The sequence below is a fragment of the Dermacentor silvarum genome, chromosome 1 (assembly GCF_013339745.2).
Source record: "Dermacentor silvarum isolate Dsil-2018 chromosome 1, BIME_Dsil_1.4, whole genome shotgun sequence".
Lineage (NCBI taxonomy): Eukaryota > Metazoa > Arthropoda > Arachnida > Ixodida > Ixodidae > Dermacentor > Dermacentor silvarum.
This window is the reverse complement of record NC_051154.1, coordinates 260,591,453-260,735,631: the sequence shown is the minus strand read 5'-3', so window position 1 is coordinate 260,735,631 and position 144,179 is coordinate 260,591,453. Positions and strand designations below refer to the sequence as shown.

Below are 144,179 nucleotides of genomic sequence, written 5' to 3'. Positions count from 1 at the left end.
CCTGCACCGCCTGTGGCCCGCGCTGCACCCGTCACCCGGCTGCCCGTGGTGCGAGCACGAACGGGCTGATATGGCCCATATACTTTGGGAATGTCAACGCCCTGAAAAAGAAGGACCAAGAGGGAGGGGGAAGATAACAGCAGGACCTTCTGTAGTGGGGCGCCTGGCTGAGAGATGGCAAGCCGCCCTCCTCAGCGAGGCACCCGAGGACCAGGAGTGGGCCGTCCAGCGGGCCAGGGCCATTGCCGAGGATCTCGAAAGATTTTTCTCCGGCGATGGACCCCTGGCAGCCTAGCCCCGGGCACCAACAGCCTTAACCGCTGGACAAATAAAGTTTATTCCTATCCTATCCTTTTGTATATGAAAGCGGGGTGACGTGACTAAGTATAGCCGTTTGCCTTCCATTGTTAACCTGGAGTTGTGTTTACGCCACGCAATGTTCCGACCAACGAGAGTTATACAGCTGGGCTGTAAATGGATGGATGGATGTAGAACTTTAATGAACGTCCTGAGGTACGCGACTCAGCGCGCAGCGGGCCCCTCCCACGTTGGGACAGTCAGGCCATGCCCGACCGCCGCATCGTGGGCCCTCTGGACAGCCCATAGTTGCGCCCCGGTCTCGGGGCTCTTGATAGCGGAGAGCCACTTGTCCTCATTTATTTCTTCCATGCCTCGTAATGAGGGGCAACGCCAGATCATATGGTCTAAGCTAGCGAAGTCATTGCAGTGCCTGCAAGAACTATTGGCATAAGTGTCGAGATAAAGCTTGTGTAATAAAGCCGGGCTGGGATACGAGCCTGTTTGCTATAATCTGAGGGTCAATGCCTGCGCTCTATTTAACTTCTTGTGAGGAAGGGAAAGTCTCTCCTGCCGAGATAAAAGTACTGCGTAATTTCATTGTATGTTGTCGGTTGATCTCTGTTCTCCACCACTCCTGGCTGGCCGGGGAGTTCCTCCATGGTCGCGGAAAGCGAGACCTCGCGCCTTGGAGTGGGCCAGCTCGTTGAGGTTTGTGGGGCCTCCCATGATGGATCCCATGTGAGCGGGGAACCACGTGAGAGTGTGGGTAGCAATGCTTTTGCCGTCGAGGATGCGACAGGCTTCTTTACACACGGCGCCAACGCTGAAGGCGCGGATGGCTGCCCTGGAGTCGCTGAAGATGTTGGCATGTTTCTCGTCCAGGAGGGCCAAGGCAATGGCCACTTGCTCGGCCGCACATGACGACGTGGTTCGTACCGAAGCTGCGTTAACGGTCGAACCCTTGTGGTTGATGGACACTACTGCGAAATTTTTGCTGTTGCCATATTGGGCCGCGTCAACGAAGCAGCTGCCGCCAGGGAGTTCTGTCGCCCGGCGTAGGAGCGCCACGGCTCTGGCCTTCCTCCTTTCCACGTTGCGCTGGGGATGCATATTGCGTGGGGCGGGGGATATGATGATGTGGTCTTTCTGCTCTTTCGGAAGGCCCTGGTAGGAGTCTTTGACTTTAGCTGGGGGACGCCCATCTCTGTTAGGAGTCGTCTGCCCGCCGTGGTGCCGGAGAGTCTGAGAATCTGTGCCCTTTCTTGTGCTTCTGCAATTTCTTCCAGTGTATTATGAATGCCCAACTGCAGAAGTCGGTCGGTGCGTGTGTACTTTGGTAGTCCTAGCGCGCTCTTGATCCCCCTCCTTATCATGGCATTTAGTTTGTCTCGCTCGGCCCTCTTCCAGACGTGCATGGCCGCTAGGTACGTGAAATGGCATAACAAGAAAGCGTGGACTAGCCTTATCAGATTCTCTTCACTCAGGCCTCTCCTTCTGTTAGCTACCCGCTTGATTAGACCGATGACGCTATCCGTCTCCTTTGCTAGTTTGTAAATGGTGATGCTATTTGTGCCCGCCCCTTCGAGGTGTGTCGTCCGCGTAGATCGTGTGACCGATGCCCTGGATCTTGCCTAGGTATCTCGAGAGGTCGACCATTGCGATGTTGAAGAGGAGCGGTGAAATGACTGACCCCTGGGGGGTGCCTCTTCCACTCAGCTCCATTTTCTCTGATTCCAAATCTCCAGCATTGAGGATGGCGCAACGTTTGCTCAAGAAAGACTTGACGAAGGCATGGAAGGACGAGCCCAGGTCGAGTTTGGAGATGGCGTCGAGAACGAACTCGTGACGGATGTTATCAAAGGCCTTCTCCAGGTCCAAACCACGGATGGCTCTCGTGTCCAGAGTGCAGCGTTCCAGGATTTGGATCTTGATAAGCTTCATGGCGTCCTGGGTGGAGAGGCCTGGGTGGTGGTTGGGCTGTAAAGAAAAAAATAATAAATAACCACTTACCTTCCCTGTGTGTAGATCAGCAGTTCCATCTTAGGCAGCAGGAACTCGTGCTTGTTGACGAGCTCGACGTGGGGAGCCATGGCCAGCAGACTCGGCACGATTGCGCGCTTCTGATCCGCGTTGTTCTTGGGTGGGAACCGCCGCTCCAGTCGTGAACTTCGGCCAGCCAGCCGCTCCAATCGTGAACTTCGTCCGGGTGTTTACTGGGAAGGTCCACCGGGCGCACGACGTTGGGCGGAATCCATAGGCCCATCTGTGGCTCTCTCCCAACGGCGCTGGCTGCGATGTTGGAATCCAGGAGCTTTGCGCTGGGGGCGGTCGGCACGTCTTCGATGTTGATATCCTCCGACTGGGACGCTGCGGCCAGAGCGACGTCGCTGCTTCCGCTGTCACTGCTAGAACCGCTGCTGCTGCTGCTGCTGCTGCTGCTGCTGCTGCTGCTGCTGCTGCTGCTCGCCGAAAGCTTGCAATCGCCCCCCAGCAGCATGGCGTAGCCGGTGTAAGCGCTAACCTAGCAGTCGTCATCCCTGCAGAGACCAGCGGCAGCAGCACGGCCCGACGACGCCATCCCCGACGCACAAGCAGCGAAGCGCGTTGCTTGTTTTGTCCCGATATTCTGGATGAACACGCTCCCCCTACTATCAAATCAGAGAGAATGACCAGCGCGAAACCACGCTGCAAAAGCATTGGGCTTGGTCATTTTTTTTAATTTTTTTGTGGCAACTGATAATGCACCAGAGGGAATAATGCAAGGTTTTCGTCGCCGGTTTTCTGGCTTTGTCTTCATCCTCGTTCTCGAACTGGCTCTTTTGAGAAGGCGCGTGACCTCGCGCTTCTCATTTCGCAGGACACACGCGGACACAAATGCACGTGATGCGTCGAGCCACGAGTTCACGGGGGCTCGACATGCAAAGATGGCGGCTCGTGGCGTCTGTTTTACGTTTCTTGTTCCCTCGTGTTCCCCCCCTTAGCACGCTGTTAAAGAGGCATCGAAAAAAACGTGCAAAAAAATAGAGCAGCCCAGGCGAACTGGTGTTTTGTCGCCCTGTTATGGTGGTTAGCCCTGTGACGCAGCCAGATCAGTCAAGTTTCGCGCGCAAGACCACTGCATTTTCCTTGCTGATATGACGATCGGATCGCTTCGCGGCATGCGCAGACGCTGCTACGATTGCAACATTTGCGCTGGCTCCTGGAAAGTTCCTGCAGCATGACGTCGCCAATAGCATAGCAAAGTGTGTGCGAGAGGAGAGCAACAAGTCTTTCATCATGCAGCCTGTGGGTTAGCCAGAAATATGTTTCGGAGGGGGCAATGCATTGAGGGACCGTGGACAGGAATTTCAGGGGAAGGGGGGAGGGGGTGCACGTGCCTGGTGTGCCACCTCCTGGCTATACGCCACTGTATACAGCAAACCGCATTATATGAAAGGTATTGCGTGAACTGCAATGAAATTTCGTGTGCCACACGAATGATTATACACACCAACTGACATGGATTTTCACATGATTTACCTCGCTGTGCTTCATTTTATGGGGTGAATATATGACGACAATTTCTATCTTTTTTTAATTACTTTATATTTATTTGGTTTTTAAGATCCAAGGAAAACACGAAATAACTTTGGTTCTCGCCAAAATTCCTCCTATTTTTTTTCTTTAACAATCCCTCGCATGTGTATACTTGTATGCCACACCCCCACTCCGATATGTATAAGCTTGCGGTAACCTTCCTTTCAATGATCCGTAAACCTAACTCACATACCATTTTCTCCGTTTTATTCATCGGGAAATGTAAAGTGCCGTCCAGATTACACCATCCCAGAAAAGGCCCAAGTGCCAGCCCTCTTAATATATACAGTGTATAAATTCATTCATTTCTTGCCATCTGCAGTTTTGAATGTCACCAGGAAAGTTCGGGATAGCTCGAGGCCACGGCTTTTTCTCTTTCCAATCGTGCCCTTTTGTTCTGTCTGCGGGTGTGCGAAACTAGCCTGCCTGTTAGGGGGAACATTTTCTTATTTTGGCGTTATTTCTCACTACCCACTTGCTCGCCCTCTAAAGTGGTTTCACTGGACGCACGGAACGGCCGACTCATTCCGTTGTCGAGCATGCCGAGATTCGCCACGTCATCGGAGGCCTTTAGTCGCGTTCGTTCACTCTCTGAATCGGGCATTTTTTTATATATCACGCGAATGAGCCAAACTGCTTGTTTGCCTTGTCAATAATGGTTTCGGATCGTTGCGCTTTTTTTGTCTTTACTGTTGTACCGATAGCGTGCCAGCGGCTTCAAAGTCGAAGATATATATGCAGCAGATTTGCCACTGGTGCCCAATATGAGCGATATCAGTATGATGCACTCTTCGTTACTGGACGCATATCTTTTCGCACACGTCGGGACGGAGGTGCTCGCCTGTGAGGAGCGGCGAGGGCCGGCTGCTGGCCGAAACGTAATTAAGGCTCGAGAACCATTAATAACTAGCTTTATTAAAGGCATAGCGTCTCCAAAAACGCGACGAAAGCCAACGCGCGCACCGCACTCTCGCGCACACTTCTCACGCCTGGGCTTGGCTTCGGGGCTGGCTGTGTTCTGAGGCTGGTAGGTGGCGCTTCTAGCCAGACTACTTACATCCGGCCGCTCTTTGTTTGACCAAGTCCCTTTGGTCTAGGAAAAGGCACTGCTTGATGTCTTCACAGTGAGAATAGTCCAAGCGCTCGGGTGGACGTCCTGGGAGTGGCGATTGCTAGTTGTAGGTCTGCTGAGCTGTGGTGGGTGCTGAAAGCAGTTTTAGCTTAGTCTTCTTCACGCACACGAACCTCACAGTAAGCAAACTGTAGGTCGAGGCAGGCAAAGTACCGTGAACCAGCAATATCATCCATGATGTCATCTGCATGTGGAAGTGGCTGCACAACACTCACAGTCATCTTATTTAGGGGCACGTAGTTGACAAAAAGGCGCTTCTTACTGCCTCTGCTAATAACTACTGCGGGGAATGCCCAAGGTCCTAAGGCTGGAAGAATGATGCCTTGGCGAAGGAGTGTGCTTGTCTCGGCCTCAAGAAAACGACGGTATGCAGCCGAGTACCGGTAGGGAGATACTTCAGCGTGTTTTGACAAAATGCTCGTAAGTTCCTGTTGTAGAGGCACTGGCAAGTGGCTACCGAGCGGCGCAGCAGGCAGGGATGGGTCAATGCGAACCTCAATTGTCGAGGAAGCAGCTCGGTTGGACGCATAAGACAGGCTGTAGGTGTTTGAAACATCATTGTGGCAAGATAGTGCCAATCACAGGGGCTCGTCTGGTCCTGGCAGTGGCGACCGCTGTAGGTCTGCTGAGCTGTGGGGTCCAGGCACACAGTGACTTAAAGATGACCCTTGGATCATAACAGCATTCGATATCCGTGACAGCAGTCGTTCATGGCATGGTACACTTGTGGCTGTTGGAGAATGGCGGATTTCAGTTGGCAGGGACGGCTGAAACACCAACTGTGCTTGGCTTGAGAAAAACCAGTCTTCACTCAATATAAGTGGCACAGAATTAATATCGAGGGCGGCTGCTTCGACCAAACCGGTGATAGGTCCAACAGAAATCTTCAAACAGATGGCACCAGCTGGGGTTACTGATGTTCCTCCAACGACGACTAGAGGAGGTCTAGTCCAGGGCAGGAGGGGCAAAGTGCTGACGAGGCAACGTGAAACGAGAGTCACATTAGATCCACTGTCTGGAAATGCATCCACTTGGCCAATCCCAGCAATTGTGGCGTCCACAAGAGCACACTGAACCACTGATCCATCAAGGGTTTCGGAGGGCTGCTGTGTAGATCTGGCGAAAGATGTGTTGTAGACGCTGGAGCAGTAGATATAGACGGGCACTTGGATGGGAGATGTCCCTTTTGACGGCACTGAAAATACACAGCTTCGGCCAAGTTCTGGCCAGAACGGTAGGCAGGGGCACTATGCTTAGCCGAGATAGTGAGGTATCAAGCCTCTCGTTGGTCTGGTGGAAGGGCTGAGATGCGCTGTGGCCGGTTGGTTTTGTCTGACACAGCCAGGGGGTTCGTGTACTCTGTGCTACGTGGGGGTACATGTGGGCTTGGAGTTGTTAATTTACTGCTTGGATACCCTGTGCGTGGGGCTGGAAGGAACGAATGGCTTAACGTTTGATCAAGCTGAGTTACTATGTCCATATACGCTGCGACTGTCTCTGGGCGCTGCGCTGCAATAGTAGTGGCCAGGTTCGCGGCGCCGATGCCCGGAAGGGCGTACTCTATGCGCTGGTGATCAGTGAGGGTAACTGGGCATCCAGAGATTAGCTTAAACTTCGCCAGAGAGTAGCTGACAAGGTTTTCTCCGTGCGCCTGCACGCGACATGTGACTGCTTGTTGCCACTGTAGCAAGGTTTGCTTGGCACTGAATTTATCTAGGAACGCTTGTCTGAAGGTTTCCCACGTTGGGCATTGACGGCCGACGACGGCTTTCCAATCAGCGGCTGCTCCACGAAGTTTTTCCAGGGCGACGGCGAGTAGGGTTGAAGGTTCCCAAGAAGCCAAGTTTCGAGTTCGTTCCAACTCTTCAACCCAGTGGGACGCTGAAATGCTGCCGTCTCCACTGTATGTAGGGAGCGATGCGGAGAGGTTGGGAAGAGTAGTGACTTGAACTGTGGCTGCAGCGCGTTGCGACACGTGAAGGAGCTGCTGAAGTAATTAAACCCGTCAGCAACTCGGTAGTTTGGGCTGCATCGAGGCTTGGCGGGAGCGGCGTAACGTTACAACGCTAGGTGGACGCGGCGGAGTCTGAGGAAGGCAAAGGAGGCGTCGTTGGGCGGTTTTGGGCGATGTCGGCGATAAGGCGCTTTATTAGTTCTTCCTTCGACCCGGTAGCGTCGAGGTTTCGGCGAGCCAACTCTTCACGGAGGTAATCCGCTGTAAAGCCTGCGAGATCCACCGGCGTCGCCTCACTCCAATTCACGAGCGGCATGGCGGTTGGAGCTTTTTAGGTGCGAAGCACCTTATGTGCTCGGGCTGTCGGCGTCTTCTGTTTCCTGTCGTATAGTCACGGCAAGCAAGCGGCACGCGTTCCCTCCTCCTAGGTAAGCAAGCGACACGCGCTCGTGCCGAGCGCTCCCGCGCTCGTAGTCCACAGCTGTCTGCGTTGCCGCTCATCATTCCAGCGTAGAATGTCACTTCTCTTCTGTCGTCGTAATTGGGAGGCCGCATTACGGTGTTATGAGCGATTGCTTAAGGCAGTATGGGCCCATTGGCAGTGCATCACTGCATGCTTCGCACCTCCCCAGGTTTCACGTTTGTATAGCTGCATTTCGCTCAATGGGTCATTTGAAACTTACGCATAAAAAGGTCTTGTTTCTCCTTTCTGGGATTTTACGTGTCCAAACCAGTTCTTATTATGAGGCACGCCGTAGTAGAGGACTCTGGATTAATTTTGATCACCTGGGGTTCTTTAACGTGCACTACAACGCAAGCACACGGCCGTTTTTGCATTTCGCCTCCATCGAAATGCGGCCGCCGTGGCCGGGATTCGATCCCGCTACCACGTGCTCAGCAGCGCAACGCCTTAGCTGACTGAGCCACCCCGGTGGGTATGCATAAAATGTAATTCACCGCTCAAACCAAGCCTACGACTTTTAACAGCGAAGCTGTTTGAGCCAGCCGTAATTTGTGGTGCGTATCAAGAAACTACAAGGAAATAAAACAAAATAACCTTTCTTGATGAGGCGGGATTCAAACCCGCGCGTACTCCCGGTCCCAAAGCGAGCGACGTAACCACTAAGCTACACAGCCACGCATGCCCAGCATGCATTTATGCGAACCATATGATTGCGTTCGAGCGTCGTCGTCTTCATCCACAGCTGGCGCGTTCGTACGCTCGTGCTCTGCGAGGTGAAGTTTTGCTTGCTATGAGAGCGAGTGAAAGACGCATTCATGGAGCGGGTCTCCTGGAACGCGGTATCGGCATTGGAACGCTGAGTCGGTGTTGCAAGCTGCGCTATGCAACGCGCAGTGACGGCCGTAAGTCCGAGACACGCGAAAACAAATTATCATCATCATGAGTAATCAGATGAAAAGTTCGCGCACACATCCGGAAAATTCTGGGCTAGGATCGCCCAGCTTCGCTGTTTCAAGCATTCCGCGGCCGAGTGCAAGGTTAAGGCCAACCTCCATGCAGCGAACTTTCCCGACGAATTTCACGTGACGAAAAATCCAGCGCGAAGCGCCGTCGCGAATTCGTCACACCACACTCCATGCAACGAAGAACCGGCGAACGCCGCCAACCATGCGGTCGACGCAGCCCGCGAGGAATCATTGCGGCCAAACGAGATAGGCTACGAAAGCGACGTTGGCGAATAAAAGCAGAAGGCAAAACAGCGCCTAAATCAATGTTTTTACACGTAAAATAAGGCACCTGACCTGAACAAGTGCGTACAGTAAGTGTTCGCTGTTAGCCGGAATCTATTTAAACTAACGTTTTGTGTGTGTGTGTGTGTGTGTGTGTGTGTGTGTGTGTGTGTGTGTGTGTGTGTGTGTGTGTGTGTGTGTGTGTGTGTGTGTGTGTGTGTGTGTGTGTGTGTGTGTGTGTGTGTGTGTGTGTGTGTGTGTGTGTGTGTGTGTGTGAATACGCGGCACGTCGGTATTTCGCCAATACTTATCCCTCGTCTGTCACCCTGCGTTTGTTTACAGCTATCTCCGCTCGCGCGCAGCTGAGTTTTTCTCCCGCCAGCTTCCACCTTCGAGCCTGCCCTGCTGTCGAGGAAACACGGAAAGTTATTAGACAGTTTTAGTATAGCGTACGCGAACTAATAGCGTACGCTATACGCTGTAGTACAGCATACGCTAAGCAGCGCATGTTTATAAGTTTTAGTTGGCCTGCGAGATCTCCCGATCTCATAGGCCATATGCCATCGTCACGCGTATCTCTCGATTTCACCGATGTGACGCTGACATATCGAAGGTTTCCCTCGTTAGGCTTCGTTTCGTGTGAAACGAGAAGCGATCTCAAAAACTCCACAATCCGTAATATACTGTCGTCGAAGCGGCCTGAGACTAAGCGAAAGCCGTGTACGTAGTCATTTGCTACGGACGAGGCGAATTCTACAAAAGCCACGCCAAATTCAATTCGAAGCGGGCAGTGGGGCCGGCCGCCTTGTTACAGTAGCCATGTTTTACGTACGTGGCTTGCGAGAAGGCTCTTTTGTCGCTTAAAGTAGTGAGCCGCCCGTATGCCGCACCTCAGTGGCGCACCGACGCAGGGGGGGGGGGGGGGATCCGGGGGTTGTAACCCCCCCCCCCTGAGGCCGACTTAACCCCCCCTTTTGTTGAACTCCTTTTCTTTCCTTACGCATTTGAGTACTGCAACTAAGATGTAAGACGCGCAATCGTCTGCACACTCGCAAAAAGCGCATTTTTTTGACAATTTCCCGTGAAGAAATCGAAATTAGTGCTGTTTAGATGGTATTGGCAAACTGTCAACCCCCCCCTGGCAGAGATTCTCGGTGCGCTACTGCCGCACCTACGCGATGCTGAAGCTCGCGTTTTTCTCGGATGTGCCAGTGAACTGCACCCTGCCAACTTCAATCAAACGTCTTTCCAAAACACGGCGGTACGCAAAGCAACATGTTGCGGGTATGCACGGGCGAAACGTCATCGGGAAGCGAAGAACTACATAGAGTACACAAAATAAGCAGTGACCACATATTATTCACTAGAACATTGAGGCAGAACTACCAACAAGGAGGTGAAACAGCGCTGGAAAACGAGCGTTTGTAACAAAGATAGCAAATAGCCGAACAGTAGCCAAGCGCCAACAACCAAAACTCCCGTCAACGGGCGACCGACGGAAGTCAACCTCTGCGCTGTGGTCCGATTGGTCCACGCTCTCCGCCGCGCGCGACGACTTCCGGCGGCGGCGGTTCGCTGGGCGGCGAATATCTGGAGAGAGTGGATCGGCGGCGAACAGTCATTTTAGGGGCGAAGCTCCTTATAGCGGCACCCGTTCGTCCCCGTCGTCGTCGTCGTAGTGGTAGTGTGTAACCAGTCTGAGAAAAATTAGAAAAAAAAATTCCGGAGTTGTGTCCGTAGCGCGGAATCGAACCAGGGACCCCTCGCTTCCGAGCGCGCGGCGTTAGCCCACTACGCCACGAAGCGGACATGGGCACACGCACCACGATGGCAATAAATACCCAACATTAACGAAAGGCCGCGTTTCTAGCGCGTTTCTAACGCGTTTGTGCTAGCGCGTTACGGCCCGTGTACGAAGCTGGTGTAAGACGCTGTGGCCTCTCCGCCTTACCTTCAACGCGTTTCGAACGCGCTGCCCAAAGCGGTGGCAAGTCAAGTTCAAGTCGAGGAGCGTTTATGAATACGGGGGGTATACTCTCTCAGCAGTCATGTGATGGCGTCGGCAAACGCGGTGCACGTTCCGGCATGTGTAAATGGCTGCGTAAGACGCTGTGGCCGCTCCCCCTTACTAGAGAGTACTGCACGTTTCTAACGCGTTTGTGCTAGCGTCCCCTTAAGCGGGACATCCGATGATTCCCTCCGGAGCTTCGCCCACTCATCATCATTCACCCCGTGGATATGCTGTGATTTTTTTTTCTGACGTCGGGCGGCGGGCGGCCGTCGCCCAGCGGCCGCCGCCGAAATTTCGTCGCCTTCTCGCTCCATGGAGGTTGGAATTTCAGGCCGGAGTACCTGGAGCGAATAAACGGCGTCCGAGCAACGAACTTCGTCGGGCGGCGAACGTCAGAATGCCGGCGTCAAGAAATTTGCCGTCCGCAGCCGATCTGCCTGCCCAGACATTTTCGTCGGGCGAACGCCGCCGCCGGAAGCGTCTAGCGCGCAGCGGTGGACGACAGCGAATCAGGAGGCACTAGTTCCGGTCGCAATGCATGCTGGTGTTTCGCGTGCGCGTGCCTTTTCCTGTCGTCTGCAATCGCGTTGGTGTTGCCGTGTCTGCATGTCTCTGCACTGATTGAGTACTTCCCAATATGATCTCTCAGGAATCGCGTTGTATTTGTACATCCCATATCCGCTGATCTGCGGGGAAACGGACAAGCAGTGCAAACTCTCTACAATAACCCTCAACAGAAATCTTCTGGTCTCAGAGGCGGCATGCTGTCGTCATGCCTATCTCCAGACTTCCCCGATAGATGGCGCTGGCATCGTATATCTCTTTCGTTAGGCTTAGACGCGTTCGAAACGAGAAGCGATCTCGAAAACTACTCAAGGTTATCCATAATACTCTGTCGTCGAAGCGGACTGAGACTAAGCGAAAGCCGTTTACGCCGTCATTTGCTACCAACGAAGTGAATTCTACAAGGACAACGCCAAATTCAGTTCGAAACGGACGGCTGGGACCGCCGCCAACACGGCGGCCAACGCGCGGCGGCGTTCGCCGCATGTATCGCGACACAGCGAACATCCTGCGTCGTGTCGCCGCGTCGTTACTTGACGCGTGAAGTTCGTCGAGAAAGTTCGCTCCATGTATTCCGGGCAAGCGATTTCTTTTTTCTGCGGAGACGCTGCCTTATCGTCCGTGCTGTCTTTGCTGCGATAAGGGAATCTTGCAATAGCTCTGAATGGAGCTGCACTGTTTCAAATAAATAAAAAGAACGCGAGGCCTAACCTACCGATTCCCTAGTGTATACCTTGCCTTCATTATTTTTTTTTTCAAAATAAACTCACAATAGAGAGTGAGTGAAAACTTTACTGAAGATGTGCGGTAATTTAGGCGGGGTGGAGCCACAAGCCCACTGGCCTAGGTGACAGCCTTGAGTCCTCGGACTCGGACGGCCCACGGTTGATCGGCGAGGTCGTGGCTAAGCAGGGCCGCCAACCATCGCGCCCTGCGGTTCGAGACGGCCATGTCTACCCAGTGTTGTACACGTTCCTCTAAAACAGGAACGAAAGCTCGTTCCTCGTTCCTTCGCAATCTTGAAACAATTTCCAGTTTCAAGTTCCTTTAAAGGTGCCCTGAACCACCCCTCGGGCTTGGTGAAATAATAGTCCGCGGGTAGCATACGCTGCTGTGAATATCTCAGCCAAGTTTTGCGGTCGTACGCGGTGTGTGAAGTTCGCAAGCGGAGCGCGAAGTCACCTTTCACTCAAACGCACTCGTTTTAACAGAAGCGATGATCGTCACTCTCCTCTGTGTGCTTTATTACGTAATAAAGCACATTCCAATACGCGGCTGCTATTGGTCGCTGCGGTCGGCTAAACCACGCCCGCCGCGGGGTGCCGCCACGAGTCCACTAGCTGCTCACTGTCGACAACCACGTTTGGCTTACGTTTAGCGCGCCGTAGGCACCAAAATCGCAAGTTGTGGCGTCTACATTAACATCCAAAATGAAATTTGAACTGCGCGCTACGGTGAAATTCCGAAGGCGGAGCGTTGTGGCGCGGGCTGCCATGTCATTCGTCGGCGTGGTCACCGGTCATCCGACTCATGACATCAGTCTAGAGTACGCGCCTATTTATGGATGCTTGTGTGCAGCCGCCTCTGAGGGGCAAATGCCGCTGCGTTCTCAACTTGTACACGACTATAAATGGCGAGAGGAGGCGATCGCGGAGGTTTACGGCGGATTTCATACTCGTAGTTGGAAAAATTAGATAAAATGGCCCGGTCTCATGTAACGCTCGTCAAAACTGCGGCAAAAAAGTGCGGCCCTCACACGAGTCTGTGCATTGGTTATACCGCCTATATGAATTGTAGTAACATTTACTTACTAATTAAAATAACAAAGATCGTGCAATGCACGGACCATGTAAACCTGTAAATATCTCGCTGGATGACCACGAGCAGTCGCTATGACAACGCTGGCATGATGAAAAACGCCAGCAGCGGGGACAAACGGTTCGCACAGCCATGCGATTCACCGCGACTCCGAAAATTAGATTCATCATCATCATCTGCATATTTTTATGCCCACTACAGGATGACCTATGTCAGCGATCTCCAATTGCCCCTGTCTTTTTACTTAGGCTATGCGATATACAACAGTTGGGGCGCAGAAAAACAGCCTAAGAAGGAAGACAGCGCGCATGAAGTTTGCAGCCATCCCTGCTCGCCCTTGATCATTGCATCCCCCAATGATTACCAACAATTGGATACAGCACGCGGGCCACGTAAGCGTCAACCACGCACAGTCATTCGCAGCTGCGGCAGGGCTAGATGAGAAGACGCGCGCTACCCGCCCCATGGGCGCATTTGATCACGTGACGTCCAACTAACCCGAATATTTAGCGCGTGGGAAGATAATGTCCATCAAGTCGCCATCCTTTGCGGCTCAGTGTTATGGGCTTTTTCTCGCACCCATAGTGTATGGGTCACTCACTCATATGATTTTGGACTTTATACAGAATTTCACGGCGATGACGACAGCGAAGACTTGCCTGGAGTGTCGATACAACGGCTGTCGCAATAAAAGGAGAAGTAGAAAACACGCGTCAAGCTCGCTTCTACCACGGCTGCGGACGTTGCAATGTGCACCGGGTACAAACACAGCTTGAGCACCAACGATAAAGCCAACAGTGGGCACCTCGCTTATCGGTACTTCGCCAGAACCCGTCTGACGCTGAAAAGGAAGCCTATTTTCCACCGTATAAGCACCAGCGGAAACATAACACTAGGCGCGCAGGGAGATACCGCACGCGAAGGGACCAGCCATCTCGGATGGCCCAAGCTTGATCAAACTCGGTGCAGTAGAACTCCAAAATAAAGCGCGTGTATGGCAGAGGCAGGAAAAGTAGGAGTTGAGGACCGGCATGTTCTAGCTTCTAGGCGAAAGAAGACTCCACGCCGCTATCAAGAAGGTTTCTCAGCTCCCGTGTTTCCATCAGCGAGTGACATGTACCATGACATGTAGGTTCTATGAAATACTTGACACGGTGCTGTCTTCGTTAAACATGAGGTATACACCTGATACGTGGCAGCATAAGTCCCAGATTGAGCAGCTTGCCATGGGGAAGGAAGACGAAGCATATATAGCATAGCTCTCCGGTGACGACCTTGAACCAGGACGCCTGATTTTGCACAAAGATATGCTCATTCATATTTTAAGCCAGAAAAGGTTAGCATCACTGCGCACATTCGAGGACATCGAGCACATGCTTACGGGGGGCAAGGACGAACACCTGCGAAAGCTTTTGCCGGAAATGGCCCAGCTAAAAAAATTGCGTTGGCCATACCGGTCTCGTCGACCACATCCGAGAGGTCCTTTCCTTGCCTTCGGCGACTGAAAATGTACTTGCGGTCGACGACTGGACAAGCCCGTTTGAACCATCCGGCAATTTTGCACGCCCACAAAGAACTCTCCCGCAAAACCAATTTGAATAAGATTGCCGACGACTTCATTTCCTGATCAAGTGCCCGAACAAACACTTTTTCAATGATGGTGGAATCATCGCATCGGACAACGAACTGATGTCTTTAATAGGAGAGAGAAAGGCATCAACTTACAAGTCAAAGCAAACCATCTGGCTTAGAAATCAACGCAAGAAGTCATACAAAAGAACGAAAATGGGGTACATAACAGCGCAAGCAGAGTGAGGCCATTTGGGTAAGAAAAAAACGCGTGGTTGCGCTATTTGTAAAACTCCCCAGTCTGTGCTGTGCATTTTCCTTATTAATTTTTATTCGTCATATGCTGCATTTGCCGCTCAATAATACAATCCACGATGTTCCTATATTTGCTATCAAGTCCTTTCCCGGTTTTGAGATATTGCTGTCTTAATTATGTATTTGGGCACCTGATAATTTTTACTCTATAATCCTTTATTCTGCCTCCGAAAATATACGAAACCAGTGGCATAAGGAATGCTTTGACAAGTAATGAAACTATTGCGTTATGGAATCATATTATACTTATGCTAATAATTGTAGTCATAAGTTGTGTTAAGAAATTATTACATATCGTTTGATTTTTATATATGTTATGTCTTATCTTCTCAATAACTGACTTTCGTATAGAGAGGATTTCTTCATTGTATCTTTTGTCTTAAAACTTTTACAAGGTGTTATATTGCTTTTTTCATAGATGTGTACTTGTGCGACTTAATACGCTAAATACATATATCTCCCTAACGTGTATAACTGAATCTGCTTGTCGCATGGGGCAACCAAGAGACGCCAGTCTCTTGGCGGTGCGAGGTGACTCAGGCTCTAAACTGAATTGTCTTCTACTCTGATGCTGATTTGCAGGCGCAAATTGTAGCCAGCTATCGCGCAAGACATGGGTAATTGGAGACCGCAGGGAGAGGTCTTGGTCCTGCAGTGGACATAAAGATACGTTGCTGCTGCTGCAGATATATATATATATATATATATATATATATATATATATATATACATACATGGGGGGGGGGGTCGGAAAGCTGATCAGCCCCCCCCCCCCCCCCCGCCCCGGAAAAATGAAAACTTTCCCCCTATGGTGAACGGGGCTCATGTGGGCTGAGTCTCAAGCAGGACTTTTTTCTCTGGTGGTGCAAAGGTTTAAACTCGTTCTAAACGCTTGTTGCTGCCGTTGCCGCTTAGTTTTGTGCATCGATCGGGGAACATTGACCCCCAAGTCTGGCAAAAGACTTCTACCACACCAGTCAGAACTTTGCCCACGGTCGCTCGTTTGACGGCAACTGTCCATTTACGTCTGTGTGCTTCATTGCATGGAAAACGAAACATTTTTTTTTCCTTTCATGGAAGAGTTCGTGCACCCTAATGCCGAGCAGCCAACCATATAATCACGTCGCTGAAGCGTGTTTTCTTCGCGAACAGCGGGAAATCGCTCAGCAGAAATTGCAGACACGGCTGAACGAAGCAACAGAAGTGCTAACCGTCGAACCGGAAGTCGCTAGCTGACGACATCGTCATTTTGCTATCTACCTATTGATGGGCAATGGTTACAGCACACGCGGACGCGCTGTACAAGTGCTTCACTGACGCAACGTGCTCAAATTTATTCATATTTTGATTTATTGTAATGTTTGTGATAGTGAGAATGTTTAACTGCACTTCAGCCAACATTTGAAAGCGGTTATTTACAAAAGAAGCAACTGCACCAAAACTGGTTCTTCAGCAAATAACTGACGTTGCGCACGTTGCTTTCTTTGTTTTGTTGACCGTGCAAGTGATAAATGGGCTTATTTGTCGTGCACAAGCTTAGCGAACCTTATTATGCGCTCTTCAGTAGAGCCCTCCTGTGTAAATACTATTTCCAGCGGTCGCTTGGAGGGCAGTTGAAATGTTTTTTTTTTTCTTTCTTGATAAAGCAAAACAGTTTTCCTCCCCAGTAAAAATAAAGCAGCTAGCTCAAAGCATACGATTATTCCATCCAAATCGTTTCTCGCTTCCGTCGTCTGCATGCGCACAAGCTGTCGTCTGTTTCATTAGCTAGGATGTGTGTCGTCGGGAAACGGAATGAAACATCGTATATTGGCACCCACGCGCTTGCTTTGTACCTTGAGACAACATACGCGATAATGCCTCGCTACAAAATCGCGGCCCAGTGGTGATGAGCCCGCGTTCTAGACCACGTTATCGCTATCTCGTGAAACACAAGTGACTCTGCCCGACTCGTCTGGCTGAGAAGCGGCCGAATTTCATCGATAGCGTTGCGCGCGTATCCGCTTGCGCGACGCAAGCACCGGCGCTGCCATCTCTTGTTCACTTCGCTACTTACTAGCACCATAGAGTAACATACGGATTACTCTATGCTAGCACCGCGAGAGGATAAAGTCCCTATATAAGAAAAGTACCGCAATCCTTTGACAAATGCCGCTTCGCTCTCTCCTGTGTTATACTGTATCTCCGATTGGACGATGATAGCGCACGCTTTTCACTTCTTTATAATTTCTTTTTTTCCGCCTCAGAGCCATGTTGAAAGTCCTCTGCGCAGCCGCAGTCGCCGGCGGCGGCGGCGGCGCGCGCCCGGCCTGAAAGCTTCAACGTGGACTTTCTAGGTGCGCCACCATTTCGCAAGCAAAAAGTAAAGAAAAAGCAAGCGCTTTAGGAGAGGAGGCGGCGGAGGAAAGAGTAGATTGCGGTACTTTTCTTATATAGGGACTTTACGAGAGGAAACTTCAAGGCGCCCTCTTGCGTACATTTTTTTATAAATTAAAAAGTCACCATTGTCATAGCCTTTGATGACGCGAACAGTCATTAATATTGATTACGATACAAACGCAGTAGTGAAAAGTGCAAAAAGTCGCAGACAGTTTGCTACTTTCAACCAATATTATTTCAAATAAACGTGTTTATTGCCCCAAATGACAGGGAAAATGCGGCGATACGCATGCCTCTCAACTGCCATTGCATATGGCCGCTCATTACCATAATTCGCGCTTCTCGTCGCACCACAAATTATGGCGGAAAATCTCTGCAATGGCGGCCCAGCGCAACGTCACGCAACGTCAAATTGACGTTTACGAAACAGCCCCTCCTGTGACGTTCTTCGCGGGATATTCTTTCAGTCAATCAACAACTGACATGCCGGCTATCTTGGAACGCCACCATATATTCGCGAAATTGCAGATGTATTGCACGGGCTTCTGCACGCTACCGTCCACCTTCTTTTTAAAGCACTAAAGTCGCAATATTGTGGGCGTCACGGACCACAAAAAAGTATTAGTCGATAAAATTTGCCGCACCAGGTCACGTTTCGTCATTCTGATGAAAACGAAAAATTGCATTTTGCAAAACTTCCGTTTCCCGGCACAAATTTCAAAACACGTGACCTCTGGACAGCTAATGAGATAGCCAAGATGGCAGATAATGGCGGCCGTGCAGCCGCCATGCGTGTCGAGAATAGAGCAAGGTCGATCCACATAGGTCGCGAAGCTTCGGGCGAAAAGCGGTTCAGAACGAATTGTCACCGACATCAGCAAGGGTGGTTTTCGGAGCAGCGATTGAAGCGCGACTATGTTTGGAGTGAGCAAACATTGGCAAAGAAAAAAGCGTTTTTTTTTTAATTAAAGCGAGACACAGTTAAATTCATTCAGCGATCATAAAATTCCTAATCAATTTTATATACGCATGACGAGAAAAAAACAACTCTATTTTACTTGATCATTATCAATAAATGCCTTTTTTTCGGCGCCCACCGTAAGAGCGCCTACCGATAGCGGCGGGTGTTGACGCCGCGCTATCACTTGCAATGCAATGTAACTCTTGAAGTGGGCAGAAAGGCGAGCTCGTAAAGTTCACTGTTACTACACAATACGCCCCCACAGTCGTGTTGCTTTGATTGTCGACGTTTGTCTGAATTTGGTGACGCGAACAGTTTCATTTTTTCTTAACCTGTTCAGTCAAAAGTAATGAGTTGCGACCGCCAGATAATTGTTTACTTTAGTTGTTTTCGTGGGACAGCGCTGGCCGACGGGCTTGGCGTCCGACGAAAGGACGAGCACTCTACGCTCAAAGCGTTCGTCGGCCTCCAAGGAAAGTATCTTCTGTGCAGCGATGCGATTTCGACAACTGTACGGCTGACCTTTTCCTGCATCGCTTTCCGCGCTGAAATCTCGAAACGCCCATCAAGTCGAATGGCGGGGCATTTGAATATACAGCTACGATAACAGGCCTCCGAAAACAAATTTCGCGCCTTTGAGAACAAAATGACGTCACTTCTGTTTTAACGGATATGACGACAAATTATTTTTGTTCCGCCGAAAGTGTTCCCTCCTCACACAGATGGCGCTAAGCCCCAGGAACCGCTAAAATCCCTATATAAGAAAAGTACCGCCATCTACTCTTTCCTTCGCCGCCTCCTCTCCTAAAGCGCTTGCATTTTTCGTTACTTTTTGCTTGCGAAAGCCAAGTCGACGGTGGCGCACCTAGAAAGTCCGCCGCCGGCAACTGCGGCTGCGCAGAGGACTTTCAACATGGCTCTGAGGCGGAAAAAAAAAGAAAATATAAAGAAGTGAAAAGCGCGCGCTATCATCGTCCAATCGGAGATACAGGAGAGAGAGAAGCGGCGTTTATCAAACGATGGCGGTACTTTTCTTATATAGGGACTTTAGGAACCGCCGATGACCCGTCATGTTTTGAACGTATGGGCTTCTATGGACTAAAAGAGTTGACTGTTGGGCTAGTTGGTGTTTAGACATAGGAACCATTGTTAAAAGCGTAACACCACACAACACAAGATAAGACCATACGAGCACAGGTGCAAACTGACAACTGATTTATTGAAGGCCGATCTCCAGCTATATACACCAACAGGCTGCGCAGGCGCATCGTCACAACAACACCCCGGAAACATCAAACATATCACGAAAGAAAATCAATTTCAGCTTTATACAGCGCAATAGAAGTGTCGCTGACACACTATTCACCTGCCTTTCTGATTAAAAATGCTTCCAACGTTTCACGCGCCGTTTTTTGTCTGCTTCTGCCTACAATTTTTGCACTTCGCAACGTGGTTCACACTTCGGGCAGTTCATGCAGTGGTCGACAAGATGACTTCTCTCCTTGTTAATTAGATTTCTTGCGTGTTCCCTGAGCCGGTCATTGAGGCAGCGCCCCGTCTGGCCGATATATACTTTGCCACAGGTCAGGGGAATCTCGTACACAACGTTGTTGGCACACTGAACGAACCATGAACGACGTTTCGTTCAGTTGTCAGTTTGCACCTGTGCTCGTCTGGTCTTATCTTGTGTTGTGTGGTGTTGCGCTTTTAACAATGGTTCCTATGGCTTCTATGGAAGCTTCGCTACCAGGTATATTTACCTTGAATAGAGCCTCAGGCTTCAAGATTGTCACGTGACGCTCCCTCCTAGTTTTTTTTTTTTTTTTTCCTTCCTCCATGGTGTCGAGAATAGAGCCTCCGTACTTGATTGCCAACTTTTTTTTAAATATTCCTTCGTTCTGTGTCCAGAGCCCTCGGCTAACAGCGCCATGCCGGGGCGGCCGGGCGCGCGCGGCGGATTACGCTTTTTTTTTTTTTTGCAGGGACTGCGCGTGGAATGGAACGGCCGGAGTAAAACCTGTCAGCGCGCACAATCGCGGAGGCCATGGCTACATGAAGAAAGGATGTAGTAGAGATAGGCCGCAAACAGACAAGGCGGTTCAAAGACAGTGGTCCTGAGTTCCACTTTTTTCACAAGCGATAGAGCAAATAGGAGCGATAAATAATGCCTGAGAATTCTTGAAACTCCTGTCAATTGTTTGCTGTTGGCACCAGACAGCGTGGGCGAGGAGCTTGCGGCGGCATATGATGATGCATCCGAGATGGTAGTCGTGGTGACCATAGCTTTCGCTTGCTGCCTGTTGCGTTCATGCATGCTGCGTGCAGCATCGAACATTTATTAGAAGCATGTTCGAGGGCACTAAAATGGCTGCGCGCAAAGGCCAAGTCACATTGTACATTCGCCGATATCGCGCGCTTTTTTTTTCTTTTTTTTTTTTTTTGGAGCCCACGAGAATTAAAACCACGATAGGTATCTTCATGGAAAGAATTCAGCTGTATATTTCGCAATACGCTCTATAAAACTTTACTAATGAAGGTGCTGCGTTTAAATTAATATTTTAAATGTTTGTGAATTATTTTACTCATAATAAAAAGTTGCTGACGATGACAGTCCGCTATAACGGGGTGGTTGTATTCGCGTATAGTGCATTCCTGTTTTTCTGTTTTCAATTTGTTTTCTGAGGCTGGGCACGAGCTATTAATGAAGCAGCCTGTAGATTGGATGGTGTAAATCGTAGGGTAAAGTGGTAGAAACACATAGTGATCCCATATAATGAGGCTTAGCTGACAAAAGATGATGTCCCACAAGAGGTGAGCGAATTTCAGTGTGGGTTAATTTAATTGATTAAAAAAAGAAGTCTATTACGCTTAGTAGTGACTACAAAAACTCTGTTTCTCCCCCATAATCAACGCAAACAGCTACTGAATACATGGCCCGCCGCGTGGCGCTGCTAAGCTCGAGGTCGAGAGTTAGACCCCAGTCGCGGAGGCCCCATTTTGATGGGGCCTCCGCTCAGCAGCCCACCTCGTGCTCAGCAGCCCAACACCACTGAGCAACCACGGCGGATATTTAAAATTTTTAAAACTCCCTAATAAATCCGTGCAGATCAGCGGAAGCTACATGGTTGAGCCTGACAAACAGTTGCTTTCGTATATGCGAATGGATAAACTGTATAGGGGCTTGGCCATTGTGAGCTGTGCTCGCGTCATGCATTTCATCCCGCGTTGCATTCGAGCTTCAGGGGTGTTCAGCAGCGGAGCCGCGCGTGTCGTTCCTGGTTGGGACGCGAGCCGTACACAGGCTTCGCACAACTGCACATGGTTTAGGCTGCGTGCCACATGGGCGGACGTATGTGGGGACTAGGAAATACACGGGGTGATAATTTTTCAAGTTTTATGGAAGTTCTTAATTCATTACATTATGGCATATACGGCAATTTAAGAATTGTAGCCGGTGAGCTTGCTAGGCGTATCCACTTGGAACGAATTTCTGTAATCACACCCGTTTGGAGATGTGCGCCATCGAACTCGCCGTAAAATTGCACTGTTGTTCCACTTAACGTTCTTTTATGCCTTAAAGCACAAAAGTAATTGGAACGCCCGTGTATTTCGTCTCACACTTTGGGAAATAATATCTCGAAACTGGCGTCATCCTGGAAATTCAGTTCAAGTGGACACGTGTTCCAAACTAACCGGCTACAAATCGTAAATTGCAATATGGGCCGTAAAGTAATTAATTAAGAAGTTAATCAGTGCATTTTGTTAATTATCTGAATATGTGTCTCGTTCAAATAATGTCCGCCTCTTCGAATAACCCAGCTCAATTAAGGACAAGAATTAATTTATGCCGTCTGCCACGGGCGATTTCTTAAAATTTCAATTGAGCTTAAAAATGACCACAACGTACATACCTGCCGCGGGATTGAGACTGCGACGCATCTCGTTTCAGCTTTGTGCAGCCAGCAATTGTAGCTGTAAACAGTCTGGGGCAGAGGTGGGCATTTTCCTTTTGTTAAACGTCATCATTTCCTTTTTCCTCTCTTTTTATTATCTTTTTTTAACGTTTCGAACGTTAATGCCGAATAGATGAACACTTTCAGCAAACTTCGTTGCACGGTCGAGGTCACACGAAAACTGCCTGCAGTACGCTTGTCTTGAACGTTTGATTTACTGTGTTTTCTTTGAGCTATATGGTGCAAAAGCTTGTTTCGAATTTGCGAGTCCATAGAAGTTCGCGTTTCGTTCGCTGTGCCATGCCGTTCCTGTTGATAAAGCCGTGCCTATAAATAAATCACGTCGATAAGCAAACCAGCCAGCCCTTGCTCCGAGTGGCTTCAGCTGGCACCGGTCGAGTAGCGGCGCTAGAAGACGAGGGCTCACAAAACTGAGACAGATCGTTCACGGCCGCTTACAAAGCGCCACTGAGCGCGTCGCAATTACGAAACTATACCCGACAAACACAGGTGCACGCGGGGTTTTGCATGCATGGGGTGAAGAGCACATGGATTTGAAAGCGTGCATATATTTGTAACGGAAATTAGCATTAGAAGAATAACGTCAATATCGAGTATACCACATGTCTCTGTGACGAAAAGCTGTCTTTGGTATAATTAGATATAGGTGATCCGAAATAAAAATAATGATTTTTTTATTATTTTTGTTTGAAATTTTTGCTGTCCAAGGTTTATATCAGCGGCAGACATGGGAATTTGCGTGACAATCGACAATGCGATTAACCATGAACAAACTTTAAGTAATGAACTTTTACATTGTATGGCTTTAAGGGACAGGTCGTAATCGTGCATGTTGAAGTCAGCCATGCACTCAAAGCTTAATCTTTTGCTTGAAGCGCGCTGTCTATATAGCATCAGTTTCGAGCAATGCCGACTGAAAATGTGCCCGTGAAATGATATGCTGTCCCAGTTAACATTTTTCCGTACTGCAGTTTTTCACTGCGCGGAAAGTTGAGAAAGTACTGACGCCTCAGTGGAAAGGAAGGGGGAGCTTCGGCCTGCTAGCGCGCACGCGAACAGTAAGCTTTTGCATTAGGCCCTCATCTGAATCCGACCGAGAATCGAACCTCGATTTCGTGCTCGAAGCAGAAAGCTGTAGCCATGAACAGTTGAACTGTACGTATACACCGTTGCGAGCCGGACATATATACCAATCAATAAAAAAAAACACAATAACGTCTCCCGTACAGCAGCTGATATAGTATGTCTAGGCGGCCAATGCCACGCGAAAGCACTCGAAAGGGCACCCATGGGTCAGCTGTCGCACAAAGGAGTAGCGACAGACGCCCGTGCAGTCGATAAGATACAATGTATGATATAACGCATGACAAGCACCAGCCGTAAGTGCACGCTGCTGCCTGTTTGGAAGTACAAGATCAGGTTGGTGACCTATAACGGTAGTAAATTAGATGAACAGTTCATCCGAGCAGGACTGGTCGTGTTTGAGAGACCTCACTATGTCATAGTATAGGTATAATTGATCAAACTCACACTGGTGCTGATCAGGAGTTATAAGGCCTACAAGCGTGCAATTTGTTAAAGAAATGCCATGCTTGCTCCGCTATGGCCCTCTTCCGTTCGGCACATAGGGTCCATCTATAGGAATGACGTGAAGTGACTCGGGCAGCAATTAAGAGAGAGGGATATCCGACCCCTTTGACCTCGGCAGATTGTGTCCACCTCCATATATATATATATATATATATATATATATATATATATATATATATATATATATATAGGGAGCGCGCGGGAGATTGAGATTGAGCCCCAAATATCTACGAGTGCGGCGTGCTAGAGCGGCGCAGCAAGGGCAGTCTCGGGCTTGAAATAAAATGAAATTCGCTTGAATATAATGCTAGCCGCGCATCAGTGACATCATGCAATGTCATAACTAGAGGCCGGATCTTTAGACATTAAAAAAGCGCGTTTTAGGCGCCAAAAATTGGCAAGTAAAACAACGTTTTAGGCCTCCAACGTCGTAAATATAGGCACAATAAACTTTTACATAAATGCAAATAACTTCAAGTGAAGACGTGCGCGACCTGTATCTACAACACGAAAACAAGAAATGTTATTGTTTTGATGGCACAAAGGCGCCAACAGTTGAACATAGCTGAGCAATTGTCCCATAAAACTGCTGAACTAATGACGATCAATTGGCTTAATTCAATAAGCACACTGCTCATATTCATGTTCAATGGCCACTGTACTCGAGCGTCGCGTATAGTGAAACAGGCATGAAAAAGAATACTTCAAAGCTGGGAATACTAATTAAAAAAAGCGGTACTTTATGTCTGCCTGACGCAATTAAATTAAGACAAAACAAAAACAAACAAATAACAAATGTAAGAGAGACTACGATTTATTAAGAAATTAGCATGTTCTTACATGAGGACTGTTAGGTACAACTCCTGGCAATTTTCTCATATACAATGACATTATCCGCATTGTACAAGCAAGACGTTCCAACACTGCCAAATACACTTTCGCCCATTTGAAGTGCAGATGTTTGAATAAGTTAGATGATGAAGGGATGAAGTTAGAAGGGCCTTGAAAGACATGACCAGGGGAAAAGCTGCTGGAGAAGATGGAATAACGGTAGATTTAAATCAAAGATGGAGGAGATATCATGCTTGAAAAGCTTGCGGCCCTTTATACGCAATGCCTCACAACTTCAAGTGTACCAGAGAGCTGGAAGAACGCCAACATTATACTAATCCATAAGAAGGGAGACGTTAAAGAATTGAAGAATTATAGACCCATTAGCTTGCTTTCAGTATTGTATAAAATATTCACCAAGATAATTTCCAATAGAATCAGGGCAACACTTGACTTCAGCCAACCAAGAGAACAGGCTGGCTTCAGGAAGGGATATTCTACGATGGATCATATCCATGTCATCAATCAGGTAATCGAGAAATCTGCGGAGTACAATCAACCTCTGTATATGGCCTTCATAGATTATGAAAAGGCATTTGATTCAGTAGAGATACCAGCAGTCATAGAGACATTGCGTAATCAAGGACTACAGGAGGCATACGTGAATATCTTAGCAAGCATCTACAAGGATTCCACAGCTACCTTGGTTCTCCACAAGAAAAGTAGAAAGTTACCTATCAAGAAAGGGGTCAGGCAAGGAGGCACAATCTTAGACTGGGAAGGCTTAGGAGTGAGGATCAACGACGAATATCTCAGCAACCTTCGGTTTGCAGATGACATTGTCCTATTCAGCAACAATGCAGACGAATTACAGCAAATGATTGAGGACCTTAACCGAGAAAGTGTAAGAATTGGGTTGAAGATGAATATGCAGAAGACAAAGATAATGTTCAATAGCCTGGCAAGGGAACAAGAATTCAGGATCGCCAGTCAGCCTCTAGAGTCTGTAAAGGAGTACGTTTATCTAGGTCACTTACTCACAGGGGACCCTGATCACGAAAAAGAAATTTACAGAAGAATAAAATTGGGTTGTAGTGCATACGGCTGGCATTGCCAAATCCTGACTGAGAGCTTACCACTGTCGTTGAAAAGAAAAGTGTACAATCATTGCACTCTACCGGTGCTAACATATGGGGCAGAAATTTGGAGGTTAACAAAGAAGCTTGAGAACAAGTTAAGGACCGCACAAAGAGCGATGGAACGAAAAATCTTAGGACTAACGTTAAGAGACAGGAAGAGAGCGGTGTGGATCAGAGAACAAACGGGGATAGCCGATATTCTAGTTGACATTAAGCAGAAGAAATGGAGCTGGGCAGGCCATGTAATGCGTAGGATGGATAACCGGTGGACCATTGGGGTTACGGAATGGATACCAAGAGAAAGGAAGCGCAGTCGAGGACGGCAGAAAATCAGGCGGGATGATGAAGTTAGGAAACTCGCAGGTGCAAGTTGGAATATGCTAGCGCAAGACAGGGGTAATTGGAGATCGTAGGGAGAGGCCTTCGTCCTGCAGTGGACATAAAATATAGGCTGATGATGATGATGATGATGATGATGATGATGTTTGAAGAAATCTGTTTGGAGAGCACGCGGAACGTAGTCCAAGAATCACTGTGAAGATTGTGGAAACAATAGCAACTACCATAATCTCCAGATTGTTGGATTCCAAACTGTGCCTCTGTTCACGGGGAATGATCTCATACGCTGAGAAGGAACGCCCGACGGTGGTGAACACCTTAAAAAGTAAATTACAAACAAAATAAAAGCCGTGTGACATCATATTTTTCTTTCCTTTTTTGCTCTTTCCTCTCCTTTTCCCTGACCGCTCTCCGCGGTTTCGCATTCGCCAACCGCTCGCGCAATGTCAGCGCGGCGGCGCATGCTGGCCGGCGCGTCCCATTTCAATGCTGCAAGAAGTTGTTTCCCGGGAGTTGGTTGAACTAAAGGACTAGGTTGAACCCCATAGAGTTCCGAACAGTCAATGTTGCCCGGTAACATGAATAACGGTCTCTAACTGCACTCGAAAGCGAAACTTGAGGCTAAATATAGTGTTGATATAGGCGCCGATATTGAAAATAGGCATTTATAGGCATTTAGGCACAAACGCCAAAATAGGCATTTATAGGCACTATAAAACCACTATAAAAGCCCTTCTTAACCTCTAATTCATGCTCATATATCAAAGTGGGGCGATAGGAGCGCAAAGAACAAAAAGGGCATTTGCCTAAAATCCGGTCTCTAGTCATAACATAGCAAGACACGCAGATTTTGTGCATGTAAGCATCGCTGCATCACTCTTAGTCGCGCTGATATGAGCGACCGCACACCTTCGAAAACAGCGAGCGGGAAACCGTATATAGTACACGGGAACATTAATTGTTATACTGCCTACTTATTATTCTTCGTACTCTCTTCATGCACACAATTAATGTGTTCCGTAAAGTAGATATAGATTAGGACTTTGCGCGTTTGATCATTCATTTGGAGAATGCGTAGTTTTCTCGCGCAAACGCCGATGTCCGCATTGACACCGTCGGCAGCTGAACGAGGCGGTTGTTTACGCGCTGCTGTATCGAAGGGGGCCCATGCCATTTAGGATACGAGGCAAACAGTGCACCTCAGAAGCTAAATAATGAATCAGCATAACAGCACGTAAAAATACGCCCATATACGTAGCCACATTTTATTTAGGAAAGTGCCGGCGAGTACGTGCGACTGACAGCTTTTGAGAACGACAACGTACCGATATTGATAGTGCGTCGTGTCGTCGCTTCTACCGCTTTTTGTGTGCGCGTTGTACGAAATAAAGAATGATTTATTTCAAATGCGCGTGGTCAAAACAGAACTACAGAAGCAGTTTTCTTCATCCTAATGGCTTTATTAGCTTCAGGTCCGCCAGAGTAGACGCGCGATCATCCGCGACTGCGACACACCTAACTTCGGCCTTCGGCTGAACCCGATCGACATCGGCTCAAACTGTGTGTGCGGATGGCGAGGGCTGAAGTTCGGGCAGCCAACAACGCAATACCGCTTGCAACCTATCTCTTGCGCCCGTCAACACAAAACGTAACTTTTCGCGACCGCTAAAAAATCACCGACGGTTACGATAGTCCCTAATGGGAAATTTGAGCGCAGCTCTATACGTGAAAGAAGTATGTGTGTCAATATTTTGTATTATAATTATATAGGTAGTTAGGTACACGGTTTATATTAGCAAGAGAACGTTGTGAGTAGCGTGTCTTCTGCGGCACATTGCAAACGGAGCGAAGTGTGGCGCGACTGCCTCGCTAATCGGGAGATCGCGAGAGGCAGCGCGTGGGTGACGCGAGAGCGCGATTCACAGCAGCCGCTGCAGACAGACCTCCACTCATGCAGCGCTATGTTTCCATATATCGCATCGGTGGACGCGCTCACCGCATGCATTTTCGATGGCGTCATCGGTGAACAGACGACGGCGCGCTACTCTGGCGCCATCTCGTAGCGCTCGTCGTAGCAGAGCCGGTCATGCGCGGCACTACGCTTTTCTGCTCACGTGTTCGCTATACCCTCCTGCTCCGCGTCCGCCTCATGGTTCCGCTGCACCCTCCTTCTCCGCTCTCCTCCTCGCGCTCTCTTCTCTATCGCCGTCTTTCATCCTCCGCTGCGCTCCGCGTTCGCTCTTTCATCCTTCGCTGTGCTCGTACGTTCGGTTACGCCGGGGGACGCTGACGCCGATGCTCAGCGCAGGAACGGGCGCCTAAGAGCTGCGCTCTAACACACTTCTTACGCCAGACACCAACTCACAATCACTAGCTCACTCCTCGTCCCTGTCGTATGCCATTCATTCCCCGCATGCAACGCGCATGCCTCCTTTATGTCATTGCACCATAACACAATGTGGCCAGTAACTGAGGAGTAGGCAAGGCAGGTTGTTATTAACGAAATCCACTTGTAAAAAAAATCTGCGCAAATGTCAAACCTGATGTTTCAAGAAATGACGGAAGTATGCATATAGGAACGCACTCTGCAAATTTCATTGCGATCCGCGCACTCTGCAAATTTCATTGCGATCCGTAGACCTCGAAAAATCGCCGGAGTTTCCCTCTAACTGGAGGACAATGATGAAGTGCGTTGCCGTCAATCGGTGCCTTACTCAGGTATTTGAAGCTTGTCGCAAGTAAAAAGTTGAGAAGCAAAGATGATAGCATGCCTTGCGCCCAGAGCAAGTCCTCATGTTTCTCTAACTTTTACGTGCCAAAACCACGATCTAATTATGAGACACGCCGTAGTGGGGGACTCCGGAAATCTGGACCACTTGGGGTTCTTTAACGTGCACCTAAATCTAAGTACAGGGGTGTTTTCGCATGTCGCCCCCATCAAAATGCTTGCGTTGTAGTGCACGCCAGCATTTCATGCATAGAGTTAATATACTGACTCTAGAGGACAAGCTGCCCATAGGGCCCATGCACTGAAATCGGTCACCGCAAGAGCGCCGCCGTTATGATACGCTGATGTTGCCAGCTCCTGAAACGCTTGCTAGATTTGGCGCTAGTAATCAGTTTTAATCTGGCAACCTATAACTTGTAGTGTGTGTGCAGCCGTGTGCGCGCGCGTGGGTGTGGGAGGTGTTGCCGTGCAGCTGGCATTTACGCAACCCAAGAATGACCCTGTTAAAATTTCCGGGGGTATGTGGTTGTCAACGGTCACGCACTAGCGAAAATACCGTACAGCTGTTAAAGCTTTCCTGTTTGCTGTCGCAAGTGTCACTTGGCGAGCAGTAGGTAAAACAAAATGCTGTACTGTGATGGTTTTCGAACGATTGCGATGAATCACGAAAGCTGTCTACTCGCGTGATGTTCTGAACAAGTCGTTTACTTACGTTTACTTACGTGTGAAGGGAAATGCCACAGCCATTTGGAGCTTTAGTCTCGCACGAAAGGCACGAAGGTGCCATCGCGTCAACCGATGTCGTCGCGCGATCACATGCCAGAGCTAAACTATACCAAACGAAACCACAGAACACCCATAACGAAACTACCACGCATCCGAAAACAGAAATAAAAAATGTCCGAACCCAAAACTCGCGTTATTGAATGAATGAGTACATCGTGAATTGCATAAATTACGTTAGCAAGCGCTTCGTGTAAGCCTAATAGCCACACATCCCCTTCATAAAGCCATCAGGTATTTCTTTTTTTATGACACAACATAAGGCGACCTACAGTTTTCATCTCTAAAAAGTAATTGCTCTGACCACATTGACGTGTTACAAGATGGCGCCGACAAGATGGCGGCGCCTTAGCGGTCCCTTCTTTTTCGGCCCAGCTTTGCCTCTAGAGTCAGTTATATTAACTCTATGATTTCATGCTTGCGGATTCATTCCAGATTCATTCCGGATTAATTTGGACCACCACCCAGGTGGTCAAAATTAATCCGGAGCCCTCCACTAGGGCGTGCCTCATAATCAGAACTGGTTTTGGCACGTAAAACCCCCAAAAGTAGAAGACAGAAAAGTATGAAGTGTTCAGCCATTTCCTCCTTCCTTTCCACACGGCTACGGTGGCTAGATTGGTAGGTGTGCCGACCGGTGTAGTTCACTGCTTCTCCGCATCATGACAGCAGGAGTGGCGCTGCGGTCAGAGGTTTGCCGTGAAGCGCGCGTCGTCTGCTACTAAGAGTGTTGTTATTGTGCGCCTGTTATATTTAAGATAATGGGTTTTTCACAGTGAAACCTGAAAGAAAATGGTTAAATTAGGTTTAGAGAGTGCTTAACAGTGCGATGTTTCTTGTTGCAATGAGTAATTTTCAAAATCGGTCCCTTATATCGTCTGTTAACACGCTCACTTCACGGAGCGCTGCGCGCACAGTCACGATAGTTCTCCGAATTCTTGTAATTTCCTTAGACCTTTAAGGAGCGAAGTGAAGGCTGTGAGTGATATTCGTGAATACCAAGCTCGTGAAACTTCGGGACAGAGTGAAAGTGTTCCTGCACAGAAGAAAACAAGCCGGAAGGGCACCACTTGCATTGCGCCGAATTGTAAGTTCGGCTACAAACATGCAAACCACGCGCTAAAGAATCATTGGTTTCGATGCGCTGAGACCCAGAACTTTCCGAGAGACGTGATTTTGCCCTTCGCCGTGCTGAAAAAATGTTTCAACCGCATTAGTCATGTGCCAGCGCCACTTCAAGGAGCATGTCATCGAGCGTATGACCGGCAGGAAGATTGTGCAGATTCCGATGGCGTACGTATGTTAGAGTGACACTTCCTTCGGTGCTACCCGACGCTGCGCCTTACATATTGAAGAAAATTTCTATAAAAAGAACAAGCGAGGCTCCAACGGCATGTCGGCCGTTGAAATAATCCGGAAGAGACAGCGAACCAAACCAATGCCTCCTCTGGAGACATTGGCCAAACTTACACACGCTCCAAGCAAATAGGATGTCGCGTGTTCTACAGGTGAATAATGAGTATTTGTAGACAAGTGAAGAAATTAACCTGCTCAAAGACGGCCGACGAAATGTTTGTGTGTGCAAAAAATTCAGCTTCAAGTGCAGCGGCCGCGGTTTACAACGCAATGACTGGCAGATATGCCCTGCCGCTTGCATTCTTTTTTTCCTTCCGCCAGCTGAAGCGTTCAGGAGTCATCGGTTGTGAGCAGCATAAAATCGAAATTACGAACAGCATCATCAAGCTAATACATTGCTGGCCTGCACTTCCTTGTTATGACCAAAACTTGGCTTCTGAGCGTACTGCAGAAAAGAAAAAGCACCTTACGCTGCGGCTACGCTACGTGCGTTTTGAGTGCTGTGATGCAGTGCAGTGTTTCATTTAAAGCTATAGTTGCAATAAAAGCTTGGTGTACGTTGCTGCATGGTTTGCGTGTGTGACCAAAGAATTACCTAGATTAATTATTATTGCATTCAAATATACATATTGTTACGCCAACAAAAGGCGTTTATTAATAAGCCAAGTAGAGTGAGTCGCGACGGCCTGGATCAGCTGAGTGTCGATTGAGATTCAGCTAGCTAGCGCACGTCGTCTTCTTTCTTCACCACTCTTGGATGCCGAAAATCCTTTTTAGGTGTAAACCCAGAACGCACGTAAGAGTGTCACATTGCCCTCCGCGCAGACGAAGCCCGCCGGGCAAATCAAACAGGTTAGAGATAAAGGGCTTTAAACGGGCGACATGCGAAAGTTCAGTCTTTGCTGACCCACGGCCATTTGATGTGAGGCGTGCTATGCGGTAGGTCAATTCACTGATACGATCAGTAATAACATAGGGTACATAGTGGGCCAGCAGTTTTTCATATAAACCACGTTTTCTTGTTGGGGTGCGATCTTGTACGCGTTCCAAAATGGAACGGAGGCGGTCCGTTCCATCGAGCCGCACACGATTGGTCAATTTTAACCGTGAGCCGCACACGATTGGTCAATTTGAACCGTGACGATCAAATTTACCAATGATGTGTAGTACCACATCATTGTGTAATTGACCAATCATGTGTAGTACACTATACAGTGTACTACACATGATGTGCAGTACACTGTACTACAGTGTACTGCACATCAAACAAAGCGGTTGCGGCGACGCGGGGACCTCCGTATTCGGTCATTCCAGCGACTATAGGCGGCGCGACGGTAGGTGAAAATGGCTGCCGAGACGGTGATAAGGCAGTCTTGCAAGCGTGTGCATCTCGAGCAGCAAAGCAACGTCAGGCTCTCTAGTTTCGCTGCAGACCATGCTTTATCTCGCTAAAGATACGCAAAGGTGTGTGAATGAAGGCGAAGCTGCTTTCAACGCCGATCACATCATATGCTGCGGCATAAAGTCCCTTACAGACACCGAGGTCAGCGTCAAATCGCTCTGCCTGCAGATGATTGCAATCAAGGGCCCGCTGGCACGGATTGAGAACTGCGGCACGCTGCACCATTGGCTGAAAATGCGATTACTATTCGCTTTTTTCATCTTCGGCACGTCCATGACTACCGCGAGACCGAACCGCCGAACTGAGTCGCAGATTTCTATCACCGGGTGACTGCTTCGGAAGAGGGCCGCGTGGCGCCGCCTGCGTCGCTGGAATGACCGAATAGCTGCCATGTTGCGCAGTGTAGCCAGACGCGGCCAATTTTCGCAGCGCCCCCTGCAGTTCATTTGATTTGCGAATACCGGCGTGTGCCGACTCACTTTCTCGCACCCAGAAACTATTTTCTCGCAAAAGTGCTGCGCAGCATTCCAAATTGCTGTTTCTTACATAATATGAAGCAATCCACGAACATCATGCGCGAAGTGAAGAACACAAAAAGCTCTCTGCGCCGAACGGCACAATGCGACAAATGTTAACTTACGGCTGAAGTGACAAATACATAAGCAATTTGCAAAGTAATGAAGGGAAAAAAGAACGTAATGAAGGTCTTCTTACCAAGCAGCAGCCAAGCAGACAGACACGTTCTGGCAGGCGAACCCAGCAAAGATCACGCAGACGTTATCGCACATCTTTTGTAGCGTCGCCTTGCCTGATCACACCATGGCCGATATTTTGTAGCGATGCGTTATTCTTTATACTAGTCTTATCATCCCCGCTCCCGGCCGGATAATCCCGTTGATAACGTCTACGTCTACAGCCACATAGACAAGTAGACGTATAGTGCACTATAGAAAAGTTACTACAATAGATAAGTAGTGCGCGCGTTCCCTTGGAGACAGGGAGTGTTGTATTGCCCTCTAGCGGGCGGCATGAAGCTGCGTAGCTCGGCCGCTTTTAGGCTCGAGTGGCTACCATAGAGAAAGAAATTCAACAAGAGGGGACACTCGGCAAAAACTGGCAACAGGAAACACGTCACCATACGTCACGCTATACTTTTGACACCGAACGTTAGCTGCCGCGAGCATCGAAAAAAAAGAAAGGGAACTTAAGTTAACAGAGAGAGAGAGAGAAGAACTTTATTTATTTCCGGCAGATTGCTGGGCTGGGTTCCCACCTAGGAGCCAGCGGAGAGACCGTGTCTCCCGGCAGCTTCCTCGGCCTGCTGGATAGCCCACAGTTGCTGGTCCAGGCCTGAACTGAGCAGCGCAGTCCCCCAACGCGCCCGAAGGCCCTCATTGGAGGCCGCGACCCCAGTATTGCTGATTAATGCTGGACATGCCTATAGGATGTGATCTAGTGTGGCTCTGGTGTTACAATACTGGCATAGATTGGTTGTATATAATTCGGGGTATATATGGTTCATGATGACAGGGTTCGTGTATGTTCGTGTTTGTAGCTGCCGCCATTGAACGGACTGGGCTCTATTGAGCTTGGGGTGAGGTGGTGGATACTCAAGCCTTTGCATTCGATAATGTTGAGTAATGTCACAGAATTTAGTGAGCCGATCGTCCCATTCCCACACCACCGCGGAGGTGTCCGTTCGAGTGGCTGCTTCTTCGAACCCGGCTCGGAACGTGAGACCTCGAACCACGTTGTGCGCCACCTCGTTTGGACTGAACTCCGGCTGATCAAGAGGTGTGTGGGCTGGGACCCAGAGAATTTGTACGCATTTGTCTGCCTCATAAGTTTTGCCTGTATTAAGGATCCGCAATGCCTCAGGGGAGATTCTGCCGTTGGCGTAGTTTCGCACGGCCGTTTGAGAGTCGCTGATGATGTACGAGGCATTGGTGTGAGCTATCGCCAGCGCGATAGCCACTTCCTCCGCCGTTTCTACGTGTCTTGTGGCGATTGATGCGCTTGCTTTGCATTGATGTGTGTGGTCTACGACCGCAGCTACGAAGCGGTGACGGTCCCGATAGCGTGCTGCATCGACAAAGACCGCTTCCTCGTTGTGACCAAAAATCTTAGTCATAGCTTTGGCTCTACTGACGCGTCTGCCCTCGTTGTGTTCGGGGTGCATGTTCTTGGGTATCGGTGGAACTGTGAGTTTAGTTCGGATATCGCGTGGTATGTCATGTTTGTCGCCGTGTTGGGTGTGGTAAGAGATGCCGAGATTCTCGAGTATCTGGCGGCCTGACTTAGTCCTGGCCAATCGCTCGTATTGTGATATTTGTTGCGCCTCGATAAGCTCCTCGAGGGTATTGTGTAATCCCAGTTTAAGAAGGAGGTCTGTGCTGGCGTGTTGCGGCAATCCTAGTGCTTGTTTATGTATTCGCCTAATGAGGCTGTTGAGTTTTGCTTTTTCTGCGACGAACCATCGGTGATAGGCTGCCGCACACGTGATCTGGCTGAGTACGAATGATTGGATGAGGCGGAGGATGCTAGACTCTTTCATGCCTTTGTGTTTATTGCTGATGCGTTTAATAAGGCGCATCGTGTTCGATACTTTTGCGTCAATGTTGCGAACTGTCTCGCCGTTTGTGCCCTTACTCTCGATTATCAGTCCTAACACCTTAATTTTATCCACGGTTGGTATGATGTGACCGTCGCTTGTCGTGAGTGTTATATCGGCGTGTGTCTGTGCTTGGTGATGTTTGGGTGGTCGGCCCTTGAGTGTAGGGCGATATAGCAGTAGCTCGGATTTCTCCGCCGAACAGGATAGTCCTGTCCCTTGCAGATACCGTTCTACTGTGTCAATAGCCTCCTGTAATATTTGTTCTATGGATCCATCACTGCCCTCGCATACCCAGAGGGTGATATCGTCGGCATAAAGAGTATGATGGAGTCCGGGGATTGTCTGAAGTTGTGACGGAAGGCCTAGGAGGGCGAGGTTGAACAGCATCGGAGATATCACGGAACCCTGCGGGGTGCCCACGCTTCCCATGGTTATCTCGGACGATGTGAGCGCTCCTACGGTGATGGTGGCTGTTCTGTCCGTTAGAAATGCTCTGATATAATTGTACGTGCGAAGGCCCAAGTTTAGGGTATTGATCTGATTTAGGATGGTGCTGTGTGTGACGTTATCAAAGGCCTTCTTAAGATCTAGGCCGAGAATGGCCTTAGTGGAGTGGCCTGTGCAGTCTATGATGTGGTGTTTCAGCTGCAGCATGGTATCCTGGGTCGAGAGATGCCTACGGAAGCCGATCATGGTGTATGGAAATAGGTCATTGTCCTCTAGGTAATTTGTTAGTCTATCCAGGAACATGTGCTCCATCAATTTGCCCATGCACGACGTTAAGGAGATGGGCCTAAGATTGTTAGTATTTAGTGGTTTGCCCGGTTTAGGAATGAGGATCACCTGGGCCTTTTTCCACTGCGGGGGCAAGCTGCCGGTGGTCCAGCATTGGTTAATGTATTCTGTGAGTTGCGTGATTGACTCGTCGTCAAGATTACGTAGTGTCCTGTAGGTAATGGTGTCGGGACCTGGGGCAGATTTGGAGTTAAGTTTGTGCAGGGCGGCGCGGATATCCGCCTCGGTGAATTCCTCGTCTAGGGTGGTGTTGGACTGGCCTGCGTAGTCTGGGTGCTGCTGAGAAGGAACCTGAGAGATGTATTTGAGCTCTACCTCCCTAAGGAATTCCTCCTCTGTGCCCTTGTACGCGTATATGGCATTCATTTATTTTTTTAATTCTTTGCCGCGAAAACTAAAACGTTTTGCGTATAAATGAACTTAAGCTTTGCGACTTATTTTCCTTGCCTTACCTAGCCACAGGTCAATGACGCGCCAGTTACATGCGTCATCCGCCAGACACTCCCCCGAAGCCAGCGAGGATGGCTGCGCGCGCGTTTGAGCGCTCGCGTGCGGCGACCCGTCTGTCTCCTTTTTTTTTCTTTTTTAAATGTAACCTGGTTTATTGGGCTCTCGGCGTATTCTTGCGTTCCTTCTGCACTGGGACAAGACACCACTGCACTATTGGACTACGGCAAGGTGAGAAATCTTGTTTCACAGTCTAGGACGCAATTAGGCTTACGGCACGGGACCGAGACTTAAGACGCAGTTAGCGAAAAACAGCTCGGCCATCCTGGCGCAGTTAATTTGAGTAAATGAATCGTGCTGAGACATGTTTCCGACGCTTCCTAGGGGACTATTGTAACTTATTTCGGTTTTTGAGCCACACTGGCAGCACAGGGCGCCGTGTCGCAGTTAGCGATAACTCAGCCGTGTAGTCTAGTGCATCTTGCTAGGAGAAGTTTGTGCCGCTTTCTCTGACGCCAGACATTACTGAAAAGTAATTTAGTTACTTTCTCGGGTACCTTTGAGGCACGCTGGCCGCACAGCGCGCTGTGACGCAGTTAGCGATAAGCAACTCGGCCGTGATGATAAAGTTAGTTTGGCGTGTAATGAATCTTAGAGGCACAAGTCTGTGACGTTTTTTGTGGCTCCGCAACAACATATACTTTCTTTCGGTACTCACGCCTGTTATATATATATAGAAACGCGATGGGCGATTGCCAAGAGTGATAACATGGGGTGTGCTGCTGGCGCCGGCAAAACGCGCGAACGACGAACATATCAGAAACTTGTAATTCGAAAATTACTTCTTCTAAAGGACTGAAAAAAGGCATTGCACCCACGCATTTGTCTTGAGTGCCTGTTGCGTCCATCTCTGTGTATGTTGCGTACCGTCGCGTCGCCCGAGGCCAAGTTTTGGAAACGCGAAGTCGCTCGTGTATTTGTGCTACCTAAGTGCAGGAAATAATGCCCGGAAATTGGGGAACGCTTGGAAATCAGATGTTTTCATATATGTTTGGGATGAGTCGGGTATTTTCTACGCCATGTATGTAAAAGCGAATTGCTTTTGTTTGTAATGCCGCCCATTCACCGCTTTCGCACGTTTTCGCACGTTTCGCCTCTACACGCAGTATTCCTATGTCTAAATACCAAAATGACTCATGCTTGTAACATGCTGTTACGTGCTTGCAAATGTAACATGCTTGTAATTTACTTTTTTTTTCAGCTGGTGCCGTCCGGTGGAGCTTCATACAGGAACTACTGCCTTACCTGCTGGTGTCACAACGTTGGATGCTCACAAAAAGCGTGGAACGAGCTTTTATATAGAGCAAAATAAATATTTCCTCATTGCACAAAAGGTCTTGCGTCTACTTTGTGAAATTGCACGTGGCACAGATTCGATGGGACTTTACGAGATCGTTCGCAATCATTTTTACTAAATAATAAACCGATTCTGCACGAAGAGCAAAAAAAAAGGAAAGGAAAGGGGGGGGGGGGGGGCGCAGCCGGCGTGCTAGCTTGCGTTCAAAGTACGCGCGCCCAAAACCGAAACCGGAAGTGATGCAAGTGATCGACACCGACCGCTTGGCACGCTGCAGTCAATTCGGCCGCTGGGCCATATGGGAGTGTCCCCTCTTGTTGAATTCTTTTCGCTATGTGGCTACTCTTGTAATCCGTATGTTACTCCACGGCCGCCTTGATCGACGCGCGCGGCAGGGTTGCTCCGGCTAGAGTGCCTTGATGCCAGGCATGCCAGGCACTCTAGCTCCGGCCGTCCCATTCGGACGGAGAGGGTGTAATTGTGGAAAGGGGCGTGGCCGCTGCTTTCGCCGCACCGCGGCGCGGGCCTCCCACCCCTCAACTCCCTTGCTACGGCAGCGCGCGAGACGATTTGCGCTATAATTCGCGCTATAATAAAAATATCGCTTTATAAGAAACCGCGAGAAGTTGTGCCGAACAAAAAGGCACACAGAAGCACCGATGTCCCTTGACGCTATTTTTTTTTTCTTCTTCTTTGCACTCCAGCCTCTGTCAGGATGATGCTGCACTCGTAAGTCAAAGTTTTGCGGGAAAATGATTTCCGCGAGCTCAAGCGCAGCATGCCAATGGAAAGCCTGCACGCGAGAGAAGGCATTCGAGCTCTGTCTGCTAGAAGGAATGCCAGCTGACTGACGAGGAAACCAATATTTTTTTTTTCGCGAATCCGCAGCCCGCAAACATTTATGACTTGCATTTTCCCCAGCTTGACCAATTGACTGTCAAAATACGCCTTGAAAAGCGAGCGATATGACTCGGTGCTTTTAAATGGAGAGGTGAAGTCACGGCAGTCTTGCATCTGTACATGCGAATGCGCTGTTTATTGTGTTAAATAAGCGAACTCATCGCGCGTCTTCCTGCACGAAGTATCAAGCTGCTTACCTGAGTCGACAGCCACGGACAGGCATTTTTCAGCAACTTTCTGATCCATCAGTAAATAATTGAATGCCATGTTTGTATTTATGGCGAAATTACCAGCATGACACATTCACAATACCTACAATTTATTTACGATAGCAAACACACAGCGCTTGTGCACTCGCAGTATTCCTTCAAACGCGGAGAACTTTTCGGCTCAGTGGCTTACTCATTAGTTTTTTGCGGTAAGCCGTAACGACTGCGCCAATATTTGAGAGTAGGGGCTTTATAAATTTGCTTGCAATTCATGAAGAAATCGCTGATGCATGCTTTTCGTTTGCCTGGCAAGCAAAAAGAGGGCAGCTCTCTAAGTGAGGACAAATTAAAGCTCCAGTGCTCCAGTTTCCTCCACTGGAAATGCGTGAAAACTTAGACCAAGCTTTTTCTTGGTGCTCGACTTGCAGCACCGCACGCAGCCGTACGGCATGTTTTTTTTTTTAAATACAGTAAATTACACGCAGAATTTTAGGCGAGATTATAAAAACAAATCACTTGCCTCAATTCAATGTGGTACAACAATGTGAAATGCATATGAAAGCATATATGCTAGTTACACAGGGCCTTCAGCAGAAACACTTCCAAGTAACATACAGTAGTTCGAGGCTTGAAGGAAAAGCCGCTTCAGCACCACTGATGTATCGTTGGAACTTCACAATGTAAATGCGACGCGCATGCAAGGGCCCCGAATAATTAATTCGGCCGGTACATCAGGCTGGAGAAAATGTACTGCAAAATTATTATTACCACCGCGATTTCTGTATATGAAGACTTCTGTGAACACAGCACTCGACCCGAGAACGTAGCCATACAGTGACCACGATTGATGAAATACGTTTCTTTTTGAAGGGAACAGCGAGCGCAAGAAAAGAATGACGAGCGTGGTCAGGGGAAGCGCTTCGGCACAGCGGCAACTCACTCGCCAGAATACGTCTCAAGGCGCATGCAATGCGCCACACAAAGTCGCGTGAACACCCTGCTTATGCATTAGCTGCATCTCTATCGTATTATATGCTACAAAGAAACACCCTCGCTGTGTAAAGCCGGCTTAAGAATCTATCATCACGTGCCTTGATTCTCGTACAGTTTCTTGCAACTGTTAGTCCACTTTGGGCCAACAATCAACCAGCTTCACCACGTGCACGATGTCAAATGCACATCTCTCCAAGCATCTCCACGGCCGCGACGCCGTCAGCAGATGGATGGATGGATGGATGGATGAGGCTGAACCCTTTAAACCGGGCGGTGGCATACGCCACCTAGCCATGACTATTAACATATTTTGTACTTTGTGGTGGGTGAAATTTCACCCCTGCCTTGATTTTATCCACCAATCAGATAACCTCTGTTTGGTTATTTCTACCCGCTTAAAGTCTATTTTGCCTTCACTGTCCCTAAACCCCAATGCTTTGAAAAAATCAGCCCCGTTGCCTTGCACTGTAGGGTTAAGCCCTTTACAGAAAAGTATGAGGTGTTCAGCCGTCTCCTCTTCTTCTCCACACGCACAGCACAACGTGTCTATACCTTGGTACTTGACTCGGTACATCTTAGTCCGCAATACTCCCGTCCTGGCTTCAAACAACAAAGAGCTTCCCCTAGAATTATCGTAGATATTTTCTTTGGCAATTTCTTGCTTGAAAGTTCGGTATGTTCCCAGTTCTGATTTCGTCTGCATCCCTGTTTTCCACAGGCCCCTCTCTGTTTCCTTAACCTTTTTCTTAACCGCTGTTTCCTGGTTTGCACCCTTACTGCAGTCCAAATATTTGATTGTCCCCCGCAGGGGCGTCTGCGTGAGCAGGCGTTTGGTGTGTTGCGACACCACGGACTCGAGCACATGGGGGTTGGACCCTCCCACGTTTAACCGTGCGTGGCTTAGCCGTGTCCGGGGAAAAGGGGATCCTGGGGGTTGAGCCGAAGCCGGGTGTTTGGACCTTTAAGGCCCCTCGGCGGAGGCAACACACCCCTTTGGCCTCTGCTTCACGTAGACGGCACCCCCGGACTGACCCCGGACTGACCCGCCCGGGGGAAACCGGTAGTCGTCTTTTCCTATCTCTCTCTACCATCATCTTCGTCTTTCCCTTCCACTTTTAATCTGTCCTGTCCTCTCATCTTTTCCATTCACTTCGACTTTTCCTGGCGGCAAGGGTTAACCTGGTGTGGCTGTCCTACCTTGGGTATACCATATTGGGTTATAGCAATGGCATACTGCTGGCGCTGTGCAGACTTGTCTCTATGTTCTGCCACGTCCCCTTGTTGGGCTCCGCGGTGGGTGGCAGACGCTGTTGCCGAACAAGTAGTTTCTTTCCATGGGATCCCCGAACCCTTTCTCAACTGATCGTGCCTCGAAAAGGGTACGCACCGATGCAACATCACTATTCTTGAACAAAAACAACGAACGTTTCCCGAAATTCCACGTCCTCCACTGCGAACAATCATCTACAAAAGCTAGAGCAATTTCCCCATTTCTTGTGGCCAAGTGCCTAAAAGAGACCATTGGAGCTGGGTATAAGGCAACAAAGATGGCAACCGGAGATTTGCTACTCGAACTAAAAGACAAGGAACAATACAACAAACTCGCACATCTCGTAGCCTTTGGTAACATCCCTGTTTCTGTAAGCGCACATCGAACAATGAACACAGTAAAAGGTGTAGTATCAGACGAAGACCTAATGACATTGAATGAAGAAGAACTCCTGGATGGATGGTAATCCATGTGCAGCGCATCAAAATCAGACGGAATGACAACGAAATCCCAACAAAGCATTTAATACTCACTTTCAGTTCAACTACTTTACCCGAGACTCTGGAAACCGGCTACGTAAAACTTCATGTTCGACCATACATTCCGAACCCGCGACGTTGCTTCAAATGTAAAAGATTTGGTCACGCATCCCAGAGCTGCCGAGGGCAGCTTATGTGCGCAAAGTGCGGCACAACTGGTCACTCTTCTGACGATTGCAATAATGACGAGGTACATTGTGCGAACTGCGACGGCAGTCACCCGGCATACTCCAGAGCTTGTCCAGCCTGGAAGAAAGAAAAAGAAATAATTACTGTAAAAGTGAAGGAGAATATCACATTCCGCGAAGCACGTCAACGTATCTCCTCGTTGTTATTGCTTAAAACATCTTTCGCCGAAGTGGTGCAACGGGGGGCGGCACCACAACGGCCTCTGGCGGTAGCCCGGACCACGTCTAGCGTGCCGAGGCTAACGCCACCCGCCCCTAAGGTGGGAGCAGCCAACGCTGCCCTGGCATCTCTCACAGTGTCCACACCAGTGGCCTCTACAAGCTCCGGCAGCAGCCAGGGCACCGCAGAGGCCACAGGGGTCCTGTCGACCTCCAGCCCGGTGGGGGCGAAGGCTTCATCGCTCGAGATGAAGTCTACGCGACGCACACATCGCTCTCTGGAGCGGGTGTCCAGTGCCTCACAAGAGGCTATGGACACTAGTCCAAGCCAAACGGCGCTAGTAGCGTCGAAGGAGCGGCGAGGTTCTCTTGACCGCTCCAAAAAAGACAAAACACCAATTACAGGGCCTAGCAAAGGCTCTGTAAAGTAAGTCACCCTTCTCCCTTTTGAGACACACAGCACCTTTTATTTTCCTCCAACATGAACACAATAATGCAGTGGAATGTTAGGGGACTAATCCACAACCTCGACGACATCCAAGAACTTATCAATAAATTTAATCCAAAGGTGCTGTGTGTTCAAGAAACACACCTAAACTCCAGAAACACCAACTTCCTACGTCAGAATATTATTTTCAGAAGAGACCGCGAGGACTCTGCCGCATCATCTGGTGGTGTGGCCATCATATTCGACAGAAGTGTAGCCTGTCAGCAACTTCTACTCAATACAGCACTTGAGGCGGTAGCCGTTAGTGCTGTACTTCTGGGTAAGCTCATAACCGTTTGCTCGCTCTACATACCCCCACATTATCCTTTACACAAGCATGAATTTCAGTCATTTATAGATGAATTACCAGAACCTTACCTCGTTCTTGGCGATTTCAATGCACACAGCAGCTTGTGGGGCGACACGCGTATCGATGCACGAGGACGCCTAATCGAACAATTTCTTTTCTCCTCTGGTGCGTGTCTCCTGAATAAGAAGGAACCCACCTACTACAATCCCGCAAACAAAACGTTTTCTTCCATTGATCTCAGTGTAGCTTCCCCGTCTATATTTGCTGAGCTTAAATGGGAAGTTATAAAAAATCCTTACGGCAGTGACCACTTCCCGATACTGCTGAGATCACCACTACAAAACGAACCACCACAGGCACCTCGCTGGAAGTTGGATACGGCAGATTGGGAGAAATTCCAAAGTCTTACAAGTAGTATCTCGTGGTCTGACATATCTTCGCTAGGAATTGATGCTGCTGTCGAGTGTCTTACATCTCTTATAATTGATGCCGCCTCTGAATGTATACCTCAAATAAGTGGTGCGACCTGCAAACGCCGTGTCCCATGGTGGAACGACGAATGTCGGAACGCACGTAGGAAACAAAACAAAGCGTGGGGCTTGCTACGGGACTCCCCAACTGCGGAGAATCTTGTCAATTTTAAGAAGATAAAATCGCAGGGCAGAAGAACGCGTCGACAGGCCAGGAGAGAGAGTTGGGAGAAGTTTTTATCAGGCATCAACTCGTATACAGATGAGGGCAGAGTCTGGAAGAAAGTTAATAAGATAAAAGGGCTACAAACTTATTCACTCCCGTTGGTAAACACACAAGGCGACAGTCTGGAAGAACAAGCTAACTGCCTGGGAGCACATTTTGAACATGTGTCCAGCTCATTCCATTATTCGCCAACATTTAAAAGACACAAGGCTACCATAGAAAAACAGAAAATAGAAAGAAAATGCACCGGAGACGAGGCATACAACCGGCCATTTTGCATCGCTGAGCTGTATGCGTCCCTTAGTTGTTGCAACAAGTCTGCCCCAGGCTCTGACCGCATAGTTTATCAAATGCTAAAACACCTTCCCCAAGAAACAAAGAAAACTCTCCTCTGCCTTTACAATGCTATATGGTCCTCCGGCAAGATCCCCTCTGCCTGGAAAGAGGCCATTGTCATTCCTATACTGAACCAGGGCAAGGACCCATCGTCTGCTTCAAGTTACCGGCCTATAGCACTAACAAGCTGTCTCTGCAAACTGTTCGAAAAAATGATAAACCGCAGACTAGTACACTTCCTCGAATCAAACAAATTGCTTGACCCGTACCAATGCGGGTTTCGAGAGGGTCGATCCACCGCCGACCATCTAATACGTATTGAGACGCAAATTCGTGAAGCTTTTGTCCATAAACAGTTCTTTCCGTCTGTATTCCTTGATATGGAAAAAGCCTACGATACCACGTGGCGGTTTGGAATACTTAGAGACCTCTCACACGTTGGTATACGTGGTAACATGTTAAATGTCATAGAAAGTTATTTATCTAATCGCACATTCCGTGTTCGTGTGGGAAATGCTGTATCAAGACCATTTGTGCAGGAAACTGGAGTGCCACAGGGCGGGGTGCTGAGTTGCACTCTCTTCATCGTAAAAATGAGTTCTTTGCGTGTGTACATCCCAAGAAACATGTTTTACTCTGCATACGTCGATGATGTACAGATAGGTTTCGCCTCGTGCAATCTTGCAGTCTGTGAGCGGCAGATTCAGCTTGGTCTGAACAAGGTGTCTAAGTGGGCAGACGAGAATGGATTTAGCCTTAACCCACAAAAGACCACCTGCGTCCTGTTCTCCTGGAAGAGGGGTCTGCACCCCGATCCTGACATTGAGTTGCAGGGACAACGTGTGGCCGTAAAAACCGAACATAAATTTTTAGGTGTTATTCTAGATACGAAGCTTACGTTTGTGGCACACATACAGTATATAAGAAACAAGTGCATGAAAACAATGAATATTCTAAAAGTGTTGTCAGGCACCGTTTGGGGTAGTGACACAAAGTGCCTTTTAAATCTGTATAAGAGCCTCATACGCACACGACTAGATTACGGCGCCATAGTGTACCATTCCGCTACGCCAAGCGCCCTAAGGATGCTGGATCCTGTACACCATCTAGGCATCCGCCTAGCCACTGGTGCCTTCAGGACAAGTCCTGTGTCAAGCTGGTACGTAGAAGCGGACGTGTGGTCGCTTGACATGCAACGTTCATACTTAAGCCTTACCTATTTCCTGAAAGTAAATTCGAACTCGGAACATCCGTCCTTCTCAATCATAAATGATATGACCAGTGCCACACTGTTTAATAACCGGCCGACAGTAAGAGAACCCTTTTCACTACGTATAAGAAAAATTAGTGCAGAAATGGATATCCCACTACTTGAAAATAATTTGATGGCCCCAGCAAATCCAGTGCCACCGTGGCAGTGGCAACTCATAGAGTGTGATACTTCGTTTGTAGAGGTCACAAAAGACGCTCCAGAGGCACATATCCAGATGCATTTTCTAGAAATCCAGTTCAAGTACTCGTCCTGCACTCAGTTTTACACTGACGCTTCCAAGTCACATGCAGGGGTTTCTTATGCAGTAGTCGGCCCATCGTTCTCCGAGTCCGATGTACTGCACCCGGAAACAAGCATTTTTACGGCTGAAGCCTATGCACTTTTATCAGCCGTGAAGAATATAGGCAAGTCAAAACTCAAACGATCAATAATATTTACAGACTCCCTAAGCGTTGTAAAAGCTATCATGACTCTACACAGACACAAAAACCCCGTACTCATTGAACTGTATTCTGCTCTGTGCAAAGCATATATGGCTAACCAGCATATTATTTTGTGCTGGGTGCCTGGCCATAGAGGCATCGAGGGCAATGTTCTGGCTGATCAAATGGCCTCATCAACTACATCGCGAGCCCTTAACCCTACAGCTTCTATCCCTGCCGCAGACCTCAAGCCCTACTTAAGAAATAATCTTCGAAGCCACTGGCAGCGCTTGTGGGATACCGAAACGAACAATAAGCTCCATTTAGTTAAGCCACAGATAGGTCCCTGGCATCCCGTTACGAAAATACGAAGAACTAATGTCCTATTCTCTCGTTTGAGAATAGGACATACATACGGCACCCACAATTTTCTTTTAACTGGAAATGACCCACCAACCTGTGGTAGATGTGGAGAGAGGCTTACTGTGCTCCACGCCCTCGTGGAGTGCAGGGAAGCTGAAACAGAGAGAAAAAGGCACTTTCCTCTAGCGTACTGGTACTGTCTCCCTCTCCATCCCGCTATGTTTCTGGGTGACAAACCCCTCTTTAACACCAAAGCTGTCCTGGGTTTTCTTAGCGATGTTACATTGCATGTTATTTGCCCAATAGTTTCATAGCGCATCCTCTCTCCAGAGGATGCCGCTGCGATCGTAGTTTTGTATAGCACGCGTCTCCAGGCCCTTGCATTTCAAAGGGCCTGTCAAGGCAGTAGTGCTTTTTGAAAGACTCATCAGTGATAAATTCTCATTTATCATCATTATCTTGCAATTTGTTCTTTCGTTTCATAGTGAACCTCATTAGCCATTGCCATAATTTTATTACATATATATTTTACGCATTTTACAGCGATTGTTTTTAGGCCCTTTTACAGCCACGACACATCTACCTTTCGCAATTCATTGCTCCATTGTGAACTTATTAATACAGGCCTGGCGCTCTTTGGCCATACCTGGCCCTTGCGCCATTAAACACCATACATCATCATCATCATCAAATATTTGATTGTCAGTTTTCTGGTCAGCTTCCTCCATTTTGTATCAACATTCCTCATGTACAAATAACTGAAAACTCTCCTTGCCCACCGCTTTTCTGCCATTTCTCTCAATCGCTCCTCAAATTCTATCTTGCTGCTGGCTTCCCTGCCCTCGAATGACGTCCATCCCATGTCACCCTGTACCCCCTGATTTGGTGTATTTCCGTGTGCTCCCAGAGCCAGTCTACCTACCCCTCGCTGCTTAACTTCCAACCTTGCTCGAACCTCTGATCTCATGCACAGGACCGCATTGCCGAAAGTCAAACTAGGGACCATCACCCCTTTCCAAATCCCTCTCACCACTTCGTACCTATTGTAATTCCACAGTGCCCTATTTTTCATCACAGCTGCATTTCTGCTACCTTTAGCCGTCACATATTTTTCATGTTCCGTTAGGTACTCAGCCCCATTGTTTATCCACACTCCAAGATATTTGTACTTATCCACCACCTCCAGCGTAACCTCCTGTATCCTATGCTCGCTGCCCTGATTATCATTAAAAGTCATGACTGCCGATTTTTCTTTACTAAACTTCAGACCTAAGCTATCTCCCTCTTTACCACAGATGTCCATTAATCTCTGCAAGTCTTCCTTGCTGTCAGCCATAAGTACAATGTCATCCGCATACATCAGTCCTGGTAATGACTGTTTAATCCATTCTCCTTGCTTGAAATAGGAAAGGTTGAAGCCAAGTCCGCTCCTCTCTAATTTTTTCTCTAATCCTTGTAAATACAGCATGAAGAACAGAGGTGACAGAGGGCACCCCTGCCTAAGCCCCTGCTGTATCTCTATAGGCCCAGATACCTTGTTTTCCCATTTTATAAGCACCTTGTTACTTTTATAGATATCTTTTAAAAGATTTCTTACTCCATCTTCCACCTCTAGAGTGCCCAGTATGTCCCACAAATCCTTTTGGATTACACTGTCATAGGCTCCCTTGATATCCAGAAAGGCAAGCCATAGGGGCCTGTGTTCCTTTTCTGCTATTGCAATACACTGTGTCAATGAGAACAGATTATCTTCTAACCTTCTTTGTTTTCGGAACCCATTTTGTAGTTCCCCCAGCACCTCCTCGCTCTCCACCCATGCCTGCAGTCTGTCCTTTATAATCTGCATCACCACCCTGTAAACCACTGACGTCACTGTTATGGGACGGTAGTTGTTTATGTCGGCTTTGTCCCCCTTTCCCTTATATATCATGCTCATCCTGCTCAGTCTCCACCCGTCGGGGGCTTTACCGCCCATTATCATTTTGCTGCAGAGGGTTGGGAGCACAGCGCCGCCTCACGGCACGTGGGGCAACTTCGTCATGTTTTCAGTGGGGCGCGCGTCGAATGGGACGGCCGTAGCAACCCCGCCGCGCGCGCCGATCCAGGCGGCCGTGTGGCGACATTCGTGGAGCCGCCGCATCGCATAGCCTCCGCCGGTAAGCCCACTGCCCCCTTCTAGTACACTGTAGCGCCGCTGTATGAATTGCAGAAATGCTGGAAAAGCGGTTTTGCTTGTGTGTCCGCGTAAGAGAATTATGTTTTGTCGTATATTAAAAAAAATTACGATTACGGTTACGTCGTACTTTACGATTTTTCTGATGCATTTTACTTTGAGAAATTCGATCAGTTCACAAGCGCTTCTGCGCCACGCGGAGGGCCTGCGTGGTCGGTGCGGTTCGGGATGATTTTCTTGGCTGGAAAACGCCCCCGACGCCGACACCGGATTTTCTGCAGCACGGTTTCCTTAAGGTGGAGGTATCACTGTCGCCATCTTGCGTGTAGTTCAGATTCTCCCACCAGGCGACGCCACTCAGTCATGTTTGGAAAAAGCGAAAAAAAGAATCTGCTCTTCGCCGCCGCAGCATGCCCCGGGATGGCCCTCTTGCGACGCGGCGACAGGTGATTCGCCGAATTGAGGAAAAGTCCCCTCCCCCCTTCTTTTCACGAGTTGTCCCTCGCACCATTGTTGTTTTGTTGCTGCGCGTGGTGGCTTTCTCCCCACTGATACTTTCAACAATAGCTCGCTCAAACTTTGTAAAATCGTCAATCCCGATGATGGTGGCTATTAGTGGTTGGCCACTGCCACTTGTGACGTAGCCGTCAGGTGAGCGCGGGCCGCTGCTTCGAAAGCCGTCCCGGCAGATGGCCTGCAGACCAGTGCTCACTGCAGAACCTTGAGTGTCGTTGATCGTCAACAAATTTTGTTTCTTTCTCTTCCAAGTGTATTTATTTAGCATACTTCAAAGTACGGACCCGCTAAACGAAGGCTCTGGTCTTGAAATGGTCACTGTTGCTTTGTGCCTATAAAGATAAATAAAGGACAGGGAAGGAAATTGCTATGGACCACAGTAACTGTCCAGCGTAAGCCCCGTTTACATGAATGCGACAGTGTCGCATCGCATTTCTAGCGCATCGCATTCATGTAAACAGCGGTAATGCAATGCGCCAGGCGAGGGTAGATTTACGGGCGCTAGTCGACTCTCGCGGAGCATGTAAACGCAGGGCGCCTATCAAGACCTTCGATGACAACCGTGAAGCTACTGAGAGGCGACACTACTGAGAGGGGAGAACGGAGGCGAGGGCGCCTAACAATACTTTCGATGACAACCGCGAAGACGCTACCGAGAAGCAAGCGAGAGCCTAGGGGGGCCTCTAAATACCACCGTGCCCCTTGTCACCGACTCGACAGTGGCCACTGCGCTCTCTCCACTGCTCTAGCCACTCTAGTCATTCATGTGGCGCTACGTTCTCTGCGTTTCATGTAAATGGCGTCACATCGCCTTTCCCAAATGCGCTTGGAAATGCGATGCGCCACTTTCGCATTCATGAAAACGGGACGTTAGTCTGCTGACGCCTGAACAGCGGTCAGCAGTGGAGGAGAGGTGGCGGTAAAATAGTAGGGGTAAACGAAATATTTTGCTTTCACTCGCACATACAGCATAGAAAGTGAGAGCGCGCGAGGGGAGCCGACGATCACGGCTCAATCTGGCGCCCGCAAAAGAGGGAAGCTAAGAGGAAGCCGCCTGCCGTTGCGCGAATTGCCCTGCGGGGTTGGAAAAGGGGCAGGGGGGGAAGGGGGCGGCGTTTCTCTCCGACAGCTACTGCGTATTTCGTGACCGCGCGCATGGGGAACCGACATCCGAACACTAACTCTGGACCCGTAGTTTGTAGCGATGCCTTATGACTTATCATCCACCGCTCCCGGCCGGCTGATCCCGTTGCTAACGCGAGCGGACCATCGCGCTGACCACTGACAAAGCGCGATAAGAGCGAAAAGGCATTATTACCGGAAAGGCATCGCTACAAAATACCGGCCCAGCTTTTGCAAGAGGCCCACCAAGAGGCTTCTATGTGCCGCTTCTCTGTAACCGCTTCTATGAGTCGCTTCTATGTAACCTAGCTGTTACAGCGAAACTGTAACAGCTAGGTTCCGCGTCCGTGTACACCGGAAGTAGGCAACTATTTTGTGGCGTCTCGTTCACTTGGTATATGCCAAAATTGGCAAGGAAAGAGGGAAAGAAGGAAGGTATGAAAGAAATCACGTGTGGCTCGTACCCGCGTTGGATAGGGGGGTATGAGCCTCCGAGAGCAGGAGCGGCAGAGATCTCGTCGGCGTCGCGCCAAGGCCTCGGCAGAAGATCGGGCCCGCGATGCGGAGCGTATCGTGGGCGGACTTGGCGCAGCAAATGCACTACTTGACCATCGCGCCGGGCGAAAACAAGATGCTGGTTTTCTTGCTTTTTGACGAACATGCCAAGGACGCTCGATATTGTCAATAATGATAATATATGAATTCAATACAGCAACATTCACTACAGCAGACCCACCATTGTCACAGCTTCGCGGGCTTCCATCTTCCCAGTAGTGGAAGGGATCTGCATTTTTTTGTACTACTTTGTAATTTCTTCCTCACAGGGTGCATTCACAAAGATGCGCAACGTGATGTGCAGAAGCTAAGTATGTAGTTCTGGTGCAGAACTCGATGCATGCTTGTACTTTCATTGCCGCACAAGATTTCCCGTTGTGTCTATATAAAAGCAGCTATAAATTTGTAAGTTGCAGGTGCACAGTGGAGATAAGTTTTCCGGAAAGGAAATACTAGTAGGGGTGTGCGAATATTCATTACTTTGGTCGAATCAAATGATGTACTGTTCAATTCGGTTTTCGAATCGCATAGTCATTATTCGATTAGACTTTTCTTTGACTGTATTCGATTCGGTGACGAAAGTTATTATTCCAGGACCCCTATCAAATAGACAGCATAGTACAAGTGGCTAGGCTGATTTATTGGGGTAGAAATTACGGCGCGGTCACGGGTTCGGTGGCGCACCCGCTAAATTCCAAGCGAATAGTTTTGGAGATCACGTCATTCGAGTTCCAGAGCCGCAGTACAGTGGAATGGTAAATGAAGCGGTTGCACAGAACGTTTGCTTTAGGAAATTCACACGCGCTCACCGCTGCTAGCGCTCATCGCGCCAGCGTTATGATTACGATGGCCATCGCAAGCACTCGCGCACAGCCTTGCTCGCAGCCCTCAGAAGTTGTGCATGTTTCGCCGACAGCCGTTTTCTTTACACAGGCGTTCAATACCAAGTCCTCACATTAGCCTATGGCATAAGATCACATGATCTACACAAGCAGGGACTGCATAAACAAATTATTTGCGAGAAGTACTTCTTATAATAGTCATCAATCTATATAGTGTGAATTGTGCACGTGTTGTCTGCCGTTTTCGCGCTGTCCATGCTTTCATTTATCTCTCTCTCTCTCTCTCTCTCTCTCAACTTTTGTCTGCTGAATTCGGAGACTTTCGAGCGCATGTGAGATTGTATTCTGTTGTGCACACTGTTGTGCATGCAATGGCGGAAAACTGCTCGGTCGGCTGCCATGTCACCACAACAAACAAACTGCAGTCACTACAGTGATTTTCAAGGGTACGATGATCACTCAAAAAAAGTAAGTGGGGGTGGGACCACTATGCGAGTGCGATGATTACACGGATAAATACAATATATCTTTCAACGAGAAAAGCACCTACTGGAAATCACGTGTTTCAAAACTTCACTGGGCGTCGGAACACATGACATTTGTTTAGTAGCACGCGGCTTGGAATGCAGCAGGTCCCGCACCCATCAGCACTTTTCGCTGCAGTCTGTAAGGCTCGCTCATGGTTTGCTGCTAATCCTATCGTTCCACCGGCGTCGCGTACAATAGTCAAACACAGTACCCTGCCACACACGTCGCACCTCGCCACGTGGGGAAAGCAAGTTTCCCGATATCGTCCTACGAGCCTGCAAAATAGAGGGGGCGAGGGCAATTTGCAATTCTCCTTGGCACAATGGCCTAACCTGCTAGCGATTTGGCATGCACTCATGATCTACCGTGCACGGCGCTTTCTTTCTTTCTTTCTTTCTTTCTTTCTTTCTTTCTTTCTTTCTTTATTTTTCTCCCCGCAGCCACAAGTTAGTGAACTCGTGTACGACTACATTGAAGGCGTGGTTGCAGACACGTGTGCTTGAAGGAAGTGGGGGAGGCGCCGTGACTAGACTGAGCCAAACCACGGCCGCTCGATGAAACGCACGAGGTGCGGCCTGCCACGTCGCCCGAAACCGGTGTGAGGCGCCTAGTTCTCCGCGCCACCGCAGCGGCGCCACTGCTCCGGGACAGGCGCGCGGGTGGGAGTGTTTCTTTGGCGCCGTCCACATGCTTTGCGCAACGGCCGCGCTTCTTGTTTGCATTTTATTGACGAGAGAGTTGTGCCTTTTGTTTCCAAAATATAAAATAAAATATCAACGCTGCCTGCAATGATATCAATATACCCTGGAGTCGGTATTTGGCCGCTAATAGGCTCACATAGGCCAGGACGGCGCACTTCTGCCGCTGGTTTCGAGCCTTATGACCATCGTTCAAGAGAACTGGCGAGTTATTTATCGAGAGGCAGTACTGCTGATACAGTGGGCGCTTTTCTTGAGTGTGCTTATTTACTTACCTCGCTTGACGTGCTTGTTTACTGGTTAAACAAAAAAAAAGAAAACGTTAAATGCAACTTCTTACAAATGCGCGCATAATGACATAGATTTGTATAACTATTTATGCTGGATTTCTTAAGTTTTACCTTTCTAGAAAAATGTGCTAGGTAGCAGTTTATAACAGATCGTACGTACATTCAGCCACATTGCCGGCGTGTGGCATATTTATGTAAAGACGACGCAGTGAAAAAAAAAAGTTGTTTAGCGTGAATAGAACACTTGCAATGGTAAAAAAAAAGAAAAAGGACCCGGTAACATGAAACTTCTTACAAATGCCCGCATAATGACATAGGTTTCTATAACTATTTTCTGCTAGATTTCGTTAGTTTCACGTACCTTTCGAGAAAAATGGGGTAGATGGCAGTTTATAATCGATTGTACATTCAGCCACATTGCCGATGTGTAGCATAATTATGTAAAGACGATGCAGTGAAAAAAAAAAAGTTGTTCAGCCTGAATAGAGCAATCGCGATGGTGAAAAAAAAAATCGAGGGAGACTGCGCCAATTGTTATTTTCTTTATTTACACGATGTGAAGCCACGGAAAAGTGCCTCGTTCAACAGCTTTAAAATCGTACTACCTTCCGTGACGGAGGCTTGTAGGCGAGTTTTAACCACTCCACAGTTGCATTCAGCTCCCCGGTCCAGTTCGCCAGTAGCGGCTGTAACAGTTTGCGTAGAAACACCTTACACAGTTGCTCGGTGTGGCCGTCGGTGAAGTGAAGCGAACACACCAATTAAAAACGTGTCTCTCGGCTCCCAAATGCTTCCTTTGCCACTTTTCCCTGTCGCGAAATGTTTTTCAGCCATGCTTTACGGCGTTCTACGTCGCTCGGAAACTCGGGGTACCGGATTAATGGTTCTTTTCTTGCGTTAGTAACACACAGCGGCACGCAACAGTTGCGCGGGATAGTGCCACATGCAACGCGACAAGGACCTCGACACATTTATACTACCGCTTGTGCGGACAAAAGGCGTGCAAGAAAGGCGCGAAATCTCTCCCGCGGCGCCTTCCCGGAGGGAGAGCAGTCCCGCAGTAGTAGCGCCACCCCTAAAAAGCGGCGGCAAATGTCAACTTTCGCTTCACAGCTCCGCCCATACTGCGCCGCGCGACGTGGCAGGCCGCACCTCGTGCGTTTCATCTAGCGGCCGTGGCCAAACACTCAAACCTGGAGAAAGAATTCCCTCCGCGTTTTGCCCGCTTTGTAATGTTTAGTGGCGCCACATTTAACAAACGTTGGAACTGACGTGAAACAGCTTGATATTTTTTTGCACAGATGGCACCACCACCGAAAATCGCCTGTGAGATTTATTATTTATTTAAAATCTTCTGTTTCAAGCACTGCTTAGTAAAACTCGTGAGTGCTAGTAATTACATGCCACTGTATGGTTATAGTAATGTGCAACAATTGTTGTGAATTAGCGTTTACATGAAAAAGAATGTCAATTTGCACGGACCTGGTAAGCAGATAAATTAGCTAAATTCACTACTCCCCTGTAGATTCCCTAATTAACATAAGCCAATTTTCTCTTCATAGAAATTTAGATAAGGGCTTGCTGCTTGATTATTGAAAATTTCAGAGTTTCAGCTGGAATAGTTTTGTCCCGTCGCCGGTAATGCGTGACCAAGTATAGTCATAAATTGCCAAATGTAAGTAATAATACCTCACAAACTGTTCATTAGAACACAAAACAATTTTGCATATATGATAAGTACACTGTAGCCTAAAAAACCACTAAATATTGTTGTCCTGAATTTAAAAGGAAAAAAGATAGTCATTCATAAACTTTTGTAGTTTTGCCCATTTTTATTGGCGCCTATATAAATTGCTAATTGCTTTACACGCAATTTCTCTTCATAGAAACCTTGTATGACATTTCAATTAAAGACACAGCAAATTTCATTTTGTTATGTTGAACAGTTTAGTCGGAATGGCAGTACAGCGGAGACTAGTACAGCAAAAACGCCGTTTTTTGCTCCCACTGTTTTGACTGCCGTTAGGTGACGCTTCAGGCTAGGCAATAATACTAGGTATCATTGGAAAGCGCACAACGTAAGCTTTCCAACGAAATAAAGTTCACATTTGTCCAATGAGCGCAGGAAGCACAGTGCGTCCGCCGAAGCTTGTGGCCCCGCCCAACGTGCCCCGCGCCACTCTGCCGTAGCCTTCGCAGTGCAAGGCCTTTAAAGGAGCAACGGGATCACAGCGGAGGCCGTGTTTGATTGCCAATAGGGCTATTTTTTTTACCTACACTTCGTGCAGGCTCGTGTAGGCAAGTGTAGTGTCGGGCAGAGGCTATGACGTCGTGTGCTGCACTAGGTTTGCTGGGCTGTAGCCAATCAGAGCAGAATGCACGTCGTCTTCTGCATCAGCAGACGAAAAGCGCCCGCGGCGACTCCGCATTTCGCCTGACTTCGCACTTACTGGCTGCATTTATGCCCTTGCCTGAAGCTAAACGCCAATGTACGAGTTTCATTTCGTCAACAAATCTAGGTAAACTGCCGCGAAATACATCGCGAATGCGCGGTGCACGAAAACAACCTGTCAATGCGTACAAAACAGCGCGGAGTCTGACAGCCCGCATCATCCGTGAGTAAGATATATTTATATTCTTGGAAGATTAGCTCACCTTTCGCTGTGACACATGGTCACATCATCACTTCGTTACCATCCTTGCAGTGAATATTCGCTATTGTCGCTGTATCAGCGCCGACAGTCGCAGACAAAATGGCGCCACGCATTTGCAACGCCAGCCGTCGTTGTTTGTCGTCTGCTGCCTACACTCAACGAAACCCGCAGTGTAGAAAGTGTAGTTTTAATGCTACACTATGGTTACAGAAAAGCTTCGTGTAGGTGGGCGGAGCTACTTTTCTACACCAAGTAAAAAAAATGGCGACTTCCTACACTCGTGTAGCCAGTGTACGTAAAAAAAAAAAAAAAAAAAATTGCCCTAATAACTCTGCTTCTGCTCAACGCATTGAAGTACTTTTTGCAGCAAAGTATTTCTGAAATAGCCTATTTCCACTTCAACTGTCTTTCTCCACTTCGATAAAAAGTGGTTCAGGGCCCCTTTAACGCGATCGCGGTAAAAACTGTTGGGGTGGCGATTTTGTATTACAGCTTTGATTTAACGGGAAGATCAGTAAGAAAACGAAAGCGAAACTGATAAGTAGAGGAACTGACAGAAGCGCCACCGTACCACGGGGCTGCGGACGGTAGCTGCGGCGACAGGGGCGAAATCTGTTGGATGCTGCAGACGTATTGTTTACGTGTGTTTTCGTGTTCTCATTCTGCTGCGAAATTTGAAGCCGCCGAAACTTTTCAAGTGACAGGTTTGAGAGCATGAGCCGAGTCCTGCACTCCACAAGATTCCACGCTTATCTCAGACGACTCTCTCGTGTCGTAGGTCTTTGAGCTATCAACCACTCGCTCTCAGCTGCGCCCCTGCGCGCGAAGGAACGACCGCTTTTTATCCCTGTATCACAAGGACATCTTGTTCACGCGAGTGGTGTTGAAGGATTCCGGTGAGTCCAGACGGCTGCTTGTGTCACTCCTGCGACTCTACTTGCCGTGACGTGCTACGTGTGGCCAAGTGTACGGGATATTGTCAGTCAACTTGCTTCCTTGGCCTCGTTACCATACGTGTCCGTAGCCAGCTGTGTTACTGTTAAGTTAAAAATTGACCGGTTGAACTGGATTCACTGTCCATCTCCATTAGTTGTAACAGGTTGCAGATAGCTATGGCGGGCAGTAATGCGGTCAGTTGAGCGTTTTAAGCTAACACGTGCTTTTTGTTTACAGTGCTCGCCCAACGCAAAAAGGAGGGCCTGCATATAGCTGGGCCAAATAACAGGTTGCTGTTGTAAACTAACATTTTGATGTGGGTGAGGTCTGGTCCTCCAGCGTGGTGGCTAGGACGTCAATGCAACCCATCTATGAATGCGAGCTTCTTTCTCTTCAGAAGCAAAATGAAACTGAAGCGTGTCTCCATCACTGCTACACTTAATGACAATTTGCTTAATGTGCTTGTTGACAGTGGTGCAAATGGAAATTGCAAGAAGGGTCTGGAGGCGGTAAAGGCAAGTGGTAGCAGCAAGAAGGTCACACCCTACAGAAAGCTACAAGACTTCACTCTCCTGAGTGGAGCCTTGAGCTCTTGCACTGATTTGACTGTAGGATTTCAAACCCCGTTTTACTAACTACTTTTGAAGCCGGCTGTCTTTTCTGGGTAAGGAGTGTTTCACAGTGTAGCACCAAAGCTGTCCAGATATACCATAGTGTGCTTTATGTTGCGAGCCATGATTGCAGGATTTTGCGTGTAGTAAAGTATGAATACATGCCTTGATGAGATTTCATTGCATGGGAAGAGCTCTCCTCAAAGCAGTAACTAACTTTCTACAGCTATGCATGTGAAATTGGGTCAAAATGGTTTAGACACGAACAGCTGTGCACTATTGAATGCATGCAGCTGTAGATGGTTCTGGTTTCTTTTGCCTGTGGCTTACCTTTTCTCTTAACAGTCATTTGTGCTGATCTGAAGGTGTGTGCAGGTTCTGCTATTGAAGAAACTTGGTCATGACGTCTTCAATCCTGAGAGCACCCCATCTTGGCACCATTGCCTTCACAGCCACAGTTGTGGGTGGGGCGGTTGCAGCGGCATCTTACATTTGGCTCAAGCGCAAGGCTGCCACAAGCAACTTTGTGCCTGTGGCTCGTTTGGTCAACATCACCATCTACCCAATCAAGTCCCTGGCTGGCATAGAGGTGCCATATGCTGACTGCACTGTGGCTGGACCAGTCTACAAGGGGCTCAAGGACAGGTGATTATTCCACTCAATGAAGCTCTGTTGCCTAGCTGTTGCCGAGCTGTTGCCGGCCTGTTTTCAGTTGGCAGCTGTACTCGGCAAGAGCAACTTCAAATCGCACATTTTGGATGTGCATGAACATTTTGGCCAGGCCAGCAGTTCGGCTTGGTTGGACAGCATCTGGCAAAGCAACGTGCTGATCTTGGGTGATCACACCAATCACATTATTGTATATTAGTGATGACTCAAAGCCTGTATATTTATTTTTTTGTGGTACCGGTGCCACATATCGACACGGCAAGTCACTGATGAGCCATCAAAATCCTCAGCAGGCCTTTGCTTGCCTATCGGAGCCATCGTATGCTTGCGTTCCTTTGCAAAGAACTGATAGTAAATTTTATTAAAGCCGATCTAAGTGCGTGTGCTTGTAACGAATATTGGCTATAACGAAAATATTTTTCGTGTCAAATGCGACTTTGTTTTTACGAGGTTCGACTGTAATCTACTTAATTTTTTTTGCAAGTGTTGCGAGGTCTCGAAAATAGCGTGTGGGCATCATAATTTCCAATGTGCACTCACAACTGTATCTTAAAGTATTGGTGTGTATGTTGTAAGATATGACAGTCGTGCATTATAAACGAAATTTAATGGTGGCATGATATGTAGATTAAAGTGCAGGACATTGATGCTTGGATGTTGTCGTGGTCATAGCTGCAAGCTGAGGCCTGTGTCTTTCTCAGGGTCTTAGTCGTTTGTTTAGTTTGCGTGAACAGATGTTCCAAAATTTGGGATGGCTGCAAGAAACCTGTATGTGTAGCTTGCATATAGTTTTTCAATTTATTACAAAACAGTTTCTTTTAGAGTGAAATTGCTCGATGCAGAAATTTCAGAAGTGTAATCCAGCGGCTAAAAAGTGTTTCAGTAGATGGTTAAATGGTAACATTGGTTTGTGTATTCTTAGGTTCCTAAAAATATTAATGGGAACTACCCATTCATGGAGAAAAAAAGAGAACAGGAAGTTAGTTTAGGCAGCAAATGGGATGTACCGTATTTACACGATTGTAAGTAGACTCGAATGTAGGTCGACCCCCCCAAAATTGCATGTCTCAAAAAAAGGGGGGGGGGGGGGAAAGAAAAACCACGCGAGTGCATTCACACAAGGAAAATATATTGGTGGGGTTGCTAAGACTACTCATCGTCACTAGAGTCGACCTCACTGGCACTGTTGTCGTCATAGCTGCTGCGGTCCCACAGCAGCTCGTCATCAAGTGCGAGTCCACACTTCGCGAACGACCGCACCACGACATCACGTGGTACAGCCGCCCACGCAGAGAGGACCCACCCGCACACAGTAGCCAGGGAGGCCAAATTTCCTCTCGCTGAAGCCGCCACTGCCGCACCACACGTTCACTGACTCCAAACTTGCGTCCCGCTGCGCAGTTGTTCCGTTTGAACGCTGCAGTGAACGAGCACCGAAAGTTCTTGGCACTCATGTCAGGCATGACGATTCAACACAACAGCAGAAGTGACAGATGCGCGCGGCCGTCGAAAACAATCGTATCTCAAAGAAAAGATCTTCCGCCAACTACTAATAACCCCCAAACGACGGCTCATCTGCCAACTACCATACCCCTCTAACGGCGGCTCTTCCTTCAACTACCAATACCCCCCAAATGGCGGCTCTTCCGCCAGCTACCAATACCCCCAAAACGGCGGCTCTTCCATGATCGATGCTCCCACAAGAGCTGTGCGCTCGTGGTGCGCGCAATCAAAATGTATGCAATACGGTAAATTTATACGCTACGCTTACACCGTAACCATGGAAACGTAGGTGCAAAGTTGTAACCATGCCGTAGCGCCCCTGATTTCTCGTTTCTCTTGCCGCTACCAGCGGTACACGGTTCGGTTTCGATTGTAAGTCGACCCCCCCAACATTGGATTGTCAAATTTGAAAAAATGGGTCGACCTACAATCGTGTAAATACGGTAGTTTCTTAGAAGTTAATATTACATTTTGTTCAAACAGTGGCCTTGCTTTTATGCTCCGAGTTCAAACTTTTTTGCTGCCTAGCATATGCTGCAAGAACATTCCAAGTATACCGATTGTTTTTATTTGTTCAAACAAAGAAAGCGACAAAAATATAATATATACCAAAAATCTATTTCAAAAGAATGCTAGGAAAAACATATTTGAAAAAAAAAAGTTTGCTTAACTTCAGCAGTAATGAACACTTCATGGCTGAGCTTCTAAGGCTAGCTGAAAAGATGCGATTCTTTGCTCTAAGATAGAGCGGTGCTATCACTTTAATGAATGGCCATATAACTTGGCTTCAACCTTTCTAAAATGTCACCTCTGTTTGGTGCACTGCACAGCAAGGAATAGCGACAGTGCCATGCCGCAGTCTTCGCACCATGTCTTGGTTTTCTTTTGAGTGCTTCTCGTTCGATCACCTGAGGATCAATTCCAGCAGACAAAAGCATTCCTTGTTGGCTTCTCACATTTAGCAGTGGCAGAATTTACTCAGGGAAGTGGCGAGCGACAAGCCATGATATGAGCACCTGAGGATTTGTATCCTTTCTGTGAGGTTGAGGTCGGGAGTTCTCGTCAATCAGAGCTTGCACAAGACGTCATTTTAGAAAGGTGGTTGCCAGTACAAAAAAGCTGCTGCTCATTTGTGTCACCTATTGTGCAACATCGAAAATAATGAATGCATGATACCAAAGTAATTATGCGCCGTGAAACCTAACTTGTGTTTGGCTGGGCCTTTCCCCGTGGGATGGGCCTAGTGTGTCTTCGGTAGGTGCAGCATACTCTTCAATGAGACCGGCTTGTCCTCTGTAAGGTACTGACATCATATTTTCGAGTTCTCATTCTTTTTATGTCAAATGAAGGTGCTACATTTTTAAACCCTTGAACAATACTGGCAAGCCTCAGAGGTCGTAAATAATTTACTAAAATAGGTTTTCTAGGAACAGTTGGTTTAGTTTCCGAGGTGCATATGTTGTGACGTCATGGCACAGAAGGTGATCTTGTGAGTGCAGGGCATGCAGCATTGTGGCATATGTTTCAGCTTGCTTTGTCATCTGCTGTGCTGCTATTCATTGCCTAGCCCAACGTAGTTATTTAACAGACCACTGAGGAAGCCGTAGTGAATGCCAAAACGTCGCGATGCCAAAACGTCGCGATGTTCCCTTGTGACCACCTTCTGTGTCTTGACACCACGACACTTACTTCCTGGGAAATGAAGTCGAAAGTGACCGAATTCTTTGCTTGACTCATCAGCATGCACATGGCGAAGTAGGCTTTCATTTCATCTGGGGTTTCATGCCATGAGAGGTCGGGATGCAAAAGCTGCGTCTCGCTTGCAAGGGCGTTTGTGTGCAACGCGATGTTCCAAATGTCCTCTCCAAGAAGTGCGCTAACACTCCAAGAGCACTGGGACTTGCACCTACTTGAATCTCTATGGATCGCTTGATGCCTGGCTGACCGCTGAAGGGGTGCTTGCCAATTTTTTCCACACTGTCATTTTCTTCCCTATTGCCAGTCTTCCAGCCTTCATTTCTTTGGAGATGGTGGCGAAGTATCCATCGGAGCTTTAGCTGAACACACATTATCCTATTCATCACTACTACTTTCATCATTTGGGTATTCCCCATCATCTAACAGAACATCGCCATCATCACAGATGTCACTTTCGGCATCACTGTCAAACACAAGTTCAAGAATTTTTTCTTCCGTCAACCCATGTTTTTCCGTGACGCCATGTTTCGAACAAGGCGGGAACACGATCCCTTCGCCGCTAAAAAAAAAACACACAAATGGCTCTAACAGTGGACAACTATGTCCATCTAGTGGAGAACATATCAAGCAAAAGGCAAACACCCAATAATGTGCTGCCATCTATGAAAGATCATCAAAAACAATCATTTTCTAAGCAGTCGGCGATTCGCCGCTCAAAGCACTTTCGGCCTCGGCCGCTACGGCTGGCAGATCGTCGGTCACGGAAGCCAATGGGTTAAATCCCTTTTTCAGCTCCTCGTCGGCTGGAACGAGGCGGGCCGGGTGCTAACGTCACCTATGTCACATTCCTAATTTGTTGTGGCAGAAGTCGTGGCGCTGCATGACGTCACCCGCTTCGCATTCTCTTTCGTCGCAGGATTAGTCTTAGTGCTCAGAAGAATGCAGGGGGGAGTGCTCGTCGCCTCGATGATAGGCACCCGGTGTGGTACAACAGCACCCCTGCCGCCATACAATGCATCCAGAAGTCGAGCTGTCCGACGCAGCTTGAAAGATTGAATGCACTGATTGAGCAACGTCGTCTATGGTTTGGAGGTACAGGCTTTGCTGCTTTTCCTGCCGGTGGTCTTCCTTGCTGCTCGGTCCTAAGAATGTTCACTGGAATGACTGAGACGCTACAACACCAAACCATTCGTGCCAATGCAAGGACCCTCTGAATTCTCTCCAAGCCGCCAGACCAAAATGAATGAACAAAGCCTTTCTGAGATCTGACTACGTTACACAAACAAACAAAAAATCCTAACACGAGACACATTCGAGATACGAACCTTTGCTTAATTGTCAACATGTGACAGTGTTAATCAAACCAGAATTGCTTCGCAAGCGATTCTCAACTGTACTGCAGGCAGGTTGGCAAAGATCAAGGTTGCCGAATAGAACTTTATTTTGCCCCTGAAAGCCATAGACTCAAATGCCGAGCGCTTCTAATCTGTGCGCTTGGGCGCTACTTCGCAAAAGTACCTAATGAAATTCGACAACTGCAACCGCCAACTGAAATAGCCCACTGTTTAGTGCTGTCTAAATGCACTCGGCGAAACGAGTACGAGATTTTTAAAGCACATATACGGTTCTATCAAACTAAGAAACAAGTAATCAAACTCATGCGAACGACATAAAAACAAAGGTGCATCAAAATTCTACACTGACACTTACAACTAACATGTACGATACATAAAACAAGTCATAATCGAAATTAAGCATTGAGGCTCTTCCTAGCCTACATATCCTTGAAAGCAACAAACGAAAACACTGACGCTTTCTCTACTCAAGCGTTCAGCAATCAGGTTGCAGTAGAAAATTAACTAGAAATTTCTGCGTCTGGCGAACAGAAAAGACCAACAGCCTCAAACAGTGCGCTCTTCTTTAGATCACAACCATTTTACCCGATCCAGCAGGTTGCCCATTCGTGGGCCTACGCGCTGTGCAATCGCGACACAAGAACAAAACTGAGTTGCCTGATGCGCCTGCAACTTTAGACCCGCGGCCTCCAAATACTAGGAGAGCGGCATATTTACAGACCCGCGTGCGTGCTGTCCCTTTGTCCGCTAGGCAGACACCTTTCCTCCAGGAAGGGAGCGGCCATTGTAGTAGACTATCGAGCATATCTAACGCTTTGCTACGTTCTTTGCTTACAATTTCTTGACACTGCTGAGAACCGGTGGCATTTAGTTTCGTCTGAATTTCTGCGAAATCCTTTCTTTACCGAAGCGTGTCACGCCTATTCTAGACCTCAGCAGCCGCCTAAGCTTCGCATTCACCTTCACTCCACTTTTCCCCTAAAGTCTTGGCGGTTGGCACGCTTGACTTGGCTCGTATCGTCGCCCGAGTCCAACTTTCTCGGCTTGCACCTTTGTCGTTTGCCCTCGGCGTGGCTCGCAAAGCTCGCTCTGTCAGCACTCGTACTCGCAGGTATGCTGCCATCTCTTGGCAACGATATCGCTCCGGGTGGCAAAACCAAGCTATGCGCGTGGTTGTTGCTAGATGTCTGTCCTTCTGACAGAGCATGACTTTATCTGACGACATCTGTGCTAGCCGGATCGCCCTGAGGTCTCTCCTCAACTTGCCAGATTTTATTGCTGCCATCGAAATCAACTGAGCTACTGTCGGCCACTGTTTTCAAAGCGGATTCTCTAGATGAGGAAAGAACATTGTGTTCGCGCTCGTCACATAGAGTGTGCAAAAATGGCACCACAGCATTTCCTACGCATCCTAAGCTAACAGCCATCTCAATAGGCGGTCTGTCCTCGACAAGCTCGGCATTGTCGCTATCCTCGTGGCCTTGGCAGTCGGCCTTACTCAAAGCATCAAAATGCCTCAACAAAGAAGCCTCATTATAGTCCCGATTCTCCTCCTCAAGCAGGCGTTCCAAAATACGCGCGAGATTACAAGGGAGCAACCGGATCGACCTCATGGAACAGAGGTCCTGCTTGACACCCTATTCGCACACCTTCTCAAAGCCGGCAAGAAACTTAAAGATATTCTCGCCCTCCTTGAAAATGTGGAGATGGTATCGTGCTGTGCGCCATATCCATGTTTGAATCTGTCGACCGAGCTATTGCCTTGCCTTTTCCTTGAGACTTACGTGCTCCTTCGCTTCTAACTCGCACCTCCCGCTCATGCCTCTAGCGTTTCTTTGTGTCGAGCTTTCGCTCAACAATCATTTCCCAAGCCTCGTCAGCTTCCTCGACCGTAAAGTCCTCTGCCTGCACCACATCAAGTATCGCTTTCCTTGCTTTTTGGAAGCCGGTGGTAATGACCAACTCCTTACAAATTTGAAGGAGATCCTGCACTTGATATGTCTCCATCACGATCTCGTACCTCGTTTTGTTTGCCCACTAAATTTACGCTCACTTCAAACTAAAGCTCATTGTTTAAAGGAGGTAAATTCGTAAATCATAGTCTACCAAAAAAAAACTCTCCTAACATTCCTAACATCTGCCTGTGCTAAGGAGGTCTGGCGACATGAAAAGCAGACATCAGGCCAAAGTAGGTTGACGCCGGTCGGTCTCGTAGCTGCCATAGAGCGGTGTAGCAGGCGTCTTCGGGCCTCGTATCTCTCAGCTTGCCATCCACTGTTGAGATACTAGTTCGTCAATCCCATAGCTGCCATCCACGAAGTGACTCGGGGTCGATGACGAGAGACGATGGATTCTTGGAGCAGACGAAGAGGAGACGAAAAGCTTTATACAATATGTACAGATATAGCAGGTAATAGCATACAAGTAGCAGTAAGAGCGCACCAAATCGACGGGGCGGCTGGTGGCGACTCTCTCTCCCAACAATGGGCCGGTTCTGCCTTAAATCCCTTTTTTGGCTCCTCGTAGGCTGGAACGAGGTGAGCCGGGTGCTGACGTCACTCCCGTCGCATTCCTTTTTCGTCACGGGATTAGTCTCGGTGCTCAGAACGCAGGGGGGGGGGGGGAGCGCTCGTCGCCTCGATGATAGGCACCTGGTGTGACACAACAAAGAGCACTATTCCTGAAAGGCAGGCTAGGATCATGAGTAGGTCATCTCGGGAAAGAAAGTATTGTTTGATAAGGGGATGAGAACATTATGAAGCTGCACTTTTTGCAGCCATTTGAATATATATTTAGAGAGATGGCATCCGCTATTTATTATGTAAGCAAAAAATTTTCTCGTCTTTCACAGGGCAGGCATGACCTGCTTCATTTTTAAAAATTTCTTATTGGTACTTGGTGTGCTGTCTAAATACGTTGTTTTTATTCAATATGCTTGGGAGGCAATGAATAACAGTAAATTTGCTGTATATTGAATAAAAAACATTTTTTAAAATTCAATATACAGCAAATTTACTGTTATTCATTGCCTCCCAAGCATAGCCTTTCTTTAGATGCCTAGCATGAATGCTGTATTTATCTGAAAGGACTTGCAAAATTTGTTATATTCATATACAGGGTGTTTCACGAACACTTTCAAAAATTTTTTAAAGCTGCCTGTAGCAGATAGAATAACTCTAGTCTATGAGCTGGTCTAGTCAAAGAGGCGGACATTACTTGCACAAAAAAGTGAAATGCATAATCGACTAATTAATCAACTTATTTTTGGGCTAGTTGGTTCATATCCGTAGTAAAACAGTGCCAGAGAACACAAGGGACTAGACGAAGAACGACACGTGCATAGGGCGTACTAACAACTGAAGGTTTATTCACTGGATGCGCAGAATAAGTACTGGCTGAACATGAATAAACAGAAGATAGGAAATATGAGACACGAAAGAGCCTCACATGGTCAAGTCTACTACGCGTGAAAAACAGGTTCCTGCAAGGAATTGAGGCCCTAGAGATCAAATGGCTTGGTGAATCTTGTGTCAGCATGCCGTCCATTATGCTCTTAGAGAAAGACGTCAGATTCTTTACAGGAATTGTTTTTCACGCGTAGTAGGCTTGACCATGCGACGCTCTTTTGTGTCTCTTATATTTTCCTATCTTCTGTTTATTCATGTTCAGCCAGTACTTATGTGCATCCAGTGAATTAACCTTGAGTTGTTAGTGCGCCCTGTGTATGTGTCGTTCTTCTTCATCTAGTCCCTTGTGTTCTCTGGTGCTGTTTTACTATGACTAATTTAAACAATCACTAATTAAGTTCACTAATTACCCTGTGGCACATATGCGATTTATAAATTCTAGCAGGTGAGACTGCATGGCATATCCACTTGAAAAGAAAAGAATTGTGTGGATGACACTATTTATGAGATATGCGCTATCAAAGTTGTGGTAAAAATGCACTGTCTTTCCACTTGCTTTCTTAACAAAACGTCGCTTCATGCATTGAAGCACAAAAGTAACTGGAATGCCAATGCATTTCTTCGCCAAGTTCAGGAATTAATATCTAAAAACTGGTGTCACCCTGAGAATTCATTCGAAGTGAATCCGCCTTGCGAACTTCCCAGCTAGTATTTGTAAATTGCAATAAGTGCCACAACGTTGTTTGTTAACAACTATCATTGCAACTAATCAATCAGCGCTTGACACAGTATTATCAGTCATGGCGCTCTTTGGCCATACCTGGCCCTTGCGCCACAAAAAACCACATATCATCATCATTAGTTATCGAATTTTTGTTAATTAGTCGATTATGCATTCCAATTTTTGTGCAAGTAATGTCCGCCGCTTCAACTAGACCAGCTTGTGGACTAGAAATGTGTTATCTGCCAACGACAAGTAAAAACGTTTTGGAAGCGTTCGCTGAAACACCCAGCACACACACACACGCATACAACACTGCACACACGCAGAACACACACACCTTTCCTGGCTTATACATGAGATGCCGTTCAAGGATAATGCTCCTGTATTATTTGAAAGCTGTAATAGTAGTCTCTGTTAGTTGCCTTGTTGGGGTGATCATTTGAATCTGCATCACGGAGTAAGATAAGACAGAAGCACCGACTCTGCTTGTCCGGAAGGGACACGTTCTGCAACGCCGGTTCCTGTTTCACACTGTGTTCGCCAGATGGCGCTACGGGTGAGGAAAAACTCTGGAGGGGAAAGAGGCGGGCCCTACAAACCGAAGGAGCGGAGGCGTGGGTGGGCCATGCAAAAAAAAAAAGCTTGGGCGGCTTGGCTCTCTCTGTCGTTGCTATAGCAATGGCGCCAGCTTGCCTATCGGTTTTGTTGTCTGCTCCGCACATGCCCTGGTGCCTGTAGCGCGCATCTCTTGTGGTTCACGGAGTGACGTGAGCAGGAGAAACAAGTCGTGTATCATTTTATTTCGTTTATTTTATACAGGCCAAATGCAGGGCATTTGTGAGGTGGGCTACATGGAACTATACAAGGCACAGAAATAGAACATAAACAAATGGAAAGAAAAACTAGGAAAAATGAACGAAGATGTAGTGGCAGTTCGTGCAGTCTCAAGCAATGACAGACGACAGCGAAAAAGAAGCTTTTATTGCGAAGGTGATGTTTATCACTCTTTTTATCTTAGCACGCATCAAGTGCTAAGATGCTTCGCTTGCTTCTTTTTTTCTCGCGATGCTTTTTGTGTCGCCCGGTTCTCTTGCGAGCAGAGTTGCCGCATTCTCATTAAAACATAATAATGCGAAATTCCTGCTAGTGTTTCCTGCTTATGAATTTCACAAGGGCTCAGATTATGTGTCTCCATAACAGGGGGAATCTTCTCGAAGGCAAGGCTGCGAATTTACATTACAGCATGTTTCTGGTCAAGGAAAGGCGCCTGCACTGTGTGTAGTTGTAGACAGGTTGAGCTCCTCCCATCCTTCCGCATTGGCATCTTCTGGTTCCTCCTGGCATTCAGCATCATTGAGCTGCGCCAAGCTTATTTTCTCATAAATTGAAGGAACGGTTCCCTTTCAAAGTCGAGGCACTTTCTTTACATCTAGTAGGACATCGCCCTTGTGCTCGCTGAAGTATCAAAATTAAGGTGCTTCTCGAAGTGTTGTGCACATATTTTGTCTATTGCTTTAAGCGCTCGCTTATTTTAGGAATTTGTTGTCGCCACTGGTGCAGTAGCTGATGATCGGATGGCGCCGCAAAGAGCAAAAACTTCTTGCATCCTTTCCCATACCCAGATTTACAGCCGGGAAGAAAACACTGTCCTGTTGGTCAGTCTCTTCACGCACAAGTATCAAGACATTGTTCCGTCAGGCATGAATAAACATACTGCAGACATGGTAAACAAAGCGTCGAACACGAAAATTTTAGACCTTCACGCCCGCCCTCGCATACGTTCAGGCGTGAAAAATAAGTACTTCTGTTGTGTCTTTTTATACAGCATTATTTATCGTCTGTTACCTCTAAAGACATGTAAAAATGTTTTGCAAATGTGCAGAAAAAGTGGTACCATATGTTTATTTGCACTTTTATAAGATAAAGTGCATAGGTTTTTTTTTGTATTTGATTGCTGTCAAAGACAGCCGCGTTTATAGGAGACGCGTGCCTGCCGCATTGCCCGTTCCACGCCGCCGTTGCCACCGGCCTCCGCCACTCAGCACATGCGCACATGGAAGAAAGCTGTTCAGTGGTTTCCATGGGCCTTGAAAGATGGCGCTACGCAATGAGAATAGTCAGCTGGCAGCTGAAGGGAAGGAGAAAGCATGTGCAAAAGCCTGAAGAGGAGCGGAGGGAGAGCAAAGGAATGAGCTAGACCCCCGGCTTTCGCGTTGCACGGTTTGTCCCGAACGAATGCGTAGCGTGGTGGTGGAGTCGGTGCTCCTTTTTATATTACTCCATGATCTGCATATATTATGTTACGTGCGAAGCACTTTAGGGGCCCGGGCTGTCGGCGTGTCATGTTGTGGTCACGTGCAAAAACAGGGTCAAAACAAGCGCAGAATTGATCAAAACCGGTTCAAAATTCACGCGATTCAGAATAATGTAAAAGATAGGAATAATCAAGCATTAAGTGCATTCATTTTTTCTTGCACTAAGTATAGTAGGACGCCACAGGGATGGAACAGACACTGAAATGAAGCGGACACGAAGTGACACACGGGAGCGCAAGAAAGACACGGGAGCGCATTGCGCTCCTGTGTGTCACTTCATGTCCGCTTCATTTCAGTGTCTGTTCCATCCCTGTGGCGTCCTACTATACTTAGCACGAGAAAAAATGAATGCACACCAACTAGCCCAATTCATAGCTCTTGTAAATTAAGTGCATTAATTAGCAGAAACTCGTGAAAACCGTGAAAATCTTCTAATGTGATCACATTTCGTCGTGGTCAGGCGCAAAAACAAGTTCTCAAAACAGGGTCAAAACAAGTGCAGAATTGATCAAAACCGGTTCAAAATAAACGAACATCATTCAGAATAACATAAGATAGGAGTACTCATGAAATAATCAAATTAACAGAAATTTGTTAAAATCGCTTCCAACTATCATCAGCAAAGGCTTTGGCTCCATGTGCGTGTTGGTTTGGCTCCATGTGTGTGGCGGTTTCCCACCAGTTGTGCCTTAACACAGGTGTCAAAACGGATGATGGATTGCTAAACACAAGATAAACAAAGGATAAAACAAGATAAACACAAGGAAAACACGAGGAAAACACCGGCGAATCAGTGCTTCGCACTTCCCCAGCTTTCAAGTTGAGTGGAACTGCATTACCGCCGAGATTACCAAGGCCACTCTCCCGGACCGGTACCCAGTTTTTTTTCTACAAAAAGGACTCGAAGAGCAAATTAGTAATATTCTGGTGTATAGTTTGGAAGTACAGAGTGGGTGAGGCATTTGAGGACACTGCTTCGAAGCTCCATGTACATTTAGGTTCTCAATCTATTCATCTAAGCAATTCTTATTCGCCGACCCCTCTGTCACATGTCTGCGACATTTATTCTAGCATAGCAGCCACTAATTTGACGCAAGATATGAAGCCGCACGCAATCCTAGTTGCCTTACACACTGACCACAGCAACTTAGGTAAAACCACCATTTCAACTGTGGAGAAATCTCCCGTTTTTGGTGTGAATCAAAAGGGCATGTTCAATTGTCATCTGTGACAAGAGAAACAAGCACTACCAGTGGTGCAATGTCATTCAGGCTGTTTAGTTTCTCCAGCAGGTGGAGGCCATCATAATGAGAGCCCTGAAGAGCCATTGATGGTCTTGGCAGATCAACTTCATATAGCGAATTCAACAATCAGGTCTTTCGTGCATGAAATCATAGGGGTCACTCCTAAGAAATGGATTTTATTCCTTCCACATCACCTGCGCAGCCCAAGAGTAGCTGTCTACGAACTTCTATGGCCACATCACCCTTACTGTGGCATTTTAGTTCCCGATAATTTACACCTGCTATGTTGTTCTATATGGGGGAGGGCGTCATTGAGAGGGTGTCTAATAAGCCATGCAGTTCTAAACGTTGGCTAAAGGATGCTATTCTGGAAGCACTGGCCAGCATCAGCACGCAGAATCTGATCCAAGAATGCAGTCGTTATTGAAGCATTCAGTCACTTATTGGAGGCTGAAGCTGATTTTATTGAACAGTCATAGGGAACAGCAGTAAACGAACCAATGTAAGAAATTTAATATAGCAGAACCTCATTTATGCATTTTGAAAAGAATACGCGAGAAAGAACGTACTAACCAGGAGAATGCACGGTCTGAAATCACAAAAAAAAGTTCGACAGACCCAACTGTACTTGACACCTATGTAATGTGAAGCAGTGCGCGAATTGTTACAGCACGAGACGCCAATATGCACTGAGCTGGTGGGGTCCGAGATGCATATTGGTCATTTTTGTCGCTTTGGCAGGCTTACGTTTGCACTCCTCGAATTCAGTCTTGGTCAGCAGCTTCTTCGAGCGGGGCCACTTTGATGGGAAGTTTTAACTGCCCACTCAGTGCAAATTGTTGCGGCACGAGACGTCGATGTGCCGCAACGCCGACCCAAGACGCAGGCTGTCATTTTCCTATTGCCTAGTGTTTTTAAAACGTGACAAAAAAATTTACACGAAATTGAGCTGGTGGGTGGGAGGCCAGAATGTGATGCCTATGGTGCCGCCAGAGCAAAACATAACGCTCACTTCACGCTGCCTGCAGCCTAGAATGGCTGTGAGTTTGGTTTATCGCCTATTAAATATGTGCAGCGCAGTTTCCAACAGCATTACGCCCCACACGCTTTGAACATATAGGTGAAGGTGCTTATTGCAATACAGTTGGCAGTGATAGCTGTGTATATGGTTTGCGACAACCTGAAATAGGAAACCTGGTACTGTAATAGGAAACTGGGTTCATGCCAGCACTTTTACGTGAGACTGGTGGGCGAGTGTGGTGGAAAAACTGTTGCGGCAGGCGGCTACTGTTGTCAATCGCAAGCGCCTTGCGCCTTTTCTTGTTTACAGGGGATCTAGTGGCCTGAAAACATATCACTCGATCGCAGTTTAGTGATGTACTGAAAGTTGCTACCGAAGGATCATGTTTTCTGGGAACGTATGAACCGGTTAAGAGAAATGTAACTGTATTGGGTCATTTTTGCGTTCTCGATCACGAACGTTGGTGCTGGGAAATTGCATCAACGAGGTTCTACTTTGACAAATATCTTCTGAAATATTGTTGCAATTCCTAAATTCAATATGTCCTCAAATACCTCGTGCATCCTGTAAATGCCCATAAAAAGTATTACCGAACATATTATGCCTTGACCTGCAGTAAGCTTGGCACAGAAGAAGACAGAAGTGTTTTTTTATTATTAATGTTAAAGCATGGACACTTCAAGGATGGGTCAAGCACTACTGGTTTCTGTGTCAATTTATATAAGTGCTGTTAACGTAGTGTTGGTGATGTTTTCACAACTTTGGTGTCTTGAATTCTATAATTTGATATAGTTTCGGCACCACAGATTCTTTTGTCAACAAAAAAGAGGTGCCTTGGTACCCCCGCTTTGCTGCCAAGGTGATGTGCAATGGCGCAAAAGGCTATTCCTTTAGCTTCCTTTTGAAATAATGACTTTTACTTTCAGGCAAATGCTCCTTGTAAAAGATGACTACTTTGTTTCAATGCGCGAAGAGCCCCGTCTTGGCATGATCAGAGTCGTCTTTGATGAAGACAAATTGACGTTGACACTGACGATGGACGGGTATCCACCACTGCTAGTTCATCTCCATGACTCGGAGGAACAGAGTGTGCCTTCATTCACTGTCAGGCAAGTGTCTTGTTGTATATCAATACTGAATAGTGGGCTAGTGTTTATCCATAGGTCACATGTGCTCCTTTCAGCTGCCAGTGACCACAGTTCGTTTTGTCAGCTCTCATTTTTATGTGGGACTGCAGTTCTTTTTCAGTTGCATTTCAGTAATGCTGGAGAAAAAAAATACAATTTTATGTTGCAAGCTGTGGCATATCATTTATCCTAAATTATCGAAATGTAATGGAATTAAATTTAATGTCTTATTTTTATTCAGACTTTGCTTTAAAAGAAGTGTGACCTTGACTGTGTCTGTCACTGTTCACATTGAGCTCTTGCTACACTAACCTCACACAATTGGCAAAAGAGCTGTAGCAGTACAGAATGCATCGAAATTTCTCAGTAATTGGAGGTGGCACTTTCACTGACGATTGGTTCCATAATGCTGAAACAGCATTTTAAGCCTACCAAAGACTTCAAATTTCAGCGAGTTAGTAATGATTGTTTAGAAAAGCGTGAAGAATGATGCAGGAAGGGCGACACAAGACAGCACTGTCTTGCTGTTTTTCTGTCTATCCCTCTGTTCAGGGTTTCTCTAAAGATACATTTGAAGCCTGGTTATGATTTTTGTCTACAATTAATCCGAATAAAGAATGGAAATGGTCAGTTAAGGCAGCTAAAAATAGTACATGTGCTAATATGTTTATGAAGAACTTGCTCTTGGCCTACCGTGTTTACACGCTTGTAAGTCGACTCGAATGTAGGTCGACCCCCCACACCCCCCAAATTTGCATGTCTCAAAAAAAAATTGGGGGGGGGGGGGAGAAAAACCACGCGAGTGCATTTCACAGAAGGGAAATTTATTGATGGGGTTGCTAAGACTACTCATCCTCACTAGAGTTCACCTCACTGGTACTGCTGCCGTCATAGCTGCTGTGGTCCCACAGCAGGTAATCATCAAAAGTGAGTCCACACTTCGCGAACAACCGCACCACGACATCGCGCGGTACAGCCCCCCACGCAGAGAGGCCAAATTTTCTCGCGCTGAAGCCGCGACTGCCGCACTACACGTTCACTGACTCCAGACTTGCGTCCCGCTGCGCAGTTGTTAGTTTCCTCAACATGGAGGATAGCAGCCCGTTTGAACGCTGCTGAGAACGAGCGCCGAAAGTTCTTGGCACTCATGACAGGCGCGACGATTCAGCACAACAGCAGAAGTGACAGATGCGCGCGGCCGTTGAAAACAATCGTATCAAAGAAAAGCTCTTCCGCCAACTACTAATACCCCCCAAACGACGGCTCTTCCGCCAACTACCAATACCCCCCTAACGACGGCTCTTCCGCCAGCTACCAATACCCCCCAAACGGCGGCTCTTCCGCCATCTACCAATACCCCCTAAACTGCGGCTCTTCCATGATCGATGCTCCGACAAGAGCCGTACACTCGTGGTGCGCGCAATCAAAATGTATGCAATACAGTAAATTATTACGCTACGCTTCTACCATAACCATAAAAACGTAGGTGCAAATTTGTAACCACGCCGTAGCGCCCCTGATTTCTCGTTTCTCTTGCCGTTACTAGCGGTACACAGTTCGGTTTCGATTCTAAGTCGACCCCCCCCAACATTGGATTGCCGAATTTGAAAAAATGGGTCGACCTACAATCGTGTAAATACGGTAGTTGGTGCCTACTAAAAGTTATGTTGTTGTGCACTACGAAGGCAAAACATGCAGGAATGAAAATGACAATACAAGTGGTAACTTCCAACTTGCTTATTTAATACACGTATGCAAGAATAAAGCGGCATGCACAGAATGTAAAATGGAATTAACCCGCTGTGGTTGCTTATAGTTATGGTGTTGGGCATGCTGAGCATGAGGTTGCCGGATGAAATCGCGGCCATGGCGGCCACATTTCAGTGGGGGAGAAATGCAGAAAGCACCCATGTGCTTATATTTAGGTGCACGTTAAAGAACCCCAGGTGGTCCAAATTAATCCGGAGTCCCTCACTATGGCGTGCCTCATAATCAAATGGTGATTTTGGCACATAAAACCCCATAATTTAATTTAATGTTTTCTTTGAAAATGGAACTGACATAGAAGATTGTGTTTAAAAGAAGTACACTGAATTAGAGAGGGTTAAAAAAAGGTTCCTTTATAGTTTAGCTTATCAAAAAATTTGTCTTAACAGAGTGCACAATACAAGGAGTTGGATATATTTGTGTCTTGTAGTCTTCAGAGCTAGCATGACTGGTTAAGCTGAAGCATCAGTTAAAAGGGCATTGAAACACTTTCCTTGAAACCTGAGAAACACGCTGGTGCGAATGCAACACCTTTGAATTAATATAGTCTCAAAGAAATTTTTGAACAGGACCTTATATAAATGGTGATATACAAGGGGGATTCATTTTTAAGTTTTACAGAATTTTTAGAAATCGTCTGTTGCAGGTAGCTTAATTCTTGCTATTGAGCTGGGTTATTCGATGAGGTAGACATTATTAGCATGAGAAATCGAAACATATCCAACTAATTAACAAAAATTCACTAATTAACTTACACACATATTGCAATTTACAAATTGTAGCCGGTGAGCTTGTCAGGCATATCCACTTGGACTGAATTTCTAGGAATGACGCCAGTTTGGAGATATGCGCCATCAAACTTACCGTAAAAAGTGCGGTAGTGTTCTGCTTAATTTTTCACCAAAATGCTGGTTTATAAATTGAAGCACAAAAGTAACTGGAACGCCCATGTATTTCGACCCACACTTTAAGAAATATCTCGAAACTGGTGTCAGTCCTGGAAATTCATTTCAAGTGGACACATCTTGTAAACTCACTGGCTACAATTTGTAAATGGCAATATATGTCGTAAAGTAATTAACTAAGAAGTTGATTAGGACGGGAACAAACAGCTCTTGGATGGGATGAAGTGAGTACGACAGACACGGCGCTGAACTAACAACCACTGGTTTATTGCAGGAATGCAATATATACAATACACAGGCTCAGCTACACAGGCTGTGCTACACAGAACTGACAGAACAGGCCACCTCTCGCGTGCAAAGGAAATTTTCGGACATCTTTCAATCGGTAATGAAACCTTTGGAACTAACGATCGAGCATCCCTCTGATAATAAGACGTTTCTGGACCTAAAGGTATTGTTTGAAAGGGATCACGTGTGTTGGGCATACAACCCCCGCTGGAAGAAAAGTATTCTCCCCTTCACATCTGCGTGCTCAAAAATAGCTAAAAGAAGCATTGCTGTCTCCTGTCTAGGAGCAGCCCTGACCCGTTCATGCCACCACCGGGTGTCTGGCAGCGTCATGCACCAAGTGCACTTGCTCATCCAGGCTGAATACCCTATGGCCCTGCTGACGGGTGTTTCAGAAAGACTTTTGGTGATGGCTGACCAGAGGGAGGGCAGGACGTGACGCCCAGGACCAGGGATCCCATGCGAGCACAGCCGTCATACCCTATGTCCATGGGGTCTCACATAGTTTAAAAAAGGCCGCAGGAAAAATAGGCACATGCATTGTGTTCAGTGCAAGGGACAAGCTGTCGGCGCTATGCCTCAACGTAAACAAGGAAGGCCCCAGAAAAGTAATCTGTGAGAAACAACACAGAAAACCTTACGTTGACTGTGCATATGCAGTTGTTTATAAGATTCTGCTCAAGTGCAAACACTGCTACATTGGCTAAACAGGCCGATGTTTGAATGACCGGCTGAGAGAGCATGCGTATGTAATGAAATGGTCTGTACCCAGCCATTTAGCCCAGCACTGCAAAGAATGTGGCTGCAAACCTCTCTTTAAAGATTGCACAATTCTAGGTAGATATACAGAACAAAGTCCACACGAGATTTGGGAAGGGTTTTGCATTTCGCACGGAAACTCCTGCATCAGCGTACCCTTTGTTTCTCTGTATAGCTGCGAGAATAACTACTTGTTATAAACATGATAGCCTGCTATGATGACGCGCGTGATGTGATGATTTCATTCCCTTCCCGGTGCAGAAACCTTGCTTTTTCTGGCCTTCTGCGCTGAGCCTGTGTATGGTATGTATTGCATCCCTGCAATAAACCAGTGGTTGTTAGTTCAGCGCCGTGTCTGTCGTACCACTTCGTCCCGTCCAAGTGCTGTTTGTTCCTGTCCTAATGATGTACCAACTAGCCCAGACCAGCACACTTCTTAAAAGTTCATTAGTCAATTTTTGTTAATTAGTTGAATATGTGTTTCGATTTCTTGTGCTACTAATGTCTACCTCTTCGAATAACCCAGCTCAACGATAAGAATTAGGCTACCTGCCATAGGCGATATTTAAAAATTCCATAAAGCTTAATTTTGAACACCTGGCTGTTGCTTAGAGTTATAGCGTTGGGCTGCTAAGCATGAGGTCGCGGGAGCAAATGTTATCCACACCCAAGAAAATGTTATCAGGGTGGAATTCCTGCTCCATTTGCGCCATTGTGCTCCATTTTAGTTTTCCTGCGCCATCCTGCTCCATCGCCCGCCATTTGAGCCAAAAATAAAACCCTGCACTGCACTGTGCTATGCAGGAAATTTTACTTCAAAAAACAAAAAAACTAAAGCCAGTTCCACGACGTGAAATCTGTCGAAACAGCGGAGCTGTGGTTGTCTGCGTTATGGTAGACTGTTTCTTGGTGTTTTGCCGCGAGGTTCCGTATGAAGTCCTTGGGCGATAAAATCACCGCGCGCAGTACGGTATGTGCGAATAAAAGCGTGCGACGGGGAGCCGGCAATTGTGGCTCGCGCATGCAAGGGCGGGGAGCAGGAAGAAAGTGCGCAGTCTTCCAGTCGTGGACAACGCTATGGAGGGAGGGTGGAGGGACCGCGCTATGGTGGAGGGGCCGTGCTTTACTGCGGCTGCACGCTCCCGCTGGACCGGAAAGCTGCGTGGAGAGAGTGGGAGGGGGGCGCGCCTTCCCCCTTTCGTGGCTCTCATCCTCTACTGTCACGTGACGGACTACACAGACGGCGAAGGGTCGACTAACAGCTCCGCTGTTAATAAGGGCAGTTGGCATAGTTTCGGTTTCAGTTACAGGCAAGCGCGTCTTCTGTCTGGCTAGTTCAATTTAGTCTTGCTACGATGTGGCTGTAAAGAGGTTTTTTTTTTCTTTTCTCTTTCTTCTCCATACGCGGTGGTTGGTGAAGTTAGCGGCGATTATCATTGTGCGCCGGTAGTCGGGAAGTTCAAGGACTAAAAAATGGCCAAAAGTAAATAATATATATTCTCCTGCTATTTTGTATAACCGTAACTAAGCGTGCAGTCGCGAAAGTGTAAAGCGCACCAGCCAGCGTGTAGCCAGCGTCGGAAGCGGTCGGAAGTGAGCGGTAGGCCGCTGGGGGGCCTTTTCTCCGCGCTCGCACGTTTAGGTTAGTTGCCTTTGTCGCGATCGAGTAGTAGGATGATCAGGTGTAGCAGCCCTGCTTGTAGAGTGCGGGCACAAAAGTTACGGCATTCTGTGGTTTAAGAGGAAGCTTTAGCTCTGGGACTCCTATCTGAATAGACGAGAAAGGAGAAATAGTTTTTCTCAGCAACCACTGCACCAACTTTGATGAGATTTGCTGCATTTAAAAGATAAAGTTAAAATCTAGAGACTGGTGGAAGCGTACTTTTGATTTAGGCATATTTTTTTTAATAAAGATTGTCGAACATTGCAACTTTTCAGAATACAAGACTATGAAATTTACAACTTTGTGACTTACGGAATGCAAAACAATAACACAATTCTGTAAATTGCATCTCATTGTACATCTGAAGCGGGCAAAAATAATGTATAATACACTGCTCTGCAATTTACCGTTAGTACGTGAGTGTGACTTTTGCGAAACCCTGGTATACAATGTGACAAGTTCACTTAAGGCATAAATTGATGTATAAAACTTGCTTTGGGTGCTCTAACGGATGCAGTTTACAGAACTGCGATATCTGTTTTTGGTGCAGAGCTTACAAATTTGTAAACGTCGTGCCTCTATATTTTTTCTGAATTTACCAATTGGCTCAAAATCAAGATTCTGCTTCCAACCGTCACTAGAATTTAACTTTCTTTCATAAGTGCAACAAATTTCATTAAAATCAGTCCAGTGCCTAGCACACCAGTGTTCCTTCTGTAATAAAATGGTCCAAGGCAATCAAGCCTCTTTTTGTAACATTGCTGTCAGGTTCAACGTTTTAAGATATATTACATGCTCCTCTAATGCATAATAAAGTATGATAGGCTCCTTCTATCTTTTCTAAAACTGTATTTTAGTTGCTCCCAGCCTGCTCCAAAACTGCAATTTACCTGCTCCCAGGAGTGCTCCAAGCCACACTATATGAGTTCCACCCCTGTGTTATACTCTCCCCATTCCCCCTCAACTCATCAGTTCCTCTCAGCTGGGGTGGCACCTTTAGCAATGCCCGGTTTATTGCTCTTTTTATTTACTTCCTTCCGCGGTGCACTTGTGGCAACTCTTCTAGGCTGGCATTGGACAAAAGTGCCTGAGGGCAACAAAGCAGCAGTGAGAGTATGGGCAGGACGCATTAACTGTTGCCACTTCCTCATTTCTGAGAAGATCTGGAATGGTGCACAAGGGGGCATGAGCTTGTCCTCGTGAGTAATTCATTGTCATGAACAATTGCCTGATGTCTACAGGCCATTGTGCTAGCTGTAATCTCATTGCTCAGGTAGCACATGGCAGAAAAAGAGCGAGGGCCTCGAAAGCCCCAAGGAGAGCAAATTATCTGTTATGTGATACTGTAGGCTCCCTGGTGCATGAAGCGGAATAATATTTGGCTCGCTCACACATTTGGGGCAGCATTCTCTACAGATAGAAATGTTATCTTACCATTTTCAAGAAGTGTTTCAGTGCCCTTTAACATTAAGGTTTAGGTGGACGCTCATCAAGGCACTGGCACCTGACAGTGAAATGTGAATTTACTAATGAGAGAAACTTGCTTGAAGCAGCAAAATAAGCCATGTCTCAGAATTGTAAGAAAGCTACTTAAAGATTCACTTAAGGGTTGCACCAGCTTCAGTTAATCTGTGCTGTGCATTGTATGACATATTGAAAAATTTTTTCAAGAACATCTTGAAATTAAGTTATTTGTCACATTGCCGTGGTTGAAGCATGTTGCTCTGTCATGCACAGGGAAGTGAGCACAAGTACTTCCTTATTGCACTGCCAACATAGAAGCTGTATCTCCCGTGTTTTTCAATTGCAAGTACATACAGTATTGGACTCAAGCTCACCAAAATTCTACTTGGGTACTCTTTTCGAATCACGAGTCAGTCTGAGTCCTAGTGAGTCAACTCATGAACGAACGAGTTTGCTGACCAGTCCAGAGCTCCCTTTGAAACATTAATGCCTGTTGGTTGTATTGTGTTGAACTTGTGAATGATATACGACACTATATTTTCTGTCCTTGGAAGAACGAAAGTTTGACTGTAGAATATAACATATAGGTTCTTTGAAGTTGTGACCTCGCAGGCTGAAATGTTCAACTGCTGTGGAAAGTTTCTTAGCTGTATTCATACAATGTCTAACATTGAGCAGCCATTCTCTTTCACCAGTATATTTGTAGCAAAACAAACGCTCCCATCATGTTATTGACGTTACATCTAAAGCAGGTAAAGCTGGATTTAAGACCTGACAAAGACAACTTTCCTTGTCAAAACTGTTCATCAGCTTAAGTCTCCATCTTCCTGTGAACACTTTGTCTTGTTTAGGTCTCGTTAGAGGTTGACAAGTATATCTGCGAAGCCAGTGCTTTTCTAGGGTGGCCACCTTCTTGATTCTCACTTTGTTGCACGAGAAAGAAGTGCCATCTTAGTTCTTAGCATTGCATCGGCTCACATTGAAGTGGAGGGTTTCTCTGTGGTAAGACTAATTCTTCTTGCTTCTGGCAGGTCGGTGCTCGCACGGCGCCTTGAATAAGGAGTAATCCATGTCCAGGAGAATGTAACGATTCTATTCCAATGCCATTCCTTGTCGTGCGTCGTCAGTGGTCAGAGCTCTGGCTGCATTCTCAATCGTATCAGCCAGCCTGGAACGCCGGAAAGTAAACGTGGCACAAAATTGAACAGAAGGAATCCCTACATTATATCGGCCCATAATGTGGAGCCATGCATACAGGAGGAATCTACAGTGCACCACTCAAGCCATATTCCATAGATGTAAGAAGGATTCTACTCGAGGCGTGGTAGCTGTAGCGGCTTCATATTTGCATTCATGCTTTATAGTGGTGAAGTTCACAACTACAAGTTTCGCCTATATGGCGAACTATTGTGGGGTAACAACAAACGAGCACGAGCCCTGGCTGATCTGGCACCAACTCATTCTACACTTTTGATTAGCCCTCAGGCGAAGGCTATGCTTCCTACATAGAGGTGGACAAGTCAGAAGCTCTTGTTTTGCTGTATTCAGCACAAACCCCAAAATGCAGCCAAGTCTCTCAACAGGGGCGGTATTCTAGGGCGATCATTTTCAGAGATAGTTTCACTTTTATGAGATATCGCGAGACTCGGCACTGGACACATCAAAGTATACAGCCGACAGTGCTCTTGGCACATTGCGAAGATAGCACACTTGTCACAGCGCCAAACAGGCTATCAGTCTTATAACGCAGGCACTTGTGGTGCTGAGTCATGCCAGATCTCGCAATAGTGAAGCTGTCTCCAAAAGTAAAGGCCAGAGAATACTGCCCCAGCAAAATTTGGCTGCCATACCTCAAAACAAGATTTGCTTCATGTACTGTTGTGAAGATGGCCACTTCTATAGCCACACTGTGGTTCACCTGCCATGGGCTCCCTGTGGCTACTGCGTGGGGGGTTGGATGCCGGCCACATCAGCCACATTTTGATGGGGGGAATGCAAAAATTCTCGTGTACTTAGATTTAGGTGTGTTAACGAACCCCAGATGGCAAAACTTAATCTGTAGTCCCTCACTGTGGTGTGCCTCGTAATCAAATTATGGTTTTGGCATGTAAAACCCAAGAATTTAATATTTTTTTGGTTCAACAAAAGCCAAAAACTGTAGAACTTCCTTTGAAGAAGTTCTACAGTAGCTGGACAATCTTTCAACTAGGGATTTGATAGCTCTGAGCATCCAGAAAGACCAGATAAGAATCAAAAGAATCTCTAAAACAGACAGCTGAAGCGAAATCTCGTCATTGCAGTGTAGCAAAACATCCTGGCAGGAGGAGAAAGCTTGCGAGAGTTCTGAGGGTACCACCTACGCAGGAGAATTTTGAAGTTTTACACTTCTGGAAAGACCGGTCTTCATTTGTGCCAAATTTCTTGCAAATTAATCTGCAGTAGTAATATGCATGTTTACTAACTTTAAAATTCATTCTTATCTTTTTTTAATCTTGCGCGGCTTCACTACATGTGCACAAACATTGTTGTACATAATTTGATTCAACCGTGGTCAAATTTTGCATGCACATGCACAAGGATGTGTAGTGTTGAATGCAATACTATCTACTGTAATATCCTGATAGATGCCCCACCTCCAAAGAAAACCACCCCTGTTTTTTGCATGATTTGACATGTTTTCCAAAGCACCTGCAAGATAGCCCAGTTATCATAATCCCACTGCCCTGTAGGAGTTGCGCCACTGCCGCCACCACCAATGGCGGCTACTGCGAAAATGGGGTCAATTAGCCACCACCGGAAATGAGGAACAATGCTTACTCGGAAGGACAGTCACCTTCGGCTCATCCCCCTTTGATGCAGTGGTGACCTTGGCAGAAGTAAGGTACCACGGGACATAAGCGAACATTGCTGAAGCAACCCAGGGGCTTGTAAAAGTTTATTACTTCGTCTTTTGTCACGGAGTAGCAAGGAGGTCAGGATGCAGTAGTGCTTCATGATTGAAAAGAAAGCGGAGGCGGTCCAATGGCACTGGAACACCGGCAACAATCTGAGCAAGACCGCCCATCAATTTGGGGTGGACTGCAAGCAAGTGAGGCAATGGAACTCAAGTGACAGACTGGAACCAGGATTGTGACTGTTCTTTTGAAGGTTTTGAGGAAGACTGAACAAGGGCATATGAACAAACCTTCGCAACCTTTGGCTATGATGTCTTTTAGAGTGCAGTTCTTAGGTGCTCGTTCCTGCACTGAGCGTCGGCGTTGGAATACCTTGTAACCGAGTGAACGAGCACAGCAACAGATTAAAGTCAACGCAGAGCGCAGCGGCAGATGAAAGAAGTGCATGCGAGGAGGAAAGTGGAGGAGGAGGCTATAGTGAGGGCATGAGGCTGGAGCGGAGGGGAGACTGGCCTACGTGTGCGCTGAATTGCCCGGTGGCCACGGCATCTTGAGCTGTCTGGGCGATCTCATCTGCGCTTCCAAGGGAGGGGGGGGCATGGTGGCGTGAGGTGGAGAGGGCTACGCTCATCTGCGGCGTGAGCTGCTGAGGTCAGTCCATGGTACCAGTGTGTGTGACGGGGATCACTGCTCTTGCAAGAGGTGATGGCGAGCGGCTATGAGTAAGGCTCGGTGTGACGCTCCCTTGGGTGTTGTCACCGCTGACACTGGTGGCACGATTTCCCCGTGAAGAAGGGCCGCTCTCGTCATTGGTGGACTGAAAGCAGCGCGAAGAAAAGCATAGGTGCCGCGCAAGACGGACTGTGCGGTGACAATAGCTACAATATGGTGCCAGAGTAGCGCACGTTGTCTGTATGGAAACAGAACGCTGCACAGAACGCTGCATCATGCTCACGCGCTGCCTCTCCTGATTAGCTAGGCCACACTTCGCTCCGTTTACAACGAACCACACGAGAGTGTCCATTCCAGCTACGCTACTCACAGCGTTCTCTTAGTGAAAACAGTGTACCCATATAATCATAATGCAAAATATTGACACACGAAATGAAAATGCGTATAGTGCTGCGCTCAAATTTCACATTAGGGAGTATGGTAATTGAGTGAGTTTTTCTTTTTTCTTAAAACGTTTCTTGGACTGTACACTGACAGCCCACTCCTCTTTTCACTTGATTTGCTGTAGATTTTTGGTGGGCTATCTTTCGGGATATTACTGTAAGCTTTATTGTAATTTGCAGCATTTTTGGTCACGTCCATTTTAGGAACGCGGTTGTCAATGTTTCAATAACTGTAGTCGAGATGAAAAATTTGTTTAAATAATAAAACTACTAGAAAATAGTTTTTGAGCTTATTTACAGTTATATTTTTAATAAGGGGGCAATATAGAACTCTTCCTAGGCTTAGTATGTAGCCGAAATATTCCACAAGAGATCATAGCTTTTTTACTTCCAGGGGGCACAGAAAAATAACCAGATATGATATTGATAGGGATCGGCGAATAGTGAATTTGAGGTTCGAAGCAAATTTGAAGTGAATAGTGATTTGGTCAAATAATTTCGAATCGAATAGTTCGAATAGTATTATCGCATATGACAGTAAAACCTAGTTAATTCGAATTTCACGGGACCAAAATAAAATGTTCGAATTAACCGAATGCCGAATTATCAGGGTATCCAGAAAACAATAAGCAGATGCTTACTACGTCAGCACGATTTTATTAGTGCAATGGATGAGCAAATCCTTTTGCTATTTTTCACAAAAGCAGTGCGGAAGCTGCAATTCTCGTCATCTCGTGACTGATTGGCTCTCGTAGCGACGATCGAGGCCTCGCGACTTCCTTCACAGCGCGGCCGCGGCGCGCGCCATCATTTGCGACACGCTTTGCACTACTGCGCGCTCATCCCGATTATTTTTTCGCGAGTAAGCTCACCGCCAAGAGATCGCATGTCCATCGCGATGTAGCCGGTGCTCTTCATTCTCGACAGCTTTGCACCGAGTCAAACAGAAACAACTGTTTGTCGCAACCGTGGCCGCTGTCGACGAGATTATGAACGGCGACTTTGCAGTGCTTAAGGCACGCGGCCTACGCACGCACCGAGTCAGAACGAAACTACCGTTCGCTGCAACAACTGCAAACGAAATCGCGGTCGCTATCTATGCGATCATGGATGGCCACTACGCAGCTTTTTAGGCACGCGGCCGACGTGCGTATTGAGACGAAATGAAACTACTTTTTGCCGCAACCGCTGTGGAAGAAACCGCGGCAGCTATCGACACGATCATGGATGGCGACTATGAAATCCCGTGGCCAACGCGTTGTTACGCGTGGCGGTACACGCAATAAAGGCACAAATAGGCACGAGGCGTTCTGTCGTTGCTGTCATTCACGTACGATTTCCGCTGATGACTATGGCGATGCAGACTCCGCCGCTTCGTTTTGGTTGTACGCTAGCGCCGTTTCTGCTCTTTTGGGTCGCACATTTCCGGCTCTCTAATGCAAAAACGTATAGCCTTCGAGATTTATGGTTGATGTATGGCAGCCATGACCTAAAGCATAGCCTCCGAGATGTATACTGGTTGTCCTGTGGCTTCTGGCTGCCTATTCGGGAGCACCGAATAATTCGAAAATATCTAATGCCTGAATCCGAATCGAAGCGAATAACGAATATAGAATTATTCGATCAAATATTCGACAATACCGAATATTCGCCCATCCCTAGATATTGAGTAACTAAAGTCATATTGAAAATAGAATGCAGTCAAAAATGTGCATAAATTATATCCAATGAACTTTAATAATAATGAAAATTGATTGCATAGGTGCACCTCCCCTTAAAAGGCTTCAAATACTTGTTTCTCGCTACTAATTGTCAGTATTGCAGGTTTGCTAAGCAATGTTCTGTAATATATAGATGTTTTAAACTACGTCAACATCCAGCATTTGAGAATGTTTATGAAATATATATGCGCAGTAAATTGTAAGCTCAACTGTAGCAAACATTCGACAGCCTGCGGTCCCTTACGGGTGTGGTTTTTCTTGTGCTGTTTAACATCTTATTACATACCGGCAGTCTCTATCAGTACACGAAGCCTGTCTTATAAAGAAATCGCTTTGTTTGAATTAATGCTTTATTCAGTTTTTCTTCCCTCCTATGGCAGTGTATGCATTCTAGACTACATTATTCGAAGGGGAGTGCTACCACACTCCACTTGGTTTGAAGCCAGAAATTCTAGTAGAACCATTTGGTACAGCATAGAACAGGCTGTACAGCATTTTCTTTTCATCATGTTAACATGGAAAGTCAGGAGAGCTGCAAAGGCTACTATGCAACATGGCAGCAGCTTCTCAAGACTGTTCCATGCACTGATAACCAACAAATGAGGGGCAACTGCTCATAGGCAGCAGGGAAATTCAGCAAAGAACGCCAACTGCTTTGTACGTATATATTCGCTTCTGTATGTTAAATACCTCAGAGTCAGCGACTGAAACCTGCAGCTGTAATGAGCCATGCAAGCTGTACAAACCAGATCGTTGGCAAATACTGGGACAAGTTTCGATTTGTACCCTCTTACCAACGTGTTTTTTTTTGCTCCCGCCACAGATGCAGAAATTGTTGGATTGTATTATGCTCCAAAGATCTTTTTTTTATATACAAAATTAAGTGCTATGAACGAAAAGGAGAAACAAGGGGCTCGAGCTTTGTTCAACACAACTACATGAAGCCAATGAACAAATGAAGCTTAGGAAAGCATAGGGAAAAAATTTCCTGGTGGTTTAATTGAAATGTAGAAATCATAAATGTGGATGAAAGAACAACTTGCCGAATCATCATCAGCATTACGCATGTGATGCTCTACCTCTTGAGCTGCAGTGACTGCACTTACAAACTTGCTCCTGAACTTTCACTTTGGTGTACTTTCTTTCCATTCAAGCATATTCTCGGCTGTCTGCTTTACTTTACCCAATAACTAATCCATGTGAATGGTTTGCATGTGAATGGTTTGCTTTTAGGGTCAGAAAAAACAGTTACAAGGCTGTGGAAGTGTCGGAAGAAGCTTCCCAGTGGTTCAAGAACTTCCTCAACTGCGACAGCATTCGACTCGTCAGAATTGTTTTGGACAAGGAGACCATCGATCGAGGAAGGGATGGCACTGCTTCGGTAATGTATTTCTGTTATTTATGCTGTTATGAAAAGAAAAAACATGGAATCATGCAAAAATTAAGAATTGTATTGCATCTTGCTGTGTTAGGTAGAGTGACTGCCAAATAACCACACTTATTTAAACATATTTTCTGTTATCCTTCTTTATAGGGTTTAATGTCTCAAAACTGGGGGCAAAATTGGTTATAAGAGATGCTATAGTGGCTGGCTCCGTATTAGTTTCGACCACCTGAGATTCCTTAACATGCACATAAACTAAAAATACACAAGCGTTTTTTGCATTTTGCCCTCGTCAAAATGCGGCCACCCCCGGTCAGGAATCCAAGCCACTACCTCGTGTTTGGCAGCAAAATGCACTGATCCACCGTTGCAGGTACCACGCTTTCAGATGTGCTTGCTGTTCATCCTTCATTTCCTTGAGGGACACCATAATTGGACACCTTTCCAGGTTTTCCTGCAGTGCATTAAAGTGACACTGAAGATCAGCACCAAATCTGTTTACGGTGATCAAATGTCTGTTCAAGGTCCTGTTTGCAATTATTTGGCAGAAAGAGGTTGATTACTAGTGGAGGAAATGGCCAAATGTTCCCTTTGCTTGAACAGCACCATAAATGCGTTAGTGTGACATCATGGATTTCAATGTATCTTTGCCTGTTTGAGTCATTTTTATGTAATGAGCCATGCAGCCCAAAGCTTTGCTGCTTTGGCACAATTATTTAAATAGTCGCTATAAAATATGATGCAATTAATTACAGTTAAACCTGCTTATAACGAACCTCCATATAACGAATTCCTGGATATAACAAAGTTTTTCTATTCCCCGCCATTACTCCATAGAAGCACATTATTTGAGACCTCTACGTAACGCAGTGGCAGCAGGAGACCCCCTCGATATAACGAATTTCCTCCTCCGACAGCCTAGAGATTTCGCCCCAAATATTGTCATTTTTGTGCGAGCGGCAACCGGAAGCACCTTGTCCGCTGCGACGGAATGCGAAGCGAGCGCACGTGTGCGCGCGTGCGTGCGTGTGCGAGGTGGGCCTGCATCCCTCGACCCGGCGATCTTGCCGCCGCGGGCGTGACCTTTCCCCCTCCCTTCATTCAAACCTGATCCTGCCGCTTGCTTGCAGCTGGCCTAGCCTGCCAAGCCGGCACTCTCTCCTTTTCCAGTTGATGTTGACGACGCGCTGGTACACGCTGTGACACATCACACTCGATAAGCGCGGACGCGCGCTGTCAAACGCTGGCGGCGTGTGGAAGTGCCGCTGGAGAAGCGAGCGAAGTGACCTTCGTGCTGTTGTCTATCGCTTCAACGCAAACTGAGCGCCGAGAACACACAGCACGCACAAAGCTACGAGCCGCCGACACACCTACACTGCTAGACTCTGCCCCAACGCAGATCGCTTTCAAGATACGGCCCGCCCGACCGCACGCCGCCGCGCAGTAGGCAGTTGATGCCAGAGTACAGTACAACGCCGCCCCGCTATCCCTCCCCCCTCGCTCACTCGCTGGTGCCTCGAGCGCAACGGAAGAAGGCGCGCTTCCTCCCTGCTTTTCTTGCGCGCGCGAGATTAGACATGGTCGCCGGCTCCCCTCGCACGTTTTCACTTGCACATAACAGCATACGGCGCGCAGCGACTGCGTTATCGCCCTTGAAGTTTATACGGGATATCTATGAGCAAAAACCAATTTTAGGGCCACAACGCATCATAGACACCATCTTTATGTAGCAAATACAGATCTCAAGGGCCATACTTTTTCTGGCGGAAACCGAAAATGCGTCATAGTTGTCGCCTCCGGCACTTTAGGGCGGCCAATGCCATTGTCAAGCCACTAAGCCAAGCGACATGAAAAGTCAAAATGGCCGCTCGGGCCGGCGCGGGGTGGCAGTTCGCAACGTGTGATGCGGGAACGGTCCTACAGTTGCAACGCAACAGCGGGATTACCAATGCATTGGGTTCTATGGGAGCTGTGCCAGGACCGGCCGAAAACGAACAGCCGGGAAAACGCAGCCCCCGGGAACGTAACAGCGGGTTTCTACTGTAACACTATACGACGCTACAACGCCATCGTGACGCTCGCTCTTTGTTTCCGATGCCTCGCGCTTGTGCGAAACGACACACGTCCACGCATCTGGTACCTGGTGTGACATTCTAAGGATGAGTGCTTCGACGAAAACGGAAAACGGGTGCGCGTTACAATCGAGGGCGCGTTAGAATCGAGTAAATACGGTAAGCGTTTCTATGTCGAATTTTCATGCCGAACCTGCATATAACGAAATCCTCTTTATAACGAAGTTTTTCGAGAAATTGTCAATTTCGTTATATCCAGGTTTAACTGTACTTGTGCTCTCAGTGAATTGAGGCATCACACCATGTGTTGATAGTGGCCCATTAAAGAAAAAAAAAAGTATAACTTTGTGTCAGTACTGCTTTATTAAGCTGTTAATGGCTCTCACGTAGATTGCACTTCTTCATTCCACCTTTTTCACGGTGTGATGGCGCATGTGCCCTGCCCTAGTGGATTAGTCGCAAGACGTTTTGCAAGGCTCGTGCACGCGGCAGTGCGGCCCGATCTCAAGGGAAAGTCGCCCAGAAGAAAAAAAAAATTCAGCGGCCATGGCTTTCTTCGGACCACTGAGTGGTCTGGACTGCATCGTGAGCCATGTAGTTGCTGTGTTTCGTTGATGGCTAGCAGATTTAATGACAAACCCCTGCGTCACACTTGGGCGACACCTAAAAACATCACGTTGCTGACGAAGTCTTCTTGCAGCATCGGCCCCCCACTTGCTGGTGGTGGCAGTGCGTGCCTGACTTCAAGTACTTGTTTAAGGTGTGGTAACACTACACTCTGTTTCATACATCAGGTGCAGCACTGTGGAAACTACGAAAGAAGTGCGGTCACCAAAATTTATCTCTCTGCGTGTTCCGTCTATGCTTCGCTGTGCGCCAGCAGCGTGTGGCCGCGCGAGCATGCATGTGAGGCTGCCACGATGGGCTGCAGATAACGAACAAGGAAAAGCAAATTGATCTAAAACAACGTGTTAGCAGCCCTATGAGTACATGGTTTGTTTGTTTCTAAGGGTAAATTCATTTTTCTGTTCAGAACTGAGCTTATATTGTAACCAACAGTTACGACAGCCGTTTCTATAAAAGCTAATTTATTCTGGGCGAACTTGTGCCCGTCAACTAAAGGTTGTACACTCAACAACAGCGTCCCTCGAGCTTCACTTCTTCGAACCTCGTTTTCCTCTTTGTCAGCCATCTTGTCGCGTGCCAGTCGTACGATTCTCACACACGAGCCACCGGTCTGTCGGCACCGGCCCAGCGTTGTCTTGCGGTGCTTTGCTGGACGCTTGCGGTGTGGCAGGCTCTTTGAAACACAGTTAGGATGTGGTGCTCGTCTTTGGTCTTGCAATGCTGGTGGCATTAGCCCCCTCCGAAGAAGCATCATCCCTATGCGTCGAAAGGGCCTAGAGAGGCGAACTGCTTTAAAGAGACAGTGGTCAGAGGATGGCTGGTGCTAGGCTTGATCGCATGTGCAAATTCTGTTATTCAATGCCTTTCATGGTAAGGCTTCATTCGTGCTACATGTAGGACCTCTGGGTGAGTCTTGCGTCGTGTGGAGCAGACTTGGCCTTCAGGAGTTACCTCGTAGTTTAAGGGACTTAGCCGGCGAAGTACTCTGTAGGGGCCAAAGTAACGGCGCAGTAACTTCTCCGAAAGACCGGGCGTACGTATAGGTGTCCATACCCACACTTTGTCTCTGGGGTTGTACTGCAGCTCTCTTCACCCTAGGTTGTACCGGTTTGCGTCGACGTACTACTGTTGTAAGATACAGTCGCCGACTGTTTATTCGGACGCTGAAAATTCGGACATGCTCGTTTATTCGGACACCTTCGCGGCACCTGCCACTCGTCCCATTGAAGTAATGTATAACCACGACCGATAGTTCGGACGCTCTACAGCGCGTTGTTCGATTTTTCGGACTCCGGCGGCCTGGTCAGATGCGACGTCGAACGCCACGATACGGTCACGACAAGCTGGCCGCGATGTTTACATTTTGCTAGGTTGCCAGCACTGAAAGGGCGCGCTTGCTATGGTTGGATTGCTGGTGTCTAAATCCACGCAGCACCTACAAGTGTCACTTGCCCATCTCGAAGGCTATACTTTTGTTGGCTGCACCTATTGGTTGTCGTGTTTCGGATTTAGCCAGTCCAGTATCCATTGACTGCATACCGTGGCCAAACAGCAGGCCAGGCCAAGCCAAGCCAGTGTGCTTGCAAGTCGGTGCTCGGCCTTTGCGTTGTCAGTTGTTACGTGACCTAGGCCTTGTCAAGAGCCACCTTTCAAGTCTCGCTCTTTTGCTTAGTGCAGGGGTTCTCAAGTGCGTTCATCCCAGGGTACCCTGCTAAGCTCCATAAAGTCCCCCCCCCCCCCCCCCCCCGATATAACCGAATGTCGAATTATCGAGGATATCAAGAAAACAAACAAATGCTTCACTACGTCAACACGATTTTATTTACTCACTGAATCGTCAAATCTCGTTTCTATTTAGCCCAAGACCAGTGCGGAAGCTGAAATTCTCTTCATCTCATGACTGATTAGCGCTAGCAACGGCGAAGGCCTCGCGGCATCCTTCGCAGCGCGCATGTTTATCTGAGACGCGCTTTGCAACAACGGGCGCACACCCCGATTATTTTTTCGCCACTCAGCTGCTCGCCAACAAATTGTCCGTCCATCGCGATGTAGCCGGTGCTTTTTATCTTTGACAGCTTTGCACTGAGTCAAAGCGAAACCGCTGCGGACGAAACCGCGGCCGCTATCGACGCGATCATGGACGGCGACCTTGCGGTTCAGAAGGCAGGCGGCTGATGCACGCACCAAGTCAAAACGAAACTACCTTTCGCTGCAAGAAGTGCGGACGAAACTGCGGTCGCTATCGACGCTGCCATGGGAGGCAACGACGCAATTGTGAAGGCACGCAGCCGATGCGCGCATCGAATGAAAATGAAACTACAGTGGAACCTCGTTAAACCGTACCCGCTTAAGCCGTAGTTTCTTATTAAATGTAGTTGAGACGAATCCCCGACTCGGCTACCCTTTAATTTAATGCGTTTGGTACCCGCTTTAGCCGTAGCGGTACATCGGGTACCTATCGGTTAATGCGTAGTATTCACTCGTCAAATACCCATCATACTCCGATGCAGTCTCGCGCTCCTTCGGCCAACCGATTCTGCACGCAGCGCGCTAAGCGCGAGCTACACGTTGCATGCGTATGCACGGATCTCCGTGGCCATTGCGATGCCTAGCCTCCGAGCCGCGCCGCGCTGTCCACAATCTCGGAGTAGTAATCTTGGAGGCCTCAGCGGAGCGACCTAGCGAGATCCCGTCGTCTGCGAGTGCTCTCGCGAGATCTTGCGTGACGCCGTTGCCGGCGAGAGCAGTTGGAGCAGCCGTGGACGTGCGCACATGTGCGCAGTTGTTTTGTTCGCCAGCCGTACCGCACGTGTGCTGAACTTCGCGACGACTTGAGGACGCGGCGTGATCGTGACAGGACTGCCCGAACTTCGCGACAGTGATCTGCGGACGCGGTGTGATTGTGACAGGACCGCACAATGTCGAACAGGCAAGTGAAGCATCGCGTGATGAGCATCAAAGAAAAGCTGGATATAATCAACGACATTCAACGTGGAGCAAAGAAGTCCGTGTTGGCACGGGAGAAAGGCCTGCCACTGAGTACTGTTTGTGGCATTTGGGCAGCGCGAGAGAAGGTGCTTAATGGTGCACCGTCCAACCTCAAGCGTTGCCGTTTAAGGGGCTCGAGTTACCCAGACGTCGAGGAGGCTTTGGTGCGTTGGCTAAAAATGCAAGGGCAAAAAATTCGCCTGTGACCGGACCCCTTCTTACCGAAAAGGCGCTGTGCTTCGCCACACAGATGGGTCACGACAGCTTTGTTTGCAGCAGTGGCTGGCTCGCTAGGTTCAAGACGCGGTACAACTTAACAACAAAGGTTGTTTCCGGCGAAGGTGCAGCGGCAGACAAAAGCGGCGCGGAGGACTGGGCCAGCGGCAAGCTGCAACATATATTGCGAGACTATTCCCCAGAAGATATATTTAACATGGACGAATCGGCACTTTTTTTAAGATGTTGCCGAACAGAACGCTAGCTTTTAAAGGGGAAACCTGCACAGGCGGAAAGCAAGCGAAGGAGAGACTATCGGTCGCATTTGCAGCCAACATGGCAGGGACTGAAAAGCTGCTGCTCCTTGTTATCGGCAAGGCCGCGAAGCCGAGATGCTTTAAGGGTGGCCGACTTCCGTCAGGCGTGTTCTATCGTAACAACACTAAAGCCTGGATGACCTTGAAGCTGTTTGAAGAGTACGTGCGCCTAGTGGACCGTCGCTTTACCGCCCTCGGAAGAAAAATTGTTATGGTCATAGATAATGCACCGGCTCACGTGGAACTTGAGAACCTTTCTGCCGTGAAGCTGGAGTTCCTGGCAGCAAACACAACCGCACTTTCACAGCCCTTGGACCAAGGAATAATTCGGTCTGTTAAACATTTGTACCGAAAAAACATGCTGCGCAGGATGCTTCTTGCAATGGAAAGTGGGAAAACTTACAGCATCGACATGCTGGGCGCGATACATTTGCTGGCGTATTCGTGGCAGCAAGTAACAGCCGCAACTATAAAGAACTTTCGCGCGTGCACAGTTCGTTGTGCCCGCGGTGTCCGCCCAAGAAATCAATCCAAGCGAAGTGGATGCCGATGAAGAAGCGGCTGACGACAGTGACTGCGAGGCGCTGCTTGCAGAAGTTTTGGATCGACAAGGTGGCGGCGACAGAGTGCCGTTTTCGGCGTTTTGCGACGTCGATAATGACGTCGAAACTTGTGAAGATTTGACCGACAGTGACATTGTAAACTCGCTTAGTACCAAATTATGCAGCGCAAGCGATGGTGAGGACGACGACAACGCCGAGCTGGAAGATGTGCCGTGTCCGTCCGTTGGAGAAGCAGCGCGAGCTCTAGATGTGATGCGGCTGTTCGCCGAAAAGAGAGGGTTAATGGACACATTGGCCTTCCACTTGGACGGCTTCGAGACTGCAGTTGTCGCTGCGAGGCCGCCGAAGCGGCAAACGAAAGTGACGGATTTTTTGCGCCCTGTTTCCGCAAAATAAAGAAGTTTTTTGGTTTTCTTGCGAAACGCGTTTCATTCCACAGGCAGGTAAGTGCATATTTATTACTTTCGGGTAAGCCGTAGTGCCGCCTAGCACGTACTTTCTTCGCGTCCCCGTCAGGTACGGTTTAACGAGATTCCACTGTACTATTTGCCGCAACCGCTGCGGACGAAACTGCGGTGGTTATTGACGTGATCAGAGATAGCGACTACGCACTTACAGAGGCACGCGGCTAGCCGTCAACGCGTTGTTACTCGCGGCAATAAACGCAAGAATAAAGGCTTTAAAGGCACAATTAGGCACGAAGCGCTTCGGCGATGCTGTCAGTCACGTGCCGTGTACGATTGCCGCTGAGGACCACGGCAATGCGGACTGCGCCGCTTCGTTTCGGTTGGACGCGACGCCGTTCTTGCTCTTCTGCGGCGCGCATTTGCGGTGCTCTGCTTTTTTTTTTAAATTTTTCCTCCAACGTATAGGTCAGTGCGCACGCTATCGGCACCTACCCTATCTACAAATAGGAGAAAGGCGCATGGTGGTAAGCTACGGCCTCCGAGATTCAAGTGCGAAAGCTTAGGCGCGCTGCCCATTCTGAGAAGTTGGGTGGCTACAAGCTGCTTGCGTATTTATTGCGCAGTTCGCGCGTTGCTGTTACGCACTGTGATGTGCTTTTTGACACTCGGGCATGGGTAATGGAGGTTCTTTGGATCAAGGGCACCTCGTGTTTGCCGTTTTAGACACTTGTCGAGAGCGGGACCAGGGAAAATTTATCAGTGGATCGCGAAACCCCGAGCAGGGGCCTGCGGAACCTGTAGGTTCCGCGGAACCCACTTTGAGAACCCATGGAAGCCTTAGTGTGTTAGGCCTGATTTGCTTGTTCGATCTCGTCCAGTCGTCGCGTAGTGCGAAATGGCTCCGACGCCTCTCGTGCCATCTGCGCCGACGAGACGCGGCAATTACAAGACTCTGTCTATAGCGATAGCCAGACACTGTCGGAAATAAGGCTGACCTGATCGCGTGTAAGCGTGCATCTGTACAGTCGCGCATTGACAATTTTTTCCGTCCACTGGGACCATAAAGGTACTTTTTTCTGGCGAATCCTTTTTTTCGGACTCTCGATTATTCGGATTTTTTCACGGTTCCCATCGAGTCCGAATAAACGGTCGGCGACTGTACGGTGCCTTGCCAACTGCCGTGCTTCTTCTGCCCTTTCTATGTACTCGCTAACGTTAGGGTTGTCTTCGCTGCTGTTTACAGGTAACATCGTGTCTAGTGTCGTTACTGTTCGACCGTAAACAAGTTTGAATGGCATGAACTGTGTCATCTCTTGTACTGCAGTATTATACGCAAAGGTAGCATATGGTAGAATACTGTCCCAGGTCCGATGCTCTACGTCCACGTACATTGAGATCATGTCAGCGAGCGTTCTATTGAGCCGTTCAGTCAGGCTGTTTGTTTGCGGGTGGTGCGCTGTGGTTTTTATATGAGCAGTATGTGTTAGTTTCATTACACACTGCATCAAACGGGCCATAAAAGCTGTTCCTTTGTCTGCTATGACTACCCTGGGTGCGCCATGTCGTAACACTATGTGTATGACAAAAAACTGAGCCACTTCAATGGCGGTTCCTTTTGTAAGAGAAGATGTCTCAGCATACCGGGTCAGATAATCGGTTGCTACCACAATCCACCGCTTTCCTGAGGTTTAAACGGGAAATGGTCCAAGTAAATCCACTCCTGTTTGTTCAAAATGGCGCTGCTGTGGCTGTATCGGTTGCAGAAAACCTGCTGGTTTGAGTGGCGGTGTTTTGCATCTTTGACAATCTCGGCACGATTTGACATAGTGCTGCACTGAATTCATCAACTTCGGCCAGTAATATTTCTGGCGGATTCTCGCCAGAGTCCTACTAACACCTAAGTGGCCAGCTGCAGGGTCATCATGGCAAGCTTATAAGATCTCGGCTCACAGCGATGATGGTACGAGAAGAAATGTTTCACCACTGTGCTCGAAGTTTTGTTTGTAGAGGACGTTGATCCGGAGGACATACGAACACAGTCCGTGGACGAAAACGCGAGGCACTTTAACTTGTCGACCCTCCAGGTACTCGATGAGCAGGAGTAATTCCGGATCAGTACGCTAATGATGAGCCATTTCCGCCGTATTCACAGCCCCAAGGAATGGGAAATCTTGCTCGTATTCAAGTGACGTCGATTCGATGGGTGCGCGTGATAAGCAATCAGTGTCATTGTGCTTGAGACCAGACCTGTAAACGACCGTGATGTCATACTCCTGTAGACACAAACTCCATCTAGCGAGCCTTCCAGAAGGGTCCTTGAGGTTCGCCAGCCAACACAATGAATGATGGTCGCTGATGGCTCGAAACGGTCTGCCATATAAGTATGGCCGGAACTTACTGATGGCCCATATAACCGCCAGGCATTCCTTTTCTGTAGCTGAGTAATTTGTCTTGGCTTTCGATAATGTACGGCTTGCATACGCGATGACTTTTTCTTCTCCATTCTGCCACTGAATAAGTATAGCGCCGAGACCAACGTTACTCGCGTCGGTGTGGATATTTGTTTCGGCATTTTCATCAAAATGGGCAAGTATAGGAGGACTCTGCAAACCCCGTCATAGCTCAGAGAATGCGTATTCTTGTTCTTTCTCCCACACGAAAGGGACATCTTCTTTTGTCAGTCGCGTGAGTGGTTCGGCGATTTTAGAAAAGGTTTCTACGAAACGCCTGTAGTAGGCACACAGTCCCAGGAAACGTCTAATAGCTTTTTTGTCTCTTGAAACATTTCGGAAACATTTCTACTGCAGGGATCTTCTCAGGATCGGGGCGGACGCCTTCAGCACTGACAATGTGTCTGAGAAAGCGGAGCTCGCGGAAGCCGAAGTAGCATTTTTGGGGTTTTATGGTCAACCCCGCCGTGCGAATAGCGTCCAGAACTGCTCTCAGTCGCTGCACGTGCTGCTCGAATGTAGTGGAGAAGACCACCACATCATCAAGGTAGATGAGGCACGACTGCCATTTCAGTCCGGAGTGAACAGTGTCCATCATCCGCTGGAAGGTGGCGGGCGCAGAACACAGACCAAATGGAAGCACCTTAAACTCATAGACCATCCGGTGTCACAAATGCCGTTTTTTCGCGATCTCACTCGTCCACTTCGATCTGCCAGCATCCGCTTTTGAGATCCAAAGAAGAAAAGTAGGCATTTCGTAGTTTGTCCAAGGTGTCGTCGATGCGTGGGAGTGGATAAACATCCCGCTTCGTGACGAGGTTGAGCTTCCTGTAATCAACACAAAATTGTAGGGTGTTATCCTTCTTTTTGACCAGGACTACCAGAGATGCCCACGGGCTATTGGATGTCTGTATTACATCGTCCTTGAGCATTTCCTGTACTTGACTTCTTATCGCTTCTTTCTTTTGGAGCCACTCGCATGGGTGCTGGCGTACTGGTCTTGCAGGTTCTTCGACTACAATGCGGTGTTTTGCGACGGGAGTACGATGGACTTTCGATGAAGTCGAAAAGCATTCAGCAAACTCTGTGACCAAGCTAACAATCTTATCTCTTTGTGGTGATTACAGCTGTCGGTCAACTGTCTAAAGTGGCAGAAGCTGGTGATGCTGCATCGAGGGTTGACACATCCGCAAGTTGTGCATAGTCATGAAGAGACGCTATGGCTGTTCCCTTTGCCACATGTTGTTCCTGATTGCCAAAGTTAGTGAAGAGGACATCCGCACATCCGTTACGCAGATGAACTATGCCCCTTGCTACGCATATTTGCTTTTCCAGTAGCAGCCCGATATTTCCGTCTGCAAGTCCCTCGTAGTCGCAAAATACGTCACTCCTTACAACAGTCACACTGCACCGCTCCGGCACTGTCACGTGGTCATCCACAATACGCAGAGAGGAAATATGTGGCTGTTCCGTATCAGAAATGGCAACAGCATTTTCTGTAGAAAAGAACACGCGAGATTCTTAAAAGTCGATAATTGCGCCATTCGTTTGCAAAAAGTCCATGCGCAGTATCAGATCACGGGAACACTCGGGAAGAACAATAAAGCTGTTGACGTATATAAAGCCTCTAATTCCGATTCTTCCTGTGCACATTCCTACGGGGTCAACTAAGTGTTCCCCGGCTGTTGGAGATTCGGTCAAATGGGTCAATACCTTCAATTTTCTGGCCAGTACACTGCTAATAACTGAATAGTCCGCACCAGTGTCTATCAACGCAGTCACTTCGAAGTCGTCGATGATGACACGCAACTCAGAAGTAACGGCGTCATCACTGCACTTGTTCGTCGTTTCGTCACTGCCGTCGTCTTGTTGGATTGGCGATGGAGGGCCTTCGGTTTTCCGGGCGTCAGCGGCCTTGCCTCCACAGGTCGCTGGCTCTAGTTTTCCCGTCGCGGACTTGGTGAGCGACGCCTCGGTGACATGGAGGACGGACGCGGACTCGGCGACCGATAACGCATAGGCGCTGCCGATCGAAGCTCATGTTGCTGGGGGTACGGAATGTTTCGGCATGTAGATAAAAATGCTTCTATCTTGTAAGGGCGCTCACCGTTTCGAGGGCAAGGCGCATTCACGGAGAAGCCACGGAGTCCCACTCGGCGATACTGACATTCCCGATACAGGTGACCAGCCTCGCCACAGTGGTAGCGGAGGGGACGCCGGTCTGGACTACGCCATACATCGCTTTTACATGGTCTTTCTTCCGGCATGGGCGGCATACTACGAGGAAGCACCTGGGGTGTAGCAGGTAGTTCGGGCAGTCAGCGTGTCCAATCTTCTGCCGTAAAGCTTGGGCGTATGATATCCGCGGCTGATGCTCCGGTTGTGCTAGGGGCCGTACCTGAGGCTCTGGTTCACAAAAAAAATACTTGCCGCACTTCTTCGCGTATGACATCGGCAAGTGAGGACACTGTAGGAGGGCTTTGGGCCAGCTGAAGTTTCTGCAGCTCTTTCCTTACGACGGACCTCACCATTTCGCGTAGGATGTCCATGTTGTTGGGGAGGGCTCCTGACCCAACGTCAAATGATGCGACGCTCGCATCTCTGTTGTACTGCCTTGCACGCTGCTGCAGCGTCTTCTCCATCGTCATCGCCTCTGATCGAAATTTGGCTACAGTGCGGGGCGGATTACGAACCAGGCCGGCAAAGAGCTCCTGTTTCACACCGCGCATTAGGTGCCGCAATTTCTTGTCCTCGGCCATGTTAGGGTCGGCTCGGCGGAAGAGGTGGGACATGTCTTCAATGTACATGGTCACACTTTCATTGTTCCGCCTGAAGAGTGGCTTCTGCCCTCTCTCTGTGGTCCGTGCTCGGGTACGTTGCAAGCAGCTCTAATCGGAAGTCGTTCCACGATGATAAGGACACTTCGTGGTTTTGAAACCACGTGCGTGCAGATTCCTCCAGCGGGAAGTACACATACCGGAGTTTCTTTGTTTCGTCCCAACCGTTACATCTGGCGACACGCTCAAACTTTTCGAGCCAGTCCTCGGCATCCTCGAATGTGTCTCCGTGAAAGGATTCTGGCTTCAGGGGTGAGTCAACAACGACGTGAGGAGGGGTCACTTGAGTAGCCATTGCACTGGCTCCTAGGCTGACTGCCGCCGCTGCCCTTGGTGAATCGATGAGAGGGCCAAACTTGGGGGCCTCACCTCGTATGCGGCGACTTGTCCGTTGGTGGACAGGCGTTAATTCCGTTGGCTCCAAACTTCGGGGATCCGGGCTACCTTCCCTGGTGCATGTGGGGCTTGGAATCATACCCAGCACCTCCACCAGATATGTAACCAACAGTTACGACAGCCGTTTCTGCAAAAACTAATTTATTCTGGGCGAACTTGTGCCCTTCAACTAAAGGTTGTACACCCAACAACAGTGCCCTCGAGCTTCACTTCTTCGAACCTCGTTTTCCTCTTTGTCGCCTCCTGTCGCGTGCCAGTCGTACGATTCTCGCGCACGAGCCACCGGTCTGTCGGCACCGGCCCAGCGTTATCTTGCGGTGCTTTGCTTGACGCTTGCGGTGTGGCGGCTCTTTGAAACACAGTTAGGATGTGGCGGTCGTCTTTGGTCTCGCAATGCTGGCAGCAATATAAAGAAAATTTTTCGAAAAAGTTGGTCAATAAACACCGAGCTATTTCTAAGGGTGAGCGAAGTTACTGCAAAAAGTATCTCTAGCCTCCACAGCGTTGCACCTGATGTATGAAACGGAGTATAGGAGGTCGATGCGAGACTGGCCGACAAGACGCTCACGCTAACGATTGGCCACCTATTGAGCACAGTGTGTCGCGGAGGCCATTTTATAATACCAGGCTGACAATGACACAACCGATAAGCGCGAGTTGTCGTGCTGCGATGGGCTTTTTTGTCGACGGCACCGATAAAATCAGCGTGCCGACCATTGTTTGGCCAAACTTTGCACAATCGGCTGTCGAACTGACAATGCGATAGCCGCAGCGCCTTCGCTTGTATTGCAATGGGGATGTTTTCCTAGCAACACTCGATCTGGCGTTAGAACGGCAGACTGAAACAAGTCAAAAGGGAGCTATGGCGAAGCGGGCGAGCAAGCGTTGCTTGTCTTCTTCTTCCTTCACCAGCACCATGGCCCAGTCTCTTCAGTACAATCACTCCCCACCAAAAGAGGAGCCATCCTGGCGACCTAGGGGCAGGAGAAGACAGGGGGGTCGTGGCACTGCTTTAGGCGGGAGACGTGGACAATTTCCCGGCCGCGACGACGCTGGTCGGAAGACGCGTCCTTCGGCTCGATCAGGTAGTTGACTGCGGATGTTTGTCGCAGTACCCGATAGGGACCATGGTACTTGGAATGCAGTTTGGAGGAAAGGCCCGGTGGAGTAGACGGCACCCACAACCAGACCAGCGAGCCGGGAGTAAAGGACGTAGCTGTAGTGGACGTGTCGTGGCGATGCTTTTGGCGCCACTGGTCCTGGGATGTGAACGAGCGAGCGAGCTGGCGACATTCTTCCGCGTATGCAGCCGCTCGTGAAACAGTCGTCGACTCCGAAGCATCCGGCCGGTAGGGTAGAATTGTGTCCATTGTGCAGGAAGGTTCGTGTCCGTAAAGAAGAAAGAAAGGTGAAAATCCAGTGGTGCTTTGCGTTGCAGTATTATATGCGTACGTTACGAAAGGCAGAATCCGATCCCAATTCGAGTGGTCAGAGGAAACATACATGGCCAACATGTCGCCAAGGGTGCGATTAAAACGCTCTGTCATGCCATTAGTTTGGGGATGGTATGCCGTGGTAGTGCGGTGAATGATGCGACACTCCTTTAGCAACGCTGTAATGGCGTCAGAGAGGAAAACGCGACCGCGGTCGCTCAGTAATTCTCGAGGTGCTCCATGCCGTAATACCAGGTTCTGAAGGATAAAACGAGCAACGTCTTTTGCCGTGGCAGATGACAGGGCTGAAGTTTCAGCGTACCGCGTAAGGTGGTCGATAGCAACAATAACCCAGCGGTTGCCGCTGGGAGTGCTGGGAAGCGGACCGTATAGGTCAACGCCGACGCGGTCGAACGCTCGAGCGGGGCATGGTAAAGGCTGCAAGGGGCCGGCAGCAAGTTTAGGAGGCGTCTTGCGGCGTTGGCACAGGGGGCATGACCGGCAGACCGGTCTGCCCAGAACGGCAGACTGAAACAAGTCAAAAGGGAGCTATGGCGAAGCGGGCGAGCAAGCGTTGCTTGTCTTCTTCTTCCTTCACCAGCACCATGGCCCAGTCCCTTCAGTACAGTATATATAAATAATCGGGCTAAAAATGGGTCGAAACATGCCTACGAAGTTGAAATGCTCAAGCTTCGACCCTCTCAAGCTGTACACAGGAAGTTTCAGCCATTGTTGATCCTGTTCGGTGAAGATTAAGACTGGCCCCATCAAGTTCATGTACCTGCTACCAGCACACCTGAACTGAAACGTAAGCAGTTAAAATGACAGAAACTACTTTTATAGTTCAGTTCTGGCCTTAGCAATTTGAAATCAACTACTCTTCACTTTGCGTGGCACGTACACAATAAGCGGCAAGCGTTGACGCAGCGCTGTGGCAACATCTGTATGTCGCCGTACCCGTAGGCTGCTGGTCGTATCGCTACGTAGATGGGTTGGTCTGTACGTGTTGTTATGCTGACACATTTCTTAATTCCAGAGATGCACTGTTTACCTCTGTGTTAAATGGGAAGCAAGAGGTGGTGTATTCGGTACGGCAGCATAAACAAGCGCCTTACTCAGTTATACAAGTGGTGTTAGCGATGTCATCTGCGTTTTTGCAAAACAGCAACATGGCCTATAAATGAGCACTTTATGTGAGCAGTTTTCTTTAATATTAAATGCTTTATGGCACGCGCAAATTGCAAGTTTGATAAAGTTAAAGAAAAGCGGAAATTAGTAATAAATGAACAGCCTGTAATATGTGTATCTGGATCACAGTTGTCATTCCAGTGGCTAAGCCACTCATATTGACTCATCTGTAGATGTCGATATACAAATGCACCGCTTTGATAATCTGACACGGAAGGCTGCGCTCAGACTTCTTGAATATGCGGAATGTCTAAAGAATGCATAAAAAAATACGAAAAGCGAGCTGCAAGTGCAGAAATCAGCGACAACAAATTCCAGTGCAGCCTGGCTCCATTAGCAGACGGAGCTCAGCGTGCCTTTACTGGGCGCACTGTTAGCACAACAGCGCACTCAGGCCTGCTCACCCAGTACTCGTTGAGGGCTACATAGCTTCCAGGAACGACATGTTGCCCCGGAGAAACCATTATTATTTGCAATCCACGAAACACACAACCGAGCATGGGCGGAGGTACGCAACTCAACCGGCGAAAGCCCCGGCACCCTTCCAAAATGTTTCCATCTGCATGCGGCAAAGGTCAGCACAGGAAAGTGAAAAAGACAGATTGATGTTAAACTGTTGTCATAGTTACCATTGCCCCTTGTGCATAGAGCTCTTCACAATACCTTCCATCATATCAGGCTGTTGTTTAATGCAACTTAACTAGTAATTGCATCAGTTTCAACTTTGTGTCCTTGCGATTTTACTTCTTCCTGAGCAGTAACTTTTTGAGCAGAAATTTTTGTTGCCTTGCTTTCAGGTTGCCTTCCAAGATAAGTCATCATTTCAAGTCCTCTCAAAGGCATCACTTCATGAGCTATTGTCGAGGCTGCCTCCAGGTAGCGACATCAGGCAGCGTAATTTTCGGCCCTCTCTCTTTGTTGAAGGCTGTGAAGCCCATTCAGAGGTAAGTGTGAAGACAAGGGCTAGGGTTTTTGCCACCACATGGCCATCACACGGCAAATGGCTCTCTCGTCTTGCCCCTTTGTAGGACCACTGGGTGCGGTATAGGATTGGAGAGGCAGAGATGGCTTTCTTGGAGCGCACAAGAAGGTAATGCGCTATTTTTGTACCAAGGACATGATGGCAACTTCAGCTGCATCGCCAAAATGACGGATAAGCTAGAGATGTGAAGGAGGCTGTGCCTATGCGAGGCATTTCATATAATTGAGACCATACTTTAAGCAAAAGTGTAGTATTGTCGATAGATGAAACTTAGTGTATTGTTTGCAACTGTGTTGAGCTATTTTAAATATACTTTTAGTGCACTTATTTAGCGAGATTGTTATGAATTGTGAAACATTTAAAAAATTCATTTTATTGCGTAAGTTATACTTGATACAATTGCGAAGCATGTTCAGGAATACTCGCTGCACTTATTTCCATTAATTAGCTATCTTCCACATGTGTTATTTAATGAGTAGGAGAAGCTCTGAAGAAAGCCTAGATAACTAGAAAAAAAAAAGAAAACAAGAAACAGCATTATTGATTTGCACGTCTGGAATGTAGCGGCCTCAAGCATTTTCCAAATGAAGCTTGCCTTCAGGCCATGAGGAAGCTTGTGGCGCTGTCATTCAGTGTATAGGCCAGACAGCCATGTCAGCCTCTTCGTTTGAGCATGGCGTGCCACAGTCGCAACTGATCATAAACATGATGCTGAATGAAATGGGCTTGAAATTCTTTTGTCGCATCCTTTGTGGCCGGCATACGGGTGTCATTCATTAAAGGTACACTTTAAATGTACTGTGTACTACATATGTACAAATGCATTGTGGCCTCCTTTTTACATATTTCATAGACTTTCTGCAAAAAAAGTGTATAATGAATAACTCGGGTGGTGGGACTCCTGCGCCAATTGTGCAATTTTGATACAAACGCAGATTACTGTGCCACACTGCGCCAGACACGGAAAATTGACCGAAATTGTGCCACACTGCGCCAGAACCGTTTCGGCATGTGTGCTCCGGCAGTGGCCGTGAACAGCGAGGTGAATCGCTCCCCGAAAAACGCGTCTGTTCACATTCCGCAGACCGCGCGACGGCACCTCCCACATAGTTTTTGTGATTTTCGCGCTTATAATACTGGACTTTTCGGCGGTTCCGGCAAGTGGCCGGCGCGTGCGGCCGCTCCCGGCTGTTGTCACTGCTGTCGGAACGGCCAGGGCGGCGCGGCGCTCCCTAGCTGAGGGTGTTGCGAGCGAACTAGATCTTAGATCTGCTGTGCGCACTGCAGTGGGTTCAGTGAATGGGCGTTTCTGTCCCCAGGGCCTGTATACCATAAAAATATTCCAAACTGTTTTTATGCCCATATGGGCGAGGCATGAGCCATTTTAAGATTTCGCGAAGGGCAAATGGCGGATTTTGAATAAAAAGTCGCAGTTTCACCCGAAAGGCGAAACATGAACACATCTCACTCGATGACCGCGGAAACTTGCTGGAGTGAGGAAGCGCGGCAGCAGCAACGAGCGAATTGAACTTCGTGCTGCCTCTCGCTTCAACGCAAACTAAGCGACAAAAACAGTGCACACAAAGCTATCAGCACTCGCGATTCCAGATCATGTTTAAGATAGGGCCCGCGCGGTCGTGCCATATGCAGCAGCCCTCCCCCCGGTGCGATGTGCGCGACGAAAGACGCTGCGCTTCCTCCCCGCCCTCCTCCCTTGTGCGTGCGAGATTGAGCTGCGGTCTTCTGCTCACCCTCGCACGCTTTCACTCGCACATACAGCATACTGTGTGTGGTGATGTTGTCGACCCTGGACTTTATATAAAGCGGAACATCATGGCGACGATGGCGGCAAAAATGCGCCTGGAGTGTGTCCGTATAATTGCTATCGCAATAAATACAGATTGAAATGGTTTTACGTTATACTAGCCCAGGGTTGATTGCGGCTCTCTGGGTCTGCGGTGACATATGGGGACCCAGAAATTATGTTACTGCATTAACTGGACCACATAATTTGAGAACATTTTAGCTATCATCATGAGCATTGGCGCGGGACCATATAGTTCACTCATAGTGTCACCAATTTTTTCGGCTTTTCAGGAAAGCACTGCCATATTCCATTATTGCACCGAAATTGAAATTGGCCCGCTCCAAACTTCTTCAGAATTATATTTTATCTACTCCAAATTGCTCGAAAATGAAATTTAGTCTGCTCCAAGCTGCTCCAAAATGAAATTTCTCTGCTCCAAACTGCGCCAAAATGCTTTTTTTCTTGCTCCAAAAATTGCTCCGAAACGACTTTGGGCAGTCCCACCCCTGATAACTCCATGTAAACAACTGCATTGAGCGTTTCTGGAAATTCTCTGCAACCTTTATGAATATAACTTGTGCCTTAAAAGAAGTATGTAATATATTGCTTGGTTGAGCCTAATTAGCTAAATGTACTACAAAAATGACTGAGTACCTTGAAAAACCTGCGAGCAATATGCAGTTAGGCTGATCTTTCAAGAGTGCGCTATGTTTATTTCAAAGTTTGGTTTTAGTTGCATTGAACACCCTGTATTTGACTGTAAACAAGAGTAAAAGTGCTTCACGCCTAGAAACTGTTGAACACTTTCAGTGTCGGGTTTCTTCAGAGCTGATGCACCTCAGGCATTGGGTATTTTTCTCGGATATTATGAAACGAACATAATAGCTTATTTGTGGTTATGCAGTAGGGAAAAAAATTACATGGATAATGGCAAATGGCCTCTTGGTGTAGTCCTCGCATTCCTCTATGATAAAAGGAATCAAATTATCTCAAGTGAAATAAATAAAATCCACAGAAGACTGAAAAACATTATTGTTTTCAGTTCTTTTTCACGGTGTCAGGATCAGGATCTGACATGGTTGAAGTTCTCTCTTCCTCGGATGACAAGCTGTCATCTTCCGAGTCTGAGCTTGGCTTATATTCGGAGTTGGAAGAGTTGCTGTTCCAGTCACCAGTTGGAGGTGCTGCGAAAGCAGCCATCTTAACACTTTCCTGTCTGTGGGAAAATTTGCAGTTCTTTGGTAGTCTAGTAAACAATTTTTTTTCTACTACACCAAATACTTGATGTTAGAGTGTATAGTATCAGTTTGTAGAAATGTGCTTTCTAATGGTATTATTTTCAAGCAAACATTTATTAATTCTTTGAAAAAAAGTATTTCATAAAAAAATTTAATGAAAACGAGAAAACTCCGTAAAAACATCGATGCTGCTTTGCTCAAAGAGAACATAAAAAAATTTTGAAATATACACTTTGAAAGAAAAGGCTATACAGTGTAGACCGCTTATAACGTTAGTCGCGGGAGTTGTAAAAATCCACGGTATAAGCGGTGCCGTGTTATAACCAAAGCATGTTTTTTTCGGCTTTTGCTTATGCCAAACGGGCAAACCCACCTTTCAAACACAATTTATTATATATTTCACCCACACAAACATGCAACACAATCGCAACACAGCACAGAAACCAAGTTCTCCTGACAAGTGCGGCATCAGCGGAAGAACGCTGTTATTTTCCTCTGGAGACTGGTATCCACGCGCACGCCCACGCTCCCACTCCTGGAAAAAAAAACTAAAAAAAAAGCTGTATGCCGTCCGTATGCTGTATGTGCGAATGAAAACGCGCGAGAGACGCGTGCTTTCACGGAGAGTGAACGTATGGCGGAGAACAAACGCGATGGCTCTCGTCGTGTGGAAGGCCATGGGGGGATGGGAGGAGGGAGGGGAAGCGATGTTTAGCTGCAGCACTCAATGCGTATCTTGCGACCGAGCGCGAGGGGAACTGGCGACTCAAGCTCCCACGTGAAATGAGGAAAGCGCGAAGGCAGCGCGGGAGGGAGGGGGCACGGCTTTCTGCAAGCCACTGCGTACTTTGCGCGCCTGAGGGATGTCGCGTGCACCGTATCTTGAAAGCGATCTCCACGCGGCTCTGACCTTTGTATGCGCTGTACTTTCGCCGCTGAGTTTCCATTGAAGCGATAGACCACACGAACCTTCAGTCGCTGCTCCTGCCGTGTTTGCTCACGTCAGCATTCTTACAGTGCTTGTCTGCGCTCATCGAGTGCAATCTATTCATGTTTGCTTGTGCGCGCAAGCTAGTCTAGTAACATTGGGGCACGCTGACCCCATGCTTGTTAACTCAGTAAGCAAATTTGTCCAAGTTTATGCAGGCAATAGAACTACTATCCTTACTCCGTATACTCTACTAGTAAATTTTCTATCGCAATTGATGCTTTGCCTTTTGGGGGAAACTGCGACTTTTTGTTTCGCTTTTCGCCGCTGGTCTCCACGCGCGTGCCCGCGCTCCCACTCCTCCGTGTTTGCCCGCCCGGCAACCGTGCGGCCGTGCGGGCTGTGCTCAACACCTCCTAGAAAAGGCCGTGCGCCGATTTCATGGTCGCGCGCTCAGAAGAGCCGCGCTATAACCGGTATTCTGCTTCGTGCGCCTACGCTATAAACCTATACATTGAGTTCTATGGGAGATATATTGGTGGTCAAAAAAACACATGCTATAACCGGTCCCGCGCTAAAATCGGTTACGTTCTAAGTGGTCTGCACTGTATACAAAATTTATAAGCTTTCTATAAAAAGCCCTAGTGGCTATCGTGTCACCGCGCAAAGCAGCATGATGTGGTGAAGTACAAGTTTGTGGAGCATGTCTCGCTGAAAATGTTCGTTTTTTGTTCGACTTTCCGTTCTTCATAGCACAATTTGCAGTTTCTGTATCTTTGTAGCTTCTGTGGCTTGTGCTATTGATCTTTAGGAGCACTTGTAGCGGGAGGAGCCTTGGGGTCTGGATGTTGCTCATCAAGTCCTAGGAGCTGCTTCACCAGTTCTAGCCGGGACGTGAACTGATCAAAGCGCAGACCTCTTGACAATTGAGGCACTTCGGGATGCTGCTGACGGTGCTCATCAAAGAGAATAAAGCTGTTTACAACAGCAATATCTATACCGTGAAAAAGCAGCGTTTTCCACCAGTGCGTGCACTTCATCAGAACATTGTAGGTCTCAATGAGCTGGTCTGATTTATCGATGCCGAGCATGCCCACGTTGTATCTGTCAATCAGCATCGGCTTCTTCACGGAGACTTTGTTTCATTTGTTATTCACTTTCTTTCTGCACTTCGCAAGTACGAATTTGTTGGTGGTGTGGGCTGTCAACACGCCTGTCCTTCCATTGTAAATACAGAACGTCCTGATCCCGCAGCCACCGAACATCTCTTTGCTTTTTTTCCTATTGAGTGTCCTTCAGCTCGCTGGGAAAGCCCCAACGATCCTTGTGCATTGTGCCACATGCAAGCATCTTGCACTCCAACAGGTGTACAAACAAGCATGTCGATGTGTAAAAGTTATCCAAATTATGTAGCCTTGATCCAGGTAGTTCTCTGCCAGCCTTCTCACATCGAATGGCAGCCCACGTGCGCTTGGTGCTTTGTGCTTTCCCGTGTATACACTGAATTGAACAGTGTAACCAGATTTGGAATCAGCCAAAACCCACAATTTATATCCCCATTTGATGACTCTGTCCCGCATTTGCTGTCGAATTCCGGGTCTGCCTTTGGGCTTTGCCATCCTCTCGTCGATGGAGAGGCTCCAATGAGGCTGAAAAATTTAGCGGATGAGGTGTTGATGTGCTCAAGCAGCGAAGCTACCAGATGCAGCTTGCCATGGGATGCGGCAGTTGTCTTCTTCGGGTCGGACACACTGAGGAACGCAAGCAACGCTTTGAATCGATTTCTTGGCATTACCGAAGGCGGAAGGAGACCCAAAAATAATTTCCGCATAGTCCAGTAACAATGCAAGCGTGGGACTTGCATCATACCCATGTATATGAAAAGTCCGATAAACTTATTCATCTCATCGGGAGCCACTTTTTTCCATGATCCGTCTCTTTTACTGTACGACTGCTTCTCCAAAATATGCATCCACGCATATTTATTAGTGGTGTAAAATATCTCTGCGATTATCTGTTCTGTGAAGAACAGCATGAAGAAATCGATGACTCTTACGAACCGCCATGCAGCACTGCGTAGCGAAAAGCCAAGGCCAACTCCCAGCCATCTTCTCGCACAAAACTTCACTCTTTGCGCCGCCGCCAGCAAGTGGTCCTGTCCAAATGACGTTGACATCCTGCAGATGAGAACTGTGACCTTAAGAACACACCGGATATCTTTAGGTCTGTTTGCAGCGGTGATAAAATGGTTCGGAGTAGAAAACGAACTTAGCGGTGGATACCTGTCAACATTACGGGGTTATTTGACACACTTTCACCGTCTGTGCTGGTGTCGGATGAATCAAAATCAGCTTACGAGTCTCCGCTGCTACCACCATTACAAAATTCTGATGCAGACTCATCGGAATTCGTCAAAATTCGCAGTTTTCAAGGTACAGCTGCGTGCGACGTTGACGCAATGGCGGAAACTACGAGTGCTTGTCATGCGCGACTAAAAGGTGCTTTAAAAACCCCCCTCAGTGAAAAAAAGCAACACAAAAGTGAAACTTGAAAAATAGTTTTTTTATGTGCTGGATGACGGTAGCTGTCCATATGCGCTCCGAGCGCGGCAAAATTTAAGTTGAAACCATCGGCAACATACTGTCGATGGGTATAGGCACGGACAGGAAAGTGTTAAAGCAATCATGGGGCCACGCTAAAGGAAGGAGCGCTTTTGTTTATTCGAACTCGACCAGACGATACGACAGAGGGCAGAGCCATCCTAGAAAAGCATAACGACTAAAGGAGTACCCTCATCGCTGAAAAGGAGGTGCACCGTAGTGAGAATAGTGGGAGACTAAAGAAAAAAAAAACTTCTATAAATGTTCGACAGATGGCAGACGCATGCGAGAGTGGTGGCCTTGCATTACGGTGCCAACATATGAAAGGAGAATCGCCACCGTAGGGATGTACAAAGTCCAGGTCCAGCGCTCCCATCTGCAGACGTATGAGCTGTGCACGGGGAAACGATGCCCACGCAGGGGCGTGTGCTGCAGCCGCTAAAGAGAAAACCCCGCACTAGCAAACCGAGAGAGAGGAAAAAAATATGCTTCTAGAAATATACAACCAATGGCAGAATCGCCTCGGAGCTTGCTAACTTCCTGTTACTGAGCACATCCGAGGAGAGAGAGTGGAGAACGTATGGGTATGTCAGCTACATGACTGGACAGAAACGCTGAAGCGTACCAGTGCATCAGTGACACTTAAATAGTTAACTGTGCACTGCCATCTCTTTTTACAGTGGAACTGTTACACGCTAGTTTCCAGTGGATCGCCGCGTGCGTAGACCGAGCGTGTAGACCATAAATGCCCCAGCCCCGATACAAAACAAAAGCGTATCGCCGGTGTGTCCCAGCTGCGTTTAATAGCCAATGGCTGGTGTTGTCACACACTGCATAGGCACGTTCAATAGTTTCCAGCAGATCAGTGCGTGCGTAGACCACAAATGCCGTAGCCTCGATACAAAGCAAAAGCGTATCGCCGGTGTGTCCCAGGTGCATTCAACAGGCAATGGCTGGTGACGTTGTACACTGCATAGGCATGTTGGCTAGTTTCCAGCAGATCGCTGCGTACATAGACCGAGCATGTAGACCAAAACGCTGTAGCTTCAATACAAAGCAAAAGCGTATTGCCGGTGGGCCCCATCTGCGTTTAATAGCTGTCTCTTTGGCTGGTGACATCATGCACTGCATAGGCACGTTATCTCAGTTGCGTTCCGGCTGTGTAATGGGTGGGCCGCATATTGTGCGGACCGAAAAACAGCATGCCTACAAAGAACGACAGTGTGAGCAGAAGCGGGAATGGGCACGAAGGCGGCGGGAGGCTGCTGACTGCTCCTGTCGCCTTTGCGCCCATTCCCACTCGAGCAACATTATAGAACCCATGGCCGTCTACCATAGCGACCACAAAGATTTAGTCACCTTAGTGACAAAATAATAAAGACGGTAGAAAATTAAAGTTCATGTGGTATGTGTCTTTATTTAAATAAATATAGTTTATCATCATATATACAGCTCCGCTGGTCATCCACCTTCACAGAGTGAAATGGCACTGAGTTTTTTCGTTAAATTGCATGGTTTGCCATATGGCATATATTTAAAGGGACTGACAAGTGACCAAAATGTGTTTAGATGTTGATGGAAATTAACTCTCTCCTTACCACGGGGAAATTGGCCTTTTTGTATGTTTGAGTTAGGAATTTTTTGTGCAACAGCCAATAAGTTTACAGTGTCATACAGTATATAAAAGTGAAGGTAAATGAACGTGCTTTCAAATAATATTTATTTTAGAACAAAAAAAATTTTATTTGCATAAAAAATTCTGAAACAAAAAAAAAAATAAACATTTTCAGGAAAATTTGCAGTAAGTAACATCTCTGGCAAAACATATTTTTGAAAAATTCTAAAATCTACAAATTGTTCATATATCCCTTGGCAACATTTCTTTAAAGAATTATACCGATAGATAAAGTACTCTTTGAGTTAAGAAAAATTACATGACACATGTGAAACATTCATGCTCTTGGTTGGTCCTACTTATGATTTCTTTCTTCAAGAAAAACATTAATTTACAGCATAATATTATATACAAAAACACAAGTACTAAACGCACATTTCGAAAGTACATTTTGGAAAAGAATCAGTAATTACAATATACGTAATAAAAATTGCCAAACACAAATAATGATATTCACGGCAAACTTTCCTAATGATAGACTTCTATCTTCAGAAAAAAAAATTCTCTAGGTCGGTTTGTCAAGGATATACGTCCATGCATATTTGTTGGTGTTTATACATATAGCATGAACGACCTTCGCCGTAAAGGACAGGCGAAAAAAATCAAGAGCTCTCGCCAGCCGCTTCGAACCCCTACGGAGCATCATCCCGAGGTCAATGCCCGGATCTCTCTGGGGCCGAAAATGGTGGCAGCATGTCTTGTCTAAATAAAGGGGACACACCATAAATAAAGAAAGTAGTTTAGCCACCAACAGGGCAACTGAACCGGCTGTAGATATCAATAAACAAAACGGGAGGCGAAAACGAAACTTGCTGGCGTGTAACAGCTGATGTTCCCGGCTGATCTGCTCAAGTTTTCTCATCCGAACTAAGCTCTGATGATGCGACATTGATGTCGGAGTCATCACTGCTCGAAAAGTCCAAAAGATAGCTTCTAGGATCGTCGGGATCAAGCGAAACTGCTTTCTTTCGAGCGCACACGGCGCCTGATGTCGACGGAATCACGCCACTCAACCTTTGAGCTCGCACGGCCTTTAAAAAATCCCCGCCGCGCTGTAAAAATGTGAACCGCGCAGAAACGGAAACTCTACTTTGTATACAATCACCGAGATGGTGCTACGAGTCCAGGCGCGGGTTTTTTTAAAATAGGCGCTCAAAAACTTCGGTCACCGGTGATCGATGCCTAGTGCCGTGGTAAGGAAAGAGTTAAATCACCATGATTTATAGTGATAGACTTTAGCACACTATTTGCAATTTAAATAGAAATTATTATTGTAAACTTTAAATTGGCAAAAAAAGTCTCAAAAACCAGTAAGTTGTGCGGCCTGGCGGTGAAGTCTTGGTACTTCGGATGTGGTATATGAGATTACTGTGCGAAAGTTGGCTGTTATTAAGTACAGCATACGTATCGCTTAAAATTGCAGTTTGTGTATTATTAGGCTTTTGCACTTCATTCTATGCGTATTACGAAGTAAAAAAAGTGCACCCTAACAAGTGACGCTGCCTTCGTGGTAATGAGTAGAGCGGCAGAGCTGTTCAATGCATAACAGTGCACATGAGGGCTGTTGTACGCACACGTGTTTGCGACTTAGTTCCCTGCGTACTGTGGTCTCTGTGAGATACAAAATGCCATCGACGAATTGTGCCGTGAATGGGTGCCAGCAGTGGAATAATAGCACTACTGGCATATCGTACCACTTAGGTTGGCTTAGAGAAAAAAAAAAGGAAAGCCTGGTGCATGCAGCCAGCAAAAGCATGGCCTTTGAGATGAGTTTGTGTTACTTGGAGGGGTTACTCGCTGGGGCGAAGCTTCAGACGCCACCTATTATTGTAAAAATAATTAAACGCTTCACAAAACGTGAACCGCAGGAACATCGGCTTGATACACAAAATATTACTTTCTTACAGCTAGAGCAGCACGTGTCGTCTGCTTCCCATTAATGCCGGTGTATAATCGAGCTCACCTGTCACTGCTTCGAGCATGTTTCTTGAGCAGGGGGGTATTCTGTAAGAGTTCACCTTGTGGACTGCCCACTTCGGCTGTTGCGATTGGCTCCTGCGGGACACGTGAGAAGGAGACTGGCTGGCTCCTCGTGCGTGCTGCAGGAGCCAATCGCGACAACCGAAGTGGACAGTCCACTAGGTAGACTCTTACAGAATACCCCCCCCCCCCCCCAGGACTACATCCTCAATGCCGATAGCAAAATTCTGATAAAAACTGTGCGGCATTTTCTGTATTACCACTGTATGATTGGACACTCAGACCAGTAAGCTTTCTGTTGTACTAAAGGAACGGGCACCATCAAAATTGGCTGTCAGTCCCTTATATAAATGGATGCAGTCCTTTGTGAACAAGCTGCACAAGTGGGCTGTGGAACTTATTGTTCATAATTAACTGTTCATAGTCTATAGTCTGTATCCCGGCACCTCCGAACACTTTCTTTCTTGTGGCCTTTGTCCCTGGACACAGCCACATCTTTGATAACATATCATAGCAATAGCTGTTATAGGCTGTTCACGATACTGGAAAGCTGAAATTTTTAGGGCATCTTAATTCGTACCACACTTGTTTAAAGACCCCTCCCTCTTTCCAAAAATCTAGGTTTCTCTCAAGAATTGAACATCAATGCCAGGCACCAGAGTTGAGTGCATTACAGTAGAGCCACAAGCTTCTGCCATGCACCGCGCAGAAACACAGGTGTTTTTTAAGCAGCTTGTTTGGTGTTGGCTAGAGGGCACAATGTGCTTCACACAGGGGCCTCTTTCCATGTAGCTTGCAGCAAATATTCTGGAGAGAAATGGAATAGTTCCAGAGGTGTTTTGTATAATGTTCATGTGAGGTCAGACACAATGGACTTTGGCAAGCTTTAAAATGGTGTTCAGTTGTACTGCTCTTGATTACTTGGCACATGTCAGGACAAAGCATGGGAGAAATGGCGGTAACGATAACCAGAAAAAAGTATATCATAAACCTCGTTTCTTTAATTGAATTGAGCAGTAGGTGTTTGTACGAAGTGAGAGTACACCCTAATTAGGGCTGCAATAAGTGGGCGTGACTGTAAAGAAGTATGAAAATTGAGGATATACAAATCTTGATAGCTTGTTTCCCTAGTAACATTCTGTATAGGAGTTTCAATGCATTTACTGCCTTGGTAGCTCCAGTATGATTGAATGACTGAATCATCAGAGTACAGTGGAACCTCGATGATACGATCACGGCTAATACGAATTTCCGGATGATACAAATTTTTCTGCGGTCCCTGCCGAGCCCCATTACTTTGCAACGTGCTAGAAAACGGTTGTTACGAATCGATTTTCGACCCACGTCGGTTGATACGAATAAATGCCGCCCCACCGACGGCCGCGAAAGAGAACAGCGCGCAGTCATGCGCTTTTTCCCTTTCTCTTTTGGTGCGGAGGCGCGGATGCGACGCCGGACAGCGCGGAGGCCGCGAATGGGCGCGAAGAGTTCGAAGCGGTGGCGCTTTTGTTGCTTTTGTGCATTTCCTCCTTTTCCGCGTGCCATCGGGCGGAGTGGCTGCCGTGCTTCGGGCCGCGTTCTTTTTTGCGCCATTTTGCCTAGTCGCAGCGAGCTATGTCTACCGAGATACGATCTCAGCTGATTCGCGCGGCCGTACGCCGAGGCGCGGGAGCCTCCGTTGGCACGTCTTCCGTCGGCTGCGTTATCGGTGCCGATGGCACAGGGCGATTGTGGGTTTCGCTGCTGGAGTCGCACGGTGCAAGATAGCGCGGCACGTAATCCACGGTGCAAGGTTACGCTCGTTCAGTCGGGTGCTCCTCCGCTTCTCCCGCTAATTGCCGTATTTTTCTTGCCGTAGGAGCGCTTCCGTATTCCGAAGGCGTGCTTCGTCCAAAGTTTATTCGCCAACGAGCGACGATCCATCACTAACCTGGGAGTTCTCAGTAATCTGAATTCTGTGTGTCAAGTGAAGACGCCGACGTGGTTTACGAAGCAGACAACTGCGGTTGCCATCTTGTCCCTGTCACAGCAGCAACCAATGGAGAGACGCCTTTCAGCACGGCAGCCAATCGGAGGCCCGCTTTTATCAGAGGGCCCGTGTGACTACCTATCGCAGACCCGCGCTTCTTTGGTGTTTGTGCATTTGTAACAAGTTGGCGACGACGGACGAATTGAAAAGCGGAACGGCAAAACTTTGAGCTTTCGAACGATACCAAGATGGCGGCGCTCGGTGGCGGGAAATACGAGATGTCGCTCCGTGAACTGTGGTGATTTTGCGCGATTTAAAGCTGTTTTCTCGCCCTGCGCACTGACGAATTAAACTTTCTCGGGCACTTTCAGTGCGTTTTGAGCCAAACCATTTTGATGCAGCGTAGATTAGGCGTTGCAGATAGCCAAACGCGTGGTTTTCAAAAATAGATTTTTCTCGCGATTTTCGCGATCTGATCCCCGCGTCCCCCCCTAATTTAGCTATTTTTAATTGTGTTTCGATGATACGAATTTCGGCTAATACGAATATTTTTCGTGGCCCCGTGAGATTCGTATCATCGAGATTCCACTGTATATGCCAATATCTGATCACAGTGCTCCCACTCCTGCACCAAATGCGCCAAATTGCGCCATACGAGATTTCCTGTGCCATCCTTATAAAAATACACAATTTTGCGCCTAAATGTGCCAAAATTAGTGACTGCACATTATGTGTGGGGCCACAGTGGTCCGCATACGAGCATAGCGCGCATGACAAAAGTGGCTTTATAAATCGAGCTTCACATTACCTATACGTCAGCGACTGATAATTCGGGTTTGACGGGGACTATCTAAAAGTCCAAATAATCGGGAGTCGGAACTATACAAGTCCACCAGAAAACAAGTGACTTTATTCCATGAGTGGCAAAAAATAAGTGCCGCATTCTCGGATGACCACTTTCGGGGATACGCTTACTTTCGCGGGATTTCACGTCACTAGTTTCAGACGCGTCAGCATCTGCGAGCGACGGCATTCTTGCTACTGTGCCAGGAACGCTATCATCCATCGACGTGTCCAGTGCTAGTCGTGCAAAATGTCGCGAAGGTGAAAGTATCCCCAAAAGGGATCGTCCTAAAATCCGAAGTTTGTGAGTGCAGTCCTGCGTGCACGTACGCTTGCTTACGATCTGGTCAGTCGGTATCTCTACCACCGTTATGCTGTTGCCACAGATAGATGAAAGTACAATGCACCGAATCTTCAAACTTTGGAAACACGACCGTGATTTTGTAGCAATGCCTTTTCCGCTGCCACTCAGTAGTATAAAAGCGGCGCTCCACAGATGTTATCAGTGGTTTTAGCCGACAGTGAACGGGGGATGATAAGGGTGGAACATCAAATCGAGCGGAATGCATCGCTACAAAATTGCCGTGCAGGAGTCGAGCCCACTATCGTAGCCGAATGATGGCGGTTTTTGTAGCAACATTCACTGTCCTCGTCGGCGGAGACATTGAGGGTGGAGTCGGTGCTGCTGAAACAACTTGAAGTCCTCGCGACCGTGTTGCTAGTTAGCACGTCAATGAACAAACGCTGCACGCACGAAGCCAACACCGCAGCACTCCCGGATGGCTTGCTAGAGATCGCTTGCCCTACGGTTTGGGTGCGGTCGGTGCTGGATTAACTAGACTTTGTTAGTTTCTGTTTCCAGGAGGTATCGGCAACATGGCCGACCACCATACCGCGGCGATGCCAGCTAGAGTTACTATATATGCTACGAAAAGCTAGAGATACTGTATATGCTACCAAAGGTACAGTAACTCTAGTGCCACCGACGTATCAGCGCCAAAATATTGTTTCCGCTCAACTTGGCAGTCAAATCAGCACACAATTGTGCAGTCGGAGCCAAATTATACATTATACTTAAACATTAAATTTATGGGCCAGTGGTGGTGCCTCGAAGTGGTCCGAATAACCGAGCTTGTTTGAATTGCTGGTGTCCAAGTAATCGGTCGGCGCCAGTTGTGAATCGGCCAGTTGCTGAGCAGAGGCTCCAGCTTTACGAGGAAAAAAAGACCATTGAAAAGTGCCTGGTGTCGTGCAAAGCACTGACTGAGCATTACGAGGGGCTCATCAAGTCTGGCCGGGCTCAGAAGAGCATTGATGATATTGACTCTGACCAGGTGTTTCTGACTGATGCTAGAGCCTTGCTGAAACATGGCGAAGTGTCAGCTGTCAATGAAAAATTAATACGATGTAAAAGGTATCATCTGAGCAGCTTCACTGAACTTGAAGTGAACTAATTTACAGCACCTTGTTGTCTTCATTTAAATTAAAGGGAACTCGTGTATTTAGAGGCAGAGCAACATCGTTTTACAGCAAGCAAATTACTTTCTGGAATAACCCTTGTCAATTTTAAGTGTTCGAAATAAGTCGTATTCAGCAGTTTGCATTTATTACCTCCAAAGTACTCTGAAATCTGAATTTGGGTGCTCCAAACTGCTCCAAAGTTAGGATTTTACTGCTCCAAAATTGCCCCGAATCTCGATAATAATCGTCAGTGGCACCACTGATCGGTAAACATGTCTAGCAGTTGTGGTTGCCAAGTAAATTATGCTTGGCGTATCATAAATCTAATGTTTTGTTTTAGCTTTCTGTTGCACAGGGTTTTTTGTGTGAAATTGCATTTCTAATAATTGTGCACCATTACCAGATGTGTAATGACTACAGTTGACCAAGACACTGGTATCAAGACTGGGAAGGAACCACTTGTGACATTGCGAAAGTAAGTGCAAGAAGTTATGTGCTTTATCTAGGTATGACCTTCATGTAACCATGGTCTCGCTTTGCAGGTACAGAGTTGACAGGTCCAAGCTAGGGCTTGAAAGGTACGAGTTTCAGCCATTGCTTGGCATCGGCTCAATCCACATCAAAGATGGCAGAATTGCACCTGGAGATGAGATCTGCGCTATAATATCTCCAAAGCCACTTCTCTAAGAAGTAGTATTTTGGGCCAGTTTGTGTGATGCATATTTGACTACAGCGAAGTGTGATAGACGTGACGAAGGAAGGGCGAGACAGACGGGGCAAGTGCTTGTCCCATCTGTCTCGTGTTTCACTTTAAGAAAAGGTGGATACATCATGCCTGCGTTTTATCGGCACCCGGCACAATTTCTGGTGCAGGCCGTTCACTTGTATTTTAGCTTTTTTTTGGCACTAACTGAATTGTGTTTTAGCTGCCTTTTATGTGCCAGCATTTTGTGCTCATCTGTGTTGTTGTGGCAGTTCACCAGGTTCCCTGTAAGTAAAGTAAATAATCTTCTGTTCTCTATAAGTTGGCTGCTGTCAGCATCTCAACTTTACCAGTTTCAGTGCCTATGACTGCGTTATGAAGCCACGCAGTAAGGGTTGGGTGTAACTGAAAAAACATGAGTACATTTTGGTACCATGTAAGTGTTGAACTGATTATCAGACAAGATAGTTTGGATATTGCTAATGTGTTGGTAAAAGTTCCCCCGCACTGGTATGAGAAAGGTTTGTTTGTTATCTCTGTATTCAAAGCACGACATTCCGCTGATTTATGCAGATTTCTGTCGGTGCCCATTCACAGTTTGAAGTAATGGTTCACGCTATTTACATCACTCCTAGAATTAATGTGCAAGTCTAAACATTCAGGCAATGAATGTTTGCTTATGTACAGTACTATGTGCTATAAACGAGATGCGACATAGCAGGGTGTGATGTTCAGAGGCGGGCAGCATGACGTTAGATAGGCAGTCATAGGTACAGTTTGTACTTGCGGTACTAGTTGTCACTGCATGTAGCCATGAAGGTACTTGGCTCCGGTCGAAGATCTAGTAGCCCACTGTATTCACCACGAGCAAGGTGATAGCTGTAGAGGTTGCCTTGGTCATCAGGCCAGCTGCCATCTGCATTATGCAATGAAGATTGTTAAAGCTGCTCATCTCCAGCTCACTCGCAAACGGCTCCACGCATGCACAATAAAAGCATTCTTTTGCACAAGCTTCCTCCAGATTAATTGCCACTGCCATAAATCGTGAAATTGCAAAATGTTGTTGAAATTGTGATGAAATGTTACGAAGGTACGGCTTACAAAACCATTTCTGGGCAGCCGTTGTGAATATGACAAGGGACCTACACATTTCAGTTCAGCCACTTTGTGTCGAGATATTTGAGGTATGGGCTCTTTAATAGTCGTGTATATCAGCCATTCAAAGGATGGATGCGTTACTGTGACATAAGATTCTCTGAGGTTCAGCTGGAAGTATTCTATAATTTTGGGTTGCTTTTTTGCCCAAAGGTTTGATATATGAAAAGCATTTATCTTTCAAATGCGGTCCAAGAAGGTGCCATGATGGCATGTACAAGGTGTGCATGACCTTTACCCTATCTCAGGAACTATGGTGACTTGTTTAATCCTGCATATATGGCAGTTTTTGCTTTTACTAGAGAATTAAAAAAAGACAGAAAAACTACCATTATGTGCCAGTCTACCATTTCTGGTTCATATGTTCATGATAGCTTTATTGAGCATGTTGAGTCTATTGATGCTTGTTTTATATACTGAACCACCTGACATTTACATGTAAACATATTGTACCTAAGCTTACTTTGGAAATGTTTACATTGTAGTACTCACAAAATGTTGCATTTTATGAGAGCCATTTGTTGTTTACTAGGCTCTTACAGAACAATCTTTTTTGGACTTTTGTATTGAGACCATAATGTTGTTGCTCCACATTATGTAACCATTGAAGTAGGTGTTGCTGTTTATGTTTATTTTTAGAAATACCTTCAGATGCTTACAAAATCTTGTTTGTGCTATAACAGTGTCAGTCGTTTATATTAGCATTTTGAAACACCCGACACTGTAATATAAATTTGTGATACCAAGATGTATGAAAGCATTTATATATTGGTCTTGATGTGGTAGGGATACTGCACTTGCGTTATGTATTGATGTGTGTAACCAATAAAGTTTTTCCACCATTTAAACAGCATAATTATAATCTACTCCTTTAGCTGTCTACACTAGTATTTTAGATCTCTTCTTCATATTGCATGTACACCTTTGGACATGTCATTGCAGGGCGGAGCATTCAGTAGTGTTCTTGACTTGTTTACACTAACTGCAAACATTTTAGCACACTTTTCATCTTGCATGCTAGTTTCACTTGGTGAATTAGAATTGTTATACGGATCAGCAAATATTGCTTGCATGTTTCTCTTTGTGGAAGAAATCTCTTAGATTGGGTTTTGAAGGGGCCTTGCAGTGTACTTTAATGTAAGTTTCAATTTTCTGATATTAAGAAACATCACCTCATAAATTGTTTCCTACAAAAACTTTTCCCATACTAGTGGAGGGATCAGCCATGAAATGCTGCCTCTGGCATGCCTGCGTGGCCTTCCCCTTGTTTTTGTCATTCTTCTTGCTGTGCTTATAAATATGCTGCTTTTCTGACATGAAGCAACTAGTGCATTGCTCCGCACTAGGCTTTGGAATCGGTATGGCCTTCAAGGTCTGCCCTTCATGCCACCCAATCGTGGAAGCCACAGTATATGGCACAGTAGTATAGTTCACCGCAACGATATGAAACCACTGCCAATATTATTGGTCATTAGAATTTTGAAAGATTTTGTTCCTGCCAGAGGCACTGCCATGTCGTGACATCTGAAGACATTGAACCAGTAGCTGATGGGCTTGGTTCATCACAGTAAGCTGAACAAAAAGTGACCGAGATTTTAAGGAGTTGATGGAAAGGGCAAAATTATAGGCTTCCTGGTACCCGCCGGGGTGGCTCAGTCAGCTAAGGCGTTGTGCTGCTGAGCACGAGATCGCGGGATCGAATCCCGGCCGCAGCGGCCACATTTCGGTGGAGGCGAAATGCAAAAACGCCCATGTGCTTGCGTTGTAGTGCACGTTAAAGAACCCCAGGTGGTCAAAATTAATCCGGAGCCCTCCACTACGGCGTGCCTCATAATCAGAACTGGTTTTGGCACGTAAAACCGCAGAAAGAAGAATGGTGCATGCTGTTTGGATGAAGGTGCGTTCTAGCACCTCATCCCCAGCTCGCATGCGTTGACTATCTGCCATGCTCATTCTCTGGGAACCGCCACCCCAGTGGGAATGTGGCAGACAAGGCTAGCAAGGCGGAGCTACTTTTCAGGACATACCATGCTTATCCTTCCCAGGCTCAAGTCATGTGCAGTCACACGTCACCGAGATGCACCCTGATTGGCGTCCACGTGATCGCCCTCCGGGCACCCTCTCAACACTGAGCTTAGAACCAGCAAGTGCCTGAGCAATCTGAGCCTCTAGAGTCTTTTCATGCCGCAACAGATTCTCCACAGGCCTGCTACGAGTTCGATGTGGTACCCTTGCCCCTGCGACTTTTTCTGCTTGGTGAACTCCTATCAAGTTGGCCTAGTGCAGTGACCGCATGTGCTTGATCAGGCTTGAGAGAGCCTTTGCTCATATGCTGCGACTGCGGTACTGTGGTGTGTCTTAAGTTACTAAAGCCCACATTTTTTCACAGTCCGACTCTGCAGGTTTCTTTGTGCCCTGTAGAAGAGTTGACGGACCCAGCAGTAACATACTTTGTGTGCTGTGCTGTGGAGTGGAGGTTCATTGTCCTTTTCTGACCATACACAGCACTGCCATGGCAGTGCCAGTAGTAATGTGGAGATTGACTTCTGTGAGGCTTGCCTAGCAAGCGACATTCAGACAAGGGGACAATGCTCCTCCAGTCTGCAGCAAATAAAGGTTGCTATGTCTGAGTTCTCTGGCTGTCTGACAGAGTGCAGAGATGGCTTCATAGTCAAATCACCAACAAAGCTGCATTTATTAAAGGAAGATGCCACAGTACGACAGCTGCAGTTCAGTCACTCTTGCAAGATTGATTGAGGCTGCTGTGCTAGGGTGACCAGGAAGTAGTTCACAGAGCTCAAGAAGTCACGTGTGTGAAGGTCCAGTATCTAACTCGTGTGCTTCTGAAGAATCTGCCACAGCAAGGAAGCGTTCAAGAGTATAGGACCATTCAGGCACTCGGTGGTTCTGGGCGAGAGAGTGCCTTAAGGGCAATTATAAGGTAATCAATCGGAGTGCATCCTGGTAATATATGCTTGCCCACGTGACTCTGCCCTGGCAGGGAGAAGCACCATTTGTGGGGGAAAGTAACTGATGCGCTATACAGCAGACTTCCGTTAATTTGACTCCGGTCAGTACAATTTTTTTCGGTGAATTCGATTCTTTGGTAAATACGGCCCTGGCCGAAGGTCCCAGCTTGCGCCCATGCGTTTCTATGGACCCAAACTTTCGTTATTTTGATTATAAAATTGGCTTTCACCGCATAATTTGAACTTGACCAATCAGCATTTACGTACCTGACCCCATGGCGACCCCTTATCCGGCAGCGTCTCTCTTGGCCGAGCTTAAGGGACAGTGAATGCGTTGGAACACGCTTGACAAAAAATTTATCCCGTAAAAAGCGCCTATTTTTAGCCTGCCCAAGCACGATTTTGAAGTAATAACGGTAGCTCACGATGTCTGATTAAGATGTTTACTCAATTATAATGTGTGTCTTTTTGTTTTCTTCAGAAGCCCAAGAAAACTGAACGAGAAACTGCAGTAGCGGCATTCGTATGCTTTGCCGCATAACAAGGCTGTAATGTGGCGAAGCTGACTTTAAGAACTGTGCAGCGAAGCTGAATCGGAAAATGGAAAAGGACGCATATTGAGCAACATTTAGGGATTCTTTACCTCTTTTCTCACAGTGGGACATACCCATTCTGGAGGATTGGCCGAGAATGAGCACACCCTCGTGGCACATACCGAATGGCTAAATCAAAGAATTTAAGGTAAATTTAAATACAATGAACCATTCTATTGACAGATTGGTGTGCTTTAGATATATCTGTGAGCCAACATTATATCTTTGTGTTTTATCTAGGAATCATGCGTAGTTGGGCATGCCCATTCTGTAGGAGTAGCCAAGAACCCAGTAGGAAATACTGAGTGGTTAAATCAAAGAAAATAAATGAAACGGATAATCTGTTAAATATAATTCACCATTCTATTAACAGATCGGCGTGCTTTAGAGATGCCTGTGAGGCGACATAATACATTCAAGTTTTATGTAGGAAGTTATTTCTCGATTATGCAGAACAAAGGTGGGAACACTTGGTCAGTATACAAGGGTTATATAAGCCACTTGATGGGTACTTTCATGTAACCTTTGCATTTATATCCACAAATATATCTGGCGAGATAGCGAGCCATACGATTCCACGATCGAGGGGTCTCCAGTCCTGGAGACTTTCTCGTAGGTAGTTGTAGCTTGTTTTCTATGTGGTTAGTATTGGTCAATACTAGCTCTAACTTTCTTTAGCTTTTCCTTTGTCTTTCCTTCATTTTCTCTTTGATTTCCTGCAAAATTTCTTCTATCCAATATGGCTTCTTCTCTCACTATAGCTATTTTCAACTGTAGAGGTTTGTCTCGTGGTTCAAAACAATTAGTGGTTGTTAGCTATATCCAACAAGGTAGATATTCTAGTACTTCAGGAAGCATGTCCAGAGGTTAGGTCAGATCAGCCACTTTGACAGGTCTTCGCACCAGGTCTTTCTGCAGTTATGGCGAGTTGGGCTGCCAAGGTACGGCTATCATTTTGATACCGGATTTTAGTGGCCTTGTTCTACGTCATGCTAGGGACACCCGGGGCCCTATCCTGTCAGTGGATCTTGATTCTGGCATTCGATTTAACATGTACTCTCCAAGCAGGGATAAAGACCAGAGATTTTTTCGCTGCATTAGACCCTTACTTGGTAGGCCCATCTCGGCTTATTCTCGTGGGTGATTTCAATTGCGTGTTAGAGCAGATCGATCGTGTATCAATACTACTCCAAGGTAGTCCAAAGGAGATGTACTGCGAGAGCTCGTTGATGCGCTGCGCCCTGGAAAGTCGGGAATGACTTGGAAAGGGTGAGGGGTGAAGAGCCGCATTGATCGGTTTTATGTTTATCATCACTGACCCCCAATATGCATTCTTCCCGTTTGTTTGAGTCTGCTCTTAGCGATCACTGCTTACTAATTCTCCGGTTTGCCGATTCAAACTTAGCCTCGCAAGGGAAGAGACCGTGGCGTCTTAATCCACGGCTCCTAAAGGACAGGCAGGCAACTGCACAGGTATTGTCCATTCTATTTCGCTCGCTCCAGAACAGGGAGAATCTAGAAGGCAGAGAATGGGATGAAGTGAAGGCCGGTGTGTGCGAGTTCAGGTCTTGGGGCAAGCGTTGAGCGCGCGAGGATAATAAAATTCTCTATGACACGATCCTCCTGCTCTCGAAGCCACTGTCTTGCGGGGCTGGGGTCGCTCTGGTGCTGGCCTCACTCCTAAGGGAACTTCGGATTCTCCTGCAGCGATGGTGGAATGGCTTGAGAGCTTATTACCCGAGCGGAGCAGTGGTAAATGGAACCATGGTGCAGCAGAAATGTCCTTCGTAAACATAATTCGAGGAAGAGCACAACTCTCTCTTTCCTAGTAGATCCAAGCAATGGTGGCATAGTTGATTCGCCAGATAGAGCACTTGCACTGGCAAGGCAGTTTTATAAGAACTTGTATGCTGAGCCAGCTGACACTTCAGCTGTCTTTCCATTCGTTACACCAGCTGAGCCGCCGGAAGTTTGGAACTCGGCCATAGTTGAGGACGAGCTCTTTTCGGCTTTGAAGTCTATGAAGCATAATTGCAGTCCAGGATCCAATGGTTTGACAGTAGAGTTTTGTTATGTTTTGGAAACTTGGGGAAGGCTTTGACATGATTGGTTTATAGGCTGCTCAGTGAAGGGACTTTGTCGGCGTCTTAAGGAGAGGGGCTAATCATTTCTTTGTAAGGATGAGTCAAGAAGCATTGATCTAAGCGCATGGCGTCCCATCACACTTCTAACTGCGATTACAAGCTCATAGCAAAGCGTCTGTGTGTGCGGCTCACTCCAGTGCTTAACACTGTTTTGGGCCCATTTCAGGCATGTTGCGTCCAGGGGCGTCCCACTCAGCTTCACGGTTTAGCAGTAAGTGGCCTTCTCCTTTCGGCGAATGCCAGGAAACTTCCAGGTATTCGCTGCTTCTTTAATCGGGAGAAGGCTTTTGATATCATTAGTAACAGGTACCTGTTCCGGAGTTAGGAATAGACTGGTTTTAGTGTGGGTTTTCAGCAAATAGCCGAAGCTTTGTACTCTTGGCCTACTTCTGCTGTCCTCGTACAGATGCGCGTCTTGGAGGCTTTCATTGTGGGTCGTGGTGTATGGCAGGGGAATCCTCTCTCGCCTGCCCTCTACGTACTCGCTTTTGAACCGCTTCTGCAAAGGCTCTCCTGCGAAAGAAGAATTGGCAGGTTCCTACTTCCACCACGTTCCCCCCCATTTGCTCTCTTCGCTTATGCGGATGACATGTCCATTGTCGTCCTGGATGACGCATCAGTTTGCACCGTCTTGGTTGTCATGGATAGTTACTACAGAGCAAGCGGTGCAAGGTTGAATAGGTCTGAAAGTGCAGCCATGTAATTGAATTCCACTCCATCCAGTCCGTACCCCATTCATGGTCTGCCCGTGAAATTGCGGTTGCGAATTCTACGTTTTCAGTTCGATCCAAATGGTCTGTCTTCTGAAAGCTGGCAGCAAGCTAAGGAGAAACTTGAAACGAGAGGGGTATTCTGCAAGAGTCCGCCTAGTGGACTGTCCATTTCGGCCACTGCTGATTGGCTGCAGCTGCATGAGTGAGCAGGAGACAGGTGCCCCCAGCCAGTCCCCTCGCTCGTGCAGCTGATGCTAATCAGCACAGCCGAAATGGACAGACCACTAGGTGGACTCTAAAGGCCAGTGGCTTGATGCAGTCTTCCCGTACGGCCAGAATTGAGTCACATGATCTGCTGAGTTTGGGAGGTGCGGTACAGTTGAAATGGTGAAGTGAACAGCAGCATGGATCGATTCTTTTGATATAGGCACGTGTGCTCCGCGCTGCCAGCGCTCCCTATCACACCGGCGTTGTGACTGCGAGTTCGAGTGAACTCTTTTCATGTGTATCTCTGAGCGCGTGACATAATGCGTGTTTAGTTAGTAAGAAAATTGTTTACTGCAATTTATACTGCCCATAAAACTACAAGCCTTCATGTAAATATTTTAACACTTTTCTATTGCTGTATACTGCGCCTTTTGGGCAACACGGCGACTTTTTTCTTTTCGCATTCAAATGACGCCACTCGTTAACTTCCGTCTTGTTTCTTTTTCAGGTTTTGTTGTTCACACTGTAATTGTGTCTGTGAATTGAGGCACAAAGCCCAGAAGCCTGTGTGACGAGTCATACTGTCTAGGTGTGGTGAGTGGGGCATGCTATTCGAATGCGCAGCTACCGGGGGCACCTCAACTTTGACTACCTGATAATTGTACTGACATTCGCCATCCCCCGGATAAGCTGGTACGGTTGCTAGTAAGTAGACTTCCGCAAAGTTGCCCAACGGTTTCTCTGAGGCACCTTCTTTCTCTACTTTATCAGCCTGCAGCTCGGATTCATGGAGGCACGTAGTAAATGCACCCCGCTTTCGGCTGTTATGTCACTAGTCCATACGTCAAAGGTCACGTTGTGACGGTGAAGAAGGCACTGCCAAAGGCGTGAAAGTTAACGTTTTATTGGATGTACTGTTTTCGAATTTCAGTGCCATTGGTAAACCACCACTCCTGCGCTGTTTGTTTGACAAATTTGACAGAAACTTTGACAGTCAGCGCTGCATTTCAAGTAATGTAGGCTTAGGGCATGGCACCGAGCGTTGTGACGCAGTTAGCGAAAGACAGCTTGGCCGTTGTGGCGCAGTTAGGCATGTACTGAATCTTACTGGGGCATGTTTGTGACGCTTTCTATGGGACCCAAAATTATTGCAACTTATTTCGGTACTTTGGGCATGCTGGCCGCACAGGGTGTTGTGAGACAGTTAGCGAAGGACAAGTCGGCCGCTGTGGCGCAGTTTAACATTGGTTAGTTTCATGTTGACTGAATCTTACAGGGCAAAGTTTGTGATGATTATTATGCCCCCCCCTCCCCAACAACAAATACTTTTTGGTACTCACACTTGTCGAAAACGTGACGAGCGATTGCTAAGAGTAACAACACAGGAGTGTGTTGCTTGTGCCGGCAGAACACGCAAAAAATAATGTCGAGGAGCTGTATTTACTTCTCCCCCACTATCAAAAGTGGGGGGGCAGTATGCCATTTGCCCCCCCCCCACTTTTGAAAGCGGGCACTTTCGGCTACACGCTGGAAAGTCCAACGAAACTACAGCTGAAGCGAAATTTTCTTTCTTAATAGAGGGACTACCTAAGTAATGCTCCTCTTTACTACATATCTCCTACTTGGGCAGCGAGGATTGCCTTTTGTGCCTCCTCGTGACGCGCTGTAGTGGGCTACGCACTGGGATTGGCCATACATGTTCGCATTGCGTAGAAATCCTGGCACTGGACAGTTCCCGCCGTAACAAATTTACGCTTGCGCTACTTGCATCATGCCCCGTGTTTTTTGGGACCGCCTAACCATATTTGAAAAAAAAGAAAGGAGAAAAAACAATCGGCTTGCTATATTTAGCCAACTGGCAAGGGGAGAGGAGAGGTTCGGATAAAGTGTTATAATCAACTGCGCCCAACGATTGGTGTGCCTTACTGCATGTGAATTATTGGAATATGAAATGCTGGAACTACTGAAACTCCATCCAAAGATAGTCTACGTGGCGTTGCAGTCTGAATATTGTCGCGATACACGAATTTCAGGGGCTTTATTTTAGAAGCACCACCGCGCTGTACTCGGGAGAAGATACCAGAGAGGGGCCAACAACAAGAATGTTTTCTTCTTCTCTTGATGCCTTCCGGAATCTCGAGCAGCCCGGTCGTCATCTTTGTCGGCGCCAGGGTGCACTTGTGCACGAATACCGACGCAGCATTACCCTCCCATCAAATCGTGGCGGATAGACTCGTAGTAGATAGCTTGTCATCGTCCGCTTCACTCGGAATTATATGGCTTCATGCGCACTACGTGCACTACCTCAGGCACCTGTTGACGGCGTTTCGGGCAGCATGAGCCGTCGCCAACAACCTCGTAGGTCACGTCGTTAATACGGCGTAGAACCTTGTATGGTCCGAAGTACAGGCGCAGAAGTTTCTCCGAGAGCCCTCGGCGTCAGACGGGAGACCAAATCCAGACTCTGTCCCCGGGCGTATAAGTGGAAAATTGGTGGCGGAGATTGTAGCGTCGTGCATCGCGTTCTTGCTGACTAGTTATCCTGACGCGGGCGAGCTGTCGTGCTTCCTCGGCGCGTTCAGTGAAATCAGCGGCATCTGTATCAGAACCATTGCAGTCATGAGGCAGCATAGCGTCAAGCATTGTAATGACTTCTCGACTGCGGACCAGAGCGAACGGCGTCATTTTCGTTGTTTCTTGGCGTGCCGTATTGTATGCGAATGTGACGTATGGTAAGATTGTGTCCCAGTTCCTGTGCTCCACACTGGCATACATGCAAAGCATGTCTGCGATAGTCTTGTTGAGGCGCTAGGTAAGCCCATTTGTTTGTGGATGATAGGCCGTCGTCTTCCTATGGGCTGTGCCATTTGGCGTGAGCACAATGCGCAGAATCTCAGTTGTGAATGTGGCTCCTTTGTCGGTTATGATGATCGCTAGAGCACCGTGTCTGAGGACAATGTTCTCGATAAAGAATAGTGCTGCTTCAGCTGCCGTGCCGCTCGGAGTTGCCTTGGTTTCCCCATATCAAGTTAGTCCGTCGCGACTTGGACTCATCTGTTGCCGCTGTCAGATAGTGGAAAGGGACCTAGGAGGTCTATGCCAATTTGAGCAAACGGCATTTCCGGTACCGGAACAGGGTGCAATAGCCCAGCGGGTTTAGTCGGTAGTGCTTTGCGTCGCTGACACTCAAGGCATGTCCTCACGTAGTGCTTCACCTCTTCTGCGAGCCTAGGCCAGTGGTAGCTTTGTTTGATTCGTGCTAGTGTTCGTGTGTAACCAAGGTGGCCCGAGGTGGCTTCATCGTGGCAGGCTTGCAAGATTTCACGACGGAGAACTTCGGGAACTACTAGCAGATGGCTCTTCCCTGTTGGAGAGAAGTTCTTCCTATAGAGAACGCCATTGCGCAAACATAATGCAGGTAGACTCCATGAAAATAATCTCGACACCTTCGTAGCTCTCCCTTCCAAAAACTCAATCAAGGTGTTGGGCTCTCGGTCGGCTTGCTGTTGCCGAGAGATGGCGGCTGCGTCAACAATCCCTAAAAAGCCTGTGCATTCATCCGCATCTGTGCTCGGTGATTCAATAGGTGATCTGGAGATGCAGTCGGCATCGAGGTGCTGTCTTCCCGATTTATACACCTCTATCATATCGTACTCTTGAAGCCGTAAGCTCCAGCGTGCCAAATGTCCGTACGGGTCTTTCATATTGGCCAGCCAGCAAGTGCATGATGGTCGCTTACTACTTGAAAGGCGCGACCGTATAAATACGGGGGCGAAACTTCGCGACTGCCCATACGACGGCCAGACATTCCTTCTCCGTGGTTGAGTAGTTGGACTCGGAACGTGACAATGTTTGACTTGCATAAGCAACTACTCGCTCGGCACCGTCCTGCCACTGAACGAGGACAGCTCCAAGGCCCACGTTGCTGGCATCGGTGTGGGTCGCTGTTGGCGCATCCTCGTCAAAGTGAGCGAGTACTGGCAGAGTTTGTAGACGCTGCCGTAACTCGTTGAACGCCGCTTTTTTCTCCTCTCCCCATACAAACGCAACGTCGTTTCTTGTTAGGCGGGTGAGTGGAGAGGCGAGATGCGCAAAATTGGCAATAAATCGTCGGTAGTAAGCGCAGAGACCCATGAAGCGTCTGACCGCCTTCTTATCCGTAGGCTGAGGAAACTTGGCGACTGCTGCAGTTTTATCGGGGTCAGGCTTAACTCCTTGACAAACTACATGACCTAGAAACAGAAGCTCTTCAAACCCTAAGTGATTTTTTCAGGTTTCAATGTGAGTCCCGCGGACCGTATGGCTTGAAGAACTGACAGCAGCCGCTTTAGATGTTCTTCGAAAGTGGCGGAACAAACAATCACATCGTCGAGGTACACCAGGCATGTCTTCCACTTCAGACCGGATAAGACAGTATCCATGAGCCTTTGAAACGTGGCTGGGGCCGAGCATAAGCTGAAAGGCAGAACCTTGAATTCATAAAGTGCATCAGGCGTCATGAATGCAGTCTTCTCTCGATCACGCTCATCTACTTCTATTTGCCAGTATCCACTCTTTAGGTCCATAGAGGAGAAGTAGTGCGCATGCCGTAGCCTGTCTAGAGAGTCAATCCGCAGCAGCGGATACAGATCTTTCTTTGTAAGATGATTCAGCTTGCGATAATCAATGCTTAGAACCGCAAGCTACCATCTTTTTGACAAGCACCACAGGTGATGCCCATGGGCTGTTCGACGGCTGGATGACATCATCCTGTAGCATCTTTTCAACCTGCTGCTGTATTGCCTCGCGTTCTTTCTGAGCTACATGATACGGGTTCTGTCGGATGGGTCTTGCTGTCTCCTCCGTGATGATGCGATGCTTTGTCAGCGCCGTTTGACTAACTCACGACGTAGACGAGAAGCAGTCCTTAAACTGTTCAAGCAGTTCCATAAGCTGATGTCGATCTGCAGGTGTGAAGCTCGGTCCAATGTCGACGGCGGGTGTACATGGCTGTTGTAGGAGCCTTGGCTTCTCCTTGCATAGCGAAACAGTGTTCAGTGTGGTCGATTTCATCGAGATATGCGACAGCGGTGCTTTTACTGATATACTGATGTTCGTTTGTGAAATTTCTCAAAAGAACCTCTGTACGCCCATCGACTAAGGAGACGATGCCACGGGTGATGGCGACTCCTTGGCGGAAGAGAAGGGCAGTTGCATGTTCCGTGACTGCTTCTTCAGTGAGCTGTGGGGCACAACTGACGGAAACAAGACTGCAAGACAGTGGCAGGTATGCAAACGTCTTCGTCGATAATACGTAAGGTGCAGCGTTGTCGCTATGTTCCATTGGTCGTGTCGTTAGCAGGGAAAACGTTACTATGCCGTCGCGTATGTTGACAACGGCGCCATACTCCCTTAAGAAGTCCATTGCCTTAAATGAGTGATTTGCAGCACTCCGGCAGAATCACAATGTGGCGACAAAAGCTGCATTCCCGATCGTGAGCCTTGCAGTACATTTGTCTGTAGGAGTCATAATCTGGCCGCCAGCATTGCGAATATAAGGGCCCGTCCATTTTGTCCTGACTTTCTTGAATTTGTCTGCCAGCGGCTCGCTCATAATTGAAAAGTCCGCGCCAGTGTCTACTAAGGCTGTCACTTCGTGCCCGTCAATCGTAACAGCGAGGGCGGCAGTCACAGTTTTGTCGGCATTATTTACGTTTTGGTCGGCGTCTTCCTTTCTCGGCAACAAGGGGGGATTTTCAACAATTTGAGGACTTGCAACCTTCCCCCTTGAGGTCGCTGCTTTCAGTTTCCCCGCCGTGGGCTGGAAGAACATCCTTTCACGACGTCAGCAAAAGTGCGGCTATTTGGCGAGGCGAGACGTGCTGGAGACGGTGAGCACGACCGAAGATTAGAAGAGCTCACTTGCCGGCCAGTGCGGCTGTCGTCGAAGGGGATACGGTTTTCATCAGCCTAGGCGATGCGTAGTGGCATATGGGCCGCCCTGGTAGCCAGCTGGGCGATGAGGGCAGAAACGATAGATGTGTCCTGGTTCTCCACAATTATAGCACAATGGTCGCCGATCTTCAGTGCGCCATATATTGGTCCGACGGAGCTGGGGCCGTCTGAGAGGTTCCCGTTGGGCCCAGGCTGCGACAGGAGGCCGTTGATGATGTTGTGGCGCCGGCAGGGAAGACAAGGGACAGTAAACAGCGTCTGTATGGCTGTATGTGTTCGGCTGGTACGGCGGCTCAGATGGCGACGGACGGCGGACCGCGTCTGTGTAGCTGTACGCATTCGGCTGGTATGACAGCTCGGTACAGATCTCGGATGGGGGCAAGCACCTGTCGGAGTTCTTGTCGTACCACTTCAGTGATGGAGGCAACCGGGAACTCGTGCAGCGGTGGTGCCTGCAGTAATGGTGCGAGCCTAGCGTTCTTCGCAATTTCCTTGTGCACAATCTGGCGTATCAACTGGTGCAAGCAGGTTTCATCGTCCATAGCAGTGCTGCGGCTCCTCTCGGTGCCCCGGCAATCAGACGATCGTACTGTTGGTACCACTGCTGCAGCGCCCGCTCGATTGCTGTGGCCTCTTTAATGAACTCGTCCAGTGTTGTCGGCGGATTGCGCACAAGGCCACGAATAGCTGCTCCTTGGCACCACGCATGAGATGGCCGAGCTTAAAGCCTCCGGCATGTTGAGATCTGCGCGGAGAAACAAACGCGCCATGTCTTCGGCAAACATGCCGACACCTGGATTTGGCTTTTGGATGCGCGCATCGAGAAGGCGCAGTACGTTTTCACGTCGATTTGTGTCCCCGAATGTGTCGAGAAACCGACGCGAAAAGTCCTCCCACATTGTCAGACTTCTCTCGCGGTTTTCAAACCACGTCTTTGCACTTTTTTCGAGGGCTAAATAGACGTTGAAAGGCTTCTGGTCATGGCGCCAGTGATTTGATATCGCTACCTGTTCATACTTCTCCAGCCAGTCCACCGCATCTTTATGTGCGTCACCGTGAAATGGTTCGGGTATCCGAAGGTTTTGAACTGTTACCTGAGTTGGCCTGCTTGGAAGTGCCATTGCTGGAGCTGGGGTGGCAGCCGTTGATGAAGCCGATGTTTGTAAGACACCAATTTCGGGGCTCAAACCTTGCAGGCGGCGGCTCGTGCGGTGAACAGGCGTCTCGATGCGTGGGTATCTTGTGGGGCTAGATGCAGGGCTGCTCGTAGGAGTGCCGATCATGAGGCGATGGTACCCAGCAACTCCCCCAGTGTCGCGATACATAAAGCTCAGGGGCTTTATTATAGAAGCACCGCGCCGTACTCAGGAGAAGATACCAGAGAGGCGCCAACAACAAAAATGTCTTCTTCTCTTCATGCCTTCCGGAATCTCGAGCAGCCCTAGTCGTCATCTTTGTCAGCGCCAGGGCGCACTTGTGCACGAATACCGATGCGGCAATATATTATCACCATCAAAATAGGGCTGGGACTCCTGCGCCAATTGTGCCATTTTGATACAACCGCAAATTCCTGCTCCAAACTGCACCAAACACAGAAAATTGGCCGAAATTGCGCCACGCTGCGCCAGAACGGCATTGGCAGTGGCCGCGAATAGCGAGCGGATTCGTTCTAGGAAAAATGGTGCAGCCATTCACATTACGCACATCGCGTGACGGTGCCTCCTGCACATTTTTCATAATTTTCTGGCTTAAAACACAACTTTTCGGCGCTTCCGGCAAGTGGCCGGGGCGTGCACGGCCACTCCTGGCTGTTGCTGGCTCTTGTCGCTGCTGCAGGAATGGCCAGGGCGGCTGTATTTAGAGTGTACTAGAATAGGGTTGAGTGGGCCGAGCAGCGCAGCGCTCCTAGCTGAGGCACAAAACAAGAAAAAGTAGGTTGAGGGCGCTGCGAGCGAACTAAATATTAGGGAATCATGCACTGCAGCGGGTTCAGCGGGCGGGCGTCTCTGTCGCCAAGGCCGGTAAACGTAAAACAATTCTAATATGTTTTAACAGCGAAATTGCTAAAGCTGGAGGATAAAGGTACGAAGTCCGCAGAAAACTCCACGCTGTTGCCTAGCAACAACCAAGCCACAGCTGTGCACCACCTGGCCCAACCTCGCCTAGCTGTGCATGTGCCGAAGCAGTAGCAACGCAGCAGCCACCGCCAAGCCACGCCCACCGATGGGAACGTTGCACGCAGCCGCCGCACCGAGCTACCGCAGCAGCTGGTAAACCGTTTCTCGGCATGCTGAAGCTACCAAAAAGTGCTGGCACATGTCGACTAGCAACCATCTACGTCACAACTGACGTAAACACCCAATGTGCATGCACTTGGCCTCGGAGTTTTGCCATAAAAGGGGCTGCGCCTAGTCATGTCAACTTTCGCTAGATATCAAGAGGCTAGCCTCTAACGTGTTCGGCGTCGGCAAACAACAGCATTCTTGGCATTGTGCCAACCTTGGTTAGCCTGCCTGCGTTTGTGGCATGCCAGGAACGCTGTCGCTCGGCGCTGACGCGTCCAGCGCTACTCACGCAAAATGTCGCGAAAGACAAGGTACCACCGAAAATGATCGCTCGAGAATACCTTCCCTACATGCATAGATAAGTTAAAAAAAGCGGGCAAGTTTGCACTCGGTCGTGCAAAGCTTAGGCACAGCGAAACTGTCGATCCTCAAGTCTTATACTGGCTGGTACTGCTAGGTATTACCTAGTTGCTGCTAGGTTTGTAAGTAGGTTTTGCTTGGCCTAGTATTTTGCTATCACTTCGCATTACTGGACTTTAGGATCGACAGTTTCGCTGTCGCTTTGCACGACCGAGTGCAAACTTGCCCACATTTTTAATGTCTACATGGGCGAAGCCTGAGCAATATTGACCTATCATGAATGGCTATAGCGGACTCGGAATAAATAGTCGCAGTTTCGCCCGAAAAGCAAAGCATCGATTGTGATAGCAAATTAGTCCACAGCTATACCAAGTAAGGATATCAGTTTTATCGGCCATATAAACTCCTAAACATTTGCTTACTAACAATATAACAAGCGTGGTGTTACGCGCTGCACAGGCAAAGAGAAACACATCTCACTCGGTGACCGCGGAGGCTTGTTGTCAAAACGCTGAAGTGAGGAAGTGCGGCAGCAACAGCGAGCGAATTAGCCTTCATGCTGCTTCTCGCTTCAGTGCGAACTAAGTGGCGAAAACAGCGCTTACAAAGCTATCAGCACTCGGCACACTTTGTCCCCATCGCATATCGCCTTCAAGATAGGGCCCGCGTGGCCGGACCTTACACAGCAGCCGCCGGAGTAGAACGTCCCCTCCCCTCTCCCCAGTGCTCTGCATGCGACAGAAGACTGCACGCTTCCTCCCGGCTCTTCCTCCTTACGTATGCGAGATTGAGCCACAATCGTCGGCTCACTCTCGCACGCTTTCACGCGCACATACAGCATACGGCGCGCGGCGACAATGTTATTGCCCTTGGACTTTATACTGAACATCACGGCGACTGGCAGAAATGTGCCTGGAGTGTCCATATATAATTACTATCGTATGCAATAATAAAAACATTGGAATAGTTTACGTTATACCAGCCCAGGGTTGATTGCGGCTCTCCGGGTGTGCGGTGACATATGGTGACCCTGAAATTATGTTATCATGAGCAGTGGCGTGGGAATACACAGTTCTATCAGTAGTGCCACCGATGTTTTCGGCTTTATAGGAAAGTATGCGCTGTGCCTCTGGTTGACCCACTCTTCCATATTCTAGTACGCTATAGCTACAAAGCGCGTGTCAACTACGCGCTTCGTGGTGGTTTATTCCGTGTTTTGAAGTGCACTCCCGTGTTCTATCAAAATTCGGATTGGCCTGCTCCAAACTGCTTCAAAATGAAATTTTATCTGCTCCAAATTGCTTCAAAACTGTAATTTAGTCTGCTCCAAGCTGCTCCAAAATGACTGGGCAGTCCCACCCCTGTAAAAAATGTAATAAAACGAATTACAGATATAACTGCCAAATTTCATTGTGTAATCACGACTTATTGTATATATCGTCGTGAAAATGGCCTTGGTCGAACGCGCAGAGTCATTTCATTACCAATAGAACACTGAACTGAATTTTTTCTAAAGGCCTGTGTCACTTCTGATTTTATTGATTTCATTTTCTGGCTGTTTCCAAGTAAGAGCTACACTATTACTTGTTTCCTCGCAGGAGCAAGAACAGCAGATATTTAATATTTTGGAGAAATGAAGGCCACCTTTTGGGGACGTGTACCGAAAATTTGAACTGTGTAGGTTGCTTATGTGCTCAAAAAACAGTTACTGAATACTCGCTTTCTCCCAATTTTTTTTTTGCTTTATACACGGCATTTAGTTGTTTCGCCCCAGTATCCTCTGTAAACTATGTGGGGCAAGGTGTTTATATTTATTCAAAGTACGAAGCAATGTTCTCAGTGACGAGCGAATATGCTTATTCTGTGTAAGTTCGTTACAGCCTTTGTAGATAGTTACATACTGATGTGTTCAAGGGTGTCATACCGTCGCTTTCCCAGACTCCTAAAACAACTGCATAAAATATGGACTTGAAATTCCATGGAAATAGGTAGAATTTTAAGCGCAGTGCGTTGTGAAACTTTCACTTTCCTGCTTTAAATGCAAGTGTTGCTGATAATTACTAAACCCTCATTTTCCCATGTGTTCTTCGTGGATCATACGATGCGTATAGGTTGTTTCTCCGGTGTCATCGGTGAGCTAAACAAGGCACCTTGTTTATATATGGGGAAAGTTAGGGGCATGGTATGGGCAATATGTAGGCAATGTTCCAAATAAGTGAGTTAAATTTGCATTTTCCAATAGAATAGACAGCTGCGCTGTCATAGTTGCAACTGTGGTCTAATTTTGCGAATATGGGAGAAAACAATACGCCACATTTATGTGAGATGGTAAATGCATGTTGATCAAATGCAGCTTTAACAAAAGTCTCTAAGCAAGTATTTGAAAGTATCACACTGTTGTTATTAGCTGGATTTCCCAGTGTTTCAAGAGAACTATGTGTTTCAGATATTTTATATTTTGACAGAATAGGCAGCATATTAAGTACAATGTGTCGCGAAGGTTTTATGTTTCTGGCTTATTTAGAAGCGTTACGAATAATTATTGAACCCTGATTTTTTTCTTTTCACTTTTTCATGCGTGATATATTAGTGGGTTCGCCTGGTGTCCTCACTGAACTAAAGGAAGCAGCTTCTTTGTTTTATTACTCTGAGGACCAGGTAATGTTTGATGTGTAGGTAAAGTCCAAATAGATGGTAATTGGTGCTTTCACAAGCCATTACGTATGCAAGCACTCTAGAATGTTATGAGCCTGTCTAATGAGGGGGGCAGACATGAGCCACGGCCCTGACAGAACTATAAACACCACCAAGACCAAATTTACCAAAATTGGTGGTACGCTATGAAAGCTCTCTGTGCGAAGTTCAAGCAGTTGGATCACAGTCTTTGTAAAAAATATCTTATTAAAGTGTTAGAGCATGTGATATGACCGCTTTCAGCTATGCTTCCCATTGTGCCGACTTAGCTGTTGGTTACAACAGATTTATATTTCGTGGAAAGGGGAGAGGGGTCATAGTATGTGCGATGTGCAACAAAATTTTTACGTTCCTGGTGTAGTTATAAGCATTGCAAATACTGAGCTGTCGTTTTCTCCCCCTATTTTCATGCATCATAAGGCGTTCTTAGTTGGTAGTTGGTTTCAGCGAGGCCTTCGGTGAACTAAACAAAAGGCGAAAATTTACCCATACCGTGCCCAATATTTGGCAAAAATAAAGGGCGCAGTATGGGTACAGTGTAAGTAAACTTCAAAGACGGAGTACTAATTATTATATTACATTAACTTACGCTAGCAAGCAATCTGGAGCTTTATGAATGTGTTTTGCGAACTAACCAGAATTTATCTCGCTGCCATGGGAGAACTGTGAACTCAGCTGATATCAAATCTAGCGAAAATTGGGTGAGAGGGAGGACATCATTAAATTTTCTGGTGAAGTTAGATTTGTGTTGATGAATCACTGGCTTTTTGAAAATTTCCAGCAAGAAGTGCTCCAAAGCATGGGGACAAGGTTTCAAACAGAACAGTCATATACGGACAACTTTTTAAAGTATGCGATATAATTATAGGAAGCTGAAACATTTAGTGCAACTATTCGAAAAAAAACAAAAGAATAGCTTCACTGGAAATCGGTTTGTAATGCTCCATAGTCGCACACACCTGCTGTCTTTTTCTTAGTATTGAATGAGAGCAATCTGTGTTGATTGTACTTCGTTCTGTATAACCTCGACAATACTATTACCTTAACTGGCGATACATTTGTGCTGTAGAGTTAAAGACCAAGTAAAATTCTTTGTTTAATTAGTAAAATTGTGTGCGACAAATGTGCATTTTTGTGCGCTCCTGGGATGGATCAGGGACCTCTGGGCAGTCAATGCCATTTGTTCCTGCATCACACATAGATTTTAGAGTGTCAAGAAATAAATGCGAATTGAAATAATTTATCGGGCCCTCATGGTTCACCATGCATGATTGAGAAATAGGTCTATGGCTGGTAAATATAAAAAAAAAAATGTCTGACAGATGCATATCCAAGCGTTTTCACTTATTGCAATAGTAATTTGAAATATATATACTATATATATATATATATATATATATATATACATACATACATACACGAGAAAGAGAGATAGTCGCAGCGTCTGTGGTTTGTCCCCCCATTCGAGAATGAGTTGGTACGCCACTGCCGAGGAGCTCAGAAACTAGGAACTTGTAACTAAAAAATTCCGTCTTCTGAACGACCGAAAACGGCCTGGCTCGTTGCAGTTCTCGCGGGTCGCGTTCACTGACGTGGGGTTGTTTCGTTTCTCTTCGTTCCTTAGACAGTGTCCGAGGGGAGCTCGAGGCTAAGTTGCCTAGTGAGGCGTCGACTCGCCTTGCAGATATACAGAGTGGCCCAGCTAAATGTAGCGAATGTTTTAAAAACGACGGAGTGTGCTAGGAGGCTCAAGCCAACTCGGTGGTGTTGAGGATCGCGTGTCCTAGTCTGCGGTATGTTTTTTTTTTTCGTTTTGCAAAGTCAATTAGTATAAACTAATTGCCTAACTTTTTAAATATTGGCTTCACCAAGAAAGTGCCAATACGAAAGTTGTAGATCACATTTAAAAATGGCCGACTGAAGTGTTTGGAACTAAGTACCATTAATGGAGCTTCTTGTAAGTGCCTTTAAAGAAAGCGTGCGAAATACAAAAACGAGCGCGTGATAACGCCACTATTTCAGCGCCCCCAAACGACCGACCAGTAAAGGACATTGTTTGCGTGCTTTTTTTCGAGACTCACTCGCGTACCCTGTCGCGATCGGGCCATAGAGAAAGAAATTCAACACTTGTTTCTCTTTGATCGGGCGCACAGAGCGAGCGACGGTCATGAAGGTGTGTTGCGCTTCGAGGTGACGTGGCATAAACATATCATTTGCTCCACTTGTGGAATGAAGCCCGAACACACAAAGCAAGAAAAAAATATGTATATAACTTAAAAAAATAAAGAAGTTTGGGCTTGAGTAAATGTTGAGGGCAGAACTCTTTAATCGGGAGAAAAATGCAATTGTCATGTTCTTCTATTCGTTCGCGATCCTATCTTACTAGCGAGAGTTGCTGGCGCGTACTTTGCGGCCACCTGAAACGCCAAGCCCGTCCTGGAACTGTTGTACAGGGGCGGAATCTTATAACGGTTCCGAATGCGAACCGGTTCGCTTCGCCGCTTACGTCACTAAATAGGCCACTCCCAAGCCGGAGGTGGAAGACGGGGAGGACGCGACCAACAAACGAGATGGTGCCGCCTCTAAAGCGTACGTCATCATATGGCGAATTATTCGAGGAATTGCGGAATGTTTCTTTTTGCTCAATAAATATGAACTATTATTTAAATATTGGCCCTGAAAGTTTTCAAGTATCACTGCGTGTGGACATATTCCTTTCTAGTACATTATGCAATATACTATTACCATTTGTTTAACTGTTTGTCGCCAGGTGGTAATCCACGCGGTAAAATTGTAACCACTCGAATCGAAGGAAATAGCCACATCACCATCAGTTGTGCGGAAATTTTGAAAGTTGGTTTTTTAATCTATGGTGTCGTCGCACAGGCTATCGGACGGTTCCCTTTGACAGACGATAATGACGCCGAAACTCATCTGTCAGCTCTGAAAACGCGTCTAGCACCTCCAGTCGTTGACGGGTCCGGGAGAGCAACCCGAGGTACGGTGGCTAGATGGGTAGGTGTGCCGACCGGCGCCTCTGGAGCGTAGTTCACCGCTTCTCCGCGTCATGACGCAAAATTGGCGCTGCGGCCAGTAGAACGGTTCCGCAGCGCACGTCGTCTGCTACAGGGGGCTGGCGGACTGGCAACGAGCAAAAAAAAAAAAAAAAAAATAAAATAAATAAAGCCCGTATTGGAATAGTTGTATGTCGTCTGTTCGTGTCGGTTTCAAAGGTGAAGAGCTCCGCATCTCTCGTACTGTTTGTAAGTTTCTAAGCGATGTGGAATGTTCCAGGTAGGAAAGATGACCGGCGAGATTAGCGGCGGCGTTGCTCCACCAAAGAAGACCACCAAGGAGACCTACTGCTTCGCTCCAAACTGCAAGTCGGGCTCTAAATTTGTGAGAAAGACAGCGGAATTGTTCCGCTGTCTGACAGCGGAAATGTTCGCCCCGAGCTGCTCAGTAGCTTGCTCAGTATCGGTACGGTGGCTAGATTGTATCGGCGACGTTAATGAGCAAGCGGTACACCGAAAAGCGTACGTCCATGAGCTCCTCGACATTGGAAATTTGCAAGCCGCACATGAGGTGCTCAGCGCCTGCGACATCGAGCACCGCTGCGCTGCTACAGGGAAAAGAAAAGTGATTCTAGGCTGATATTCTATATAGCAGGCTATGTAGAAAGGAAGTTCCTGCAAAGAGCCAAGTGCTCCGATTGCTCAGGGACATTACTGAATTCATCAGAATGAGTAGGTCAGGGCTGTTACTCCCTTCTGAAGCACTAAAAAAACTTGTAGCTTCGCTCGAAGACGCCTTCAAGCTGTGCTTCAGTTTAAATGAGTTACGAAGGAACAGTGTATCGCCGACTTTGCATCCTTTCTGCAAATGAATCCCCCGAATTTGATCGGCTGTAAGCGGCACAAGAAAGAGCTCACAAACGATGTCGTGAAGTTCTATTCAATTACACGCCTTTACTTTCTTGTCAAGGCCAATAACATGGCGCGCGAAAGCAACAGCGAGAAGAGGAAGCACCTGAAGATGAGGCGTGTGCTGTGAACAATGCTATGATGTGGTGGACCAACGTTGCGGCCTTGCTGGCGCTAGCTAATTTATGTTGGTGTGTCTGCTGACTCAAGTTACGAGAGCTTTTCTTGTATTTTAAATATATTCACGAATCTAGTCCAAGACATATTGCTTTATTTTATTACAATGAAACAGTGAACCATATGCACTTACCAACACAATGCTTCTCGCACCAATTTAGATACCGTAACTGACGCAGCAATAAAACAATAGCTGGATTTCTCGAAATTGAAACATTAGAACTCGCTAAATATCATGTAAACACGGTTCCACATACCGTATAAAACCATTGCAGTATTGTTTTATGCATGGAAAAAATGCATTTACGTCTTTAATGCAATGGGCTGGAGCGCCGCGTTTATATCAATAAATGTGACAGATTGCCAAGCTAGAAAATTTACTTCAGCATTTCGTTTGTTCTGACTAGACGACAACAAGTTCCTCATTCTGGCTTGGCCTACACTGCTCAGAACGGTATTATAACGCGCACTTCAAAGATACAATCAGAGGCAAGCGATACTATCAGACACGCAGCTCGTCTACACAGCGCAGCCGCCGTTGCGCGCCGCTGAACCGTTCCACTGTCCGCAGCGCCAATTTTGCGTCATGATGCGGAGAAGTGGTGAACTACGCTCGGTCGGCACACCTACCCATCTAGCCACCGTACCCGAGGCATAGAATGAGGGGCGCCGCCATGTTTTCATGTGTATCCAGTCATAAGATAACGCGCGCGCGCCCCGCCCGCGAGTCTCCGAGGTGGCACGGCCCGCGCACGGGGCCAAGGTCGCAAGCAAACAGCCAAGCCATAGCAACGGAACCCAAAGCGGACTACCTCTTCACCGGTTCCACTCATGGCAGACGACGGGTTCGCTTTGAAGATGATTGACAGATGCCTGACGTGTTCAAAATTTGCTGTATCGCCCTGCTGTCTTTGACGGCCACTGACGCAACCACAATTCTGACCAATCACGTGAGGGCAAGCGAACCGGTTCCTTTCGGAACCGTTATAAGATTCCGCCCCAGATAATGCGGATTTAGTTTCTTGATCGGTCGTCTGGGAGCGCTGAAATAATAGTGCTATGACGCGCTTGTTTTTGTATTTCGCAAGCTTTCTTTAAGGGAAATTGCATGAAGCTCCGTCAATGGTACTTAGTTGCAAACAGTTCAGTCGGCCATTTTTAAATATGATCTACAACTTTCGTCATAGTGAACTAGAATGTACTTTCGTATTGGCACTCTCTTGGTGAAGCCAATATTTAAACAGTTAGACAATTAGTTTATACTAATCAATTGACTTTGCAAAAGGAAAAAAAAAAATACCGCAGACTAGGACACGCGATCCTCAACACCACTGAGTTGTTTGAGCCTCCTAGCACACTCCGTCGTTTTTAAAACGCTGGCTACTTTTAGCTGGGACACCTTGTATATATACTAAATAGTTGCATTCTACATTATACACATACATCAGCTCGCGCAAACCACACACAATATCGTGAAATGTAATGCACAAAAATTAGAAGCATCATAAACATGAGTACATCGTATCTAAATAACCATTTAAAAATAATTTGAAGATACCCGTGTAACGTTACAAATAAAGTCTAATTCTATTTAAGCTGAATATCAAATGCACTCGCATGTCACCGTACGGCGTTGCGCCTTCACTAGACTGCTTCTCGAAGCTTTTTTTTTATTCTGTATATTGGATGCAGATACAGTGTTGAGAAGCATGACATACAACAGCCCGTTTGTGCGTCCACAAAATTAGTGAACCAGATGTACACCGACGAAGAAAAGAAAGCAAAGACGGTCAGCTTAACGCGAAAGATATTCATCGAAACGAGAAAAGCCGGTGAAAGTGCGTCTGAAAAATGTATTCTCTGAAGATAAAAAAAAAGAAAGTATGTCCGGGTAGAAAAAAATTAATAAAAAAAAACGAGAAAAGGTATACTGAATTTCGGTAAAATAAAGACCGAAAGCGCCCAAGCCTGTAATTGTAGGTATGTGCTCTGTGACTGAATACGAACGGAAACCTGTTGGCTTCCATCCTGATAGGAAAATAAAGAAAAACAATGAAAAAGAAATTTGGCACATACATTTATAAGACTGCTTACGTGTGGGTATGCGAAAGCTGAATAAGGACCGAAACCTGTTTTCTTCCATCCTGACAGGAAAATAAAAAAAGTTCGGCAGATACATTCAAGACTGCTTACGTGTGGGAATGCGAAAGCATTATAGAGTCCCTTTCGTGAAATGTTTTTTTGCCGCGAGTTCCTTGTCCACGCATGCTGTCGCCTGCGTTCTAACTGCGCCTCGGTCACGGTGTAAGATATACTATAGGGTGTCCCACCTAACTTGCACCCAGCTTTAAAGATATGTAAATGCCACGTAGCTGGACAGAACCAAGGTAATGTTGTTTGCCGTCGCTTAGAGATACTCGGATTTTAAAACGAAGCTTTCTACAGGGTGTTTTTTTTAGCGGCACCAAATTTTTAAAATTAGAAAAATATAAGTCTTGGTCACGTTATGTTTACCATTCAGGTGTACGGATTGGCGGCCTCTAGACGACACAGACGCTCTTTTTGCTGCCAGTTTCGGTTTCAAGGAGCTTGCAAGGGGAACTAATTGTTCGCGTAGCTCCGACATGCTCCGCTATTCAAAATTTGATCGTTGGGATAGGTAGTGTCGAGGACGGGCCCCAAAGTACTCATTTGCTGTAGCCACCTATTGTTGATAATTAGAAAGTTAATTACCGTAACTTTGCTAATTACGTACCTAAGTACAGAAATTGCACTGTATCTAGAGGCCGCCAATCCGTACACTGGAATGGTAAACATAACGTGACCAAGATTTATATTTTTCTAATTTTAAAAATTTAACGGCCAGTCGCGAAGCGCGACTGGCCGTTCGAGACAGCGTGTATTCGCGGGGTTCTTTCACGCTCGGGAAAACAATTTTATGTAGCACGTATTGGGCAACCGGAACTGTAAAGCCGCCGTAGTGTCGTGGTATAGCTTGCTCGTCTCGCACCCCGGAGGCCCAGGTTCGATTCTCACCCAAAGCGAAATTTAGCAAATTTTCTTTCCAAAGCCATTGATTTACTTTGTTTGCAGGAACCTCCCTGAGAAATTTGACGTCAGCTCGAGCATTTTTGACGTGTTTTTACTCTTTGCGCCGTCGGGCATTTTTGGTACGATCGCTCGGTGGCGATGCCGATGACGCCGGATTTTCGCGTAATAGAGCATTTAATTCTTTCGTATTAAAAAGCGCCGGGAATCTATCTCTACTCCATTCAGCCGTTTGACATGGAATGATTGATCCCAGAAGGCTATTAAAGATGGGGAAAAAAAGTAAGGAGCTATTTCGCTCAAAGTGTGGAAGCATCTGACCCTTTTCGCGGCGATCCCGTGGGCGCTGCCATGTTTGATCACGTGGTGACGCGTCCATTGCTTGCCTCAACTGCCTCCGTGTTTACAATGGATGTGTATGACGCCGGTGCGGCTTAGCAAACCTCTGTTTCGGGTGATATCGTAGGCGGTGGCAGGGTGGACGACACGAAGCTTTGGCTACAGCTTCAGAGAACATGCAAAAGCGCTTTCGGAGCTGATTAGGCTATACGTCGAAACAGCGCGAGCAGAGTATATGG

General features: G+C 47.4%; 1 protein-coding gene and 1 pseudogene across 4 annotated transcripts; one reads left to right on the top strand and one right to left on the bottom strand.

Moving 5' to 3' along the window:
* Positions 1-4,417, bottom strand: part of LOC119439899 (uncharacterized) — an 8,636-nt pseudogene extending 4,219 nt beyond the window's left edge.
* Positions 4,418-55,751: 51,334 nt separating this feature from the next.
* Positions 55,752-119,402, top strand: LOC119437099 (mitochondrial amidoxime-reducing component 1). 4 transcript variants are annotated; one of them, XM_037704169.2, is made up of 8 exons: positions 55,752-56,045; positions 57,072-57,341; positions 71,559-71,741; positions 85,569-85,716; positions 102,011-102,157; positions 102,242-102,303; positions 117,100-117,171; positions 117,239-119,402. In XM_037704169.2, exons 2-8 carry the CDS (start codon positions 57,097-57,099, stop codon positions 117,381-117,383), a joined length of 1,002 nt encoding a protein of 333 aa, XP_037560097.1. In that variant the 5' UTR covers positions 55,752-56,045; positions 57,072-57,096; the 3' UTR covers positions 117,384-119,402. The 4 variants fall into 4 exon arrangements, with proteins under 4 accessions (XP_037560097.1, XP_037560098.1, XP_049516239.1 ...); XM_037704170.2 differs by having other exon boundaries at positions 57,062-57,341; XM_049660282.1 differs by having other exon boundaries at positions 55,752-56,115.
* The last annotated feature ends 24,777 nt before the right edge of the window (positions 119,403-144,179 follow it).

What these genes read in the sequence shown, in the direction of transcription:
- LOC119437099 (XM_037704169.2), top strand. Translation starts at nt 57,097, where the DNA reads ATGACGTCTTCAATCCTGAGAGCACCCCATCTTGGCACCATTGCCTTC. An exon ending in GCTGTGAAGCCCATTCAGAG is followed by an intron (nt 102,158 to 102,241) that starts GTAAGTGTGAAG and finishes GCCCCTTTGTAG; the next exon opens with GACCACTGGGTGCGGTATAG. An exon ending in CCACTTGTGACATTGCGAAA is followed by an intron (nt 117,172 to 117,238) that starts GTAAGTGCAAGA and finishes CTCGCTTTGCAG; the next exon opens with GTACAGAGTTGACAGGTCCA.